A 143128-nucleotide genomic window follows, 5' to 3' on the forward strand; every position below is an offset into this window, starting at 1 on the left:
CTCATATAGCCACATATAGCTAAACAAAATGTCTTAACTACAGCAACGTTAATCTGAACCACTAGGTAGCTAAATTGGCTGGGTTAACCGTTGCTAAACTCTTGCTATCTGTTATGAAAACAGCTAATCCCTGAACCGTTTATCACAACTTCTTAATTTGCATGATAACGTTATGTCGACAACTTGTAGTAATTGTATTGTTTCTATCAAAATAATGGCGCTGTGAAGCAGGCACACAAGCGTTTCGCTACACTCAAAATAACATCTGATAAATATATGTGACCAATACAATTTGATTTGAAGAATAACTAAATTTCTTCCGGGTCACGGTTTTTGTTTGGAATCCTTCAGAATAAGAGAGTCGTCATGTATACTTATGCAATAAGGCCAGAGGAGGTGTGGTATATGGCAAATATACCACCGCTAAGGGCTGTTCTTATGCGCCACGTGGCGTGCCTGGATATAGTGGTGGGGAGTCGAATCTATTCCTTAAGCTTCGATTCCACTAAACTCCTTAAGGAATCTATTTGCTGTAGTCTACTTTGAAAACAAACTCACAGCAAAGAAAGAGCGAGGGGGAGAGAAAGAGATGGGAGGGGGCACAGCCAGAACCATGCATTGGTAATCAAAAGAAGTAGGCTATCGCAATACTGCATTTGCACAAGTTCACTAGAGTAGGGGCTATCGACACACTCTAAACACACTAGTGTTTTTCATAGTGAAGAGAAAGAAGAGCCAGCGTGTTAGACAGAGGATCGGGGCAGACACAACCGTGCACATAGGCTATATCTTGGTTATCTGTCTCGTCTAGCAATGCATCATAAATTCACCAAAAGTATATATTAGGCTGTCAATGACTGGTTAAGCTATTCTTCATGGTGCCAGTGTATTGAAGTTGAACATAGCCAAATGCATCAGTTTAATTAGCCCTAAATATGCATTAAAGCGTGTTTTGGGAGTCGAGCAAGAGTCGGCTCCAACCGCAGGGAGTCGGCTACCTGGACACAGCCCATGGCCATGGGCTCCGGAGTGGCGCAGTGATCCAAGGCATTGCATCTCAGTGCTAGACGCGCAACTACAGACACCCTGGTTCGAATCCAGCTGTATCACAATCGTCCGTGATTGGGAGTCCCATAGGGCGTCGCACAATTGGCCCAGCGTCATCTGGGTTTGGCCGTCATTGTTAATAAGAACTGACTTGCCTGGTTAAATAAAGGTATAACAAAAACTTATGCTATTATAAACTGGTTACCAAAGTAATTAGACCAGTAAAAATGTTGGTCTTATCATACCCGCGGTGTACTTAAGGGATAATCAACGAGGGTTATGTCTATGGAAAATAATGAGTGACGTGGAAGGTGTTTTCGGGAACTGATAAAACTGACCTATTTTCCAGAGAACCCATAGAGCCCTGCGTTGATTATCCCTTTCATACCACGGCTATAATTTAACACCATTTGCCGGTAGAAATGTGTTCAACATCCACTGAAGTAGCTAGCAAGTTTTTCTAGGTGGCTACAGTAGTTGCTGTGGTAACCAAACAGACTTGCTTGTTTAGCTAACCAAACCACCAGTCCTAGCTTGCTGTTATGAAAATCGAATTCAACAATACCAATACTGTTTTCAATTACACTTTTGCAGCTCAAACAAAACTTGTAAAAGTTAACTATAGCAATTTTATTATAAGAGGTCATATTAAAGAGACGCTAATCATCTTAAATCCCCTTGTTTCATATTGGACATAAATATTGCACCGTACATAATCGATTGTGTGTCCGTAAAACCAGGGTCCGGCCTACAAACTAAAGTCCAAAGCATACAAAACGGAAGGGTTTGACCCAAAGTTTAATTTGAGTTTTTTTCACTGGGGTATTAGTCGTGCAATTTTACATCTAACTACGATGTTTGGAGCAGTATTTCATTTGCATTAAAACGAGTCTGTCGTTGAATGACAACAAACCTTCCCCACAGTTGACCAATCACAGACAGGGGCGTAGACTTTGGATACTAGACTTCAGCTTGCCTCAAGAAAATTGTGTGCGCCCGAACAGTCAAAAGAAGAAAAAAAACATACGAACACCAAAAACGAACAAAAATGTCATCAAAATATAAGGGCAAATAGTTTCTACTGGGAAGCATATGGCAAGCTTAAGGGATGGTTGATTGATCAAGAGCATTGTCTCTCCGTTGACCCAGTCAGTCAGTTAACAGAACCAAGACGTTCTAAGGAAGGTCCAATCATTTTTCTTGTTAGACCCAACTTTTCTGAATATCAAAGACGTTCTGCGCGATGCGGAAGCTGTTGGCAAGTTAGGGACTTTGTTGCTTCATTTAGAGTTTGTTGACCCCTCGTTATTTTTCTTGATTTTAGTCTAGCGACAAATTCAGCTACTTTTTTTAGGCTGCCATTGGGAAGTTTTCTATGGTTTTGATTAGGGATGCACCGATATTACATTTTTTTGGACAATATCCGATATTTTCCTTGCCTTAAAAAAAAAAAATATACCGATTTGATTTTTTTAAATTGCGGCCTTTGAACTATATGAGTTGTTAAATAGTTGAAACGCACACAGTACGTTATTTTTAGGGCATTTACGTGTGTCCCCATTACCAGTAAAACATAATCAAAACCCATTTATTTCACTTACTTGCTGTGCTGTTTCGTTGTTCATTTGTTCAGTCGTTTAATTCTCAACCGGGATTTCATCATACATGTCAAGCAGTAAAGTTTCAGCTCTGTCTGTCCGTGGCCTCTCTTCCTCGGTGCGTCACTGTCACTGTGTCTGTTTCCATCTTTTCCAGCTGTGTCTAACATTTCACGTAAACCCTGTTTCTTGTCTGCATCGAAGTAGCGGGTCTTGTACCTAGCATCGAGCATGGTGGCGACACAGTAAAGAGGCTCAGAGAGAATGCCACCGAATCGCTTGTTCACAGCCTCTACTAGAGTACTTTTCCAAGTTAACCCCACAGTCTGTTGGCATTTTATTTTGAGCAGGCATGAGAACCAGCACATTTTTTGAGCATGCAATACGGCTTTCCTCAGTATGAAATCCTTGTAGACCCACTTTGCTGTCAGACTCAGAACGCTCACCGCTGGTCTAAATGTCAGTCGTGAAGCAAATGGCAGTGATGCCCATTAGCAAGTAGCTCATAGACGTGTGTTTCATCAATACTCCGGTAGGGCAACATCTGAAAAATGGCGCCTATTTGGTAGTGTGTACCGGTGCTTGACCAGTTGGGGAAAGCCAACATCATCCACGACAGAGAACGGTTGATTTTTTTTTTTTTATTTTTTTTAAGGGCAATGAATTACATTATCTTGGCATTTAATGGATTTAGTCCTTTTGAGTTGTCTCGCTGAAATGTTCTTAATCTTTCAAATGACTGCTGGACTTGTTGATTGCTCCATCCACACAGCAGACATTGTGGGCTAGGTTAGGAATGCTGTGTTGCACGTGTAGGGCTATATTTGTTGTGGCGTCATTACGTCATCTATCTACGTTATATAGGTATGGACGTCAGCGTTAAACTAGACAGCGGGCCGATGTTGGCATTTTTAGCTAATATCGGCCAATTCCAATACTCTTACCGACCTATATCGTGCATCCCTAATTTTGATAGCATTTAGCGACTTTTCCCACTCAATTCTGCTGTGAAAGCTGTCTGTGTAACGGAAATCACAGCAACGGCGCACACAGGCAGAGAAGCACAAGGGGAGGGGGTGAAAACACTACATCGGGGACCAATAGCGATTCTCACTGAAATTGTTGGCAACACCGTGCGGAAGAGCGAAACAAACCGCATGTTGAATATAGTGGCATGATAAAGCCTAAAGAACTAGGACCCAACGGAAATAACTTCATAAAATAAAAATGTGACTTAACTGAAATCTAGGACCGTCTCCGACTAAAATGACAATTTAAAGTAAAAATCTTGGTCGAGCCAGAGTTGCCTATTCTTTAAACTTTTCCATGTATAGACGGACACATCCTATTTGTTTTAATCAAATCATCTATATTCATGTAGCTTGTCTGATGCTTTAAGCACACTGTTTGATTAAATAATTAACACACACAAATTACTAGAGGGAGTCCAACCAGCAATTTTTTGAATGTGGTGAGCCAGGCTCCGACTTGCTGTACTGTGTTTTTAAAAAAAATGTAAAAAGATTGCAAGTGAGACTAGCCCCTGTTGTCTCTCCTCCCTGCGGCAGTGACCACCACAGAACATAGTGTTTATCGCGCTGTCCGTGTGGCTTAAACTGCGACATAATTTTAGCCATTTCTGACTGAACAGTAATGTTCGCAAAATCCCCCATTTTGTTTAGGATAAACATTCCCTATTGGTTTCCTCCCTCAATTTTCTTAGACAATTAAAGCAAGGGCTGTTTCCTTGTCTCCTCAAGGGGTACGCGCAACGCTGTCGGGGGTACGCCAAATACAAATGTGATTCACATTTATTTTTTTATTTCTTTTAAACAACTGTACATTTATATTTTCCAACGGGGCTATACATTTGGACGAGATTTGTTTCTCGCCTGAGTAGCCTCGTTTCACTGCCAAAAATGTTATTAAACCATCTAGTGTTCAGCGAAATAACAACACAATGTCAAATATACAGGTAAATAATTAACATCCAATCACAATAACCGTTACTCATCCAATCACAATAACCGCTACTCATCCAATCACATTAACCGTTACTCTCTAGCGCACTCTTGCGCAGACATTTAAAAATGAAACATGACCATTTGAAAAATAAGCCACGGGAGTTTTTTGAGCGAGAATAAAGACAGTTTTCGAGTAGTAAGACGTGTATAAAAGCAACAGATACCATTTTAATAAGAAGGTGCTAGAAGCGTCTTATATGGTGAGCTACTGAGTGGCTAGGACAGACAAGCCCCATACTATTGTGAAGGACTTCATTCTTCCTGCTGCTGGGACAATGCTGGAGGAAAAGGCCTTAAAAAAACTATACAGACAATGCCTCCATCAAACACTGTTTCACGACCCATCAGTGACACGGCAGGAGATGATTTCAAACAATTACTACTTCACATAAATGCCAGTGAATTCTATGCGTTACAGCTGGATGAGTCAACGGAGGTGGCGGGCCTGGCACGGCACGTCTGTTAGGTTTATGGGGGCTCTTGGCAAATCGCACTGTTAAGACACGGATGCCCTTTGCAACCACGTACCTATGTGAGAGTGGATTCTCGGCCCTCACTAGCATGAGAACAAAATACAGGCACAGACTGGAAAATGATTTGGGACTGAGAACTCTCTACAATACAACCCAACATTGCATAGTTATGTGTATCCTTTTAAGCACATCCTTCTCATTAACAAATAAGGTTTTATATGTAAGATGGTTAAATAAAGAGCAAAATGATTTGATTATTATTATTTGTGCCCTGGTCCTATAAGAGATCTTGGTCACTTCCCACAAGCTGGGTTGTGACAAAAACGCACTCATTCTTATGTTTAAAACATTTAGTGTGTGTGTGGCAGGCATACAATGATGGCAAAAAGCATTTGAGTGTGCGCTGACCCTGGTGCTAGAGGGGGTACGCAGCTGGAGGTTGAATGTTTGAAGGTGCACGGGACTATAAAAAGTTTGGGAACCACCGTCTTCGACTGATGGGACTGTACCATCCACACCATTTGTCCACTCAGACAGGTGTGAATCAGAGTCTTGTACACCATGATACAGTGCATTCAGAAAGTATTCAGACCCCCTGAATTTTTCCACATTTTGTTATGTTACAGCCTCATTCTAAAATTGATTAAATACCCCCCCCCCCCCCCCCCCAAATTTATTAAAAATAAAACATACCTTATTTACTTAAGTATTCAGACCTTTTCCTATGAGACTCGATATTGAGCCCGAGTGCATCATGATTCCATTGATCACGTTTGAGATGTTTCTACAACTTGATTGTTGTCCACCTGTGGTAAATTCAATTGATTGGACATGATTTGGAAAAGCACACACCTGTCTATATACGGTCCCACAGTGGACAGTGCATGTCAGAGCGAAAACCTAGCCATGAGGTTGAAGGAATTGTCCGTAGAGCTCCTAGACAGGATTGTGTCGAGGCACAGATCTGGGGAAGGGTACCAAAACATTTCTGCAGCATTGAAGGTTCCCGAGAACACAGTGGCCTCCATCATCCTTAAATGGAAGAAGATTGGAACCACCAAGACTCTTCCTAGAGCTGGCCGCCCGGCCAGGTGACCAAGAGCCCGATGGGCACTCTGACAGACCTCCAGAGTTCCTCTGTGGAGATGGTTGTCCTTCTGGAAAGTTCTCCCATCTCTGCAGCACTCTACCAATCAAGCCTTTCCGGTAGAGTGGCCAGATGAAAGCCACTCCTCAGTAAAAGGCACATGACAGCCCGCTTGGAGTTTGCCAAAAGGCACCTAAAGGACTCTGACCAAACCAGATTGTCTGGTCTGATGAAACCAAAATTAAACTATTTGGCCTGAATGCCAAGCGTCATGTCGGGAGGAAACTAGCCACCGCTCATCACCTGGCCAGTACCATCTCTACAGGGAAGCGTGGTGACAGCATCATGCTGTGGGTATTTTTTGTCAGCGGAATTATATCAAAATAGTGGTGGCAACTTCCTCTGGAGGGGTCCTTTTTTAACTTAAAACCACCTCTTCCGAGCAAACAAATCAAATCAAATCAAAACATATCTATCTATTGTGATCTAGTGTGCCTGAAGTCGGATTAAATCATTTTCCATCAGTTAACTCGCTTAGATACATGTTTGTCTTTTCCAGAGCTATACAACGATCGAGGGTTTGAAAGTCTCACACTGAACTCTTTCGGTCTCCTCTTTTTTTTAATTTTTTTTTAGATCTACCCAACATACCATGTCTGGCCCGGGTTCTGGATGGGGTGTTCCAGCCCAGAGAAGCTCACAGCGGGCTCCAGAGTTGCTGTTAGTGAAGCTGGGGGACTGCAATCAAACAGTGGAATTCAATGTGATTGTCAAGGAGGAGGAGGAGGAGAGAGAAATCAATGAGGGGGAGGAGGAAGAGCGAGAGGATGACAGGGACTCGGTTGACCCAGGTAAATTCAGGCTAACATCCTCTTTGGTTCAGAGAGGTAAAACTACAAAGCAATGAGTTGGTCAGCTAACTTTGATAAACAACTCAAAATAGCTATTGGTTTTCTGGTTCATTAAGAAATGTAAACTTAGGTTTTTGGTTGTTGAGTTAATGTCTATCATATCTTTAAAAAAATAAGTTATTTATTAATATTTGGGCAAGTTAGCTGGCTAACTCATTGATTCTGGTTTGTAGTATAAACCCTCAGTCTTCTGTATGTGTAAGAGGGAAGGCGAATGCCAAAACAAAAATGTCTACAGACCAATGTGCAATGCATCGTAATTCAACAATTTGTGTTATCTATGTGTGATGCAACAAGCCCATTGCAAAGTATTTATTTCAATACACTGTTAATTCTAATGACTGAATCCTGCATTATTAAACTTAAATACTTTGTTTCTCTCTGTCTGTTTCTTATCCTATATCTGTTCATATTCTTACAGGAGAGAGCCCCAACCCAGACTCAGTCAACAAGCCCAGTTCCACAGCATCAATACTACCACCTGGTTGTGGGAGTTACCCCTGTCCTCAATGTGGAAAGTGTTTCAGTTCCTCAACTCATCTAAAGAATCATCAAAGAGTACACACTGGAGAGAAACCTTTCGACTGCTCAACATGTGGGAAGAGTTTCAGTGAGAAAGTAAACCTTAAGAGACATGAGAGAGTACATAGTGGAGAGAAGCCTTACCACGGCACCACGTGTTGGAAGAGCTTAAATCACTCAGGAAGCCTTAAGGAACACCAGCGACTACATACATGGGAGAAACCTTACCACTGCTCTCTTTGTGGGAAGTGTTTCAATCGAGCAGGAGACCTGAAAACTCATAAGAAATCACACAGTGGAAAGAAGCCTACCTGTACTTTCAATGTGATTGTCAAAGAGGAGGAGGAGGAGGAGGATGAGGATGAGGAGAAGGAAATCGATAAGGAAAAGAGGGAAGAGCAGGAACCTAGTGGTGTAGTTGACCCAGATACATCAAGACTATCTGGTCGTGGTCGTTACCCCTGTCCTCAATGTGGGAAGAGTTTCAGTTCCTCAGGTAATCTAAAGAATCATCAAAGAGTACACATTCGAGAGAAACCATTCCACAGTGCCACATGTGGGAAGAGTTTCAGTGTAAAAGTCAACCTCACGAGGCATGAGATGGTACATAGTGGAGAGAAGCCGTACCACTGCACCAAATGTGGGAAGAGCTTTGTCAATCATTCTGGAAGCCTTACACATAAAATAGTACATACAGGGGAGAAGCCTTACCACTGCTCTCTGTGTGGGGAGGGATTCACTCAGCTAAGAAGTCTTAAAAGTCATGAGAGAATATCCATTGGAGGGAAGCCTGCCTGTGCTTTTAATGAAATTGTCCAAGAGGAGGAGGGAGAAAAGAAAGAAGTTGAGGATAAGGAGGACAATAGCGGTGTAGTAGACAGTGCATGTCGGAGCAAAAAACAAGGCACGAGGTCGAAGGAATTGTCCGTAGAGCTCCGAGACAGGATTGTGTCGAGGCACAGATCTGGGGAAGGGTACCGAAAGATTTCTGCAGCATTGAAGGTCCCCAAGAACACAGTGGCCTCCATCATTATTAAATGGAAGAAGTTTGGAACCACCAAGACTCTTCCTAGAACTGGCCGCCCGACCAAACTGAGCAATTTGGGGAGAAGGGCCTTGGTCAGGGAGGTGACCAAGAACCCGATGGTCACTCTGACAAAGCTCCAGAGTTCCTCTGTGGAGATGGTTGTCCTTCTGGGAGGTTCTCCCATCTCTGCAGCACTCTACCAATCAGGCCTTTATGGGAGAGTGGCCAGACGGAAGCCACTCCTCAGTAAAAGGAACATGACATCCCGCTTGGAGTTCGCCAAAAGGCACCTAAAGGACTCTCAAACCATGAGAAACAAGATTCTCTGGTCTGGTGAAAACAAGATTGAACTCTTTGGCCTGAATGCCAAGTGTCACATCACCATCCCCATGGTGAAGCATGGTGGTGGCAGCATCATGCTGTGGGGATGTTTTTCAGCTGCCGGGACTGGGAGACTAGTCAGGATCGAGGGAGAGATCAACGGAGAAAAATACAGAGAGATCCTTGATGAAAACCTGCTCCAGAGTGCTCAGGACCTTAGACTGGGTCAAAGGTTCATCTTCCAACAGGACAACGACCCTAAGCACACAGCAAAGACAACCCAGGAGTGGCTTCGTGACAAGTCTCTGAATGTCCTTGAGTGGCCCAGCCAGAGCCCGGACTTGAACCCGATCGAAAATCTCTGGAGAGACCTGAAAATAGCTGTGCAGCGACGCTCCCCATCCAACCTGACAGAGCTTGAGAGGATCTGCAGAGAAGAATGGGAGAAATTCCCCAAATACAGGTGTGCCAAGCTTGTAGCGTCATACCCAAGAAGACTTGAGGCTGTAATCGCTGCCAAAGGTGCTTCAACAAAGTACTGAGTAAAGGGTCTGAATACTTATGTAAATGTGTTATTTTAAATAAATTTGCTAAAATTTCTAAAAACCTGTTTTTGCTTTGTCATTATGGGATATAAAAGTGATGATAAACTATTTTTTTTATAAATTTTTAGAATAAGACTAATGTAACAATGTGTAAAAAGTGAAGGGGTCTGAATCCTTTCCGAATGGGTTGTATATGAACGCAGCTTCATTAAGGCAGTTAGATGCAGTTCATCATAGCGCAATGCTCTTTATTACGGGAGACAGTTTTAGAACTCACCACTGCATTCTCTACCAGTAAATTGGTTGGCCCTCTGTGATGTCATCACTGCATTCTCTACCAGATGTTTGGTTGGCCCTCTGTGATGTCATCACTGCATTCTCTACCAGATGTTTGGTTGGCCCTCTGTGATGTCATCACTGCATTCTCTACCAGATGTTTGGTTGGCCCTCTGTGATGTCATCACTGCATTCTCTACCAGTAAGTTGGTTGGCCTGCTGTGATGTCATCACTGCATTCTCTACCAGATGTTTGGTTGGCCCTCTGATGTCATCACTGCATTCTCTACCAGATGTTTGGTTGGCCCTCTGTCACACAGGTAAATAAATTGCTATGTTTTAATTTATAAAGCCCTTTTACAAAAAGTCTCACCGTAGCTAACCTGTTTACCACATCTGGTCTCAGGGATGGTTAACTCTGGAAACTCCTTTGGTCTCTACTGAGTTCGGTACATCAGATTTTAGTCTTCTTGCACCTTATTTGTGGAGCAGTCTTCAAAATGTTGTTAAATGTGATGTTTTGATGCTGCTAAGTGGTCATTCAGAAAGCTGATTGAGGACCTTATAACTGATGAATGTTTATTTCTGCTTGCATTTTGTATTTATACTGGGGGGAGAAATATTAACGCAACATGCAACTATTTCTAAGATTTTACTGAGTTACCGTTCTTATAAGGAAAATCGGTAAAAAAAAAAAATTGAAATAAATTCATTAGGCCCTAATCTACCCGAACAATGTAATAGTCTGGTGGCCATTTGATGAATTGTTCAGCAGTCTTATGGCTTGAAGCTGTTAAGGAGCCTTTTTGTCCTAGACTTGGCGCTCCAGTACTGCTTGCCGTGCGGTAGCAGAGAAAACAGTCTATGACCTGGGTGATGAAGTCTTGGACAATTTTATGGGCTTTCCTCTGACACGCCTAGTATATAGGTCCTGGATTGCAGGAAGCTTGGCCCCAGTGATGTACTGGGCTGTGCACACTACCCTCTGTAGCGCCGAGCAGTTGTCATACCAGGCGGCGATGGAGAGCATCCTGACTGACTGCATGGTGCAGCTGTAGAACTTTTTGAGGATCAGGGCACCCATGCCAAATCTTTCCAGTCTCCTGGGGGGAAAAGGTTTGGTTGTGCCCTCCTTACGACTGTCTTGGTGTGTTTGGACACTGATAGTTCGTTGGTCATGTTGACGCCAAGGAATTTGAAACTCTTGACCCGCTCCACTACAGCCCCATTGATGTTAATGGGGGGCCTGTTTGGCCCGCTTTTCCTGTAGTCCACGATCAGCTCCTTTGTCTTGCTCACATTGAGGGAGAGGCTGTTGTCTTGGCACCACACTAACAGTTCTCTGACCACCTCCCTATAGGCTATCGTCGGTGATCAGGCCTATCACTGTTGTGTCATCAGCAAACTTAATGATGGTTTTGGAGTCTTGTTTGGCCACGCAGTCGCGGGTGAACAAGGGAGTACAGGAGGGAACTAATTACACACCCCATGAGGGTCCCCAATGTTGAGGATCAGCATGGCAGACGTGTTGTTGCCTGCCCTTACCACCTGGGGGCGGCCCGTCAGGAAGTCCAGGATCCAGTTACAGAGGGAGGTGTTTAGTCCCAGGGTCCTTAGCTTATTGATGAGCTTCGTGGGCACTATGGTGTTGAACGCTGAGCTGTAGACAATGAACAGCATTCTCACATAGGTGTTCCTTTTGTCCAGGTGGGAAGGGCAGTGTGGAGTGCGATTGAGATTGCGTAATCTGTGGATCTGTTGGGGCAGCATGCAAATTAGAATGGGTCTAGGGCAGTGGTTTCCAAACTTTTCATAGTCCTGTACCCCTTCAAACATTCAACCTCCAGCTGCGTGTACCCCCTCTAGCACCAGGGTCAGCCCACTCAAGTGTAGTTTTTTGCCATCATTGTATGCCTGCCACACACACTATACAATACATGTATTAAACATAATGAGTGTTTTTTTTTCACAACCCGGCTTGTGGGAAGTGACAAAGAGCTCTTATAGGACCAGGGTACCAATAATAATAAATAATTTTACTCTTTATTTAACTCTTACATATACCTTATTTGTATAACTCACCTCTGAGAGAGTCTGGTCTTTCACCTGCTGAAGACAAACAGAATATTTGGTTAAACAGAGAGACCTGAAAGAAACATCTACATCAGTGGTTCCTAAATGTTTTAGTCTCATACCCCTTCAAAACATTCAACCTCTAGCTGCGAATCCTCCTCTTAGCACCAGGGTCAGCGCAGTCTCAAATGTTTTTCAAACTCTCAAATCATTGTAAGCCTGCCACACACTATACGATACATTTATTAAACATAAGAATGAGTTTGTCGCAACCCGGCTCGTGGGAAATGACAAAGAGCTGTTATAGTACCGGGGCACACATAATAATAATAATCAATAAGGTTGTACTGTATTTAGCCATCTCACATAGAAAACTTTATTTGTTCATCGAAAATTGTGAGTAACTCACCACAGATTAATGACAAGGGTGTGCTTGAAAGGATGCACATAACTCTGCAAAGTTGGGTTGTATTGGAGAGAGTCACAGTCTTAAAATCATTTTCCACACACAGTCTGTGCCTGTATTTAGTTCTCATGCTCGTGAGGGCCGAGAATCCACTCTCACATAGGTACGTGGTTGCAAAGGGCATCAGTGTCTTAACAGTGCGGTTTGCCTAGGCAGGAAATCTGGCAGTGCCTTCTGATTTTAAATTCAATTTTCACAGAACCGCTTGTTGCAATTTTGATGAGGCTCTTGTTCAGATATCGGTAAGTAGACTGGAGGCAGGCAATGAATGGGATAATGAATCCAGTTGTTTGCGTCATCCGTTTCGGGAAAGTACCTGCATAATTGTGCACCCAACTTACTCAGGTGCTTCCCTATATCACATTTGACATTGTCCGTAAGCTTGAGTTCATTTGCACACAAAAAAAATCATACAATGATGGAAAGACCTGTGTGTTGTCCTTGTTAATGCAGACAGAGAAGAGCTCCAACTTCTTAATCATAGCCTTGATTTTGTCCCGCACGTTGAATATAGTTGCGGAGAGTCCGTCTAATCCTAGATTCAGATCATTCAGATAAGAGAAACCATCTCCCAGACAGGCCAGTCGTGTGAGAAACTCATCATGCAAGAGGTCAGACAAGTGATTATGGTCAGTAAAAACCTTAAGCTCATCTCTCAATTCAAATAAACGAGTCAACACTTTGCCCGTTGATAACCAGCGCACTTTCTGTATGTTGTAAAAGCGTTACATGGTCGCTCCTCATATCCTTAACGTAGTGCAGAAAATACGAGTTTATGGGCCTTGCTTTAAGTTCACCATTTTCACTGTGGTGTCAAACGTCTTTCAAGCTGCGGTGGATGCTGCAGTAAACCCAAGTGGGGTCGGGAGCAACTGTTTGCACGCGCGTTACCACTCCACTATGTCTCCCTGTCATGGCTTTTGTGCCATCAGTACATATACCAACATGAGCAGCAGCTACGTTGGTGGAATTCCCACGAGAGAGCAGCGGTTAATGTGATTGGATGTTAATTATTTGACATTTTGTATTTGACGTTTTGTTATTTCACTGAACACTAGATGGTTTAATTTTATTTTTGGCAGTGAAACGAGGCTATTCAGGCTATGAAAAAACCCTCACCCAAATGTATAGCCCCGTTGGAAAATACAAATGGACTGTTTATTAATGTGAATCACATTTTTAATACCTGATCTACGGTGTCCGGGAGGATGCTGTTGTGAGCCATGGCCAGCCTTTCAAAGCACTAAATGGCACTTCATGGCTATTGTCTGTGATGCCTCTTCTTCGTTGGTAGATTGCATTTATCGATGACAAGTCAGTATAGTAACATGAGGAAAATAAAGGATAACAGATGCTGTACACTGTTGTAATAATATGACATCACACTGCTGATAGAAATATAATGTAATGACAGCTGTCTTGTTTTGGTTGAGAAATCTATTTTCGTTTGTTTTGACTGACTTCTTTCCGTCGGAGGCCGGTAAAACATGCACAATGACTACGCTGACACGACGCTCACGAACATTTCCTGCAGCATCTCATAATCCAGACCAAACTCACTCGGAAAGTGGATACATTTCTCCCGCTTGCTCTACGAGACCTCACCATTTCCAATTATTTTCAGCCAAACAATTCGCTACAGGAAATCAGTTCCAGGTAACCTATTGCTAATGATTATTATTTGTTTTAATGATGCTTGTAACACGGTCTGTAAACCAACGCGTTCCAGGAAGAAACCGCACTGGTTTCAGCGGCCTAGTTTTGTTGTTCCCCCAGCTAGTTAGCTGTTAGCCAGTTAGCAACACATCTCCCGTCCAACCCGTTTGTGTAGCTAGCTAACATGCTAACTTTATTTCAGGGTCACGGTTGAAGTGTGACTTTTACTTAATAGTTAGCCAGCTGTCGACTCATCGTGAGTAAAATGACTGTAGCGAGGAATTAGCTAACCGGCTGCTCCTTGTTTAGCCAAAGATAGCCAAACCAAATATTTGTATAACTAACCCATCTAGGTAGCTAGCTCGCAATATTATCAAATCAAATCAAATTGTATTTGTCACATACACATGGTTAGCAGATGTTAATGCGAGTGTAGCGAAATGCTTGTGCTTCTAGTTCCGACAATGCAGTAATAACCAACAGGTAATCTAGCTAACAATTCCAAAACTACTACCTTATAGAGACAAGGGTAAGGGGATAAAGAATATGTACATAAAGATATATGAATGAGTGATGGTACAGAGCGGCATAGGCAAGATACAGTAGACGGTATTGAGTGCAGTATATACATATGAGATTAACTAACCGTTGCTAAACTTCCCGGTTTCCCGATTATGCAAACAGTTAATCCCTTGAACAAACCTACAGTGTCATTGCGCAAAATGGTACGCATCATCTGGATATTTGTGCAACAAAAATTCAACCTTCAGCTACAATTTCTGCCAAGCCGTCCACACATGCATTTACGCATACTTGAGATAAATTCAACGTATGCACCACACAGAACGCACTGCAACGCAAGGCAAACGCATTGTTCCACTGCCTGTTCATCCCGCTATCATCAAGAAGGCGAGGTCAGTAACGTAAACTCGTACATCGCCTTGGTCTGTACAATTGCCCTTATTTTAGCTCCCCAAAAACGTAATGCTTCCAGATCAACTGTAATGTCAATACCCTTTCCAACAAAATCAATTACACTGCCGGTTTCTGCATACTTTTTAAAAACGTACTCTATACTGCATCTTGCCTGTGCCTTTGTTTATGTACATATTCTTAATCATTCCTTTAGTTGTGAAATTGTTAGGTTAGATTAATCGTTGGATATTACTGCATGGTCGGAACTAGAAGCACAAGGCTACCCTGCCGCCCACATCTGCTAACCATGTGTATGTGTGTTCGCTACACTCGCATGAACATTTTTATTTAACTAGGCAAGTCAGTTATGAACAAATTCTTATTTTCAATGAGTGCCTGTTCAGGGGCAGAACGACAGCTCGGGGGGTTTGAACTTGCAACCTTCCGGTTACTACTCCAACGCTCTAACCACTAGGCTACCCTGCCGCCCACATCTGCTAACCATGTGTATGTGACCAATAACATCTGCTAACCATGTGTATGTGACCAATAACATCTGATAACCATGTGTATGTGACCAATAAGATTTGATTTGAATGTACTTCTGGTGCACCAATACAATGCTAGTGGGGGCGTGGTCAAGGCGTAACCATTTTCCCATAACGTTTTCAAGAAAATTAAGAAGGAATGTCAATCGAAATGTGGGTTTCCATCAAAAATAATAAGGCCAAAGATTTGTATAACTAAACCAAGATAAACCACAGCCTGTCGTTTCCAATGGGAACTGATTATAGTGGGCAGAATGAGTGTGAGCTAGCGAGATCCTATTGGCCCGTTCATACATCTGCATATTTCCGTTAGGAAATGCCTACTCTGTGAAATGAGCCGTGTGCAATAACTCAATTCAACTTTGCACTCCTACATTTAAAAAAAATACTTTTGCAAAGGCTAAAGTCTACTAAACTTAATCTGCTGTTGAACCACCAAGCAGGTGCTTCATATTTATACATCCAGTGAAATATCTGTCTCATTGTTCTTTCCGTGATACAGCTGTGAAGCAGGCAAGAGCAGGCACTAAGTATTTCCAGGTCACGGATCTTCTTCTTCTTCTTCTATGGTATAATGGCGTTCTCAACAATTGGATGTGCATTCCGCCTCCACCTGTGGGGTGGATAATCAGGATCCGGGTATTATTATATTATTATTTTTTAATTTTTTTTTACAAACTATCAAAAAATAAATTTGCTAAACAAAATCAACCTACTTTCCTGTAAATAAAAATAAAAATAAATAAAAATAAAGTGATCATAAAGAAGAAAAAAAGGTCCCTAAACTTCTGAACAGGTTCATTGACTTAAAGAACGATGCTCCTGTGAGGACGGGACATTTCCTAGCGACAGTAGTCCTTGCAGTGCTTCTGTCGTGAAGTCTTGGAGACCCAAAAACGCATCTGCTGCAGATATAATGATATCCAGCTTCTTGGACTTGTGAGACACTTGTGCTGTACAATTAATCACTGTGGCTATAAATGCCACACAATCCACTTTCTTTTTACAATGAGTTTATCCAGATAACTTGATTTAACTTAAAACACTAGCAACTGGTTGCAATGCCTCCCCCTGCCATATCTTCAACACTGTTGCCTCTTCCCCCTTCGACTCTCTTCACTGCCTCCACATAGGAGATCTGCTGCACAGCCATGATTTCTTGACACCTCAGCCTCCCTAACAGGGCACTCAAGGAAGTATGAACCCCACCACAGTTGCAACATTTTCCATTCACAGATTCGTCAATATCCTACTTCTCCCATCTGCAAACATTTTATCATATCCTTTACAATTCCCCCCGACTGTAATGGTTTGGACATAAATGCTCTCACCGCATATCTCACATATCCAAGCTTCACTTGTTCAGGTAGAGTCTCAAACAACAATAATATCCACAGGCTTTTCCCCTTCCTTCCATTCACGGGTCAGGTGACGTGCACTGACCAATCCTGGGACTCGTCAGCTATATCCTCCTTTTGCAGGCTCCGAAGATCAATACAGGTCACTTCTGACGTAGGTTCACCTTTCCCACTGCTTTCTTCACAGTCCTCGGTATTACAAATGGATTTCCCAAATTAACCTCCTTGTCCAAAACAATGCAGTCCGATAAGAAATGCGTTATTGGACCGGTCCTGGTCTTCTAATACAACTTTGGCCCGTTTTTGTTTCCATTCTTTGATTTCACTAGTTTCCATTCGTTATCACACACTACACTTGTCACACTTTCAGATTCAAGCACAGTCGTCTTTTCCGTCTCACTCGCTTCTTGGAACCGGTTGTTGTCATTGGATCTTTTGGAATCCTTCAGAATAAGGAGTCCCGTCATGTTTACCAAACATTATGGATAAACTGAAGAGGATGCATGTCTCTCCGCCCTAATAATGGGAGTGGTTGTCCACAAAGCGTCTGTCTTGCTCTCTGAACGGGTGGCCTCATCTCATTGGTCGATACATCTCATTATTGTAATCCGTTTTTGAATATTTGATGAGGGTTGTTGACATCAACCGCCTGTATTCAATGGAGAGAGATGCTATTCTACTAGCCTCATGCCATGAATATGCATAGCCATCTCGAGACAACTCCAATATAGAGGTTTTTTTTCTCCTAAAAGTAGCGTGTCCCGAATGTCACGTGTCCTAGTTTCTATCAGTACAGTCATAACGACTAATGCATTACGAAATGTTTATTTGATCAAATTCATCTAGTGTAGCAATTAAGTCATTGCTTTTGTTGTTGACCAAATTCGACTCTCTCATTGACCTCCATACAAAACTGCCTGCTCCGGCGCCGACAGAGATGGCCGCCTCGCTTCGCGTTCCTAGGAAACTATGCAGTTTTTTGGTTTTTTTACGTGTTATTTCTTACATTAGTACCCCAGGTCATCTTAGGTTTCATTACATACAGTCGAGAAGAACTACTGAACATAAGAGCAGCGTCAACTCACCATCAGTACGACCAAGAATATTACTTTCGCGAAGCGGATCCTGTGTTCTGCCTTTCACCCAGGACAACGGAATGGATCCCAGCCGGCGACCCAAAAAAACGACTTCGTAAAAGGGGGAAACGGAGCCGTCTTCTGGTCAGACTCCGGAGACGGGCACATCGTGCACCACTCCCTAGCATTCTTCTCGCCAATGTCCAGTCTCTTGACAACAAGGTTGATGAAATCCGAGCAAGGTTAGCATTCCAGAGGGATATCAGAGACTGTAACGTTCTTTGCTTCACGGAAACATGGCTCACTGGAGAGACGCTATCGGAGTCGGTGCAGCCAACTAGTTTCTCCACATCGCGCAGACAGAAACAAACATCTTTCTGGTAAGAAGAGGGGCGGGGGCGTATGCTTCATGGTTAACGTGACGTGGTGTGATCATAACAACATACAGGTACTCAAGTCCTTCTGTTCACCTGATTTAGAATTCCTCACAATCAAATGTCGACCGCATTATCTACCAAGGGAATTCTCTTCGATTATAATCACAGCCGTATATATTCCCCCCCAAGCAGACTCATCGATGGCTCTGAACAAACTTTATTTGACTCTTTGCAAACTGGAATCCATTTATCCGGAGGCTGCATTCATTGTAGCTGGGGATTTTAACAAGGCTAATCTGAAAACAAGACTCCCTAAATTTTATCAGCATATCGATTGCGCAACCAGGGCTGGAAAAACCTTGGATCACTGCTATTCTAACTTCCGCGACGCATATAAGGCCCTGCCACGCCCCCCTTTCGGAAAAGCTGACCACGACTCCATTTTGTTGATCCCTGCCTACAGACAGAAACTAAAACAAGAAGCTCCCGCGCTGAGGTCTGTTCAACGCTGGTCCGACCAATCTGATTCCACACTCCAAGACTGCTTCCATCACGTGGACTGGGATATGTTTCGTATTGCATCAGACAACAACATTGACGAATACGCTGATTCGGTGTGCGAGTTCATTAGAACGTGCGTTGAAGATGACGTTCCCATAGCAATGATTTAAAACATTCCCAAACCAGAAACCGTGGATTGATGGCAGCATTCGCGTGAAACTGAAAGCCCGAACCACTGCTTTTAATCAGGGCAAGGTGACCGGAAACATGACCGAATACAAACAGTGTAACTATTCCCTCCGCAAGGCAATCAAACAAGCTAAGGGTCAGTATAGAGACAAAGTAGAATCTCAATTCAACGGCTCAGACACAAGAGGTATGTGGCAGGGTCTACAGTCAATCACGGATTACAAGAAGAGAACCAGCCCCGTCACGGACCAGGATGTCTTGCTCCCAGGCAGACTAAATAACTTTTTTGCCCGCTTTGAGGACAATACAGTGCCACTGACACGGCCCGCAACTAAAACATGCGGACTCTCCTTCACTGCAGCCGACGTGAGGAAAACATTTAAACGTGTCAACCCTCGCAAGGCTGCAGGCCCACACTGCATCCCCAGCCGCGCCCTCAGAGCATGCGCAGACCAGCTGGCCAGTGTGTTTACGGACATATTCAATCAATCCCTATACCAGTCTGCTGTTCCCACATGCTTCAAGAGGGCCACCATTGTTCCTGTTCCCAAGAAAGCTAAGGTAACTGAGCTAAACGACTACCGCCCCGTAGCACTCACTTCCGTCATCATGAAGTGCTTTGAGAGACTAGTCAAGGACCATATCACCTCCACCCTACCTGACACCCTAGACCCACTCCAATTTGCTTACCGCCCAAATAGGTCCACAGACGATGCAATCTCAACCACACTGCCCTAACCCATCTGGACAAGAGGAATACCTATGTGAGAATGCTGTTTATCAACTACAGCTCGGCATATAAAATTTGATTTGATTTGATTTGAAAAACAAGAAAACGCCCCCTGCTGGAGGGAGACAGATTTGCAACTGAGTTGGGCCTCTTCCTCTCTGGGGACACTTTATAAATTAATAATTAGTGCTGAATTATCGATACATTTTATACTTGTTATCATACAAAGAATAATTAAATATTTTATATAACATATGTGATTTTTGTTTTTTGTTTTGTTTATTTCAATCCTAAACGGTCAACAATGTTGTTTGTGTGTACTCTTATCTTCTATACGTTGTGCTGCAGTAAAAGTCCATTCTACCCAGGAACACTTCTAGTCTCCAAGTCCATTGAGTTTACAGTCCCAGGAACACTTCTAGTCTCCAAGTCCACTGAGTTTACACCCCCAGGAACACTTCTAGTCTCCAAGTCCACTGAGTTTACACCCCCAGGAACACTTCTAGTCTCCAAGTCCACTGAGTTTACACCCCCAGGAACACTTCTAGTCTCCAAGTCCACTAAGTTTACACCCCCAGGAACACTTCTAGTCTCCAAGTCCACTGAGTTTACACCCCCAGGAACACTTCTAGTCTCCAAGTCCACTGAGTTTACACCCCCAGGAACACTTCTAGTCTCCAAGTCCACTGAGTTTACACCCCCAGGAACACTTCTAGTCTCCAAGTCCACTGAGTTTACACCCCCAGGAACACTTCTAGTCTCCAAGTCCACTGAGTTTATACCCCCAGGAACACTTCTAGTTTCCAAGTCCACTGAGTTTACACCCACAGGAACACTTCTAGTCTCCAAGTCCACTGAGTTTACACCCACAGGAACACTTCTAGTCTCCAAGTCCACTGAGTTTACACCCCCAGGAACACTTCTAGTCTCCAAGTCCACTGAGTTTACACCCCCAGGAACACTTCTAGTCTCCAAGTCCACTGAGTTTACACCCCCAGGAACACTTCTAGTCTCCAAGTCCACTGAGTTTACACCCCCAGGAACACTTCTAGTTTCCAAGTCCACTGAGTTTACACCCACAGGAACACTTCTAGTCTCCAAGTCCACTGAGTTTACACCCCCAGGAACACTTCTAGTCTCCAAGTCCACTGAGTTTACACCCCCAGGAACACTTCTAGTCTCCAAGTCCACTGAGTTTACACCCCCAGGAACACTTCTAGTCTCCAAGTCCACTGAGTTTACACCCCCAGGAACACTTCTAGTCTCCAAGTCCACTGAGTTTACACCCCCAGGAACACTTCTAGTCTCCAAGTCCACTGAGTTTACACCCCCAGGAACACTTCTAGTCTCCAAGTCCACTGAGTTTACACCCCCAGGAACACTTCTAGTTTCCAAGTCCACTGAGTTTACACCCACAGGAACACTTCTAGTCTCCAAGTCCACTGAGTTTACACCCCCAGGAGCGTCGCTGCTCATTTTGCGGCCCTTTAAAGAGTGGCCAATCAGCTTTAATCCACTTGTTTGTCATATTGGACATAAATATTGCACCGTACATAATCGATTGTGTGTCTATAAAACCAGGGTCCAGCTTACTCACTAGAGTCTACAGCATACAAAACTCTTCTCGTTGTAACGGATGAATTTGAAGAAAACGTTTGTGTGCCAATAGGAAAAATATTTTGGATTTAGGCTGATTGGCTACTCTTTAAGGGATGCAAAATGAGCAGCGACGCTCCTCTGGATGTAAACTCTGTGACGATAAGAAGTAGCCACCATAGCAGATAGCCTGGCTAATGCAAATACAGATATTCAGGAAATTCATGAGCTGGAATATATCGCTAGTTCTGACTACGGAAGCAGATTATTAACACATTTTAGCCGAATATCCTTAGTTTAATTATGGTGAAGAAAATGTTCAGCAGTCTAATGGCTTGGGGGTAGAAGCTGTTCAGCAGTCTAATGGCTTGAGGGTAGAAGCTGTTCAGCAGTCTAATGGCTTGAGGGTAGAAGCTATTCGAGAGCCTTTTGGTGGCAAACTTGGTATTCCGGTACCGCTGGCCTTGCGGTAGCAGAGATGACTTGGGTGGCTGGAGTCTTTACAATTTTTAGGGCCTTCCTCTGACACCGCCTGGTATAGAGGTCCTGTATGGTAGGGAGCTCGGCCCCAGTGATATACTGGGCCGTACGCACTACCCTTTGTAGTGCCTTGCGGTCGGATGCCAAGCAGTTGCCATACCAAGCGGTTATGCAGCCAGTCAAGATGCTCTCAGTGGTACAGCTGTATAACTTTTTGAGGATCTGAGGGCCCCATGCCAAATCTTTTCAGCCTCCTGAGGGGGGAGAGGCATGGTCGTGCCCTCGTCACGACTGTGTTGGTGTGTTTGGACTAGAGGTCGACCAAAAAAAAGCCAATACCGATTTAACATCAATAAAATCAATTTAGCCTCAAGTAAATAATGAAACATGTTCAATTTGGTTTAAATAATGCAAAAACAAAGTGTTGGAGAAGAAAGTAAAAGTGCAATATGTGCACTTTTAATAACGTTTCAGTTCCTTGCTCCGAACATGAGAACATACTTACTGCATTCGCGTAACATGCAGTCTCCTTGTGGAGTGCAACGAGAGAGAGGCAAGTCGTTATTGCGTTGGACTAGTTAACTGTAAGATTGCAAGATTGGATCCCCCGAGCTGATTAAGTTGAAAATCAGTCGTTCGGCCCCTGAACGAGAAAGCTAACCCACCGTTCCTAGGCCGTTATTGAAAATAAGAATGTGTTCTTAATTAACTGACTTGCCGAGTTAAATAAAGGTATAAAAACAAAATGTAAAAACAAAAAATTGGCAAATCGGCGCCCCAAAATACCGATTTCCGATTGTTATGAAAACTTGAAATCGGCCCTAATTAATCGGCTATTCCGATTAATCGGTCAACCTCTAGTTTGGACCATGATAGTTCTTTAGTGATGTGAACACAGAGGAACTTGAAGCTCTCAACCCTACAGACCCGTCAATGTGAATGGTGGCGTGCTCGGCCCTTCATTTCCTGTAGTTCGTTTCCTGCGCCTTTGTCTTGTTGAGGGAGAGGTTGTTGTCCTGGCACCACGCTGTGTGTTGTCGGCAACACTTAATGGTAACTCACCTAGCTGTATAGGGCCATAAGCAAACAAGAAAATGCTCATCCAGAGACCGCACACCTAGTGGCCAGTTTTACCTCATTTCTACCAGCATGCACCTGTGCAGAACTCTAAATCACCTTTTACTACACACACAGAGACACATACGAAGCTCTGCCTCGCTCTCCGTTTGGCAAATCTTCCTCCCGATTCCTGCTTACAAGCAAAAACTCAAACAGGAAGTACCAGTGACTCGCTCAATACAGAAGTGGTCCGATGAAGCGGATTATAAGCTACACGACTGTTTTGCACAGACTGGAATATGTTCCGGGAATCATCTGATGGACTGTTTCTCTTCAGCACAGACTGGAACATGTTCCAGGGAATCATATGATGGACTGTTTCTCTTCAGCACAGACTTGAACATGTTCCAGGGAATCATATGATGGACTGTTTCTCTTCAGCACAGACTGGAATATGTTCCAGGGAATCATCTGATGGACTGTTTCTCTTCAGCACAGACTGGAATATGTTCCCGGGAATCATCTGATGGCATTGAGGAGTACACCACATCAGTTACCAGCTTCATTAATAAATGCATCGACAATGTCCCCACAGTGACTGTACGTACATATCCCAACCAGAAGCCATGGATTACAGGCAACATCTGCACTGAGCTAAAGGCTAGAGCTTCCGCTTTCAAGGAGCGGGACACTAATCTGTACACTTATAAGAAACCCCGCTATGCCCTCCGATGAACCATAAAACAGGTAAAGCGTTAATACAGGATCAAGTTTGAATCCTACTACACCGGGTCTGTCGCTCGTTGGATGTGGCAGCGCTTGCAAACTATCACAGTATACAAAGCCAAACCCAGCCACGAGCTGCCCAGTGACACAGACGTACCAGAAGAGCTAAATGCCTTCTATGCTCACTTCGAGGCAAGCAACACTGAACCATGCATGAAAGCATCAGCTTTTTCGGACAACTGCGTGATCACGCTCTCCATAGCGGATGTGAGTAAGACCTTTTAAATAAGTTAACATTCACAAGGCCACAGGGCCAGACGGATTACTAGGACGCATACGCAGAGCTGACCAGCTGGCAAGACATTTTCTCCCTGACCCAGTCTGTAATACCTACATGTTTCAGGCAGACCACCATAGTCCTTGTGCCCAAGAACTCCATGGTAACCTGTCTAAATGACTGCCACCACGTAGGACTCACATCTCTAGGCTGGTCATGGCTCACATCAACACCATCACCTCAGACACCCAGGTCTCACTCCAATTCACATAGCGCCTCAACAGTTCCACAAATGACCCAATCTCTATTGCACTCCACACTGCCCTTTCCCACCTGGACAACAGGAACACGTGAGAATGCTGTTCGTTGACTACAGCTCAGCGTTCAACACCATAGTGCCCTCCAAGCTCATCACTTAGCTAAGGACCCTGGGACTGAACACTTCCCTCTACAACTGGATCCTGGACTTCCTGACGGGCCGCCCATTTATCTGACAATCTAAGGTTGATTATCTACAAGGTTATGGTTGAATAACCCGTTTTAATAGTTCACCAACTTGTATTATGTTATTGGTTATTGAGGGGATACTGAGTGAGAGATACTTTGTTTCACCTTGCTGAATTTTCAATGTGGTTTTGGGAAAGCTACTGTTTTATTACTGAGTATTTTTAATGCTGATGGTTTGAGAAAACGGTCCACTGCTCTTTATTATGTTGAGTGTTACCAGTGTGAAGCTATATCACAGTGAGTGATTGTATACATTGACTATTAAAGACACCATACTGTTGCACTTGTTTTGTTGTGTTGACAATCAAGACTCTCAACACTATACCACTGCTCCTAGTGGATGAACATTCTATAATTCTTACACTTCATAATGGAATTAAACCAAACGATTCTAAGCTACTTTTAACAATTAAGACTGAAAATGATACAAAAACACGTTGACTTGAAGAACGATGCAGATACAAAGTTTGTTAACAGAATGACGGTTTGTGGAAATTGTTAGAAGTATGCCTTGTGCATAGAGTTGTATGGTTTGTTTAACGTTGTAGAATGTTCAGTGGAAATAGTGCTTGTGCTCCTTGGAGTTGTATGGATTGTTTAACTTTGCATTCATTGGTTTTTCATACATTTTTAAAGTGACAACTCTGTGTCAGCATCAATCTGTTACCTTGGAATTGCACCTAATCTATTCAACATGAATAGCCAGGTGATTTTGATGTAAGAAAATGCTTGTGTTGCTTATAGGGTGATGTTTGAATCGGGTACTGAGGATGGTATGGTAATGTCAATCACTGAGTGTATCAGATAATAGTAATGAATTTGAACTGAATATGCTTGTACTCAACAGCCAGTGTTTTTCTTCACTTAATGCCTAATCTGACTGGCTGTTGCCGTCAATCCTATATTTATTTTATGGAAAAAGGTTTCCTGCTGGACGGGATGTGTGGTTAGCTAGCTTAGATACATTTTTGTCTTTTCTGGAGCTATACCACAATCTAGGTTTATGAAAATCACCCTGAACTCTTTCGGTCTTCTCTTCTTTCGATCCACCTCTAGCCTACCATGTCTGAACCAGGTTCTGGTTGTGGTGTTCCAGCCCAGAGAAGCTCACAGCGGGGTCCAGAGTTGCTGTCAGTGAAGCTGGGGGATTGCAATCAAACAGTGGAACTCAATGTGATTGTCAAAGAGGAGGAGGAGGAGAGAGAAATCAATGAGGGGGAGGAGGAAGAGCGAGAGGAGGACAGGGACTCTGACTCAGGTAAATTCAGGCTAACATCCTCTTTGGTTCAGAGGTAAACAACCCAAAATAACCATTTGATTTTCTGGTTCATTAAGAAATATAAACATATGTTTTTGGTTGTTGAATAAAATGTTAATTCTGAATATTTAGGCAAGTTAGCTGGCTAACTCATTGATTCTGCTTTGTAGTATAACCCTCAGACTTCTGTATGTGTAAGAGGTGAGGCGAGTGCCCCTGAAAAATGGCTACCGACCAATATGCAATGCATTGTAATTTGACAATTGGTTTCAGAGCTGGTCATGGGTGCACCTCAGCCACGCTCAAGGTCCTAGACGATATCATAACCACCACCGATAAAAGACAGTACTGTGCAGCCATCTTCATCGATCTGACCAAGGCTTTCGACTCTGTCAATGACCGTATTCTTATCGGCAGACTCAATAGCCTTGATTTCTCAAATGACTGCCTCGCCTGGTTCACCAACTGCTTCGCAGACAGAGTTCAGTGTGTTCAATCGGAGGGCCTGTTGTCCGGACCTCTGGCACTCTCTATGGGGGTACCACAGGGTTCAATTCTTGGGCCGTCTCTTTTCTCTGTATATATCAACGATGTCGCTCTTGCTGCGGGTGATTCTCTGATCCACCTCTACGCAAAGGACACCATTCTGTATACTTCTGTCCCTTCTTTGAACACTGTTAACTAACATCCAAAGGAGCTTCAATGCCATACAACTCTCCTTCTGTGGCCTCCAACTGCTCTTAAATGCTAGTAAAACCAAATGCATGCTTTTCAACCGTTCGCTGCCTGCACCTGCCCGCCCGACTAGCATCACTACTCTGGACGGTTCTGACCTAAAATATGTGGACAACTACAAATCCCTAGGTGTCTGGCTAGACTGTAAACTCTCCTTCCAGACTCATATCAAACATCTCCAATCCGAAATCAAATCTAGAATCGGCTTTCTATTTCGCAACAAAGCCTCCTTCACTCACGCCGCCAAACTTACCCTAGTAAAATTGACTATCCTACCGATCCTCGACTTCGGCGATGTCATCTAGAAAATAGCTTCCAATACTCTACTCAGCAAACTGGATGCAGTCTATTACAGTGCCATCCGTTTTGTTACCAAAGCCCCATATACCACCCACCATTGCGACCTGTATGCTCTAGTCGGCTGGCCCTCGCAACATATTCGTCGCCAGACCCACTGTCTACAGGTCATCTATAAATCTATGCTAGGTAAAGCTCCACCTTACCTCAGTTCACTGGTCACAATAACAACACCCACCCGTAGCATGCGCTCCAGCAGGTATATCTCACTGTTCATCCCTAAAGCCAACACCTCATTTGGCCACCTTTCCTTCCAGTTCTCTGCTGCAAAAATTGCTGAAGCTGGAGACTTACATTTCCCTCACTAACTTTAAACATCAGCTATCTGAGCAGTTAACCGATCGCTGCAGCTGTACATAGCCCATCTGTAAATAGCCCACCCAATCTACCTGCCTCATCCTCATATTGTTTTTATTTACTTTTCTGCTCTTTTGCACACCAGTATCACTACTTGCAGATCATCATCTGCTCATCTATCACTCCAGTGTTAATCTGCTAAATTGTTATTACATAGCTACTGTGGCCTATGTATTGCCTTACCTCCTCACGTCATTTGCACACACTGTATGTAGACTTTCTTTTTTTTCTATTGTGTTATTGACTGTACACTTGTTTATTCCATGTGTAACTCTGTGTTGCTGTTTGTATCGCACTGCTTTGCTTTATCTTGGCCAGGTCGCAGTTGTAAATGAGAACTTGTTCTCAACTAGCCTACCTGGTTAAATAAAGGTTAAATAAAAAAATGCATTGTAATTTGACATTGTAATTTCACAATGGCTTGATCTATGTGCGATGCAATGCAACAAGCCCCTTGCAAAGTATTTCTTTCAATACTCTGTTATTCCTAATGACTGTTGAATCCTACATTGCTAAACTTAAAGCCTTTGTTCCTCTGTCTGTTTCTTACCCTATATCTGTTCATATTCTTACAGGAGAGATCCCCAACCCAGACTCAGTCAACGAGCCCAGTTCCACAGAATCAGTACTACCACCTGGTTGTGGGAGTTACCCCTGTCCTCAATGTGAGAAGAGTTTCAGTTCCTCAACTAACCTAAAGAATCATCAAAGAGTACACACTGGAGAAAAACCTTTTGACTGCTCAGCATGTGGGAAGAGTTTCAGTGAGAAAGTAAACCTTAAGAGACATGAGAGAGTACATAGTGGAGAGAAGCCTTACCACTGCACCCAATGTGCGAAGAGCTTCAATCATTCTGGAAGCCTTAAGGAACATGAGAGAATACATACAGGGGAGAAGCCTTACCACTGCTCTCTGTGTGGAAAGAATTTTCGTGTCGCAGGAGGCCTAAAGAATCACCAGAGATCACACAGTGGAGAGAAGCCTTACCACTGCACTCAGTGTGGGGAGGGTTTCACTCAGCTAAGAAATCTTAAAAATCATGAGAGAATACCCATTGGAGGGAAGCCTGCCTGTGCTTTCAATGTAATTGTCCAAGAGGAGGAGGGTGAGAGGGACATCAATGTGGAGGAAAAGAGAGAAGTTGAGGGAGAGGAAGACAAAAGTGGTGTAGTAAACAGTGCATGTCAGAGCAAAAACCAAACCATGAGGTCGAAGGAATTGTCCGTAGAGCTCCGTGACAGGATTGTGTCGAGGCACAGATCTGGGGAAGGGTACCAAAAAATTTCTGCAGCATTGAAGGTCCCCAAGAACACAGTGGCCTCCATCATTCTTAAATGGAAGAAGTTTGGAACCACCAAGACTCTTCCTAGAGCTGGCCGCCCGGCAAAACTGAGCAATCGGGGAGAAGGGCCTTGGTCTGGGAGGTGACCAGAACGTTACGGTAACCGTAATACCGCCACACCGGGGTTGATGATGTCAGTCAAATTCCACGTGACTGTTTAGTCACAGTAATTAGGCTTCTCCGAGCTCTGATGCAGCTGACGGTCATTAGTAGCCTACCAAACTTGCTTAAAAACCTCTAGTGACACCCCATCCCGTGAACGGGACCGTTGTCATCATCTGACACTAATTAGCATAACGCAATGGACATAAATCTTCCTAGAAAATCTTTCTATTCATGAAAATCACAAGTGAAATATATTGGAACACAGCTTAGCCGTTTGTTAATCACCCTGTCGTCTCAGATTTTCAAAATATGCTTTACATACAAAGCTAGACAAGCATTTGTGTAAGTTTATCGATAGCCTAGCATAGCATTATGCCTTGCTAGCAGCAGGCAACCTTGTCACGAAAATCAGAAAAGCAATCAAATTAAATCGTTTACCTTTGATGAACTTCGGATGTTTTCACTCACGTGAAATGTTTTGTCATCATGTTTTGGATGACTGGCTGCGAATGTTTATTGAATTGTTTTATTTCTGCCTTTTCTATTCCAGACATTCTGAAATTCACTAAAGCATCCCATGTATGTAACTTTAGTCTTTCACTTTTCAAGGTAGATAGCCAAAGTTCATTTTTCCCCAAAATATTATTTTTGTAGGCTCCGTTTGTTCTTCACGTTTGGCTGAGAAATCGACCGGAAATTGCAGACACGACAACGCAGAAAAATATTCCAAATTAGCTCCATAATATCGACAGAAACATGACAAACGTTGTTTAGAATCAATCCTCAAGGTGTTTTTCAAATATCTATTCGATAATATATCCACCGGGACAATTGGTTTCTCAGTAGAAGCGATTGGAATGATGGCTACCTCTGTACTTTACGCAAGATTTTCTCCGGGAGCATCATGTGACCACTTGCGCAATGTAGAACCCCTACGGGTATTCTTCAACATAAATGCATAAAACTACGTCACAGTGCTGTAGACACCTTGGGGAATACGTAGAAAGCGTAAGCTGGTTGATAGCACATTCACAGCTCAATGGGGACTCATTGGCACGCAGCGCTTTCAAAATATGGGGCACTTCCGGATTGGATTTTTCTCAGGCTTTCGCCTGCAACAATCAGTTCTGTTATACTCACAGACAATATCTTTACAGTTTTGGGAAACGTTAGAGTGTTTTCTATCCAAAGCTGTCAATTATATGCATATTCTAGCTGTCAATTATATGCATATTCTAGCATCTTGTTTAAAACGGGAAAGTTTTTTTTCCAAAAATTCAAATACTGCCCCTAGAGTCGCAACAGGTTAACTGCCTGGTACTCAGCACTCTGTTGTCCCTCTAATCACTCTGGGATCAATGCAAATGTAATCCAACATCTAATCAAACACTTCATGATAATGGTCCATTCTAAATCAAAACTAAACTAATTTCACACATATTATTTTGTAAATGTAAAGACAACTTTAAAATCAAGAATAGTCTGATAGGTGACAATGTTAGCTTGTGGATGATGTGTTGTCACTTGTGGATGATGTGTTGTCACTTGTGGATGATGTGTTACCACTTGTGGATGATGTGTTACCACTTGTGGATGATGTGTTTCCACTTGTGGATGATGTGTTTCCACTTGTGGATGATGCTGCACGAGCTGGGCAAGGCAAGAAACAGAAATGGCTTTTTGTTTGTGTGACTTTTTAAAATCATAGTCGCACACCTCATGAAGCCCAGCCCACAGGCCTTGTACTATGGGGGATAGTAAATTGACATAGGCAAGTGCTTTTGCTGTTTGTTAGGCCTACTCATCTTGTTGGTTGACGTAAAGTAGGTTAAATGTGTACCGTTCTAACTTCTTCAATATGCGCCTCGGAATTCGAAAAAGAGGGGCAGTTCCGTCCCCCCGATGTATCTGTCTTCACTTGTAGCCTAGTTCTCAGCTGAAATTCTCGTGAGAAGGACTAGATCACGTGATGTGCGTTGGCTGATAGTAATGTAGATATCTGAGAGAGCCATGTGAGAGAAGTGCTTCGGCGAACGGCAGCTGGGAGAAGGGAATTATAATTGTTATATTCAGCCCAAGGGCACCGTGATGCATTTACGGCCACACAAGGTGGGGACGTCGCCCGGGAAATTCGAGGCCTGATGAGAATATAATCAAGTGCTTGTCAAAATTTTGAATGAGAGACTGATGAAGTGTGTGCAGCTTGCGACTATTTTTCAAATCGTCATTAGAGTCCCATCATGCAGGCTTAGAATGTATTAAAAAATCAGAACATATATCCCAACGTTTGTATCACAACTAAAGTTGCATAAGTAACTCTACATTAAGCATATTAGGAGGACAGGATCCTGTGTTAACCGCTCAACACAGAGTAGACGCATGTGCGCACTTCCTTTTTTAAATTGTTTGTAGAAAATATCCTTGCTATTTTACTAAGCTGTGTTCAATTGTATTCGTCATACTATAAAATAATTTAAAAAAAAATAATGCCACGGAATTCTAAGCAAATCTTGTCTGCTAAAATGAACTAGTGTAGCCCACAGCCAGATCAGGACCCAACATAAGGACAACTCAGAGTATGGTATTCTGTTCTTCTGAAATAGACTACATTTTATTCATATCGTGTTTCTTTAGACCTGTCTAAAATAAATAACGGATTTATTGTGATGTAGACTACTACGTTAAATGGATGTATTCGACTTTTTAAAATGTAGATGTTCCAAAGGTCTACATCAGTGGCTTGTAGGCTGCGTGTGGAAGCCAGGAGATGCGAAATGTGTTTGTTAATTAACGATCAATTACCGTGAGACCGGCAGTTATTTGCTTGACAATCACCGGCTGACAAAATGTCATGACCTCCACAGCCCTCACTCTGACAGAGCTCCAGAGTTCCTCTGTGGAGATGGGAGAACCTTCCAGAAGGACAACCATCTCTGCAGCATTCAGGCCTTTTATGGTAGAATGGCCAGAAGCAAGCCACCTCTCAGTAAAACACACATGAGAGCCTCACTTGGAGTTTGCCAAAAGGCACTTAAAGGACTCTCAGACCATGAGAAGCCAGATTCTCTAGTCTGATGAAAGGAAACCAGGCACCGCTCATCACATGGCCAATACCATCCATATGGTGAAGCATGGTGGTGGCAGCTGTGGGTATGTTTTTCAGTGGGAGGGACTGGGAGACTAGTCAGGATCGAGGGAAGATGAATGGCGCAACATATAGAGAGATCCTTGATGAAAACCTGCTGCAGAGCGCTCAGGACCTCAAACTGGGGTGAAGGTTCATCTTCCAACAAGACAACAACCCCAAGCACACAGCCAAGAGAACGCAGGAGTGGCTTCGGGACAAGTCTCTGAATGTCCTTGAGTGGCCCAGCCAAAAGTCCGGACATGAACCCGATCGAACATCTCTGGAGAGACCTGAAAATAGCTGTACAGCGACGCTCCCCATCCAACCTGACAGAGCTTGAGAGGATCTGCTGAGAAGAATGGGAGAAACTCTGCAAATACAGGTGTGTCAAGCGTGTAGCGTCAAACCCAAGAAGACTTGAGACTGTAATCGCTGTCAAAGGTGCTTCAACAAAGTACTGAGTTAAGGGTCTGAATACTTATGTATATGTGATATTTCTGTTTTTTATTTGTAATAAATTAGCAAAAATGTCTCAACTATTCTTGTTTTGTCATTATGGATTAGAGTATTGTGTGTAGATTGATGAGGGGGACGACAATTTAATCCATTTTAGAATAAGGCTGTAATGTAACAAAATGTTTAAGAAGTTGTCTGAATACTTTCTAAATGCGCTGTATATAGACAGGTGTGTGCCTTTCCAACTCATGTCCAATCAATCAAGTTGTAGAAACATCTCAAGGATGATCAATGGAAACAGGAGTTTGAGTTTGAGTTTGAGTTTATTTTTATTTTTACATTGACAGTGCACATTAATCAACGTTTCAGTAAAAGTGCCGGTTTTAGCCAGCCGGCTAATTTTCAACCGCAGTCCCTGGGCAGGTTATTTAAAAAAATTACAATATAGACAATAGCAGCATAGAACAAGCAAGACATAGCATACAGAGCAACATAGGACAAGCAAGACGTAGCATACAGACAGAGCAACATAAAACAAAAAGCAGCAAGACAAAATTCATAAAGGCAACAAAGTGTTTCCACACCTCACAAGCTACAGACAACAGACAACATGGAAAGCGGCAACACACAGCTAGGGACCATGTTCACAAATCTGATTGACCTTTAGCCATGTCTTCAAGCATTTTGTGAAAGTGTGATATGTGGTGCAGTTGTGTGTGTCTGATGGCAGTGTATTCCAGACATGGGAAGCTCTCACAGAGAATGCAGATTTACTAAAGGTGCTTTTCCTTAGGGGAACTATACAGTCACCTCTCATGGCAGACCTTGTGGATCTGCTGCCATATGTCTGGGTTTTATGTTTAACAAAAACATTGAGTGGAGGGGGAGCCAGGCCATTAAGGATCTTGAATACAAGACATGCGTCGGTGTATTGCACAAGATTTTCCCAACTCAAGAGCTCATGCTTTCTAAGAATGTGACAATGATGATGGCTATTGGGCTTCCTATCAAGCACTTTGAGAGCCTGTTTGTAGACAGACTGAATAGGTTTTAATGTTGTACAGCAAGCTTGGGCCCAACTAGTCAAGCAGTATGTTAAGTGGGGGAGTATCATAGTTTCGAAGTACAGTTTTGCTACCTCTGTAGTCAAACAATTTCGTATAAATCGGAAATTAGCTAGGTTGAATTTGGTTATTTGAATTACTTTTTTCACATGCTTTTTAAAAGAGAGGTTGGAATCAAGTATGATGCCAAGGTACTTAAAATCGGATACCACCTGAGGAGGGACCTGAGCTCAATTTCAAGTCCCATAGGAAAGGGTCTGAATACTTATGTAAATAAGGTATTTCCATTTTTTTTTTTTTTATCCATTTGCAAAGGTTTCTAAAAACCTGTTTTCGCTTTGTCATTATTGTATTATTCTGTCTAAATTGCCAGGAATTGTTTTATTTATCAATTTTAGAACAAGGCTGTAATGTAACAATGCAGTTAGATGCAGTTTATCATAGCGCACTGCTCTTTATTATGGGAGACAGTTTTGGTACTCATCACTGCATTCTCTACCAGTAAGTTGGTTGGCCCTCTGTGATGTCATCACTGCATTCTCTACCAGTAAGTTGGTTGGCCCTCTGTGATGTCATCACTGCATTCTCTACCAGCAAGTTGGTTGGCCCTCTGTGATGTCATCACTGCATTCTCTACCAGCAAGTTGGTTGGCCCTCTGTGATGTCATCACTGCATTCTCTACCAGCAAGTTGGTTGGCCCTCTGTGATGTCATCGCTGCATTCTCCACCAGCAAGTTGGTTGGCCCGCTGTTACGTAGGTAAATAAATTGCTATGTTTTCATTTTATAAAGCATTTTTACAAAAAAAGTCTCACCGTACTTAACGTGTTTACCACATCCGGTCTCAGGGATGGTTAACTCTGGAAACTCCTTTGGTCTCTACTGAGTTCGGTACATCAGCCTTTAGTCTTCTTGCACCTTATTTGTGGAACAGTCTTCAAAATGTTGTTAAATGTGATGTTTTGATGCTGCTAAGGGGTCATTCAGAAAGCTGATTGAGGACCTTATAACTGATGAATGTTTATTTCTGCTTGCATTTTGTATTTATACTGGGGGGAGAAATATTAATGCAACATGCAACTATTTCTAAGATTTTACTGAGTTTCAGTTCATATAAGGAAAATCAGTCAATTGAAATAAATTCCTTTGGCCCTAATCTATGGATTTCACATGACTGGAAACTGGAAGATGCTGTCGTATAAGTTGAACATCCCAAACATGCTCAATGGGTGACGTGTCTGGTGAGAATTGCAGGCCATGGAAGAACTGAGACATTTTCAGTTTCCAGGAATTGTGTACATGTAGCGGTCTTTATATGTACCACAGAAGAAAAAACAAGAAATAAAGAGCGACACCAGAGCTGTCTATTTTGGGCTTTTACATAGATCTGCAATGGTATTATGAAAAGACAGGAATACATCAGTCTCCAAGGCACCATCTGACGAGTTGTTCTTTCTCTACATCTCCCATCATGCAATGCTAACATACGTCGGCAGCTCAGCAAGCCATCTGCATCACAGAAAGACATGCTAGCTAGCAACTGCAATACTTTTCAGCACTCTGTAAAACTATCAATAACGATACATTTCTGAAAGTTCCATAGTTTGAATAGTCTCACACTCCCATATAACAATACCCATAGCATTAACATTGGGATGGTTAATTTATTTACATTTTTAGACTTCAACACAAGGAGTAATCTGCGACACATACCTTTCTCAGTGTTTTCTCAGACTGAGGAGAACGGGAACTACGGGTAGTGCCAGGGTGTTAGTAAGTGACGTAAGCACCCAGATGAAATAAAATACATTCCATGACATAAAAATAGAAGATTTTAATATCAACCTCTACAGGATTGGTGGGTCCCCCTCGGGACGGTTGAGCTAACGTAGGCTAATGCAATTAGCATGAGGTTTTAAGTAACAAGGCCATTTGCCAGGACATAGACATCTGATATTGGCAGAAAGCTGAAATTCTTGCTAATCTAACTGCACTGTCCAATTTACAGTAGCTATTACAGTGAAATAATACCATGCTATTGTTTGAGGAGAGTGCACAGTTATGAACTTGAAAAGTAATTAATAAACCAATTAGGCACATTTGGGCAGTCTTGATACATTTTGAACATTAATGCAATGGTTCATTGGATCAGTCTAAAACGTTGCACCTACAATGCTGCTATCTAGTGTCCAAAAGCTAAATTGTGCCTGGGCTGGAATAATACATTATGGTCTTTCTCTTGCATTTCAAAAATGATGGTACAAAAAATGCATGTTTTTTTCTGTGTATTATCTTTTACCAGATCTAATGTGTTATATTCTCCTACATTCATTTCACATTTCCACAAACTTCAAAGTGTTTCCTTTCAAATGGTATCAAGAATATGTATATCCTTGCTTCAGGTCCTGAGCTACACGTAGTTAGATTTGGGTATGTCATTTTCGGCCAAAAATTCAAAAAGGGTCCGATTCTAAAGAGATTTTTTTTAAATATCATCCAGCTACTGTAGCTACTTCCTTAACATTAACATACAGTACTACCGTAGCTACTTCCTTAACATTAACAGACAGTACTACTGTAGCTACTTCCTTAACATGAACAGCCAGTACTACTGTAGCTACTTCCTTAACATTAACAGGCAGTACTACTGTAGCTACTTCCTTAACATTAACAGACAGTACTACTGTAGCTACTTCCTTAACATTAACAGGCAGTACTACTGTAGCTACTTCCTTAACATTAACAGACAGTACTACTGTAGCTACTTCCTTAACATTAACAGGCAGTACTACTGTAGCTACTTCCTTAACATTAACAGGTAGTACTAGTAGTTCAACAAATGAAATAGAAACCAAAAGTAAAGTTCCTGACTCCTCCTTCAGTCTGAATTTGGAACATTCCTGTTCGCGGGCTTGGGCCTCTGACCCTTAACCTGGATGTTCTTTTCTGCGTTGTGTACTATTCTAATAACTTGAAGTTTGATGGAATAGCCGTTTTAACTCTCCTACATACAGATCCTTGCGGCATGTTGCCGTGCATTGTCATGCTGAAACATGAGGTGAAGGCCGACGGATGAATGGCTCAGCAATGGGCCTTGGGATCTCGTCACGGTATCTCTGAGCATTCAAATTGCCATCTATAAAATGCAATTTTGTTCATTGTCTGTAGTTTATGCCTGCCCGTACCATAACCCCAATGCTAACATACTAACACCACAACATTGACATCAGAAAACCATACACATGGTCAGCGGTTGTGAGTCTGTTTGGACATACTGCCAAATTCTCTAAAACGACATTGGCGTCTTATGGTATAGAAATTAGCATTTGTTTCTCTGGCAACAGCTCTGGTGGACATTCCTGCAGTCATCATGCCAATTGCACGCTACCTCAAAACAGTGGCCTTTTATTGTCCACAGCACAAGTTTCACCTCTGTAATGATCATGCTGTTTAATCTGATTCTTGATATTCCACACCTGTCAGGTAGATGGACTATCTTGGCAAAAGATAAATGCTCACTAACAGGGATGTAAACAAATTTGTGCACAACATTTTGAGAGAAATAAGCTTTTAGTGCTTATGGAACATTTCTGGGATCTTTTATTCCAGCTCAGGAATCATGGGACCAACACTTTACAAGTTGCGTTTATATTTTTGTTTAGTGTATGTTGGCTAGACCTTCTATAAATCAATCATTTCACCGTATTAGCGTAAAATAAATATAGACTATGCAGAGCCTTTGGTCCATTCGGATCTATCAGCTGTAGTTACATAGACCCGAGATCCGATGACAATCAAACAGGACCCACCCTGACCCGAGGGACAAGTTAGAATTTCAGACCAGAATGGGCCCGGGTCTCGGGTATATGAAGACCTCTAATTGGCATCCAAAGTCAACAATATGAGTGTGTTGTTATGTCATGATCTGCTTGTAAACTGTAAAATGTTGTCACCTATCCTTCAACTGAATTATAAATACAAACAGTTCCAACTGTCTGTGTGGCTCCTCTTCTTCACTGAAAATGTATTATGTTGGTAGATTGTCTTTATCGATGACAAGTCAGTATAGTAACATGGTGATAATGAAGGATAACAGATGCTGTACACTGACTGTTGTAATAATATAACATCACACTGCTGATAGAAATATAATGTAATAAAAGCTGTCTTGTTTTTGTTGTTTTCGGGCGACAGGTAGCCTAGTGGTTAGAGCGTTAGACTAGTAACCGGAAGGTGGCTGGTTCGAATCCCTGAGTCGAAAAGGTACAAATCTGTCAGGCAGTTTAGGGGATGCCGTCATTGTAATTTATTTTATAAAATAATATGTGCATTTGTTTGGCCTGACTTCTGTCTGTCAAAGAGGCTAACAAAACATGTACAAACACTACGCTGATACGACGCTCACGAACATTTCCTGCCGCATCTCATAATCCAGACCAAACTCACTCGGAAAGTGGATACATTGTTTCCGCTGCTCTACGAGACCTCACCATTTCCAATTATTTTCAGCCAAACAGGAAATCAGTTCCAGGTAACCTATTGCTAATGATTATTATTTGTTTTAATTATGCTTGTAACACGGTCTGTAAACCAACGCATTCCAGGATGAAACCGCACTGGTTTCAGCGGCCTGGTTTTGTTGTTCCCCCAGCTAGTTAGCTGTTAGCCAGTTAGCAACATCTCCCGTCAAAACCCGTTTGTGTAGCTAGCTAACATACTAACTTTATTTCAGGGTCACTGTTGAAGTGACCATTTCATTTCATAGTTAGCCAGCTGTCTACTCATCGTGAGTAAAATGACTGTACCAAGGAATAGGCTAACCGGCTGCTCATTGTTTAGCCACAGATAGGTTGGTTATACAACATATATAGTTTAGCTATCTAGGTAGATAGCTCGCAAAATTATGACTTCCCGGCTACCGGTTTATGCAAACAGTTAATCCCTTGAACAAACCTACAGTGTCGTTGCGCAAAATGGTACGCAGCATCATCTGGATATTTGGGCAACAAAAATTCAACCTTCAGCTACAATTTCTGCCAAGCCGTCCACGTATACACCTACGCATGCACGTTCGATAAATTCGACGCAGTGATGGAAAAAAAAGTGGTTGTCATACTTGAGTAAAAGTAAAGATATCTTAATAGAAAATGACTCAAATAAAAGTCACCCAGTAAAATACTACTTGAGTAAACGTCTAAAAGTATTTGGTTTTAAATATACTTAAGTATCAAAAGTAAATGTAATGCTAGGGACACACCCCAACACTCAGACATAATTTAAAAACGAAGCATTTGTGTTTAGTGAATCCGCCAGATTTAGGTAGGAGGGATGACCAGGGACGTGCTCTTGATAAGTGTGTGGAAATGGACCATTTTCATGTCCTGCTAAGCATTCAACATGTAATGAGTACTTTTGGGTGTCAGGGAAACTGTATGGAGTAAATAGTACATACTTTTCTTTAGAAATGTAGTGAAGTAAAAGTTCTCAAAAATATAAATATTGTAACGACCCTGTGTTTATAAACGCGCTTGAGAATGCTTTTGCGGCACAGTCGATAGCGCGCTGGACTTCGGGGCTAGAAGGTCGAGGGTTCGAGTCCTGCTCCCATCCTGTTTCATTACAATATACATATTGTGATGATCAATGCATGGTCCCTTTCCCATGACTTTTTCAAGCAAATTAATAAGGAATGTCGTCATAAGAAGCAAAATTCGGGTTTCCATCAAAAAATAATGCAGCTGTGAAGCGGGGAAAAGTAACTAAGTATTTCGGGGTCACAGATCTTCTTCTTCTATGGTATAATGGCGTTCTCAACAATCGGATGTGCATTCCGCCACCCACTGTGGGGTGGATAATCAGGATCCTAAAAAGGAAATAATGTGGGTATTTCTTATTTATTTTTTCATTCAAACATTATGTATATACTGAGATGATGCATGTCTCTCCGCTCTAGTAATGGGAGTGGTTGTCCACAAAGCGGCACGGTGGGCTGTCTAGCTCCTCCCCTATCCTTTCTTTGAATTGGTGGATACATCTCATTATTGTAATCCGTTTTTGAATATTTGATGAGGGTTGTTGACGTCAACCGCCTGTATTCAATGGATTCGAGATGCTATGTCACTTTAATAATGCCACTTTAATAGTGTTTACAGATCTTGCATTTACTCATCTCATATGTATATACTGTATTTTATACCATCTATTGCATCTTGCCTATGCCGCTCGGTCATTGCTCATCCGTATATTTATATGTATATATTCCATCTCTTTACTTAGATTTGTGTGTATTAGGTAGTTGTTGTGGAATTGTTAGATTACTTGTTAGATATTGCTGCACTTTCGGAACTAGAAGCATAAGAATTTTGCTACACTCGTAATAACATCTGCTGACCATGTGCATGTGTGACCAATAACATTTGATTTTATTTATGCTACTAGCCTCATGCCATGAATATGCATAGCCATCTCGACTCCAAAATAGTGTCCTAGTTATATCAGTGCACTCGAAAACTACTTAAACATTACGAAAACTCTATTCGATCAAATAAACCTTGTGTAGCAAATAAGCCATTGCTTTTTTGTTGTTGACCAAATTCGACTCTCATTGAGAGAGACTCTCATTGACCTCCATACAAAAACTCCTTGCTTGGTGGGCAAAACAACGAAAAAACGCCACCTGCTGGAGGGACACAGATTTGCAGCCAAGTTGGGCATCTCTTCCTATCTGTGTATACAGTCGTGGCCAAACGTTTTGAGAATGACACAAATATAAATTTTCACAAAATCTGCTGACTCAGTTGGTATGATGGCAATTTGCATATACTCCAGAATGTTATGAAACGTGATCAGATTAATTACGAAGTCTCTCTTTGCCATGCAAATGAACTGAATCCCCAAAAAACATTTCCATTGCATTTCAGCCCTGCCACAAAAGGACCAGCTGACATCCTGTCAGTGATTCTTTCGTTAACTTCTTATGGCTGTGGGCAGTATTGAGTAGCTTTGATGAATAAGGTGCCCAGAGTAAACTGCCTGCTACTCATGCCAAGTTCCTAATATATGCATATTATTAGTAGATTTGGATAGAAAACACGCTGAAGTTTCTAAAACTGTTTGAATGATGTCTGTGAGTATAATAGAACTCATATGGCAGGCAAAAACCTGAAAAAAAATCCAACCAGGAAGTGGGAAATGTGAGGTTTGGAGTTTTTCAAGTCATTGCCTATCGAATATATAGTGTCTATGGGGGTCATATTGCACTTCCTAAGGCTTCCACTAGATGTCAACAGTCTTTAGAACCTTGTTTGATGCTTCTACTGTGGAGGTCTGCCAGAGTGCCATGAGCTGACCACGCGCATTCACGTGAGTTAGCTTGCGTTCCATTGCATTTCTACAGACAAAGGAATTCTCCTGTTGGAACATTATTGCAGATTTATGATAAAAACATCCTTAAGATTGATTCTATACATTGTTTGACATGTTTCTACGGACTGTAACGGAATTTTTTGACTTTGTCTGCTCGCGCCTCATGAATTTGGATTACTGGGCTGAACGCGTTAACAAAAGGAGGTATTTGGACATAAATGATGGACTTTATTGAACAAATCAACTGGGAACTGGGATTCCTGGGAGTGCATTCTGATGAAGATCATCAAAGGTAAGTGAATATTTATAATGCTATTTCTGACTTCTGTTGACTCCACAACATGGCGGATATCTGTATGACTTGTTTTGTTGTCTGAGCGCTGTACTCAGATTATTGCAGTGTGTGACTTTTTTTGGGTAAAGCCTTTTTGAACTCTGACACAGCGGTTGCATTAACTTTTTATGGCTGCAGGGGCAGTATTGAGTAGCTTGGATGAAAAGGTGCTCATTGTAAACGGCCAGCTCCTCAGTCTCAGTTGCTAATATATGCATATAAAAAAATATTGTCTGTGAGTATAACTGTGAGTATAACAGAACTGATATTGCAGGCGAAACCCTGAGGAAAATCAAAACAGGAAGTGGCTTCTATTTTGAAAACTCCATGTTCCATAGCCTCCCTTTGCTGGATTTAAAGTGATATGAACCAGATTCCTTATCCTATCGCTTCCTCAAGGTGTCAACAGTCTTCAGACATAGTTTCAGGCTTTTATTTTGAAAAATGAGCCAGAACGATAACATCGCGTCAAGTGGTCACATGAGTTTTGCTCGCGCAACAGAGTTTGGATAGGTATTGCTTTTCCCTCTCCTACTGTGAAAGACATTTGCGGTTGATATATTATCGATTATATATTTTAAAAACAACCTGAGGATTGATTATAAAAAACGTTTGACGTGTTTCTGTGGACATTATGGAAAATATTTGGAATTTTCGTCTGCGTTGTCGTGACCGCTCTTTCCTGTGGATTTCTGAACAAATAAACTGAGGTATTTTGGATATAAAAATAATCTTTATGGAACAAAAGGAACATTTGTTGTGTAACTGGGAGTCTCGTGAGTGAAAACATCAGAAGATCATCAAAAGTAAACAATTAATTTGATTGCTTTTCTGATTTTCGTGACCAAGATACCTGATGCTAAGTGTACTTAATGTTTTGTCGTGAGATCGATAAATTTACACAAACGCTTGGATTGCTTTCGCCGTAAAGCATAATTTCAAAATCTGACACGACAGGTGGATTAAGAAGAGGCTAAGGTGTGTTTTCCAATATTGCACTTGTGATTTCATGAATATAAATATTTGTAGATAATCAAAGGTTAGTGATTAATTTTATCTCTATTTCTGCTTTTTGTGACTCCTCTCTATGGCTGTGTTTTTTTGTGACTAGGTGCAGACCTAACATAATCGTTTGGTGTGCTTTCGTCGTAAAGCCTTTTTGAAATCGGACACTGGTGGGATTAACAACAAGATTATATTTTAAAATGGTGTAAAATACTTCTATGTTTGAGGAATTTTAATTATGAGATTTCTGTTGTTTTGAATTTGGCACTTTCACTGGCTGTTGTCATATCGATCCCGTTAGCAGGATCTAAGACATAAGAAGTAAACACAGGTGTGAGTGTTGACGAGGACAAGGCTTGAGATCACTCTGTCATGCTGATTGAGTTCGAATAACAGACTGGAAGCTTCAAAAGAAGGGTGGTGCTTGGAATCATTGTTCTTCCTCTGTCAACCATGGTTACCTGCAAGGAAACACGTGCCATCATCATTGCTTTGCACAAAAAGTGCTTCACAGGCAAGGATATTGCTGCCAGTAAGATTGCACCTAAATCAACCATTTATCGGATCATCAAGAACTCAAGAGAGCGGTTAAATTGTTGTGAAGAAGGCTTCAGGGCGTACAAGAAAGTCCAGCAAGCGCCAGGACCGTCTCCTAAAGTTGATTCAACTGCGGGATCGGGGCACAACCAGTACAGAGCTTGCTCAGGAATGGCAGCAGGCCGGTGTGAGTGTATCTGCACGCACAGTGATTCAAAGACTTTTGGAGGATGGTATGGTGTCAAGAAGGGCAGCAAAGAAGCCACTTCTCTCCAGGAGAAACATCAGGGACAGACTGATATTGAAGAATCAGTCCTGTGTCAACAGTAAAGCATCCTGAGACCATTCATGTGTGGGGTTGCTTCTGAGCCAAGGGAGTGGGCTCACTCACAATTTTGCCTAAGAACACAGCCATGAATAAAGAATGGTACCAGCAACTTCTCCCAACCATCCAGGAACAGTTTGGTGACGAACAATGCCTTTTCCAGCATGATGGAGCACCTTGCCATAAGGCAAAAGTGATAAGTAAGTGGCTCAACTAAGTGGCCCGGGGAACAAAACATCAATATTTTGGGTCCATGGCCAGGAAACTCCCCAGACCTTAATCCCATTGAGAATTTGTGGTCAATCCTCAAGAGGTGGGTGGACAAACAAAACCCCACAAATTCTGACAAACTCCAAGCATCGATTATGCAAGAATAAGCTGCCATCAGTCAGGATGTGGCCCAGAAGTTAATTGACAGCATGCCAGGGTTAGATTGCAGAGGTCTTGAAAAAGAAGGGTCAACACTGCAAATATTGACTCTTTGCATCAACTTCATGTAATTGTCAATAAAAGCCTTTGACACTTATGAAATGCTTGTAATTATACTTCAGTATTCCATAGTAACATCTGACAACAATATCTAAAGACACTGAAGCAGCAAACATTGTGGAAAGTAATATTTGTCATTCTCAACTTTTGGTCACGACCGTACTTTGTTTAGGAATAATTAGTGCGAAAATGTGCAGAATTATCTATATATTTTATAGTTGTTATCATAGTTCAAAAGGCACTGAGCTATCTTTATTTGCAGGTGCCTGGTAACAGTTGAATAAAATGAGAAAAAAGAAGAAACCCGCACACTGCTATTGATAGTATCACTGCTCTTTAATAAGCTTTACGTACGGGCTTTGAGGCCTTCGTCTGAGCTTTACGTACGGGTCTCGAGGCCTTCGTCTGAGCTTTACGTACGGGCTTTGAGGCCTTCGTCTGAGCTTTACGTACGGGCTTTGAGGCCTTCGTCTGAGCTTTACGTACGGGCTTTGAGGCCTTCGTCTGAGCTTTACGTACGGGCTTTGAGGCCTTCGTCTGAGCTTTACGTACGGGCTTTGAGGCCTTCGTCTGAGCTTTACGTACGGGCTTTGAGGCCTTCGTCTGAGCTTTACATACGGGCTTTGAGGCCTTCGTCTGAGCTTTACGTACGGGTCTCGAGGCCTTCGTCGGAGCTTTACGTACGGACTTTGAGGCCTTCGTCTGAGCTTTACGTACGGGCTTTGAGGCCTTCGTCTGAGCTTTACGTACGGGCCTCGAGGCCTTCGTCTGAGCTTTACGTACGGGTCTCGAGGCCTTCGTCTGAGCTTTACGTACGGGTCTCGAGGCCTTCGTCGGAGCTTTACGTACGGGTCTCGAGGCCTTCGTCGGAGCTTTACGTACGGGTCTCGAGGCCTTCGTCGAAGCTTTACGTGCGGGCCTCGAGGCCTTGGTCTGAGCTTTTGTGAGCTAAAAAAAAAGTGCACCCTTATGTAGACATTCCATCGAATGGAGTCGAGGGTAAAACAAATCAGTGCTACCAAATATAACAATACATAAAACGTGTTAAACACGTCTGCAAAAAACCACAATGAGGACATTTGACCTACCGAGCAAGTTTTCAAAAGATCATTGGGTCCAGTGCAAGGAAAAACACCAGAGTCACCTGAAATAGGGGCATAATTCATGTTGACATTTACAACGTCACGCGTTTCATCATTAAGACCTTGAGGAAATCATGTCTGGAGGATGAAAATACCAAAAACATTCTCTTTTACTAAGAGTATTATTTATATCACCTCCCCTGTCTGATTATCTAGACTTTCTCTCACAAAATCTAAAAGGTAGAAATGTCATGTTTTAGGTAATTAAAATGTTCTGCGACTGGATTATCCCTGTCCTTACTCCCGATATGAATTTTTGTATCCACAGATACTCTATTTTGAGAGAACGAGAGGTTTTACCAACATCACACAGCCCACATGGACATTTAATAATGTAGATAACATGAGTGGTGGAACACGTAATGATGTCATTTATTTGGAACCGTTTTCCTGTGTGTGGGTGCCAGAAACATTCACACTTCATCATATTGTTGCACTGTGTTCAACCTGTGCATTAATAGCTCCCATTTGGAAGAGGGCGTAAAAGAGGCTGGCTGATTTTAATTTTGTGGCTGGCAGTTGGCATGGACCAATTTATTGCGTAAATTGCGACCTTTCCTCGATACAATACGTGGTGGATTCTTAAATTCAGCTGGCAAAAGCTAGGTCCGTGGAATAAAACATGCCAGTGTTTTCTTGACAGCATCTCCGACTTTGTGCGAGTTCAAAGTGTATGTGGCGGTGAACATTACAGAGGGTTCTTTAACTCTAGTGGGTCTTTTTTTTGTAGCAGTTCATCTCGTATTTTCTCCAATGCCACATTAAGATCTTCATCCACACGGCAGGGTAGCCTAGTGGTTAGAGTGTTGGACTTGTAACCGGAAGGTTGCAAGATCAAATCCCCGAGCCGACAAGTAAAAAATCTGTTGTTCTGTCCCTGAACAAGGCAGTTAACCCACTGTTCCCCAGTAGGCTGTCATTTTTCAAAAATGTGTGGAGAGTAGCCTCTTAGAACCCTATTGCCCATCTTCGCTGCTTTTTCTAGATAGTACTCTGTGGAGTGGCATATACTCTGAAAAACGGCTTCTTGGAAGTCCTCTTCATAATGTCTCAGGGTGGATGCTGTCACCCTTGTAATAGAGTATTTCTGTCCGTTTCTTTGTTGTAAGTTGTAAACAGAGTTCCATTTGATTTCTCAATCCACATATCGAGGTAATGAACACATTTAGTGTCCCATTCAATAGTGAATTTGAGATTGGGGTCAATGTCATTGAGTAATGCCATAAAATCTGACAGCTCTTCTCCCCCCCCCCCCCCCCCCCCCCCCAACACATATGCAAATAAATTCATCAATATATCAATACCACTCATTCAGGACTTTATTCAAAAATAGATTTTTGATTTTCCTTGTTCACAATACGTTCTTCAAAACAACCCACAAAGTTTAGCACTGAGCTCTGAGCGAATGTGGAGCCCATCGATGTTCCATTCATTTGGAGGTATCAAACCTATAAATCATTATCAAACCTATAATAGTTTGGTCAAAACACATTGAGCTCCAGAATGACGTTTATTGGTGGGTATTCGTTAGTATCTCTGTCTCTCAAATAGTGAGCTAAGGCTGCCAGCCCCCACTGTATGGGGAATGCTAGTATGTAGACTCTCAAAGTATATCTATAAGATATTATTTGTTTATTTTTTTTCAAGCAAACAACAATGTTGTTTGTGTGTACTCTTATCTGGTGTACGTTGTGCTGCAGTAAAAGGTCCATTCTACCCAGGAACACTTCTAGTCTCCAAGTCCACAGAGTTTACACCCCCAGGAACACTTCTAGTCTCCAAGTCCACTGAGTTTACACCCCCAGGAACACTTCTAGTTTCCAAGTCCACTGAGTTTACACCCCCAGGAACACTTCTAGTCTCCAAGTCCACTGAGTTTACACCCCCAGGAACACTTCTAGTCTCCAAGTCCACTGAGTTTACACCCACAGGAACACTTCTAGTCTCCAACACCCCCAGGAACACTTCTAGTCTCCAAGTCCACTGAGTTTACACCCCCAGGAACACTTCTAGTCTCCAAGTCCACTGAGTTTACACCCCCAGGATCGTCGCTGCTCATTTTGCGTCCCTTAAAGAGTGACCAATCAGCTTTAATCCACTTGTTTGTCATATTGGACATAAATATCTGTGTCTATAAAGCCAGGGTCGAGCCTACTCACTAGAGTCTATAGAAGGGGTGGGCAAACTGTTTGGCTCAAGGGCCACATCGGGATTTTGAAATTCACATTTTGGGGGGGGACCAATTGTTTGTTAAATTCAATTTGCGGGGAACTCCCGAGTGGCGCAGCAGTCTAAGGCCCTGCATCGCAGTGTCACTACAGACACGGGTTCGATCCCAGGCTCTGTCACAGCTGGTCATGACTGGGCGACCCAGCATCGTCCGGGTTAGGAGAAGGTTTGAAAAGCTGAGATTTCCTTGTCCCATCCCGCTCCAGCGACTCCTGTGGCGGGCTGGGCGTATGCACGCTGACACGGTAGCCAGGTGTACGGTGTTTCCTCTGACACATTGGTGCGGCTGACTTCCGGGTTAAGCGGGCATTGTGTCAAGAAGCAGTGTGGCTTGGCTGGGTCGTGTTTCGGAGGACGCACGGCTCTCAACCTTCGCCTCTCCCGAGTCCATACGGGATTTGCAGCAATGGGACAAGACTGTAACTACCAATTGAGATGCCACGAAATTGGAGAGAAAAAGGAAACTTTTTTTTTTTTTAGGTTTAACTCAGCATCACTCTGTTACCTTGGAATTGTCCCTTATTCTAACACAAGAAAGTGCTTCTTTTTTTTGGGGGGGGGGGGGAGGGGGATTCCTGCTGGACAGGATGTGTGGATAGCTAGCTTAGATGTTTGTCTTTTCTAGAGCTATACCACGATCAAGGTTTGTGAAAATCACCCTGAACTCTTTTGGTCTCGTCTTTTAGATCCACCTCTAGCCTACCATGTCTGAATCGGGTTCTGGTTGTGGTGTTCCAGCCCAGAGAAGCTCACAGCTGGGTCCAGAGATGCTGTCAGTGATGCTGGATAACTGCAGTCAAACAGTGGAATTCAATGTGATTGTCAAGGAGGAGAGCGAGGAGAGAGAAATCAATGAGGGGGAGGAGGAAGAGAGAGAGGAGGACAGGAACTCTGTTGACTCAGGTAAATTCAGGCTAACATCCTCTTTGGTTCAGAGGTAAACAACCCAAAATAACCATTGATTTCCTGGTTCATTAAGAAATGTAAACTTACATATGTTTTTGGGTGTTGAATAAAATATTAATTCAGAATATTTAGGCAAGTTAGCAGGCTAACTCATTGATTCTGGTTTGTAGTATAAACCCTCAGGCTTCTGTATGTGTAAGAGGGAAGGCGAATGCCAAAACAAAAATGTCTACAGACCAATGTGCAATGCATTGTAATTTGACAATTGTGTTATACAGTGGGGCAAAAAAGTATTTAGTCAGCCACCAATTGTGCAAGTTCTCCCACTTAAAAAGATGAGAGAGGCCTGTAATTTTCATCATAGGTACACTTCAACTATGACAGACGAAATGAGAAAAAAAATCCCGAAAATCACATTGTAAGTTTTTTATATGTGTGATGCAACAAGCCCATTGCAAAGTATTTATTTCAATACTCTGTTAATTATAATGACTGAATCCTGCATTATTAAACTGAAATACTTTGTTTCTGTTTGTTTCTGTTTCTTATCCTATATCTGTTCATATTCTTACAGGAGAGAGCCCCAACCCAGACTCAGTCAACAAGCCCAGTTCCACAGCATCAATACTACCTGGCCGTGGGAGTTACCCCTGTCCTCAATGTGAGAAGAGTTTCAGTTCCTCAACTAACCTAAAGAATCATCAAAGAGTGCACACTGGAGAGAAACCTTTTGACTGCTCAACATGTGGGAAGAGTTTCAGTGAGAAAGTAAACCTCAAGAGACATGAGAGAGTACATAGTGGAGAGAAGCCTTACCACTGTACCACATGTGGGAAGAACTTCAATCATTCAGGAAGCCTTAAGCAACATCTGCGAATACATACAGGGGAGAAACCTTACCATTGCTCTCTTTGCGGGAAGAGTTTCAGTCGGGCAGGAGACCTGAAGACTCATCAGAGATCCCACAGCGAAGAGAAGCCGTACCACTGCTCTCTTTGTGGGAAGAGTTTCAATCAGCCAGGAAACCTAAAAAGTCATCAGCGAATACACATTGGAGAGAAGCCTGCCTGTGCTTTAAATTTGATTGTCAAAGAGGAGGAGGATGAGAAGGAAATCGATGAGAAGGAAAAGAGAGAAGTTGAGGAAGAGGAAGAAAATAGTGGTGTAATTAACCTAGGTACATCAAGACTTCCTGGTCGTGGGAGTTACCCCTGTCCTCAATGTGGAAAGAGTTTCAGTTCTTCAGGTAATCTAAAAAATCATGAGAGAGTACATACTGGGGAGAAACCTTTCCACTGTGCCACATGTGGGAAGAGTTTCAGTGAAAAAGTCAACCTCACGAGACACGAGAGGGTACATAGTGGAGAGAAGCCTTACCACTGCACCCAATGTGGGAAGAGCTTCAATCATTCTGGAAGCCTTAAGGAACATCAAAGAGTACATACAGGGGAGAAGCCGTACCACTGCTCTCTTTGTTGGAAGAGTTTCAGTCAGCCAGGAAACCTTAAGAAACATCAGAGAATACATACAGGGGAGAAGCCTTACCACTGCTCTCTGTGCGGGAAGAATTTTCGTTTCGCAGGAGACCTAAAGAATCATCAGAGATCACACAGTGGAGAGAAGCCTTACCAATGCTCTCTGTGTGGTAAGGGATTCACTCAGCTAAGAATTCTTAAAAGTCATCAGAGGATACATATTGGAGAGACGCCTGTCTGTGCGTTCAATGTATTTCTCCAGGAGGAGGAGAGTGAGAGGGAAATCAATGTGGAGGAAAAGAGAGATGTTGAGGAAGAGGAGGACAATAGTGGTGTAGTTGACCCAGATATATCAAGACTACTTGGTCGTGGTCGTTACCCCTGCCCTCAATGTGAGAAGAGTTTCCGTTCCTCAAGTAATCTAAAAAATCATCAAAGAGTACACACTGGAGAGAAACCTTTCCACTGCTCCCAATGTGGGAGGGGTTTCAGTGAGAAAGTAAACCTTAAGAGACATGAAAGAGTACATAGTGGAGAGAAGCCTTACCACTGCACCACATGTGGGAAGAGTTTCAATCATTCAGGAAGCCTTAAAGAACATCAGAGAATTCATACAGGTGAGAAACCTTACCACTGCTCACTGTGCGGAAATAATTTCCGTTTTGCGGGAGACCTAAAGAATCATCAGAGATCACACAGTGGAGAGAAGCCTTACCACTGCACTCAGTGTGGAGAGAGATTCACTCAGCTAAGAAGTCTAAAAAGGCATGAGAGAATATCCATTGGAGCGAAGCCTGCCTGTGCTTTCCATGTGATTGTCCAAGAGGAGGAGGAGGAGGGAGGAGAGAGAGAAGTTGAGGGAGAGGAGAGTAACGTGAAATAAAGGTGAAGTGAGGATACTTAAGCTAACTCAATAGCTATTGAAATTCACACCTTTCCTTGCAATGGCATCTTCTGTGACAACATGGTCATGGACAGCACCATTTAGGGCTATCTTCATCTTCTTTTACTTCTATGAGTGTATTGGAAGTTCACAAATGAACTCAACTTGAATACCACCACCACCTAATGTGCTGGAGAGTGTATTAATCTGACCTTTATTTTGACAGGGAGTCAATACTGAGACCGAGGTCTCTTTTCCAGATGAGGCCTGTAATAGCACCACAATACACATTAAACTACCCATTCATATACACATGAATACACAATAAACACATTCAACTACACATTCGTATGCACGTTAAAATACATGTTATTGTACACAACAATATACGAAAACCAAAACAAACATATTCGGCAACAAGGTCTCATAACAACTGTCTGAAAGGCCCTGAAGGCACTAATTCCTGCATTGTAGATCATTCCACACACAAGGCGCAAGGAAACGAAAGGCTGATCAACTTAAATCTCTAGACACCAAAGGAGTCTCTATAAAGTTAATAAATCCTCTTTTTTTCCCCTCCAATTTTCACCTAAAATGACATACCCAAATCTAACTGCCTGTAGCTCAGGACCTGAAGCAAGGATATGCATATTCTTGATACTCCCAGGAATGATGGATCATTAACTTATACATTAACTTTCACACATCTAGATGGCCGGGCAGGTTGGGTGTGGAGCCAGAGACAGCAGGGGTTCAACCTGGAGAACCCAGTTCCTATATTTAAATAGAACAATAACAATTTAATGTATCAAATAAAACTATGCTACATTTTATCTCTGGCTGTGCTAAATTTTTGTTGTTGTTATGCATTCTCCTCAAACAATAGCATATGGTATTTTTCCTCTATAATAGCTACTGTAAATTGAACAGTGCAGTAAGATTAGCAAGAATTTAAGCTTTCTGCCCATATAAGACATGTCTATGTCCTGCAAAGTTTGCCGTTACTTACAATAGTTATGCTAATCAAATTAGCGCACGTTAGCACAACCGTCCCGGTATAGGGACACCGATCCCGTAGAGGTTTTTAACCAACCCTGTGAACGGGTTTGAGGCAGCTGCTCTTTTATAAATAGTATCACCATAATTGAGAACAGGTAGACAGGTTGACTGCCAAATCTGTTTCCTGCTGACTGTAGAGAGACTAGATCTGTTTTTGTAAAAAATAAAAAAAATAAAAAAACAGCTCATCGGTCTAGTTGGCCATTGTGACGTCATACATTTCATTGTAAACATTGGATGGTGAGAACAGAGGATTTTTACCACCAGCCAATGTGATGACATCACAGAAGCTCTCGCCATTCAAACTTCCTGTCAGTTCATTATGAACGCTTTAAAATGTGATGACGTCACAGAAGCTCTCGCCATTCACACTTCCTGCCAGTTCATTGTGAACTCTTTAACCTATTTTATATCCAGCAATGTTCTTTCCCCATTTTTTTATTTAATTTTTTTTTTTATTGCTCAAAATAAGTGACCAAACTACAGGGTTTTTAGGGAAGGGTTTAGCATGTCTAAACTGCTGAAGGTTTCCAAAAAGCACAGTGGTCTCCATCATTGGGTTCTGGAAGGGTTTAACATGTCTAAACTGCTGAAGGTTTCCAAAAAGCACAGTGGTCTCCATCATTGGGTTCTGGAAGGGTTTAACATGTCTAAACTGCTGAAGGTTTCCAAAAAGCACAGTGGTCTCCATCATTGGGTTCTGGAAGGGTTTAACATGTCTAAACTGCTGAAGTTTTCCCAAAAGCACAGTGGTCTCCATCATTGGGTTAGGGAAAAAATATGGAACTACCCAGAATTGGCCTGGAGCTGGCCATCTGACCAATCTGAGCAACTGGGGCAAGAAGGACCTTGTTCAGGCAGGTGACCAAGAACCCAATGACCACTGACGGAATTCCAGTGTTCCTGGGCTGAGATGGGAGAACCTGCCAGAAGGACAACCGTCTCCACAGAGCACTTTATCTGGACTTAATGGGAGAGTGGCCAGACGGAAGCCACTCCTAAGAAAAACGCACATGACAGCAGGCCTGGAGTTTGCAAAGAGGCACGTTAAAAAGACTCTGAGAGCATAAAGGCAAAAATATTCTGTGGTCTGATGAGACAAACATTTTAACTATTTGGCCTGAATGCAAAGCTCTATGTCTGAAGGGCAAAAAAACAGGAACAGTTCATCATTCGTCAAACACTATCCCTACCATGAAGCATGGTGCTGGCAGCGCAATGCTTTTCAGTGGCAGGTACTGGGAAGCATGGTGGTGGCAGCGTGATGCTTTTCAGTGGCAGGTACTGGGAAGCATGGTGGTGGCAGCGTGATGCTTTTCAGTGGCAGGTACTGGGAAGCATGGTGGTGGCAGCGTAATGCTATTCAGTGGCAGGTACTGGAAAGACTGATAAGGATATAGGGAACAATGAATGAAACCAAATTAGGGCTGACCCCATTTTTAGTCTACTGGTTGATTGTTTGGTCGATAGTTTGTTGGTCGGCTGAGATATCTTTAGGTGTGCAGTCAGAAATATATATATATATATGTATATGTGTGATATATATATATATATATATATATATATAATGTGTGTGTATGTATATATATATATATATATATATATATGTGTGTATAGCCGTTGAATTTGCCACCATTTCCTAGACCATGTTGCTATGTGCATAACAGCAAAGTTAACCCTCATATTGGTGTTGTTTACACTATTCCCAACGGGCAGAATAATATTATTGTAATCTTAAAACAGCCTCTGTTTGTCACGCATAATATGCACGCAGCTCTGGCTCCTATACCCTCCCTCCTTTCTCTTGATCTCGTGCATCTTTGTTGTTATTGTCGTGATCGTCATTATAATAACGTCATTGTCATTCGTAGGCTTCTTATAATAGGACTCTTCTATAACCACCATCGAGCTGTGGGCTTAAGAGCGCGTCCTGTTTTAGTCTTAATACTGTAACGTCGCTCTGTGTCAATCAATCATTTGTTCGTGTCGTGTCATCGCACAGCATGCGAGTCATTCATGCAATCAATCATTTGTTTGTTTCGTTTCGTGTCATCGCACAGCATGCGAGTCATTCACGCAATCAATCATTTGTTTGTTTCGTTTCGTGTCATCGCACAGCATGCGAGTCATTCATGCAATCAATCATTTGTTTGTTTCGTTTCGTGTCATCGCACAGCATGCGAGTCATTCATGCAATCAATCCTTTGTTCGTTTCGTGTCGTGTCATCGCACAGCATGCGAGTCATTCATGCAATCAAGCATTTTAGTTTTAACATGAAAGAACAAAGGGAGTTTTGGGTAATTAGCCTGAACAATAAATAAACCGGCCTAAACAATAAATAAACCGGCCTAAACAATACATAAACCGGCCTAAACAATACATAAACCGGCCTAAACAATAAATAAACCGGCCTAAACAATACATAAACCGGCCTAAACAACACATAAACCGGCCTAAACAATACATAAACCGGCCTGAACAATAAATAAACTGGCCTAAACAATACATAAACCGGCCTAAACAATACATAAACCGGCCTAAACAATACATAAACCGGCCTAAACAATACATAAACCGGCCTGAACAATACATAAACCGGCCTAAACAATACATAAACCGGCCTAAACAATACATAAACCGGCCTAAACAATACATAAACCGGCCTAAACAACACATAAACCGGCCTAAACAATAAATAAACCGGCCTGAACAATAAATAAACCGGCCTAAACAATACATAAACCGGCCTAAACAATAAATAAACCGGCCTAAACAATACATAAACCGGCCTAAACAATAAATAAACCGGCCTAAACAATACATAAACCGGCCTAAACAATAAATAAACCGGCCTAAACAATACATAAACCGGCCTAAACAATACATAAACCGGCCTAAACAATAAATAAACCGGCCTAAACAATACATAAACCGGCCTAAACAACACATAAACCGGCCTGAACAATACATAAACCGGCCTAAACAATACATAAACCGGCCTGAACAATAAATAAACCGGCCTAAACAATACACAAACCGGCCTAAACAATAAATAAACCGGCCTAAACAATACATAAACCGGCCTAAACAATAAATAAACCGGCCTAAACAATACATAAACCGGCCTAAACAATAAATAAACCGGCCTAAACAATACATAAACCGGCCTAAACAATAAATAAACCGGCCTGAACAATACATAAACCGGCCTAAACAATACATAAACCGGCCTGAACAATAAATAAACCGGCCTAAACAACACACAAACCGGCCTAAACAATAAATAAACCGGCCTGAACAATACATAAACCGGCCTAAACAATACATAAACCGGCCTAAACAATAAATAAACCGGCCTAAACAACACACAAACCGGCCTAAACAATAAATAAACCGGCCTGAACAATACATAAACCGGCCTAAACAATACATAAACCGGCCTAAACAATACATAAACCGGCCTAAACAATAAATAAACCGGCCTAAACAATACATAAACCGGCCTAAACAATACATAAACCGGCCTAAACAATAAATAAACCGGCCTAAACAATACATAAACCGGCCTAAACAACACACAAACCGGCCTAAACAATAAATAAACCGGCCTGAACAATAAATAAACCGGCCTAAACAATACATAAACCGGCCTAAACAATAAATAAACCGGCCTAAACAACACACAAACCGGCCTAAACAATAAATAAACCGGCCTGAACAATACATAAACCGGCCTAAACAATACATAAACCGGCCTAAACAATAAATAAACCGGCCTAAACAACACATAAACCGCAATTCACAAATCCATGCAACTGTTTTACTCTTTGCTGTAATAAAGGATTTATATATTTTTTCTTTTACAAAAAAATGAATTTAGTGTTGTTTACGCTGTTCCAAACATGTTTCAAGGGTTGAGGGAGTAGGGAATGTTTTTCCGAAACAAATTATGTATTTTGGTAACAGACTTTTTGAGTCAAAAGAAACAAGTAAGAAACACAATGGGTGTAATTATGGCGCAGCTTCAGCACTGACAGTGGAGATAAACACTGTGGTGTGGGGCCTGTTCACTGCAGTAGGGAGGAGAAATGGTGCGCTTAAAGCATCAGACAAGCTCAGTGCATATAGTTGATTTTTATTCAAACACATATGGAAAAATACACGTTTAAACATTTCGACCAATCGATTGGTCAAAAAAAAACAGACGACTCTCGGTCGACCAATTTCTACATTTTTTGTAGGGAAAAGCTCTAAGCCAAATAAAGGCAAATCCTTAATGAGAACATGCTTCAGAGTGCAAACGACCTTAGACTGGGGTGAAGATGACTTTCCAACAGGACAATGACCCCAAGCATACAGCCAAAGAAATGCTGGAATTACTTTAGAACAAAAATGTGAAAATCCTTGAGTGGCCCAGCTAAAGCCCAGACTTGAATCCCATTGAAAATCTGTGGAAAGACTTGAAGATTGCTGTTCACTACTGCTCCCCATCTAACTCAACAGAGCTTGAAAAAGGCTGCAAGGAAGAATGGGTGTAATCCAGATGTACAAAGCTGATACAGACATACCCAAGATGACTCGAAGCTGATCCAGACATACCCAAGATGACTCAAAGATGATCCAGACATACCCAAGATGACTCGAAGCTGATACAGACATACCCAAGATGACTCGAAGCTGATACAGACATACCCAAGATGACTCGAAGCTGATCCAGACATACCCAAGATGACTCGAAGCTGATCCAGACATACCCAAGATGACTCGAAGCTGATCCAGACATACCCAAGATGACTCGAAGCTGATCCAGACATACCCAAGATGACTCAAAGCTGATCCAGACATACCCAAGATGACTCGAAGCTGATCCAGACATACCCAAGATGACTCGAAGCTGATCCAGACATACCCAAGATGACTCGAAGGTGATACAGACATACCCAAGCTGATACAGACATACCCAAGATGACTCAAAGATGATCCAGACATACCCAAGATGACTCGAAGCTGATACAGACATACCCAAGATGACTCGAAGCTGATCCAGACATACCCAAGATGACTCGAAGCTGATCCAGACATACCCAAGATGACTCGAAGCTGATCCAGACATACCCAAGATGACTCGAAGCTGATACAGACATACCCAAGATGACTCGAAGCTGATCCAGACATACCCAAGATGACTCGAAGCTGATCCAGACATACCCAAGATGACTCGAAGCTGATCCAGACATACCCAAGATGACTCGAAGCTGATCCAGACATACCCAAGATGACTCGAAGCTGATCCAGACATACCCAAGATGACTCGAAGATGATCCAGACATACCCAAGATGACTCGAAGCTGATACAGACATACCCAAGATGACTCGAAGCTGATCCAGACATACCCAAGATGACTCGAAGCTGATCCAGACATACCCAAGATGACTCAAAGCTGATACAGACATACCCAAGACGACTCGAAGCTGTAATCACAGCCAAAGGTGCTTCTACAAAAGTATTGACTCAAGGATGTGAATACTTGTCTGGATGAGTTATTTCTGTAACTTAATTTTCAATAAAAAAAATCGCAAAACATTTCTATAAACATGTTTTCACTTTGTCATTATGGGGTATTGGTGTGTAGATGGGTGAGGAAAAAATATATTCACATTTTAATTTCAGGCTGTAACACAACAAAATGTGTAATTAAGTACTTTCTGAAGTCTCTGTCGGTGAGAACTGTAACTCAGACAGGATCACCTTCTCAGTGGGAGGGGTCAGTTTATTCATGTTAATTGACTCCGGGGGCCACGAGTAACATAGTAGATGAGAGCACATGGGAAATCACGAGTAACATAGTAGATGAGAGCACATGGGAAATCACGAGTAACATAGTGGATGAGAGCACATGGGAAATCACGAGTAACATAGTAGATGAGAGCACATGGGAAATCACGAGTAACATAGTGGATGAGAGCACATGGGAAATCACGAGTAACATAGTAGATGAGAGCACATGGGAAATCACGAGTAACATAGCGGATGAGAGCACATGGGAAATCACGAGTAACATAGTGGATGAGAGCACATGGGAAATCACGAGTAACATAGCAGATGAGAGCACATGGGAAATCACGAGTAACATAGTAGATGAGAGCACATGGGAAATCACGAGTAACATAGTAGATGAGAGCACATGGGAAATCACAAGTAACATTGTAGATGAGAGCACATGGGAAATCACGAGTAACATAGTAGATGAGAGCACATGGGAAATCACGAGTAACATAGCAGATGAGAGCACATGGGAAATCACGAGTAACATAGCAGATGAGAGCACATGGTAAATGTTGAAAGCCAAGATAATCAGGTGCCGTTCATCACTGACTGATAAACAGCTGTATGCGTACTCATCACGTGAGGCATCACCAGTAAAAGGGTTTTTTTTCACATGCCAAATAAAGCTAGGCAAGCGCAGCGCAGGCTGAGTTCACTGTGAAATGTGGACATGGAGAGCTGTTGCTAGGTAAAGAGACGGACATTAAATTGGGTTTTTATACATAACAGCAGTGCCAGATGTAAAGGCGCAGATAAAACAGCAGTAACCCAGGTTGTTTGAAGGGGGGGAGATCAACCTACATGTTGAAGGGGTGGGAGATCAACCTACATGTTGAAGGGGTAGATCAACCTACATGTTGAAGGGTTGGGAGATCAACCTACATGTTGAAGGGTTGGGAGATCAACCTACATGTTGATAGCAGATCAACCTACATGTTGAAGGGGTGGGAGATCAACCTACATGTTGAAGGGGTGAAGATCAACCTACATGTTGAAGGGGGAGATCAACCTACATGTTGATAGCAGATCAACCTACATGTTGAAGGGGTGGGAGATCAACCTACATGTTGAAGGGGTGAAGATCAACCCACATGTTGAAGGGGGAGATCAACCTACATGTTGAAGGGTTGGGAGATCAACCTACATGTTGATAGCAGATCAACCTACATGTTGAAGGGGTGGGAGATCAACCTACATGTTGAAGGGGGAGATCAACCTACATGTTGAAGGGTTGGGAGATCAACCTACATGTTGATAGCAGATCAAACTACATGTTGAAGGGGAGGAGATCAACCTACATGTTGAAGGGTTGGGAGATCAACCTAGAGATCAACCTACATGTTGAAGGGGGGAGATCAACCTACATGTTGAAGGGGGGGAGGGGGGGGGTGATCCTACATGTTGAAGGGGGAGATCAACCTTCATGTTGAAGGGGGGACATCAACCTACATGTTGAAGGGAGAGATCAACCTACATGTTGAAGGGGGAGATCAACCTACATGTTGAAGGGGGAGATCAACCTACATGTGTTGGTTTGGCCTTGTGAAAGGCTTCAGCCATATGTATACGGCAGGGAGTTTGATCCAGTGACTGATCATAAGGCGTTAGAGGCTATTGACAGTCCTCGCTCAAAGCCGTGCGCTCCTATCAAACGGTGGGGAGCTGAGACTCCAACAATATGACGTTTGTGTTATCCACATATCAGGAGGGGAAAAAACAACATGGCTGACCCTCTGTCTCGTCTAATTGAAGAGACTGCAGTGAAAGACTCTCACACACACACACACACACACACACACACACACGGAGCAGAGGAGAGCGTGAGATTTGTGGCTGTGAAACCATCTCCAAATGCAATGACCACAAGGGAAGTGGAGTAGGCATCAGCTACAGACAAAGAGCCAATAGAGCTGAGAAATGCTCTGCAGAGTGGGTGTTATGAGACATGGCAGGCCTGTAGAAAATGAACTGTGTATAATCCGTCAGTCCTAAGGGGAACAGGCATTGTTTTGCCACGTGGGCTTTGTGTGACGGCTGTAGCCTTAGATCAAGAGGGACATGTGGGCATTGTAGTCACAAAACTACATGTAATGGGTAAAGCACGATGGCCGGACATTGTAGTCACAAAACTACATGTCATGGATAAGCACGATGGCCAGACATTGTAGTCACAAAACTACATGTCATGGGTAAAGCACGATGGCCAGACATTGTAGTCACAAAACTACATCTCATGGGTAAAGCACGATGGCCAGACATTGTACAAGGCTGCAGAGAGACATGTCAAGTCCTGCCATGGTTCTCAGATTGTAGCACGACCAGACGTGCCAGAACCTCTGAGACCCACAGAGCTACCTGAAGGACCGCGGCAGGACATCACCAACTGACCTATTGGGTCCACGACCAACAGGACACTCAGTACTAGTAGTTGTAGACTATTACAGCAGATGTTATGAATATGATATCATGCAATTTACTACCACAGAAAAAAAAGGTGATTGATAGTCTGGAGACTATTTTCAGTCGTCATGGTCTCCCACGAACAATCCCATCTGATTGTTGCCCACAGTACCTGTCATCCCAGTTCCAGAACTTCTGCCGGGAAAATGATGCTGAGCAGAAAGGGAAATCCAAGATCTATGCAGACAACCGTCGCAGAGCTGAACACTCTGACATGGACATCGGAGACCAGGTTCTCCTAAAACAGGACAAAAACAGACAAGTTCACAACAACCTTCAACACAGTGATCAATATAGAGGGAAACAATGTGGTTGTTCCATCTCCAACTGGAGCCAGGTATTCCAGCAATACAACATTCATGAAGATCTATAGAATTGAGGAGCCAAATTCACAACCAAAGGACAGAGACTGACAGAGACTGCAGAAACAGAGTCATACTCTGAGACATTACATAGAGTCCAAACCAGAGACTGACAGAGACTGCGGAAACAGAGTCCTACTACCTACTCTGAGACATTACATAGAGTCCAAACCAGAGACTGACAGAGACTGCGGAACAGAGTCCTACTCTGAGACATTACATAGAGTCCAAACCAGAGACTGACAGAGACTGCAGAAACAGAGGACTACTCTGAGACATTACATAGAGTCCAAACCAGAGACCATATTTGAGGGATCACCACAAAGTCCACGGACACCCAAGCTAGTCAGGCCTCACAGACTAATTAAACTGCCACAGAAGTTAACAGACTTAGTCATTTAAATAATTATCCTGTATTGTAAGGGGTAAAGAAAACAAGCTTATAAACTGGAAAAATGACAAGAACAAAGGACTAATGTGAAAACTGAATGTTTGAATTATGTTGTGAAAAAGGTGCAAAAATGTTTTGTTACAGTAAGAACAAAAATATAATAGTTTAGTTTAGTAGGATGGAGGCTCCATAGCTGCATGGATCTGTAACTACTACAGTGTAGTTTAGTAGGATGGAGGCTGTGTGGATCTGTAACTGCTACAGTGTAGTTTAGTAGGATGGAGACTGTATGGATCTGTAACTGCTACAGTGTAGTTTAGTAGGATGGAGGCTGTATGGATCTGTAACTGCTACAGTGTAGTTTAGTAGGATGGAGGCTGTATGGATCTGTAACTACTACAGTGTAGTTTAGTAGGATGGAGGCTGTATGGATCTGTTACTACTACAGTGTAGTTTAGTAGGATGGAGGCTGTATGGATCTGTTACTACTACAGTGTAGTTTAGTAGGATGGAGGCTGTATGGATCTGTAACTACTACAGTGTAGTTTAGTAGGATGGAGACTCTATAGCTGCATGGATCTGTAACTGCTACAGTGTAGTTTAGTAGGATGGAGGCTGTATGGATCTGTAACTGCTACAGTGTACAGTTGTGGGCAAAAGTTTTGAGAATGACACAAATATTAATTTCCACAATGTTTGCTGCTTCAGTGTCTTTAGATATTTAAGTCAGATGTTACTATGGAATGATGAAGTATAATTACAAGCATTTCATAAGTGTCAAAGGCTTTTATTGACAATGACATGATGTTGATGCAGAGAGTCAATATTTGCAGTGTTGACTCTTCTTTTTCAAGACCTCTGCAATCTGCCCTGGCATGCTACCAATTAATTTCTGGGCCACATCCTGACTGATGGCAGCCCATTCTTGCATAATCAATGCTTGGAGTTTGTCAGAATTTGTGGGGTTTTGTTTGTCCACCCACCTCTTGAGGATTGATCAAGTTCTCAATGGGATTAAGGTCTGGGGGGTTTCCTGGCCATGGACCCAAAATATCGATGTTTTGTTCCCCGAGCCACTTAGTTACCACTTTTGCCTTATGGCAAGGTGCTCCATCATGCTGACACGGTATTGTTCATCACCAAACTGTTCCTGGATGGTTGGGAGAAGTTGCTCTCAGAGGATGTGCTGGTACCATTCTTTATTCATGGCTGTGTTCTTAGGCAAAATTGTGAGTGAGCCCACTCCCCTGGCTGAGAAGCAACCCCACACATGAATGGTCTCAGGATGCTTTACTGTTGACATGACACAGGACTGATGGTAGCGCTTACCTTGTCTTCTCCAGACAAGCTTTTTTCCGGATGCCCCAAACAATCTTAATGGGGATTCATCAGAGAAAATGACTTTACCCCAGTCCTCAGCAGTCCAATCCCTGTACCTTTTGCAAAATATCAGTCTGTCCCTGATGTTTTTCCTGGAGAGAAGTGGCTTCTTTGCTGCCCTTCTTGACACCAGGCCAACCTCCAAAAGTCTTCTCCTCACTGTGCGTGCAGATGCAATCACACTTGCCTGCTGCCATTCCTGAGCAAGCTCTGTACTGGTGGTGCCCCGATCCCACAGCTGAATCAACTTTAGGAGACGGTCTTGGCGCTTGCTGGACTTTCTTGGGCACCCTGAAGCCTTCTTCACAACAATTGAACCGCTCTCCTTGATGTTCTTGCCTGTGAAGCCCTTTTTGTGCAAAGCAATGATAACGGCATTTGTTTCCTTGCAGGTAACCATGGCTGACAGAGGAAGAACAATGATTCCAAGCACCAACCTCCTTTTGAAGCTTCCAGTCTGTTATTCAAACTCCATCAGCATTGCAGAGTGATCTCCAGCCTTGTCCTCGTCAACACTCACACCTGTGTTAACGAGAGAATCACTGACTGACGTGATGTCAGCTGGTCCTTTTGTGGCAGGGCTGAAATGCAGTGGATTTTTTTTTGGGGGGGGGGGGGTTCAGTTCATTTGCATGGAAAAGAGGGAATTTGCAATTAATTTCAGTTTATCTGATCACTCTTCAGAACATTCTGGAGTATATGCAAATTGCCATCATACGAACTGAGCAGCAGACTTTGTGAAAATTGGTATTTGTTTCATTCTCAAAACTTTTGGCCACGACTGTATGTCAGAGAGGCCCAGCATCATCCGGGTTAGGGTTTGGCCCAGGGTAGGCCATCATTATAAATAAGAATTTGTTCTTAACTGACTTGCCTAGTTAAATAAAATACATTTTAAAAAAAATGTCAGGTTGACGTTAAATTCATGTCCAAGTAAAGGGGGAATGTCGTGTATTGATGTGACTGTGCTGACATATGACGTCACCACAGGAATGTGGGGTTTATTTCACGGACAGTGACGGAGTAAAGACATGTTGAAGTTTACCTTCGAGTCTGGTTGAGTTAATGTAGTATAATATCCTAAGTATAGGATTGAACAAGAGAGGCCGGTAAAACATGCACAATGACTACGCTGATACGACGCTCACGAACATTTCCTGCCGCATCTCATAATCCAGACCAAACTCACTCGGAAAGTGGATACATTTTTTCCGCTGCTCTACGAGACCTCACCATTTCCAATTATTTTCAGCCAAACAGGAAATCAGTTCCAGGTAACCTATTGCTAATGATTATTATTTGTTTTAACGATGCTTGTAACACGGTCTGTAAACCAACGCGTTCCAGGATGAAACCGCACTGGTTTCAGCGGCCTGGTTTTGTTGTTCCCCCAGCTAGTTAGCTGTTAGCCAGTTAGCAACACATCTCCCGTCCAATCAGTTTGTGTAGCTAGCTAGCTAACATGCTAACTTTATTTCAGGTTCACGGTTGAAGTGTGACTTCCATTTCGTAGTTAGCCAGCTGTCGACTCATTGTGAGTAAAATGACTGTTGTGAGGAATTAGCTAACCGGCTGCTCCTTGTTTAGCCACAGATAGATAGATAGGTTGGTTACAAAAGATTTGGTTTAGCTATCTAGGTAGCTAGCCAAATTAGCTGGACTAACCGTTGCTAAACTTCCCGGCTACAGGTTTATGCAAACAGCTAACGCCTCGATCATACCGACAGTATTATTCCGTTTTGGTACTCCCGAGTGGCGCAGCGATCTAAGGCACTGCATCTCAGTGCTAAAGGGGTCACTACAGACCCTGGTTCGATTCCAGGCTGTATCACAACCGGCCGTGATCGGGAGTCCCATAGGGTGGCGCACAATTGGCCCAGCATCGTTAGGGTTTGGCCAGGGTAGGCCTTCATTGTAAATATAATAATTTGTTCTTAACTGGCTTGCCTCGTTAAAGGTTAAATAAAAGTAATTTCCTATCCAACTGGTCCGGCGTTTGCCTTGCAGCATTGATTTGCAGAGGCAGTGCGTTCTGTTTGGTGATTTATGTTGAATTTATTGAACATATGCGTCAAACTGTATGCATAGACGTCTTGACAGAAATGGTAGCAGAATGTGAATGTTGCACACATATCCAGATGATGCTGTTTACCTTTTTGTGCAATCATTCTGTTGGTGTGATCAAGGCATAACCCCTTTTCCATAATATGTTCAAGCAAATTAAGAAGGAATGTCGACCTAAGAAGCAAAATTCGGTTTCCCATCATAATGATACAGCTGTGACGCAGGCAAGAATAACGAAGTACTTCTGGGTCATGAATCTTTTGGAATCCTCCAGAATAAGAGTCCCGTTTATTATGGATAAACTGACAAGATGCACGTCTCTCCGCTCTAGTAATGGGAGTGGTTGTCCACAAAGCGGCACGGTGGGCTGTCTAGCTCCCCCCCTATCCTTTCTTTTAATTGGTGGATACATCTCATTATTGTAATCCTTTAAAAAAAATATTTGATGAAGGTTGTTGACGTCAACCGCCTGTATTCAATGGAGAGATTGTATGCTACTACCATTTACTACCATCTTGGGACAACTCCAGTATAGTGTCCTACTTATATCAGTACACTCATGTAACGACTTAAACATTACGAAACTTCTATTAGATCAAATAAACCTTGTGTCGCAAATAATCATTTTTTTGTTGACCGAATTCGACACACTCTCATTGACTTCATACAAAACCGGTTACTTAGTCAAACAACTGGGGCGGAAAACACCACCTGCTGGACGAATACAGATTTGCACCCTAGCTGGGCCTCTCTCTTCCACTTCCTCTCTGTGTGAATACTTTGTAAATTAATAATTAGTGCAGAATTATCCATGTATTTTATCCTTGTAATTATTCTTTGTTTGATAACAAGTATTTCTATAAGATATTGTGTGATTTATTTGTTTATTTGAATCCTAAATGGTCAACAATGTTGTTTGTGTGTGTACTCTTATCTTGTGTACGTTGTGCTGCAGTGAAAGGTCCATTCAAGTACTCAGGAGGAACACTTCAAGTCTCCAAGTCCACTGAGTTTACACCCCCAGGAGCACTTCTAGTCTCCAAGTCCACTGAGTTTACACCCCCAGGAGCACTTCTAGTCTCCAAGTCCACTGAGTTTACACCCCCAGGAGCACTTCTAGTCTCCAAGTCCACTGAGTTTACACCCCCAGGAGCATCGCTGCTCATTTTGCGGCCCTTAAAGAGTGGCCAATCAGCTTTAATCCACTTGGTTGTCATAATGGACATAAATACTGCACCGTACATAATCGATTGTGTCTAATAAAACCAGGGTCCAGCCTACTCACTAAAGTCCATAGCATACAAGACAGAATGTACGTGTCCAATATGAAAAATCTACTTGGATTGGCTACTCTTTAAGGGCTGCAAAATGAACAGCGACACTTCTCTGGGTGTAAACGCGGTGACAGTGTGAACGGACAGTGACGTTGTGAAGTTGGCAACGATAAGAAGTAGCCGGGAGTAGCAGATAGCGTCGCTAATGCAAATACACCTATTCTGGAAATTCATGAGCTGGAATATATCGCTAGCTCTTGACTATGGAAGCAGATTACTGACTTGTTCCGGTTGAAGATCATTAGTTTGGTAACGGATACGAGAGAAGGGTACTAATTGATTGTTTCACAGGGACTCTAAAAGAAAATATAATTATTCCCTTCATGGAATAAAGACGTTCCACGAAGAGAACTGAAAGTCATTGGAGACGTGGAGTCGCTGATTTTATTTAGAATTGGGGGAGAGAAAAAAAGGGGAAAAAAATGTTTTCTTCTATTGACAATTTTATATCAAATCAGATGAAAGTTGCTGGATCGAATCCCCGAGCTGATAAGGTAAAACATCTGTCGTTCTGCCCCTGGCAATTTAACCCAGTGTTCTACCGGGCGCCGAAGACGTGGATGTCAATTATGGCAGCCCCCACACCTCTGTGATTCACAAATACGGAAGACACATTTCAGTTGAAGGCATTCAGTTGTACAACTGACGAGGTACTTCACAGTGAAATGCTGACTGACGAGCCCCCCCCCCCCCTTTCCCCTGTTTTATCACAGGTGTAGACTTCACAGTGAAATGCTGACTGACGAGCCCTTTCCCAACAGTGCAGAGTTAAAAAGGAAAATGAGAATAGTTCAACGATAAAATACAAGGCGTAGCGTTACCAAGTCTGTCTGTGTGAGGTTACATGGATACATGGTTACATGGTTACATGGATACATGGTTACATGGATACATGGATACAAGGATAGTCAGATTAATATAATAGTTTGATTAAAACGTGCTTTGCAAGAAGAACGGTTTCTCTAATAATAATCCTGTTTCCATGGAAACAGCTGAAATCCGGCTACCCCGATGGCACTCTGATAAATGCAGAAGATTACTACTCAAAATAAATGTTCTACCACAGCGATCATGTTATTTTTAATTTAATTTAAGCATCATTTGATTCAGAGTTCGGACACACAACATTTTGTTTGTGAAAACTAAGACAGTAGTACATTCAGACAGTAGTACATTCAGACAGTAGTACATTCAGACAGTAGTACATTCAGACAGTAGTACATTCAGACAGTAGTACATTCAGACAGTAGTACATTCAGACAGTAGTACATTCAGACAGTAGTACATTCAGACAGTAGTACATTCAGTTGTTCTGAACTCACTTCACTTTGCACTTAACAGGGAGGCTCGCTTTGCTGTTGCCAGCACATGTGCAGATCAAATACAATCTGCTGGAATTGATTTCATAAACAATTAGCTGGAATTTTGATTTCAAATACAATTCAGATGTTATGCTACATGTCCTATAGTCTGAAAGGTTGCTCAGAAAACCTTGTTCTAATCGGCGTTGATGCTTGCTTTGATTTTTGACCCTATACCGATTTTAAGACATGCAGAATAAGGTGTTTACATGACTATTGGATCATTTGCCATAATCAGATTAATATGGAGGTAGTTGAGGTAATATATGCATGTAGTTAGGGGTACAAGTGACTAGGCAATCAGGATAGATAATAAAGAGGAACAGCAGTATACAGAACCAGTCAAAAGTTTACACAGACCTACTCCTTCAAAGGTTTACACAGACCTACTCCTTCAAAGGTTTACACAGACCTACTCCTTCAAAGGTGTACACAGACCTACTCCTTCAAAGGTTTACACAGACCTACTCCTTCAAAGGTTTACACAGACCTACTCCTTCAAAGGTTTACACAGACCTACTCCTTCAAAGGTGTACACAGACCTACTCCTTCAAAGGTTTACACAGACCTACTCCTTCAAAGGTTTACACAGACCTACTCCTTCAAAGGTGTACACAGACCTACTCCTTCAAAGGTGTACACAGACCTACTCCTTCAAAGGTTTACACAGACCTACTCCTTCAAAGGTTTACACAGACCTACTCCTTCAAAGGTTTACACAGACCTACTCCTTCAAAGGTTTACACAGACCTACTCCTTCAAAGGTTTACACAGACCTACTCCTTCAAAGGTTTACACAGACCTACTCCTTCAAAGGTGTACACAGACCTACTCCTTCAAAGGTTTACACAGACCTACTCCTTCAAAGGTGTACACAGACCTACTCCTTCAAAGGTGTACACAGACCTACTCCTTCAAAGGTTTACACAGACCTACTCCTTCAAAGGTTTACACAGACCTACTCCTTCAAAGGTTTTTCTTTATATTTTACTATTTTTAGTAGTGAAGACATCAAAACTATAAACTGGCACATGGAATCATGTAGTAACTCAAAAAGTGTTAAACAAATGCTTTTCCAATGGTCTTCAAGGAGTTCCCACATATGCTGAGCACTCGTTGGCTGCTATTCCTTCACTCTGCCGTCCAGCTCATCCCAAACCATCTCAGTTGGGTTGAGGTCGGGTGATTGTGGAAGCCGGGTCATCTGATGCAGCACTCCATCACTCTCCTTCTTGGTCAAATAGCTCTTACACAGCCTGGAGGTGTGTTGGGTTTGTCCTGTTGAAAAACAGATGATAGTGGGACTAAGCTCAAACCAGATGGGATGGCATATCGCTGCAGAATGCTGTGGTAGCCATGCTGGTTAAATGTGCGTTGAATTCTAAATAAATCACAGACAGTGTCACCAGCAAAGCACCATCACACCACCTCCTCCATGCGTCACAGTGAGAACCACACATGCGGAGATCATCCGTTCACCTACTCTGCGTGTCAAAGACACAGTGGTTGGAACCAAGAATTTGGACTCATCAGAACAAAGGACAGATTTCCACGGGTCTAATGTCCATTGCTCATGTTTCTTGGCCCAAGCAAGTCTCTTCCTATTGGTGTCTTTTAGTAGTGGTTTCTTTGCAACAATTCGACCATGAAGGCCTGATTTCACGCAGTCTCCTCTGAACAGTTGATGTTATGTGTCTGTTACTTGAACTCAGTGAAATATTTATTTGGGCTGCAATCTGGGGTGCAGTTAATTCTAATGAACTTGTCCTCTGCAACAGGGGAAACTCTAGGTCTTCCTTTCCTGTGGCATTCCTCATGAGAGCCAGTTTCATCATTGCGCCTGATGGTTTTTGTGACTGCACTTGAAGAAACGTTCAAAGGTCTTGAAATTTTCCGTATTGACTGACCTTCATGACTGTCGTTTCTCTTTGATTATTTGAGCTGTTCTTGCCATAATATCGACTTGGTCTTTTACCAAACAGGGCTATCGTCTGTATACCACCCCTACCTTGTCACAACACTACTGATTGGCTCAAACGCATTAAGAAGGAAATAAATTCCACAAATTAACTTTTAACAAGGCACACATGTTAATTGAAATGCATTCCAGGTGACTACCTCATGAAGCTGGTTGAGAGAATGCCAAGAGTGTGCAAAGCTGTCATCAAGGCAAAAGGGTGGCTACTTTGAAGAATCTCAAATATAAAATATATTTTTAATTTGTTTGACACTTTCTTTGGTTACTACATGTTTCCATATGAGTTATTTCATAGTTCATAGTTCATGTCTTCAAAGAAAAACCCTTGAATGAGTAGGTGTGTCCAAACTTTTGGCTGGTACTGTATGTGCAGTGTGTTTTGTGTCGTATCTGTGAGGATGCAAGAGAATCAGTGCAACAAACAAGAGGGTCAATGCAGTCCGGGCTATTTGATGAACTGTTCAGCAGTCCGGGCTATTTGATGAACTGTTCAGCAGTCTGGGCTATTTGATGAACTGTTCAGCAGTCCGGGCTATTTGATGAACTGTTCAGCAGTCCGGGCTATTTGATGAACTGTTCAGCAGTCCGGGCTATTTGATGAACTGTTCAGCAGTCCGGGCTATTTGATGAACTGTTCAGCAGTCCGGGCTATTTGATGAACTGTTCAGCAGTCCGGGCTATTTGATGAACTGTTCAGCAGTCCGGGCTATTTGATGAACTGTTCAGCAGTCCGGGCTATTTGATGAACTGTTCAGCAGTCCGGGCTATTTGATGAACTGTTCAGCAGTCCGGGCTATTTGATGAACTGTTCAGCAGTCCGGGCTATTTGATGAACTGTTCAGCAGTCCGGGCTATTTGATGAACTGTTCAGCAGTCCGGGCTATTTGATGAACTGTTCAGCAGTCCGGGCTATTTGATGAACTGTTCAGCAGTCCGGGCTATTTGATGAACTGTTCAGCAGTCCGGGCTATTTGATGAACTGTTCAGCAGTCCGGGCTATTTGATGAACTGTTCAGCAGTCCGGGCTATTTGATGAACTGTTCAGCAGTCCGGGCTATTTGATGAACTGTTCAGCAGTCCGGGCTATTTGATGAACTGTTCAGCAGTCCGGGCTATTTGATGAACTGTTCAGCAGTCTGATGGCTTGGGGGTAGAAGCTGTTCAGCAGTCCGGGCTATTTGATGAACTGTTCAGCAGTCTGATGGCTTGGGGGTAGAAGCTGTTCAGCAGTCCGGGCTATTTGATGAACTGTTCAGCAGTCCGGGCTATTTGATGAACTGTTCAGCAGTCCGGGCTATTTGATGAACTGTTCAGCAGTCTGATGGCTTGGGGGTAGAAGCTGTTCAGCAGTCCGGGCTATTTGATGAACTGTTCAGCAGTCTGATGGCTTGGGGGTAGAAGCTGTTCAGCAGTCCGGGCTATTTGATGAACTGTTCAGCAGTCTGATGGCTTGGGGGTAGAAGCTGTTCAGCAGTCCGGGCTATTTGATGAACTGTTCAGCAGTCTGATGGTTTGGGGGTAGAAGCTGTTCAGCAGTCCGGGCTATTTGATGAACTGTTCAGCAGTCTGATGGCTTGGGGGTAGAAGCTGTTCAGCAGTCCGGGCTATTTGATGAACTGTTCAGCAGTCTGATGGCTTGGGGGTAGAAGCTGTTCAGCAGTCCGGGCTATTTGATGAACTGTTCAGCAGTCTGATGGTTTGGGGGTAGAAGCTGTTCAGCAGTCTGATGGCTTGGGGGTAGAAGCTGTTCAGCAGTCTGATGGCTTGTGGGTAGAAGCTGTTCAGCAGTCTGATGGCTTGGGGGTAGAAGCTGTTCAGCAGTCTGATGGCTTGGGGGTAGAAGCTGTTCAGCAGTCTGATGGCTTGGGGGTAGAAGCTGTTCAGCAGTCTGATGGCTTGGGGGTAGAAGCTGTTCAGCAGTCTGATGGCTTGGGGGTAGAAGCTGTTCAGCAGTCTGATGGCTTGGGGGTAGAACAGTCTAATGGCTTGGGGGTAGAAGCTGTTCAGCAGTCTGATGGCTTGGGGGTAGAACAGTCTAATGGCTTGGGGGTAGAAGCTGTTCAGCAGTCTTATGGCTTGGAGGGTAGAAGCTGTTCAGCAGTCTGATGGCTTGGGGGTAGAAGCTGTTCAGCAGTCTGATGGCTTGAGGGTAGAAGCTGTTCAGCAGTCTGATGGCTTGGGGGTAGAAGCTGTTCAGCAGTCTGATGGCTTGGGGGTAGAAGCTGTTCAGCAGTCTGATGGCTTGAGGGTAGAAGCTGTTCAGCAGTCTGATGGCTTGGGGGTAGAAGCTGTTCAGCAGTCTGATGGCTTGGGGGTAGAAGCTGTTCAGCAGTCTGATGGCTTGAGGGTAGAAGCTGTTCAGCAGTCTGATGGCTTGAGGGTAGAAGCTGTTCAGCAGTCTGATGGCTTGAGGGTAGAAGCTGTTCAGCAGTCTGATGGCTTGGGGGTAGAAGCTGGGGTAGAAGCTGTTCAGCAGTCTGGGGGTAGTCTGGGGGTAGAACAGTCTAATGGCTTGGGGGTAGAAGCTGTTCAGCAGTCTAATGGCTTGGGGGTAGAAGCTGTTCAGCAGTCTGATGGCTTGGGGGTAGAAGCTGTTCAGCAGTCTAATGGCTTGGGGGTAGAAGCTCTTCGGGTGCCAAACTTGGTACTCCGGGACCACTGGCAGTAGCAGAGATTACTTGGGTAGATGGAGTCTTTGACCATTTTTAGGGCCTTCCTCTGACGCCACCTGGTATAGAGGTCCTGGATGGCAGGGAGCTCGGCCCCAGTGATGTACTGGGACCATACACAAGAGGTTGACCGATATGTGTGGTTAGCTAGCTTAGATACATTTTTTTGTTGCTGTTGAATTTTACCTCTTTTCTCCCCAATTTCGTGGTATCCAATTGTTAGTAGTTACTATCTTGTCTCATCGCTACAACTCCCGTACGGGCTCGGGAGAGACGAAGGTTGAAAGTCATGCGTCCTCCGATACCCAACCAACTGCTTCTTAACACAGCGCGCATCCAACCCAGAAGCCAGCCACACCAATGTGTCGGAGGAAACACCGTGCACCTGGCAACCTTGGTTAGCGCACACTGCGCCCGGCCCGCCACAGGAGTCGCTAGTGCGCGATGAGACAAGGATATCCCTAACCCGGACGACGCTAGGCCAAAGGTGCGTCGCTCCACGGACCTCCTGGTCGCGGCCGGTTACGACAGAGCCTGGGCGCGAACCCAGAGTCTCTGGTGGCACAGAGACCGATATGGGGGTTGGATGCGCGCTGTACAGTACAGCGCCCTTAACCACTGCGCCACCCGGGATACATTTTTGTTGTCTTTTCTGGAGCTATACCACGATCTAGGTTTATGAAAATCACCCTGAACTCTTTCAGTCTCCTCTTTTAGATCCACCTCTAGCCCACCATGTCTGAACCGGGTTCTGGTTGTGGTGTTCCGGCCCAGAGAAGCTCACAGCGGGGTCCAGAGTTGCTGTCAGTGAAGCTGGGGGACTGCAGTCAAACAGTGGAACTCAATGTGATTGTCAAGGAGGAGGGCGAGGAGAGAGAAATCAATGAGCGGGAGGAGGAAGAGAGAGAGGAGGACAGGGCCTCTGTTGACTCAGGTAAATTCAGGCTAACATCCTCTTTGGTTCAGAGGTAAACAACCCAAAATAACCATTTGATTTTCTGGTTCATTAAGAAATGTAAACATATGTTTTTGGTTGTTGAATAAAATGTAAATTCAGAATATTTAAGCAAGTTAGCTGGCTAACTCATTGATTCTGCTTTGTAGTGTAACCCTCAGGCTTCTGTATGTGTAAGAGGGAAGGCGAGTGCCAAAACAAAAATGGCTACCGACCATTGCGCAATGCATTGTAATTTGACAATGGCGGCATTATTTATGTGCAATGCAACAAGCCCCTTGCAAAAGTATTTATTTCAATACACTGTTAATCCTAATTAATGTTGAATTCTGCATTAAGCTAAAATACTTTGTTCCTCTGTCTGTTTCTTACCCTATATATCTGTTCATATTCTTACAGGAGAGATCCCCAACCCAGACTCGGTAAACGAGCCCAGTTCCACAGCATCAAGACTGCCTGGTTGTGGGAGTTACCCCTGTCCTCAATGTGGGAAGTGTTTCAGTCGAGCAGGAGACCTGAAGACTCATCAGAGATCCCACAGTGGAGAGAAGCCTACCTGTACTTTCAATGTGATTGTCAAAGAGGAGGACGGTGACTGTACTCTCAATGTGATTGTCAAAGAGGAGGAGGATGAGAAGGAAAAGAGAGGAGTTGAGGAAGAGAAGGAAACTAGTGGTATAGTCGACCCAGATACATCAAGACTTCGTGGTCGTTACCCCTGTCCTCAATGTGGAAAGAGTTTCAGTTCCTCAGGTAATCTAAAGAATCATCAAAGAGTTCACAATGGAGAGAAACCTTACCACTGCTCCCAATGTGGAAAGGGTTTCAGTCGAGCAGGAGACCTGAAGACTCATCAGAGATCGCACAGCGGAGAGAAGCCTCACCACTGCTCTCTTTGTGGGAAGTGTTTCAGTCGAGCAGGAGACCTGAAGACTCATCAGAGATCGCACAGTGGAGAGAAGTCTGCCAGTACTTTCAATGTGATTGTCAAAGAGGAGGAGGATGAAAAGGAAATCGATGAAAAGGTAAAGAGAGAAGTTAAGGAAGAGCAGGAAGCTAGTGGTGTAGTTGACCCAGATACATCAAGACTATCTGGTTGTGGTCGATTCCCCTGTCATCAGTGTGGGAAGAGTTTCCGTTCCTCAGGTAAACTAAAGAATCATCAAAGAGTACACACTCGAGAGAAACCATTTCACTGTGCCACATGTGGGAAGAGTTTCCGTGAAAAATTCAACCTCACGAGACATGAGAAGGTACATAGTGGGGAGAAGCCGTATCACTGCACCCAGTGTGGGAAAAGCTTCAATCGTTCTGGAAGTCTTAAGGAACATCAAAGAGTACATACAGGGGAGAAGCCTTACCACTGCTCTCTTTGTCAGAAGAGTTTTAGTCAGCCAGGAAACCTTAAGAAACACCAGAGAATACATACAGGGGAGAAGCCTTACCGTTGCTCTCTGTGTGGAAATAGTTTTTGTTTTGCTGGAAACCTCAAGAATCATCAGAGATCACACTGTGGAGAGAAGCCTTACCGCTGCTCTCAGTGTGGGGAGGGATTCCCTCAACTAAAAAGTCTTAAAAGCCATCAGAAAATACATATTGGAGAGACGTCTCCCTCTACTTTCAATGTGATTGTCAAAGAGGAGGGTGGTGACTGTACTTTCAATGTGATTGTCAAAGAAGAGGAGGATGGGAAGAAAATTGCTGAGAAGGAAATGAGAGAAGTTGAAGAGGACGACAACAACAGTGGTGTAGTTGACCCAGATACATCAAGATTGCCTGATCGGGGTCGTTACCCCTGTCCTCAATGTGGAAAGATTTTCAGTTCCTCAAGTAATCTTAAGAATCATCAAAGAGTTCACACTGGAGAGAAACCTTTCCTCTGCTCCCAATGTGGGAAGAGTTTCAGTGAGAAAGTAAACCTTAAGAGACACGAAAGAGTACATAGTGGAGAGAAGCCTTACCACTGCACCACATGTGGGAAGAGCTTCAATCATTCAGGAAGCCTTAGAGATCATCAGAGAATTCATACAGGGGAGAAACCTTACCACTGCTCACTTTGCGGAAATAATTTTCGTTTTGCTGGAGACCTAAAGAATCATCAGAGATCACACAGTGGAGAGAAGCCTTACCAATGTTCTCGGTGTGGAGAGGGATTCACTCAGCTAAGAAGTCTAAGAAGTCATGAGAGAATATCCATTGGAGGGAAGCCTGCCTGTGCTTTCAATGTGATTGTCCAAGAAGAGAAAGAAGTTGAGGGAGAGGAGAGTGATGTGAAATAAACGTGAAGTGAGGATACATAAGCTAACTATAGGTATTGATATTCACACCTATCCTTGCAATGGTGTCATGGACAGCACCATTTAGGGCTATCTTATTTTACTTCTATGAGTGTATTGGACGTTCACAAATGAACTCAACTTGAATACCACCACCACCTATTGTGCTGGAGAGTGTATTAATCTGACCTTTATTTTGACAGGGAGTCAATACTGAGACCGAGGTCTCTTTTCCAGATGAGGCCTGTATAGCACCACAATACACATTAAACTACAATAAACACATTCAACTACACATTCATAAACACAATATACACGGTGTAATACACAACATGACACGAAAAGTAAAACGCAATCATAAAAAAAACAGACATTCTTTCGCAACAAGGTCCCATAACAACTGTCTGAAATGCCCTAGAGGCACCAATTCCTCCAATTTTAAAGTGCATTGTAGATTATTCGGCACACGCAAGGCACAAGGAAACCAAATGCTGATCTACCGAACTCTGTAGACACCAATGGAGTCTCTCTAGAGTTAACCAACCCTGGGAACGGGTTTGATAACTTATCATTTAGAGGCAGCTGCTATTTTATAAATAGTATCACCATAATTGAGAACGGGTAGAAAGGTTGACTGCCGAATCTGTTTCCTGCTGACTAGAGAGAGACTAGATCAGTTTCTGTAAAAAAAATAAAATTTTAAAACATTTTAAATCTTAGTTTCTTTAACTAGCTCAGTCGTATGTTTAAGCAACAAAAAAAACAAAAACGTTAAATCACACCAAGGTCATTATATGCCGGGACTCGTTGGATTTATAAAACCATCCGATGAGTGAGGGAAGATGTAATCCAACTGAGACGACCAAGTATGAGTTTTTAAAAATCAGTAAGGGGTTTTTCCTGCACACCTGTAAAATCAGACTGTAGCCTTGTCACAGCCAGGTCAGCAGTCGGGGTAATTCCGTAACGTAATAAATAGTGTCATCTGTATTTAGATGAGATCGAGACAAGATCGTTAACAACTATAGTGGTTGCTGTAGTAATGCTATTCCCAGGCCTAAAGCCTTTACATGAGATCGATATACTGAACAATACATTTTCTATTCACACAAAAAAAGCTTATTTTTATTTTATTATATTTTCACAAATTTGTTTACGTCCTTGTTATTGAGCATTTTGTCTTTTGTGAAGATAATCCATCCACCTGACAGGTGTGTCATATCAAGAAGCTGATTAAATAGCATGAACATTGACAAACTGATGTCCCAGCCTTAGTAGTCTAGTCATGGTAAAAACATGACGTCTGGCCTCCCGAGTGTCACAGCGGTCTAAGGCACTACTGTCTTTCTTTGGAATGCACAGATGACACAATAAACAACAATATCTAACTTTAACTACCACATTATCATGTTAAAGGGACATTTCACAATTACATAGTCATAATCTCAAGCACCACCCTAACATCAACATTTGTGAAAATGGCACATTTTTATGTTTTGCAGTAAAATATATAGAGGAATATGTGTTATATTTGATTTTTTTTGCAATGAAATATATAGAGGAATATGTGTTTCCAATGACATCAGTGTGATTTTAACCAATTATCAGGAGGCATTGTTTACTAATTACCTACTAATTGGTTGATGATGTCATCACATATGTTGATGTTGGGGTGGTGCTTGATGAAGAATGCGTAGTATGTTTTTTTTAAATACATTATTTCCTGTTAAAGTAACGTATGTTCATGACTAACATGTAAAACAGTAGCATAGTCTATAGAGGCCTGTATACTAGGGGCTGAGTCTATAGAGGCCTGTATACTGGGGCTGAGTCTATATATAGTATATACTGGGGGCTGAGTCTATAGAGGCCTGTATACTGGGGGCTGAGTCTATATATAGTCTATACTGGGGGCTGAGTCTATAGAGGCCTATATACTGGGGGCTGAGTCTATATATAGTGTATACTAGGGGCTGAGTCTATATATAGTATATACTGGGGGCTGAGTCTATAGAGGCCTGTATACTGGGGCTGAGTCTATATATAGTATATACTGGGGGCTGAGTCTATAGAGGCCTGTATGCTGGGGGCTGAGTCTATATATAGTATATACTGGGGGCTGAGTCTATAGAGGCCTATATACTGGGGGCTGAGTCTATATATAGTATATACTGGGGGCTGAGCCTATATATAGTATATACTGGGGGCTGAGTCAATATGTAGTATGTACTGGGGGCTGAGTCTATATGTAGTATGTACTGGGGGCTGAGTCTATATATAGTATATACTAGGGGCTGAGTCTATATATAGTATATACTGGGGCTCAATGTCCCAAATGGTGCACTATTCCCTCTATAGTGCACTACATTTGACCATGGGCCCTATTCTGTAGTGCACTACTTTTGACTATGGGCCCTAGTCTGTAGTGCACTGCAGTTGTCCATGGGCCCTATTCTGTAGTGCACTACATTTGTCCATGGGCCCTATTCTGTAGTGCACTGCATTTGTCCATGGGCCCTATGGGCTATTCTATTGAATACAGAATAAGTCCATAGACTCCAGTAGAATTCAGTTGTGGATATGTTTTATACCTGATTAAACTCAGTAGAAGGGCTGGTTTCTATTGACATAAAATGTATTGTTATGTCATGATCTGGATGGAACCGGTGTTTTTTAGAATTTTGTTCTGTTCCGGAACAGTATAGATCCCTTTCGTTGACAGTTCTGGTTCTGTTCCTTGAAATTCCGGTTTTCTTTTCTGTTCCCTGAACTGCTTCCAACCCCTGGTTTAGAACATTGTAAAGTATCCATTAATTAAATAATAAATGCTAACAAACTGTAATCTTCTTCTTCATTAAAGGTGGATGATGTTGGTAGATTGTCTTTATCCATGAAAAGTCAGTATTGTATCAGGGTGATGATAAATCACAAGAATAAAAGATGCCAGACACTCACTGCATTGTTGGAATATTATAAACTGTCTGGTTTGAGCCCTGAATGCTGATTGGCTGACAGCCGTTGGTATATCAGACAGTATGACAAAACATGTATTTTTACTGCTCTAATTACGTTGGAAACCAGTTTATAACAGCAATAAGGCACCTCGGGGGTTTGTGGTATATGGCCAATATACCTCCGCTAAGGGCTGTAACCAGGCACTCCGCTTTCAGTCGTGCGTAAGAACAGCCCTTAGCCGTGATATATTGGCCATATACCACACCCCCTCTGGCCTTATTGCTTAAACACAAGAGGCTACTCTGGTGAATGTTTGTATTGAATGGAGAGTGGTTGGGAAATTGTTTTGCACTCCATGTAACGTTGCGCTTGGAACACAAGAGAAGGTCGACAATCAACAGTCACTTCGAATCAGCAAAGTATATGAGAATGTCAGAACAGTTCCCACAGCAGCGGCAGATCACCATGACTGAAGTGGTAGCAGGGAAGACTGTGGCAAGCGCTGAAAGAATCGAGGTGATGGCGTTTTACTCCAACTTTTACTCCGCTACTCTTGGCTTTAGTAGGGTGGTCGGCACTCTGCTCTCCCCAGTCTACTCTTGGCTTTAGTAGGGTGGTCGGCACTCTGCTCTCCCCAGTCTACTCTTGGCTTTAGTAGGGTGGTCGGCACTCTGCTCTCCCCAGTCTACTCTTGGCTTTAGTAGGGTGGTCGGCACTCTGCTCTCCCCAGTCTACTCTTGGCTTTAGTAGGGTGGTCGGCACTCTGCTCTCCCCAGTCTACTCTTGGCTTTAGTAGGGTGGTCGGCACTCTGCTCTCCCCGGTGTGTCTATGGAGAGCGCTGCTCAACGCGCTGAGTGCAATTTGTCAGCTTTGCCGTATTAAACTTAATACGTTTGACAAAAACACAATCTTTCTGGATTTAAAAATAAATGGTAATACCGTTTTAAAAGTACTTATCAACCACAATACTCAATTTTTTTACGTTCTGTTCTTCATCTCCCTTTCAGAAAAAATCACAATCAAGCATTTTGAAGACAACAAAAATCGATGCTCAAATTGACTGGGAGGTGCATCTTGTGTTGATAGCAAGACCCAAGCCTGATGGAGAGGAGAGGTGTGAGAGGGACTGGGAGGTGCATCTTGTGTTGATAGCAAGACCCAAGCCTGACGGAGAGGAGAGGTGTGAGAGGGACTGGGAGGTGCATCTTGTGTTGATAGCAAGACCCAAGCCTGATGGAGAGGAGAGGTGTGAGAGGGACTGGGAGGTGCATCTTGTGTTGATAGCAAGACCCAAGCCTGATGGAGAGGAGAGGTGTGAGAGGGACTGGGAGGTGCATCTTGTGTTGATAGCAAGACCCAAGCCTGATGGAGAGGAGAGGTGTGAGAGGAACTGGGAGGTGCATCTTGTGTTGATAGCAAGACCCAAGCCTGACGGAGAGGAGAGGTGTGAGAGGGACTGGGAGGTGCATCTTGTGTTGATAGCAAGACCCAAGCCTGACGGAGAGGAGAGGTGTGAGAGGGACTGGGAGGTGCATCTTGTGTTGATAGCAAGACCCAAGCCTGACGGAGAGGAGAGGTGTGAGAGGGACTGGGAGGTGCATCTTGTGTTGATAGCAAGACCCAAGCCTGACGGAGAGGAGAGGTGTGAGAGGGACTGGGAGGTGCATCTTGTGTTGATAGCAAGACCCAAGCCTGATGGAGAGGAGAGGTGTGAGAGGGACTGGGAGGTGCATCTTGTGTTGATAGCAAGCCCCAAGCCTGACGGAGAGGAGAGGTGTGAGAGGGACTGGGAGGTGCATCTTGTGTTGATAGCAAGACCCAAGCCTGATGGAGAGGAGAGGTGTGAGAGGGACTGGGAGGTGCATCTTGTGTTGATAGCAAGACCCAAGCCTGATGGAGAGGAGAGGTGTGAGAGGGACTGGGAGGTGCATCTTGTGTTGATAGCAAGACCCAAGCCTGATGGAGAGGAGAGGTGTGAGTGGGACTGGGAGGTGCATCTTGTGTTGATAGCAAGACCCAAGCCTGATGGAGAGGAGAGGTGTGAGTGGGACTGGGAGGTGCATCTTGTGTTGATAGCAAGACCCAAGCCTGATGGAGAGGAGAGGTGTGAGTGGGACTGGGAGGTGCATCTTGTGTTGATAGCAAGACCCAAGCCTGACGGAGAGGAGAGGTGTGAGTGGGACTGGGAGGTGCATCTTGTGTTGATAGCAAGACCCAAGCCTGATGGAGAGGAGAGGTGTGAGTGGGACTGGGAGGTGCATCTTGTGTTGATAGCAAGACCCAAGCCTGACGGAGAGGAGAGGTGTGAGAGGGACTGGGAGGTGCATCTTGTGTTGATAGCAAGACCCAAGCCTGATGGAGAGGAGAGGTGTGAGAGGGACTGGGAGGTGCATCTTGTGTTGATAGCAAGACCCAAGCCTGACGGAGAGGAGAGGTGTGAGAGGGACTGGGAGGTGCATCTTGTGTTGATAGCAAGACCCAAGCCTGATGGAGAGGAGAGGTGTGAGAGGGACTGGGAGGTGCATCTTGTGTTGATAGCAAGACCCAAGCCTGATGGAGAGGAGAGGTGTGAGAGGGACTGGGAGGTGCATCTTGTGTTGATAGCAAGACCCAAGCCTGATGGAGAGGAGAGGTGTGAGAGGGACTGGGAGGTGCATCTTGTGTTGATAGCAAGACCCAAGCCTGATGGAGAGGAGAGGTGTGAGTGGGACTGGGAGGTGCATCTTGTGTTGATAGCAAGACCCAAGCCTGACGGAGAGGAGAGGTGTGAGAGGGACTGGGAGGTGCATCTTGTGTTGATAGCAAGACCCAAGCCTGATGGAGAGGAGAGGTGTGAGAGGGACTGGGAGGTGCATCTTGTGTTGATAGCAAGACCCAAGCCTGACGGAGAGGAGAGGTGTGAGAGGGACTGGGAGGTGCATCTTGTGTTGATAGCAAGACCCAAGCCTGATGGAGAGGAGAGGTGTGAGTGGGACTGGGAGGTGCATCTTGTGTTGATAGCAAGCCCCAAGCCTGACGGAGAGGAGAGGTGTGAGAGGGACTGGGAGGTGCATCTTGTGTTGATAGCAAGACCCAAGCCTGATGGAGAGGAGAGGTGTGAGAGGGACTGGGAGGTGCATCTTGTGTTGATAGCAAGACCCAAGCCTGATGGAGAGGAGAGGTGTGAGTGGGACTGGGAGGTGCATCTTGTGTTGATAGCAAGACCCAAGCCTGACGGAGAGGAGAGGTGTGAGAGGGACTGGGAGGTGCATCTTGTGTTGATAGCAAGACCCAAGCCTGATGGAGAGGAGAGGTGTGAGTGGGACTGGGAGGTGCATCTTGTGTTGATAGCAAGACCCAAGCCTGACGGAGAGGAGAGGTGTGAGAGGGACTGGGAGGTGCATCTTGTGTTGATAGCAAGACCCAAGCCTGATGGAGAGGAGAGGTGTGAGAGGGACTGGGAGGTGCATCTTGTGTTGATAGCAAGACCCAAGCCTGATGGAGAGGAGAGGTGTGAGAGGGACTGGGAGGTGCATCTTGTGTTGATAGCAAGACCCAAGCCTGATGGAGAGGAGAGGTGTGAGAGGGACTGGGAGGTGCATCTTGTGTTGATAGCAAGCCCCAAGCCTGATGGAGAGGAGAGGTGTGAGAGGGACTGGGAGGTGCATCTTGTGTTGATAGCAAGACCCAAGCCTGATGGAGAGGAGAGGTGTGAGAGGGACTGGGAGGTGCATCTTGTGTTGATAGCAAGACCCAAGCCTGACGGAGAGGAGAGGTGTGAGTGGGACTGGGAGGTGCATCTTGTGTTGATAGCAAGACCCAAGCCTGACGGAGAGGAGAGGTGTGAGTGGGACTGGGAGGTGCATCTTGTGTTGATAGCAAGACCCAAGCCTGATGGAGAGGAGAGGTGTGAGAGGGACTGGGAGGTGCATCTTGTGTTGATAGCAAGACCCAAGCCTGACGGAGAGGAGAGGTGTGAGTGGGACTGGGAGGTGCATCTTGTGTTGATAGCAAGACCCAAGCCTGACGGAGAGGAGAGGTGTGAGAGGGACTGGGAGGTGCATCTTGTGTTGATAGCAAGACCCAAGCCTGACGGAGAGGAGAGGTGTGAGAGGGACTGGGAGGTGCATCTTGTGTTGATAGCAAGACCCAAGCCTGATGGAGAGGAGAGGTGTGAGAGGGACTGGGAGGTGCATCTTGTGTTGATAGCAAGACCCAAGCCTGATGGAGAGGAGAGGTGTGAGAGGGACTGGGAGGTGCATCTTGTGTTGATAGCAAGACCCAAGCCTGACGGAGAGGAGAGGTGTGAGAGGGACTGGGAGGTGCATCTTGTGTTGATAGCAAGACCCAAGCCTGACGGAGAGGAGAGGTGTGAGTGGGACTGGGAGGTGCATCTTGTGTTGATAGCAAGACCCAAGCCTGACGGAGAGGAGAGGTGTGAGAGGGACTGGGAGGTGCATCTTGTGTTGATAGCAAGACCCAAGCCTGATGGAGAGGAGAGGTGTGAGAGGGACTGGGAGGTGCATCTTGTGTTGATAGCAAGACCCAAGCCTGATGGAGAGGAGAGGTGTGAGAGGGACTGGGAGGTGCATCTTGTGTTGATAGCAAGACCCAAGCCTGATGGAGAGGAGAGGTGTGAGAGGGACTGGGAGGTGCATCTTGTGTTGATAGCAAGCCCCAAGCCTGATGGAGAGGAGAGGTGTGAGAGGGACTGGGAGGTGCATCTTGTGTTGATAGCAAGACCCAAGCCTGATGGAGAGGAGAGGTGTGAGAGGGACTGGGAGGTGCATCTTGTGTTGATAGCAAGACCCAAGCCTGACGGAGAGGAGAGGTGTGAGTGGGACTGGGAGGTGCATCTTGTGTTGATAGCAAGACCCAAGCCTGACGGAGAGGAGAGGTGTGAGTGGGACTGGGAGGTGCATCTTGTGTTGATAGCAAGACCCAAGCCTGATGGAGAGGAGAGGTGTGAGAGGGACTGGGAGGTGCATCTTGTGTTGATAGCAAGACCCAAGCCTGACGGAGAGGAGAGGTGTGAGTGGGACTGGGAGGTGCATCTTGTGTTGATAGCAAGACCCAAGCCTGACGGAGAGGAGAGGTGTGAGAGGGACTGGGAGGTGCATCTTGTGTTGATAGCAAGACCCAAGCCTGACGGAGAGGAGAGGTGTGAGAGGGACTGGGAGGTGCATCTTGTGTTGATAGCAAGACCCAAGCCTGATGGAGAGGAGAGGTGTGAGAGGGACTGGGAGGTGCATCTTGTGTTGATAGCAAGACCCAAGCCTGATGGAGAGGAGAGGTGTGAGAGGGACTGGGAGGTGCATCTTGTGTTGATAGCAAGACCCAAGCCTGACGGAGAGGAGAGGTGTGAGAGGGACTGGGAGGTGCATCTTGTGTTGATAGCAAGACCCAAGCCTGATGGAGAGGAGAGGTGTGAGAGGGACTGGGAGGTGCATCTTGTGTTGATAGCAAGACCCAAGCCTGATGGAGAGGAGAGGTGTGAGAGGGACTGGGAGGTGCATCTTGTGTTGATAGCAAGCCCCAAGCCTGACGGAGAGGAGAGGTGTGAGAGGGACTGGGAGGTGCATCTTGTGTTGATAGCAAGACCCAAGCCTGATGGAGAGGAGAGGTGTGAGAGGGACTGGGAGGTGCATCTTGTGTTGATAGCAAGCCCCAAGCCTGACGGAGAGGAGAGGTGTGAGAGGGACTGGGAGGTGCATCTTGTGTTGATAGCAAGCCCCAAGCCTGATGGAGAGGAGAGGTGTGTGTGGGACTGGGAGGTGCATCTTGTGTTGATAGCAAGCCCCAAGCCTGATGGAGAGGAGAGGTGTGTGTGGGACTGGGAGGTGCATCTTGTGTTGATAGCAAGCCCCAAGCCTGATGGAGAGGAGAGGTGTGTGTGGGACTGGGAGGTGCATCTTGTGTTGATAGCAAGCCCCAAGCCTGATGGAGAGGAGAGGTGTGAGTGGGACTGGGAGGTGCATCTTGTGTTGATAGCAAGCCCCAAGCCTGATGGAGAGGAGAGGTGTGTGTGGGACTGGGAGGTGCATCTTGTGTTGATAGCAAGCCCCAAGCCTGATGGAGAGGAGAGGTGTGTGTGGGACTGGGAGGTGCATCTTGTGTTGATAGCAAGCCCCAAGCCTGACGGAGAGGAGAGGTGTGTGTGAGTGGATACATTTTATCTAATTAATTGGTGCAATTGTTATTTTTCAGATTTGTGAAGATTGGGTACACACTTGCACAACAGTTAACATGCACGACGGAAAAAAAGTTACAAAATGTATCACAGAATTTCCGAAAAGCATCCACAAAATCAAGTAGAAATCAGAAAAGAATGCCGCGAAATGCTGTATTATGTTGGTAGATTGTCTTTATTGATGTCAGTATAGTCACTTTAAATAATGCCACTTTAATCTTTACATATCTTACATTACTCATCTCATGTGTGTATATATACTGTATGTTATGCATCGTGCCTCTCGGTCATCTCATCCATATATTTATATGTACATATTCTTATTCAATCCCTTTAGATTTGTGTGTATTGTTGTTGTGAATCTGTTAGATATTACTGCACTGTCGGAACTAGAAGCCAAGCAGTTCGCTACACTCGCATTAACATCTGCTAACCATGTGTGACCCATACAATGGATTTGATAGTGACATGAGGATAAAGGATAACAGATGCTGTACACTGTTGTAATAATATAACATCACACTGCTGATAGAAATATAATGTAATGACAGCTGTCTTGTTTTTGTTGAAATATCTATTTTCGTTTGTTTTGCCTGACTTCTTTCCGTCGGAGGCCGGTAAAACATGCACAATGACTACGCTGATACGACGCTCACGAATTTTCCTGCAGCATCTCATAATCCAGACCAAACTCACTCGGAAAGTGGATACATTTTTACCTCTTGCTCTACGAGACCTCACCATTTCCTCAAGTTATTTTCAGCCAAACAGGAAATCAGTTCCAGGTAACCTATTGCTAATTATTATTATTTGTTTTAATGATGCTTGTAACACGGTCTGTAAACCAACGCATTCCAGGATGAAACCGCACTGGTTTCAGCGGCCTGGTTTTGTTGTTCCCCCAGCTAGTTAGCTGTTAGCCAGTTAGCAACACATCTCCCGTCCGACCCGTTTGTGTAGCTAGCTAGCTAACATGCTAACATTATTTCACGGTTGAAGTGTGACTTCCACTTCATTGTTTAGCCACAGGCCTTTTGGTAGGCCGTCATTGCAAATAAGAATTTGTTGTTAACTGATTTGCCTATTTAAATAAATAAAACAAATATTTGGTTTAGCTATTAAGGTAACCAGCTCGCAAAATTAGCAGGACTAAACGTTGCTAAACTAACGTTTACAGGTGTTGTCCCGCAAATCAACCTGCCAGAATTCAGCCCCCCCTAATGCGTGAACGCGCACGCACGCTATTCTACATTTTCTATTTCTAATTTCCTTAATTTTGTGTCTAGAGTCAAATACTTCCTGTGGCACACACTACTGGTCAACACGAGCCACCAAAATCCTGTCAAATACTTTATATAGAACAAACTTCGCGTCAGGATATGCAACTGAAATTATTAGTTAATGTATGTGTGTTACGTTAAATATAGAGGAGGGAATAAACGGGATCAGAAATCTCAACTAGGAAGCAAGTCGCAGCAATTAATAATTGAGTGCGTGCGCGTACACGGGGTTCGGAACAACACCAGCTACCGGTTTATGCAAACGTCGAATCCCAATGCTTCGAACACATCTATAGTGATTATGCGCAAAATGGTATGCATCAACAGTTCAACTTTCAGCTACCATTTCTGTCAAGCCGTCCAGGCATACACTTTTATACATACGTTCGATCAATTCAACGAATGCACTGCCTATGCAAAGCAATGCTGTAAAGCAAACACAGTGTCCCATTGGAAATGAATGAATGAATGAATACTTCTGGTGTACCAAAATACAATGATACTGTTGGTGTGAACACTTTTTCAAGCAAAGTAAGAAGGAATATCGACATAACTTGTAGAGACATAAGAAGCAAAATGCCATCAAAATAATAAAATACAGTTGTGAAACAGACAAGAATAAGGAAGTACTTCCGGGTCAAGGATATTTTGGAATCCTTCAGAATAAGAGTCACGTCATGGATATATGGATATACTGACAAGATGCATGTCTCTCCAGCCCTAATAATGGGAGTGGTTGTCCACAAACCTGCACGGTGGGCTGTCTAGCTCCTCCCCCCTATCCTTTCTTTGAATTGGTTGATACATCTCATTGGTCGATACATCTCATTATTTTAGTCCTTTTTTTGAATATTTGATGAGGGTTGTGGACTCCAACCGTCTGTATTCAATGGAGAGAGATGGATCAAATCAAATGTTATTGGTCACATACACATGGTCAGCAGATGTTAATGCAAGTGTAACGAAATGCTTGTGCTTGTAGTTCCGACAGCGCAGTAATATCTAACAAGTAATCTAACAATTCCACAACAACTACCCAATACACACACATCTAAAATCTATGTAAAGGAATGGAATAAGAATATATACATGTAAAGATATGGAAAAGTCTCTATGTAGGTAGCAGCCTCTCTGTGTTAGCGATGGCTGTTTAACAGTCTGATGGCCTTGAGATAGAAGCTGTTTTTCAGTCTCTCGGTCCCAACTTTGATGCACCTGTACTGACCTCGCCTTCTGGATGGTAGCGGGGTGAACAGGCAGAGGCTCGGGTGGTTGTTGTCCTTGATGATCTTTTTGGTCTTCCTGTGACATCGATTTGCAGAAGGTGTCCTGGAGGGCAGGTAGTTTGCCCCCCCGATGATGCGTTGTGCAACCACACCACCCTCTGGAGAGCCGTAGCGTCATGCCATGAATATGCATGGCTATCTCGAGACTCTAATGTTTTTTCTAAAAGTTGTGTGTCACGCATGTCACGTATTTATATCAGTACACTTGTAACGACTTAAGGATGACACAACTTCTATTCGATCAAGTAAACCTTGTGTTGTGCAAATAAGCCATTACTTTTGTTGTTGACCAAAATTCGACTCACTCTCATTGACCTCCAAACAAAAACTCCCTGCTTGGTGGGCGAAACAACGAGAAAACGCCCCCTGCTGGAGGGAGACAGATTTTCAGCTGAGTTGAGCCTCTCTCTTCCTCTTCCTCTCTGGTTATACTTTGTAAATAAAAGTATTTCTATAAGATATTATGTGATTTCTTTGTTTATTTGTTTCTTTTTTCCAGACTAAATGGTCAACAATGTGTTCTGTGAGTAGTCCTATTAATTATTGTCCACAATTATCAATATATTTTATACTAGTTATCGTACAAAGAATAATTACAATATTTATATAAAATAGTTATTTGTTCATTTTTTCAAGTCTAAATGGTTAACAATGTGTCTTATTAGTTATTGCACCTTACACAATTATCTGTACGCGACTGAGTTTACACCCCCAGGAACACTTCTAGTTTCCAAATCCACTGAGTTTACAGCCCCAGGAACACTTCTAGTTTCCAAATCCACTGAGTTTACACCCCCAGGAACACTTCTAGTTACCAAATCCACTGAGTTTACACCCCCAGGAACACTTCTAGTTACCAAATCCACTGAGTTTACACCCCCAGGAGCGTCTCTCTTTTTTCGTAATTGAATTGCAATTGGATATCACGAAATTGGGGACAGAAAGGGGGTAAAATACACACAAAAAAACAATTCTAAACTACTTTTAACAATTTCCACAGAAAATGATTGACAGATTGACAGTTTTTGCTGTTTGGTGCTGTCCTTGTTACCAAACTTTGTAGAATTTTCTGTGTAAATTGTTAAAATTAGTCCTTGTGCATGGAGTTGTATGGTTTGTATTCATTGCTTGTATAAGTTTGTACTCAACAGCCAGTGTTTTTCTTCACTTAATGCCTAATCTGACTGGCTGTTGCCGTCAATCCTATATTTATTTTAGGGAAAAAAGTTTCCTGCTGGGCGGGATGTGTGGTTAGCTAGCTTAGATACATGTTTGTCTTTTCTGGAGCTATACCACGATCTAGGTTTGTGAAAATCACCCTGAACTCTTTCGGGCGCCTCTTTTTTAGATCTACCCAACCTACCATGTCTGAACCAGGTTCTGGTTGTGGTGTTCCAGCCCAGAGAAGCTCACAGCGGGGTCCAGAGTTGCTGTCAGTGAAGCTGGGGGACTGCAGTCAAACAATGGAACTCAATGTGATTGTGAAGGAGGAGGGCGAGGATAGAGAAATCAATGAGCGGGAGGAGGAAGAGAGAGAGGAGGACAGGGCCTCTGTTGACTCAGGTAAATTCAGGCTAACATCCTCTTTGGTTCAGAGGTAAACAACCCAAAATAAGCATTGATTTTCTGGTTCATTAAGAAATGTAAACATATGTTTTTGGTTGTTGAATAAACATTTTATTTTGAATATTTAGGCAAGTTAGCTGGCTAACTCATTGATTCTGCTTTGTAGTATAACCCTTCTAAAACTGTTTGAATGATGTATGTGTAAGAAGGAAGGCGAGTGCCCCCCCCCCCCCCCCCAAAAAAAATGTCTACCGACCATTGCGCAAAGCATTGTAATTTGACAATGGCGGCATTATCTATGTGCAATGAAACAAGCCCCTTGCAAAGTATTTATTTCAATCCACTGTTGATCCTAATTAATGTGGAATCCTGCATTAACTTCCTGGTGACACATGGGGGCAGTTTTGAGTAGCTTGGATGAATAAGGTGCCCAGAGTAAACTGCCTGCTACTCTGTCCCAGATGCTAATATATGCATATTATTAGCAGTATTGGATAGAATACACTCTGAGGTTTCTAAAACAGTTTGAATGATGTCTGTGAGTATAACATGGCAGGCGAAAACCTGAGAAAAAAATCCAACCAGGAAGTGGGAAATTGTATTTAAAAAAAAAAAAATAACTCCGCCCTTATTGTAGAAACAGTGGGATATTGGTTATGTTGCACTTCCTAAGGCTTCCACTAGATGTCAACCGTCTTTAGAAACTGGTTTGAGGATTCTACTATGAAGGAGGGGCTCATATGAGCTGTTTGAGTCAGTGGTCTGGCAGAGTGCCTTGGGCTCATGACGCGCGGTCACGAGAGAGGTGTTTCCATTGCTTTTCTACAGACAAAGGAATTCTCCGGTTGGAACATTATTGAACATTTATGTTAAAAACATCCTAACGATTGATTCTATACTTAGTTTGGCATGTTTCTACGACCTGTAATATAACTTTTTGAACTTTTTGTCCGATATTCGGCTGGACCTGAACACGTGTTTGGATTTGTTTACCAAACGCCCTAACAAAAGACGCTATTTGGACATAAATGATGGACATTATCGAACAAATCAAACATTTATGGTGGAACTGGGATTCCTGGGAGTGCATTCTGATGAAGATCATCAAAGGTAAGTGAATATTTACAATGCTATTTCTGACTAATGTTGACCACCAAATATGGCGGATATCTTTTTGGCTGCTTTGTTGTCTGAACGTTGAACTCAGATTATTGCATGGGTTGCTTTTTCCGTAAAGTTTTTTTTAAAATCTGACACCGTGGTTGCATTAAGGAGAAGCATATCTCTAATTCCACGTGTAACACTTGAATTTTCGTCAACATTTATGATGAGTATTTCTGTAACTTGAAGTGGCTCTCTGCAAAATCAATGCATGTTTTAGAACTATTGAACGTAACGTAATGTAAATGTAAAATGAGATTTTTTAATATAAATATGCACTTTAGCTAACAAAACATACATGTATTGTGTAACATGAAGTCCTATGAGTGTCATCTGATGAAGATCATTAAAGGTTAGTGATTCATTTTATATATATTTCTGCTTTTTGTGACTGCTATCTTTGGCTGGAAACATGGCTGGATTTTTATGTGACTTGGTGATGACCTAACATAATCGTTTGTGGTGCTTTCGATGTAAAGCATTTTTGAAATCAGTCACTGTGGCTGGATTAATGAGAATGTTATCTTTAAAATGGTGTTTGATACTTCTATGTTTGAGGAATTTTAATTATGAGATTTTTGTTGTTTTGAATTTGGAGCCCTTCACTTTCACTGGCTGTTGGCGAGGTGGGACGCCAGTCCCACATATCTCATAGAGGTTAAGCTAAAATACTTTGTTCCTCTGTCTGTTTCTTACCCTATATCTGTTCATATTCTTACAGGAGAGATCCCCAACCCAGACTCAGTCAAGGAGCCCAGTTCCACAGCATCAAGACTGCCTGGTTGTGGGAGTTACCCCTGTCCTCAATGTGGGAAGTGTTTCAGTCGAGCAGGAGACCTGAAGACTCATCAGAGATCGCACAGTGGAGAGAAGCCTGCCAGTACTTTCAATGTGATTGTCAAAGAGGAGGAGGATGAAAAGGAAATCTATGAGACGGTAAAGAGAGAAGTTAAGGAAGAGCAGGAACCTAGTGGAGTAGTTGACCCAGATACATCAAGACTATCTGGTCGTGGTCGATTCCCCTGTCATCAGTGTGTGAAGAGTTTCCGTTCCTCAGGTAAACTAAAGAATCATCAAAGAGTACACACTCAAGAGAAACCATTTCACTGTGCCACATGTGGGAAGAGGTTCCGTGAAAAATTCAACCTCACGGGACATGAGAAGGTACATAGTGGGGAGAAGCCTTACCACTGCACCCAGTGTGGGAAAAGCTTCAATCGTTCTGGAAGTCTTAAGGAACATCAAAGAGTACATACAGGGGAGAAGCCTTATCACTGCTCTCTTTGCCAGAAGAGTTTTAGTCAGCCAGGAAATCTTAGGAAACATCAGAGAATACATACAGGGGAGAAGCCTTACCGTTGCTTTCTGTGCGGAAATAGTTTTGGTTTCGCTGGAAACCTAAAGAATCATCAGAGAGCACACTGTGGAGAGAAGCCTTACCACTGCTCTCAGTGTGGGGAGGGATTCCCTCAACTAAAAAGTCTTAAAAGCCATCAGAAAATACATTTTGGAGAGACACCTGCCTGTACTTTCAATGTGATTGTCAAAGAGGAGAAGGATGAGAAGGAAATGAGAGAAGTTGAAGAGGAAGACAATAGTGGTATAGTTGACCCAGATATATCAAGACTGCCTGATCGTTACATCTGTCCTCAATGTGGAAAGAGTTTCAGTACCTCAAGTAATCTTAAGAATCATCAAAGAGTACACACTGGAGAGAAACCTTTTCTCTGCTCTCAATGTGGGAGGAGTTTCAGTGAGAAAGTAAACCTTAAGAGACACGAACGAGTGCATAGTGGAGAGAAGCCTTACCACTGCACCACATGTGGGAAGAGCTTCAATCATTCAGGAAGCCTTACAAATCATCAGAGAATTCATACAGGGGAGAAACCTTTCCACTGCTCACTGTGCGGAAATAATTTCCGTTTTGCTGGAGACCTAAAGAATCATCAGAGATCACACAGTGGAGAGAAGCCTTACCACTGCTCTCAGTGTGGCGAGGGATTCACTCAGCTAAGAAGTTTAAAAAGTCATGAGAGAATATCCATTGGAGGGAAGCCTGCCTGTGCTTTCAATGTGATTGTCCAAGAAGAGAAAGAAGTTGAGGGAGAGGAGAGTGATGTGAAATAAACGTGAAGTGAGGATACATTAGCTAACTATAGGTATTGATATTCACACCTATCCTTGCAATGGTGTCTTATGTGACACCATGGTCATGGACAGCACCATTTAGGGCTATCTTCATCTTCTTTTACTTCTATGAGTGTATTGGAAGTTCACAAATAGGCCTGTATACTGTGACTGAGTCTATATAGGGCTGTTTACTGGGGCTGAGTCTATATAGGCCTGTATACTGGGGCTGAGTCTAATAGGCCTGTATACTGGGGCTGAGTCTATATAGGCATGTATACTGGGGCTGAGTCTATATAGGACTGTTTACTGGGGCTGAGTCTGTTTATAGTATATACTGGGGCTGAGTCTATATTTGTCTACACTGGGGCTGAGTCTATATATATAGTATATACTGGGGCTGAGTCTATATATAGTATATACTGGGGCTGAGTCTATATAGGCCTATATACTGGGGCTGAGTCTATATAGGCCTGTATACTGGGGCTAAGTCTATATAGGACTGTTTACTGGGGCTGAGTCTGTTTATAGTATATACTGGGGCTGAGTCTATATATAGTATATACTGGGGCTCATTGTCCCAAATGGGGCACTATTCCATCTATCTCTCATAGACTCCAGTAGAATTCAGTTGTGGATATTTTTTATACCTGATTAAACTCAGTAGAAGGGCTGGTTTGTATTGACATAAAATGTATTGTTATGTCATGATCTGGATGGAACCAGTGTTTTTTAGAATTTTGTTCTGTTCCGGAACAGTATAGATCCCTTTCGTTGACAGTTCTGGTTCTGTTCCTTGAAATTCCGGTATTCTTTTCTGTTCCCTGAACTGGTTCCAACCCCTGGTTTAGAACATTGTAAAGTATCCATTAATTAAACAATAAATGCTAACAAACTGTAATCTTCTTCTTCATTGAAGGTGGATGATGTTGGTAGATTGTCTTTATCCATGAAAAGTCAGTATTGTATCATGGTGATGATAAATCACAAGAATAAAAGATGCCAGACACTCACTGCATTGTTGGAATATTATAAACTGTCTGGTTTGAGCCCTGAATGCTGATTGTCTGACTGCCGTTGGTATATCAGACAGTATGACAAAACATGTATTTTTACTGCTCTAATTACGTTGGTAACCAGTTTATAACATCAATAAGGCACCTCGGGGGTTTGTGGTATATGGCCAATATACCTCCGCTAAGGGCTGTAACCAGGCACTCCGCTTTCAGTCGTGCGTAAGAACAGCCCTTAGCCGTGGTATATTGGCCATATACCACACCCCCTCTGGCCTTATTGCTTAAACATAAGAGGCTACTCTGGTGAATGTTTGTGATGAATGGAGAGTGGATTATCTACTTTACACACAATCTCTGCTCTACTTGTTCAGCTTCCCAGAGAAGAGGCTACCTCAGAGAATATTTGTGATGAATAAAGAGTGGTGCTCGTTTTATAAAGTTAGATCAAAAAACTGATTCAATTTAGGATCATAGGCTGAGTTTACACAGGCAGCCAAGATCTGATGTGAAAAAATGTCATGTGATTGGTCAAAAGACCAATGAATGGAGAAAAAAACCACATTTGTCTGCCTGTGTAAACGCAGCCATAATGGCAGTATTTTAAGTTTGTGCTCACCCTCCTTTCACATTTCTCAACATGAATTTAAAAAATATATAATTCTTCAAGTCTTAGATCTTGGGTTATTTACAGTGTTATTTTGAAGTAGCCTACAGTGTTGTGAATTATGTACAGTGTTATTTTGAAGTAGCCTACAGTGTTGTGAATTATGTACAGTGTTATTTTGAAATAGCCTTCCTAATGTGTTGTGAATGATGTACAGTGTTATTTTGAAATAGCCTTCCTACAGTGTTGTGAATGATGTACAGTGTTATTTTGAAATAGCCTTCCTACAGTGTTGTGAATGATGTACAGTTATTTTGAAATAGCCTTCCTACAGTGTTGTGAATGATGTACAGTGTTATTTTGAAATAGCCTTCCTACAGTGTTGTGAATGATGTACAGTGTTATTTTGAAATAGCCTTCCTACAGTGTTGTGAATGATGTACAGTGTTATTTTGAAATAGCCTTCCTACAGTGTTGTGAATGATGTACAGGGTTATTTTGAAATAGCCTTCCTACAGTGTTGTGAATGATGTACAGGGTTATTTTTGAAATAGCCTTCCTACAGTGTTGTGAATGATGTACAGTGTTATTTTGAAGTAGCCTACAGTGTTGTGAATGATGTACAGTGTTATTTTGAAGTAGCCTACAGTGTTGTGAATGATGTACAGTGTTATTTTGAAATAGCCTTCCTACAGTGTTGTGAATGATGTACAGTGTTATTTTGAAGTAGCCTACAGTGTTGTGAATGATGTACAGTGTTATTTTGAAGTAGCCTACAGTGTTGTGAATGATGTACAGTGTTATTTTGAAGTAGCCTACAGTGTTGTGAATGATGTACAGTGTTATTTTGAAGTAGCCTACAGTGTTGTGAATGATGTACAGTGTTATTTTGAAGTAGCCTACAGTGTTGTGAATGATGTACAGTGTTATTTTGAAGTAGCCTACAGTGTTGTGAATGATGTACAGTGTTATTTTGAAGTAGCCTTCCTACAGTGTTGTGAATGATGTACAGTGTTATTTTGAAATAGCCTTCCTAATGTGTTGTGAATGATGTACAGTGTTATTTTGAAATAGCCTTCCTACAGTGTTGTGAATGATGTACAGTGTTATTTTGAAATAGCCTTCCTACAGTGTTGTGAATGATGTACAGTTATTTTGAAATAGCCTTCCTACAGTGTTGTGAATGATGTACAGTGTTATTTTGAAATAGCCTTCCTACAGTGTTGTGAATGATGTACAGTGTTATTTTGAAATAGCCTTCCTACAGTGTTGTGAATGATGTACAGTGTTATTTTGAAGTAGCCTACAGTGTTGTGAATTATGTACAGTGTTATTTTGAAATAGCCTTCCTAATGTGTTGTGAATGATGTACAGTGTTATTTTGAAATAGCCTTCCTACAGTGTTGTGAATGATGTACAGTGTTATTTTGAAATAGCCTTCCTACAGTGTTGTGAATGATGTACAGTTATTTTGAAATAGCCTTCCTACAGTGTTGTGAATGATGTACAGTGTTATTTTGAAATAGCCTTCCTACAGTGTTGTGAATGATGTACAGTGTTATTTTGAAATAGCCTTCCTACAGTGTTGTGAATGATGTACAGTGTTATTTTGAAATAGCCTTCCTACAGTGTTGTGAATGATGTACAGTGTTATTTTGAAATAGCCTTCCTACAGTGTTGTGAATGATGTACAGGGTTATTTTGAAATAGCCTTCCTACAGTGTTGTGAATGATGTACAGGGTTATTTTTGAAATAGCCTTCCTACAGTGTTGTGAATGATGTACAGTGTTATTTTGAAATAGCCTTCCTACAGTGTTGTGAATGATGTACAGTGTTATTTTGAAATAGCCTTCCTACAGTGTTATTTTGAAATAGCCTTCCTACAGTGTTGTGAATGATGTACAGTGTTATTTTGAAATAGCCTTCCTACAGTGTTGTGAATGATGTACAGTGTTATTTTGAAATAGCCTTCCTACAGTGTTGTGAATGATGTACAGTGAATGAATTTTAGAGCATAAGGTGTTAAAGAACTAGCCTGTATTTTGTTTCAATAAAAGCACATGGCCTATTGTCCATAGTGGCTCGCGTTGTTGAGTTTTGACAGCATGGCGTGAGAGAAAAATGCGATCATTCACAAAATCATCCAACTCAACCTCATTGGCCAACAAAAATAACAGCTAAAAGACTGTGCGAAACACTTTCCAAATGTTGTACACGAAAGTGTTTGGGAAATTGTTTTGCACTCCATGTAACGTTGTGCTGGAACACGAGAGAAGGTCGACAATCAAGTCACTTCGAATCAGCAAAGTATATGAGAATGTCAGAACAGTTCCCACGGCAGCGGCAGATCACTATGACAGAAGAGGAGAGGTGTGAGAGGGACTGGGAGGTGCATCTTGTGTTGATAGCAAGCCCCAAGCCTGATGGAGAGGAGAGGTGTGTGTGGGACTGGGAGGTGCATCTTGTGTTGATAGCAAGCCCCAAGCCTGATGGAGAGGAGAGGTGTGTGTGGGACTGGGAGGTGCATCTTGTGTTGATAGCAAGACCCAAGCCTGACGGAGAGGAGAGGTGTGTGTGGGACTGGGAGGTGCATCTTGTGTTGATAGCAAGACCCAAGCCTGATGGAGAGGAGAGGTGTGAGAGGGACTGGGAGGTGCATCTTGTGTTGATAGCAAGCCCCAAGCCTGATGGAGAGGAGAGGTGTGAGAGGGACTGGGAGGTGCATCTTGTGTTGATAGCAAGCCCCAAGCCTGATGGAAAGGAGAGGTGTGTGTGGGACTGGGAGGTGCATCTTGTGTTGATAGCAAGCCCCAAGCCTGATGGAGAGGAGAGGTGTGTGTGGGACTGGGAGGTGCATCTTGTGTTGATAGCAAGACCCAAGCCTGACGGAGAGGAGAGGTGTGTGTGGGACTGGGAGGTGCATCTTGTGTTGATAGCAAGACCCAAGCCTGATGGAGAGGAGAGGTGTGAGAGGGACTGGGAGGTGCATCTTGTGTTGATAGCAAGCCCCAAGCCTGATGGAGAGGAGAGGTGTGAGAGGGACTGGGAGGTGCATCTTGTGTTGATAGCAAGACCCAAGCCTGATGGAGAGGAGAGGTGTGAGAGGGACTGGGAGGTGCATCTTGTGTTGATAGCAAGCCCCAAGCCTGACGGAGAGGAGAGGTGTGAGAGGGACTGGGAGGTGCATCTTGTGTTGATAGCAAGACCCAAGCCTGATGGAGAGGAGAGGTGTGAGAGGGACTGGGAGGTGCATCTTGTGTTGATAGCAAGCCCCAAGCCTGACGGAGAGGAGAGGTGTGAGAGGGACTGGGAGGTGCATCTTGTGTTGATAGCAAGCCCCAAGCCTGACGGAGAGGAGAGGTGTGAGAGGGACTGGGAGGTGCATCTTGTGTTGATAGCAAGCCCCAAGCCTGATGGAGAGGAGAGGTGTGAGAGGGACTGGGAGGTGCATCTTGTGTTGATAGCAAGCCCCAAGCCTGATGGAGAGGAGAGGTGTGAGTGGGACTGGGAGGTGCATCTTGTGTTGATAGCAAGCCCCAAGCCTGATGGAGAGGAGAGGTGTGAGTGGGACTGGGAGGTGCATCTTGTGTTGATAGCAAGCCCCAAGCCTGACGGAGAGGAGAGGTGTGAGAGGGACTGGGAGGTGCATCTTGTGTTGATAGCAAGACCCAAGCCTGACGGAGAGGTGTGTGTGAGTGGATACATTTTATCTAATTAATTGGTGCAATTGTTCTTTTTCAGATTTGTGGAGATTGGGTACACACTTGCACAACAGTCAACATGCACGAGGGAAAAAAAGTTGCAAAATGTATCACAGAATTTCCGAAAAGCATCCACAAAATCAAGTAGAAATCAGAAAAGAATGTCGCGAAATGCTGTATTATGTTGGTAGATTGTCTTTATTGATGTCAGTATAGTCACTTTAAATAATGCCACTTTAATGTTTACATATCTTACATTACTCATCTCGTGTGTATATATACTGTATGTTATGCATCGTGCCTCTCGGTCATCTCATCCATATATTTATATTTACATATTCTTATTCAATCCCTTTACACTTGTGTGTATTGGGTAGTTGTTGTGAATTTGTTAGATTACTTGTTAGATATTACTGCACTGTCGGAACGAGAAGACAAGCATTTCGCTACACTCGCATTAACATCTGCTAACCATGTGTGACCCATAGAAATATAATGTAATGATAGCTGTCTTGTTTTGGTTGAAATATCTATTTTCGTTTGTTTTTCCTGACTTCTTTCCGTCGGAGGCCGGTAAAACATGCACAATGACTACGCTGATACGACGCTCGCGAACATTTCCTGCAGCATCTCATAATCCAGACCAAACTCACTCGGAAAGTGGATACATTTTTCCCGCTGCTCTACGAGACCTCACCATTTCCAATTATTTTCAGCCAAACAATTAGCTACAGGAAATCAGTTCCAGGTAACCTATTGCTAATGATTATTATTTGTTTTAATGATGCTTGTAACACGGTCTGTAAACCAACGCATTCCAGGATGAAACCGCACTGGTTTCAGCGGCCTGGTTTTGTTGTTCCCCCAGCTAGTTAGCTGTTAGCCAGTTAGTAACACATCTCCCGTCCGACCCGTTTGTGTAGCTAGCTAGCTAACATGCTAACATTATTTCAGGTTCACGGTTGAAGTGTGACTTTTATTTCATAGTTAGCCAGCTGTCGTGTCTTCACGAGTAAAATGACTGTACCGAGGAATTAGCAAACCGGCTGCTCCTTGTTTAGCCAAAGGCGTTTTGGTAGGCCGTCATTGCAAATAAGAATTTGTTGTTAACTGATTTGCCTATTTAAATAAATAAAACAAATATTTGGTTTATCTATTTAGGTAACCAGCTCGCAAAATGAGCAGGACTAAACGTTGCTAAACGAACGTTATTCTACATTTTCTTGCCTGCCGAAACCCCCCCTTCTAATTTCCTCAATTTTGTGTCTAGAGTCAAATACTTCCTGTGGCACACACTACTGGTCAACACGAGCCACCAAAATCCTGTCAAATACTTTATATAGAACAAACTTCGCGTCAGGATATGCAACCGAAATTAATAAATAATGTGTTTGTGTTATATTAAATATTCTATTAAACATGCCTTCTGGATGGTAACGGGGTGAACAGGCAGTGGCTTGGGTGGTTGTCGTCCTTGATGATTTCCCCCCCCACGCATGTCACGTGTCCTACTTATATCAGTACATTCGTAACGACTTAAGGATGACACAACTTCTATTCGAAGTAAACCTTGTGTAGGAAATAAGCCATTACTTTTTGTTGTTGACCAAAATTGACACACTTATTGACCTCCATACAAAAACTCCCTGCTTGGTGGGCGAAACAAAGAGAAAAACGCCACCTATTGGAGGGAGACAGATTTGCAGCCGCGTTGGGCCTCTCTTCCTCTTCCTCTCTGGTTATACTTTGTAAATAAAAGTATTTCTATAAGATATTATGTGATTTCTTTGTTTATTTGTTTATTTTTTCCAGACTAAATGCTCAACAATGTGTTCTGTGTGTAGACCTATTAATTATTGTCCACAATTATCAATATATTTTATACTAGGTATCATACAAAGAATAACTAAAATATTTATATAAAATATTGTTATTTATTTGTTGTTTTTTTCAAGTCTAAATGGTCAACAATGTGTGTCCTCCTATCATTTATTGCACCTTACACAATTATCTGTACATTGCGCTGCAGTAACAGGTTCATTCTACCCAGGAACACTTCTAGTTTCCAAATCCACTGAGTTTACACCCCCAGGAACACTTCTAGTTTCCAAGTCCACTGAGTATACACCCCCAGGAACACTTCTAGTTTCCAAGTCCACTGAGTTTACACCCCCAGGAACACTTCTAGTTTCCAAGCCCACTGAGTTTACACCCCCAGGAAAACTTCTAGTTTCCAAGTCCACTGAGTTTACACCCCCAGGAACACTTCTAGTTTCCAAGTCCACTGAGTTTACACCCCCAGGAACACTTCTAGTTTCCAAATCCACTGAGTTTACACCCCCAGGAACACTTCTAGTTTCCAAGTCCACTGAGTTTACACCCCCAGGAACACTTCTAGTTTCCAAGTCCACTGAGTTTACACCCCCAGGAACACTTCTAGTTTCCAAGCCCACTGAGTTTACACCCCCAGGAACACTTCTAGTTTCCAAGTCCACTGAGTTTACACCCCCAGGAACACTTCTAGTTTCCAAGTCCACTGAGTTTACACCCCCAGGAACACTTCTAGTTTCCAAGCCCACTGAGTTTACACCCCCAGGAAAACGTATAGTTTTCAAGTCCACTGAGTTTACACCCCCAGGAACACTTCTAGTTTCCAAGTCCACTGAGTTTACACCCACAGGAACACTTCTAGTTTCCAAGTCCACTGAGTTTACACCCCCAGGAACACTTCTAGTTTCAAAGTCCACTGAGTTTACACCCACAGGAACACTTCTAGTTTCCAAGTCCACTGAGTTTACACCCCTAGGAGCGTCTCTTTTTTCGTAATTGAATCGCAATTGTATATCTTGAAATTGGGGAGAAAAAGGGGGTAAAATACACACACAAAAAAACAATTCTAAACAACTTTTAACAATTTTCACTGAAAATTATACAAACACAGTGCGGATTTACAGTTTTTGCTGTTTGGTGCTGTCCTTGTTACCAAACTTTGTAGAATTTTCTGTGGAAATTGTTCAAATTAGTCCTTGTGCATGGAGTTGAATGGTTTGTTTAACTTTGTATTCATTGGTTTTTCATACATTTTAAAGTGACATCTCTGTGTCTACATCACTCTGTTACCTAGAATTAGGGGCAATTCCTAACGCAAGAAAATTATTGTGTTGCCTAATAGCCTATAGGGGAATGTTTGAATAGGCTACTGAGGATGGGGTGGTCATTTCAATCACTGTATGTATCAATGTATCATATTATAGTAATGAATTTGAACTGAATATGCTTGTACTCAACGGCCACTGTTTTTCTTATTCACTTATGGCCTAATCTGACTGGCTGTTGCCGTCAATCCTATATTTATTTTATGGAAAAAGGTTTCCTGCTGGACGGGATGTGTGGTTAGCTAGCTTAGATACATTTTTGCTGTCTTTTCTGGAGCTATACCACGATCGAGGTTTGTGAAAATCACCCTGAATTCTTTCGGTCTCCTCTTTTAGATCCACCTCTAGCCTACCATGTCTGAACCAGGTTCTGGTTGTGGTGTTCCAGCCCAGAGAAGCTCACAGCGGGGTCCAGAGTTGCTGTCAGTGAAGCTGGCGGACTGCAGTCAAACAGTGGAACTCAATGTGATTGTCAAAGAGGAGGAGGAGGAGAGAGAAATCAATGAGGGGGAGGAGGAAGAGCGAGAGGAGGACAGGGACTCTGTTGACTCAGGTAAATTCAGGCTAACATCCTCTTTGGTTCAGAGAGTTGAACAACCCAAAATAGCTATTGATTTTCTGGTTCATTAAGAAATGTAAACTTAGATATGTTTTTGGTTGTTAAGTCAATTAGACCATGCCAATTTCAAGTTAATCTTTCAAAAAATATATATATTTCTGAATATTAGCTGGCTAACTCATTGATTCTGCTTTGTATTATAACCCTCAGGCTATATGTATGTGTAAGAGGGAAGGCGAGTGTCTACCAACCATTTGGCAATGCATTGTAATTTCACAATGCCATTATCTATGTGCGATGCTATGCAACAAGCCCTTTGCAAAGTATTTCTTTCAGTACTCTGTTAATCCAAATTAATGTTGAATCCTGCATTGGTAAGCTTAAAGCCTTTGTTTCTTCAGTTTCTTCAGTTTCTGACCATATGTATGTTCATATTCTTACAGGAGAGATCCCCAACCCAGACTCAGTCAACAAGCCCAGTTCCACAGCATCAAGACTACCTGGACATGGGAGTTATTCGTGCCCTCAATGTGAGAAGAGTTTCAGTTCCTCCACTATTCTAAAGAATCATCAAAGAGTACACACTGGAGAAAAACCTTTCCACTGCTCTGCATGTGGGAAGAGTTTCAGTGAGAAAGTAAACCTTAAGAGACACGAGAGAGTACATAGTGGAGAGAAGCCTTACCACTGCACCCAATGCGGGAAGAGCTTCAATCATTCTGGAAGCCTTAAGGAACACCAAAGAGTACATACAGGGGAGAAACCTTACCACTGTGCTCTTTGTAGGAAGCATTTCAGTCAGCCAGGAAGCCTTAAGAAACACCAGAGAATTCACACAGGGGAGAAACCTTACCACTGCTCACAGTGTGGAAAGAATTTTCGTTTCGCAGGAGACCTAAAGAGTCACCAGAGATCACACAGTGGAGAGAAGCCTTACCACTGTTCTCAGTGTGGCGAGGGATTCACTCAGCTCAGGCGTCTTAAACGTCATCAGAGAATACACATTGGAGGGAAGCCTGTCTGTGTTTTAAATGTGATTGTCAAAGAGGAGGAGGTTGAGAGGGAAATCAAAGAGGAGGAAAAGCGAGAAGTTGAGGAAGAGGAGGACAATAGTGGTATAGTTGACCCAGATACATCAACATTACCTGGTTGTAGTCTTTACCCCTGCCATCAATGTGGGAAGAGTTTCCGTTCCTCAAGTAATCTACAGAATCATCAAAAAGTACACACTGGAGAAAAGCCTTACCACTGCTCTGAGTGTGGGGAGGGATTCACTCAGCTACTACATCTTAAAAGTCATCAAAGAATACACAATGGAGGGAAGCCTGTTTGTGCGTTAAATGTGATTGTCAAAGAGGAGGAGGTTGAGAGGGAAATCAAAGAGGAGGAAAAGCGAGAAGTTGAGGAAGAGGAGGACAATAGTAGTGTAGTTGACCCAGATACACCAAGACTGCCTGATCGTGGTCGTTACCCATGCCATCAATGTGGGAAGAGTTTCCGTTCCTCAAGTAATCTAAAGAATCATCAAAGAGTACACACAGGAGAGAAACCTTACCACTGCTCCCAATGTGGGAGGGGTTTCAGTGAGAAGGTAAATCTTAAGAGACATGGCAAAGTGCATAGTGGAAAGAAGCCTTATCACTGCAGCCAATGTGAGAAGAGCTTTAATTATTCAGGAAGCCTTAAGGAACACCAGAGAATACATACAGGGGAGAAGCCTTACCACTGCTCTCTATGTGGTAAGAGTTTCAGTCAGCCAGGAAACCTTAAGAAACACCAGAGAACACATACAGGGGAGAAGCCTTACCACTGCTCTCTTTGCGGTAAGAGTTTCAGTCAGCCAGGAAACCTTAAGAAACATCAGAGAGTACATACAGGCGAGAAGCTTTACCACTGCTCTCATTGTGGGGGGGGTTTCACTCAGCTAAGAAGTCTTAAAAGTCATGAGAAAATACACATTGGAGGGAAGCCTGCCTGTGCTTTCAATGTGATTGTCAAGGAGGAGGAGGAGGAGGAGGAGGAGGAAGAAAAGAAAGAAGTTGAGGGAGAGGAGAGTGACGTGAAATAAAGGTGAAGAGAGAATAGATAAGCAACTCTATAGTTATTGAAATTCACACCTGTCCTTGCAATTGCATCTTCTGTGACAGCATGGTCATGGGCAGCACCATTTGAGTTTTAAAAATCAGTAAGGGTTTTTCCTGCACAACTGTAAAATCAGACTGTAGCCTTGTCACAGCCAGGTCAGCAGTCGGGGTAATTCCGTAACGTAGTAGTATCATCCGTATTTAGATGAGATCGAGACAAGATCGTTAACAACTATAGTGGTTGCTGTAATAGTGCTATTCCCAGGCCTAAAGCCTGATTGGTTTACGTTAACAATACGTGTCTCATTGTAAACCAGGTTGCCAGTCCGGGCCTAAGCCTGTGTTCCTGGCCTTGACCCAAGCATCATTTATTTAATGAATTATTTCTGAACAGGATACCACCTCCTAATGTGCTACAGTGTGTATAGTCTGAACAAGATTCCACCTAATGTGCTACAGTGTGTACAGTCTGAACAAGATACCACCTAATGTGCTACAGTGTGTACAGTCTGAACAGGTACAAAGCCAAGGTTGGTGATTTACTGCTACCAGCAGTTATGGAATGTTATCTCAGGACTATAAATTAATTGGTTGACTCCTCCTCCTGACCTCCTCCTGGCCTGGATGGAATTATACGACCTGGATATAGTGCACTACATTTGACCATGATTTTGGAATGAGATGTTGGACGAGCAGGTGTCCACGTACACTACATCGGTTGCCACTACAAACGTATCTTCCTTTATCTACTACCAAACATAGAAACGCGCCATTTTCACATCTGCTGATGTTGGGTTGGTGCTTGAGATTATGAATATGTAGTAGAATGTTTTTGAAATGTCCCTTTAAAGGTACGTATGCCCATGTACACGACTAACATTTCAATGCAAAACAGTTGACAGTAGCATAATCTATATTTGACTTGAGCTGAATACTGGGGCTGAGTCTATATATAGTATATACTGGGGCTGAGTCTATATATAGTATATACTGGGGCTGAGTCTGTATATAGTATATACTGGGGCTGAGTCTATATATAGTATATACTGGGGCTGAGTCTATATATAGTATATACTGGGGGCTGAGTCTGTATATAGTATATACTGGGGGCTGAGTCTGTATATAGTATATACTGGGGTCTGAGTCTGTATATAGTATATACTGGGGGCTGAGTCTATATATAGTATATACTGGGGGCTGAGTCTATATATAGTATATACTGGGGGCTGAGTCTATATATAGTATATACTGGGGTCTGAGTCTATATATAGTATATACTGGGGGCTGAGTCTGTATATAGTATATACTGGGGCTGAGTCTATATATATATATATATATATAGTATATACTGGGGCTGAGTCTATATATAGTATATACTGGGGCTGAGTCTGTATATAGTATATACTGGGGGCTGAGTCTATATATATTATATACTGGGGCTGAGTCTATATATAGTATATACTGGGGGCTGAATGTCCCAAATGGCGCGCTATTCACCCTGTAGTGCACTACTTTCGACTATGGGCCCTATTCTGTAGTGCACTGCATTTGACTATGGGCCCTATTCTGTAGTGCACTACTTTTGACTATGGGCCCTATTCTGTAGTGCACTACTTTTGACTATGGGCCCTATTCTGTAGTGCACTACTTTTGACCATGGGCCCTATTCTGTTGTGGATATTGTTTTATACCTGATTAAACTCAGTAGAAGGGCTGGTTTGTATTGACATGTCATGATCTGGATGGAACCTGAAAGTATTTCCCAATTATTTTGTTCTGAACAGAACCGTTATTGTTTTTTTGTTCCATTCCAGCAAAGTAAAGTTCTGAACCGGTTCGAACCATGACGCGCTGGGCATCTTGTTGTTATGACATGTATTATCTGTTATGACATGTATTATCTGTTATGACATGTATTATCTGTTATGACATGTATTATCTGTTATGACATGTATTATCTGTTATGACATGTATTATCTGTTATGATCTGTTATGACATGTATTATCTGTTATGATCTGTATTATCTGTTATGACATGTATGATCTGTTATGACATGTATGATCTGTTATGACATGTATGATCTGTTATGACATGTATTATCTGTTATGACATGTATTATCTGTTATGACATGTATTATCTGTTATGACATGTATTATCTGTTATGATCTGTTATGACATGTATGATCTGTTATGACATGTATTATCTGTTATGACATGTATGATCTGTTATGACATGTATTATCTGTTATGACATGTATTATCTGTTATGATCTGTTATGACATGTATGATCTGTTATGACATGTATGATCTGTTATGACATGTATGATCTGTTATGACATGTATGATCTGTTATGACATGTATTATCTGTTATGACATGTATTATCTGTTATGACATGTATTATCTGTTATGACATGTATTATCTGTTATGATCTGTTATGACATGTATGATCTGTTATGACATGTATTATCTGTTATGACATGTATGATCTGTTATGACATGTATTATCTGTTATGACATGTATTATCTGTTATGATCTGTTATGACATGTATGATCTGTTATGACATGTATGATCTGTTATGACATGTATGATCTGTTATGACATGTATGATCTGTTATGACATGTATGATCTGTTATGACATGTATTATCTGTTATGACATGTATTATCTGTTATGACATGTATTATCTGTTATGACATGTATTATCTGTTATGATCTGTTATGACATGTATGATCTGTTATGACATGTATTATCTGTTATGACATGTATGATCTGTTATGACATGTATTATCTGTTATGACATGTATTATCTGTTATGATCTGTTATGACATGTATGATCTGTTATGACATGTATGATCTGTTATGACATGTATGATCTGTTATGACATGTATTATCTGTTATGACATGTATGATCTGTTATGACATGTATTATCTGTTATGACATGTATTATCTGTTATGACATGTATTATCTGTTATGACATGTATGATCTGTTATGACATGTATTATCTGTTATGACATGTATTATCTGTTATGACATGTATTATCTGTTATGACATGTATGATCTGTTATGACATGTATGATCTGTTATGACATGTATGATCTGTTATGACATGTATGATCTGTTATGACATGTATTATCTGTTATGACATGTATGATCTGTTATGACATGTATTATCTGTTATGACATGTATTATCTGTTATGACATGTATGATCTGTTATGACATGTATGATCTGTTATGACATGTATGATCTGTTATGACATGTATTATCTGTTATGACATGTATGATCTGTTATGACATGTATTATCTGTTATGACATGTATTATCTGAATTATTTTATTTTTATTTTACCTTTATTTAACACGGCAAGTCAGTTAAGAACAAATTCTTATTTTCAATGATGGCCTAGGAACAGTGGGTTAACTGCCTGTTCAGGGGCAGAACGACAGATTTGTACCTTGTCAGATATGGGGTTTGAACTTGCAACCTTCTGGTTACTAGTCCAACACTCTAACCACTAGGCAGCCCACGGAAGTATACCTACGGAGGAGCGGCTTCTATGATGAAACTTTGAATATCTTTGAACTTCAGAGAGTTGGCTTTAACTGACGTTGGACCAGAACTATCTCTTAATCATGACTCTCAGTTCCATTACAGTACAGATAATGCCTCCTAAACGTGATAACTATAGTATCCTTAGTATCCTTAACTAGTATTGAAATAGTTCATCAATGTTCTCTAATTAAACCTCTCTCTCCGTAATGTCTGAATCACGCCAGTAATGTCAGTAGCTACAGTAGATTATGCATGCTTCGGTGGGAGGGGAGGGGGAATGTAGCCTACACACACTGGCAAAGATTTTCAGCAGGCAGACACTGGAATACGTTTCTGAGTGTATAGGGACTGAGAAAAAAATGCCTGGAATGTAAAAGAACATTATTAACCAGTTCCCATGCTTTTAAAATAACTGTTCTGTTCCGGAACAGTATAGATCCCTTTCGTTGACAGTTCTGGTTCTGTTCCTTGAAATTCCGGTTTTCTTTTCTGTTCCCTGAACTGGTTCCAACCCCTGGTTTAGAACATTGTAAAGTATCCATTAATTAAATAATAAACGCTAACAAACTGTAATCTTCTTCTTCATTAAAGGTGGATGATGTTGGTAGATTGTCTTTATCCATGAAAAGTCAGTATTGTATCATGGTGATGATAAATCACAAGAATAAAAGATGCCAGACATTAATTGTTGGAATAATATAACATTACACTGCAGGCCTGTGTAGGATTATCTACTTTACACACAGTCTCTTCTCTACTCGTTCATCTGCCCAGCGAAGAGGCTACTCTGGTGAATGTCTGTGATGAATAAAGAGTGGTGCTCGTTTAATAAAGTTAGATCAACGCTTAATGCAGTTAGATCAACGTTTAATAAAGTTAGATCAAAATCAAATTTTCGAGCTCTACCCAGTAGATTTTGCGGTGACGTAGTGTCCCCATGAGTGACAGAACACTGAGCCAATCACGGAGCAACTAGAGAACATTACCAAACCCCTATGCTTCGTATTTTCCGCTGGCTGTCCCACCACCACAGAAAGCCCTGAGCTAGGCTGAAACACCTGCATTTTGGAGCTGCCTTACTCAAGAAGAGAAAAAAAAGAGACCAAGTTTGTATGTGGCTTTATTAACTCAATGTTTTATTTATTTATTTGACATTGTTTGCAAACTGAAATGTGACATGTATTAATGCCAAAATAACATGCAAAACAGGCAACAATAAAAAATATATATATATATACACATACAGTACCAGTCAACAGTTAGGACACACCTTCTCATTCCAGGGTTTTTCTTTATGTTTACTATTTTCTACATTGTAGAATAATACATGATACATCAACACTATGAAATAACACACATGGAATCATATAGTAACCAAAGAAGTGTTAAACAAATCAAAACATATCTTATATTTTAGATTCTTCAAAAAGAACGCAGCACAACTATGCAGTTACCCATACTTGGGACTGGGCAAAAACTCCATATTTTCAGCCACAGACTAAAAAAAAGTTATGTATCTGTCAAATGGCCAAAATATGCACAACTACGACAGCTGATATGACACTCACAAACATGTATCCCAGTGCTCCATTAATCCAGACCAGACACAGTCAGCAGGGTTAGGGGGTCATGGCAGCAACACACTAGCTATATCCTATCCACATTAAGACTTCAGGTTTTCGGAATTTGATTTCAAAATAAAAGTCCGGGGATAAACTTTTTTGCAGCTTTATAGGACATAATGTTAAAATGATGTTAAAAAAAAAACAATTAGTCCAGCAACACTGTATTATTCAGTGCCCCATGAAATGACACCATATGTACACTGAGTGGACACAACATTAGGAACACCTTCCTAATATTGAGTTGCACCCCCTTTTGCCCTCAGAACAGCCTCAATTTGTCGGGGAATGGACTCTACAAGGTGTCGAAAGCGTTCTATAGGGATGCGGAGCCATGTTGAATCCAATGCTTCCCACAGTTGTGTGAAGTTGGCTGGATGTCCTTTGGGTGATGGGCCATTCTTTATCTACACACAATACCCCATAACGACAAATCGAGAATAGGTTTTTTGACATTTTTGCAAATGTATTAAAAAATAAAATACAGAAATAGCTTATTTACATAAATATTAATCCTTGAGATGTTTCGACAACTTGGAGTCCACCTGTTGATTGATTGGACATGATTTGGAAAGGCACACACCTGTCTATATAAGGTCCCACAGTTGACAGTGCATGAGAGAGCAAAAAACAAGCCATGAGCTCGAAGGAATTGTCCATAGAGCTCTGAGACAGTATTCTGTCGAGACATACATCTGGGGAAGGGTACCAAAACATTTCTGCAGCATTGAAGGTCCCCAAGAACACAGTTGCCTCCATCATTCTTAAATGGAAGAAGTTTGGAACCATCATGACTCATCCTAGAGCTGGCCACCCGTCCAAACTGACAACCATCTCTGCTGCACTACACCAATCAGGCCTTTATGGTAGAATGGCCAGACAGGATGCCACTCCTCAGTAAAAGGCACATGACAGCCCGCTTGGAGTTGGCACCTAAAGGACTCTCAGACCATGAGAAACAAGATTCTCTGGTCTGATGAAACCAAGATTGAACTCTTTGGCCTGAATGCCAATCGTCACGTCTGGAGGAAACCTGGCAGCATCCCTACGGTGAAGCATGGTGGTGGCAGCATCATGCTGTGGGGATGTTTGTCAGCGGCAGGGACCTGGAGACTAGTCAGGATCGAGGGACAGATGAACGGAGCAATGTATAGAGAGATCCCAATGAAAACCTGCTCCAGATCACTCAGGACTTCAGTCCGGGGTTGAAGGTTCACCTTCCAACAGGTCAACAACCATAAGCACACAGCTGAGACAAAGCAGGAGTGGCAACGGGACACGTCTCTGAATGTCCTTGAGTGGCCCAGCCAGAGCACGGACTTTAACCCGATCGACCGTCTCTGGAGAGACCTGAAAATAGCAGTGCAGCGACGCTCCCCATCCAACCTGACAGAGATTGAGAGGATCGGCAGAGAAGAATGTGAGAAACTCCCAAAATACAGGTGTGCCAAGCTTGTAGCATCTTACCCAAGAAGACTCTTGGCTGTAATCGCTGCCAAAAATGCTTCCACAAAGTACTGAGTAAAGGGTCTGAATACTTATGTTTATGTATTATTTACGTTTTTTAGTTTTAATAAATGTGCAAAATTTTCTAAAAACCTGTTTTTGCTTTGTCATTATGGGGTATTATGTGTAAATTGATACGGGAAAAGTCAAGGGGTCTGAATACTTTTCCGAAGGATCTGTACACAATCCATGTCTCAATTGTCTCGAGGCATCACATTTCTTCTTTAACCTGTCTCCTCCCCTTCATCTACACTGATTGAAGTGGATTTAACAAGTGACATCAATAAGGGATCATAGCTTTCACCCGATTTCACCTGGATTTATTTCACCAGTTTTTGTCATGGAAAGAGCAGGTGTTCCTAATGTTTTGTACAATGGATTGGGTGGAGTAAAAGGCCAGCAACACGCCATATAATTGAGTCTCCCATGAAATGGTACCCTATATACATTCTACAGACCCTACTGAGTATTCCCTAGTGCAGCGCCTAGAATAGTTTTCACTCTACCAGCCAATATGTATTTCATATACCGGGTCTGGGCTCGGGGGCCTGATGGGTGTCACACCTTTCCCCTATCCCTAGCGTTTAGACACTTTCCCCCTATCCCTAGCGTTTAGACACTTTCCCCCTATCCCTAGCGTTTAGACACTTTCCCCCTATCCCTAGCGTTTAGACACTTTCCCCCTATCCCTAGCGTTTAGACACTTTTCCCCTATCCCCAGTGTTTAGACACTTTCCCCCTATCCCTAGCGTTTAGACACTTTTCTCTATATCACAATTAAATACAGGTTATTGACACCTTTCTACTATTACATGGGGGGACTTTATTTTTTGAAAGTTTCCGAAATTCCGTGACCCGGAAGTACTTCATTAATGTTGCTGACGAGACGCTGACGTCGAGACGCAGGTGGATGATTGATTCTGCTTGCGCTCTCACTGGATCTCATCAACCAAACAAGTAGCCAAAGGAAATCAGTATCAAGTAGCCTACTGCTAACATTTTAAATGTGAGCTTGTAAATTTGGTCTGTAAACTAACGCATTCCGTGAATCGTTAGTGGTTGCCGCGGCCTGTCTTTGTTGTTATCCAAACTAGCTAGAACAACACTCCAATCCAACCCGTTTGTGTAGCTAGCTAACTAAATTCAGTGAGAGTTGAAGTGTGTCTTTTATTTTATATTTAGTCATCTATCATTGCATTGTGAGTAAAATGTCTAGCGAGGAATAAGCTAGCTGGCGACTAGCTAGGTAGTTAGCTAGCTAAATTATCTTGACCACAACCGTTGCTAAACTAATTGGCTACCGGTTTGTGTTAATCCCTGTTGGACGGGATGAGTTGTTAGCTATTTTAGCTACATATATATTTTTGGAACTATCCCACGATCAAGGTTAGTGAAAATCCCCCAGAACTTGTTGAGGTCTCCTCTTTTAGATCCACCTCTAGCCGACCATGTCTGAGCCGGGTTCTGGCTGTGGTGATCCGGCCCAGAGAAGCTCACAACAGGGTCCAGAAGTGGTGTCAGTGAAGCTGGAGGACTGCAGTCAAACACTGGAACTCAATGTGATTGTGAAAGAGGAGGAGGAGAGAGAAATCAAGGAGGAAGAAACCAGTGACTCAGGTAAATTCAAGCTAACAACATTGTTTGTTTTAGAGTGCTATACAAATCAGGATCAATGAGCTAATTTTAATAAACAACCCCACATTACAGTTGATTTTCTGGTACATTAAGAAATCTAAACTTTTATGTGTGTTTTGGGTTGTTGAGTCAAATTAGACCATGCCAATATCAAGCTTCAAGTTGTTTCTGAATATTTAGGCAAGTTTGTATTTATTATGGATCCTCATTAGCTGCTGCCTTGGCAAAATGAAGGCAGTTACACATTTTAAAAACATTACAATACATTCACAACAGATTTCACAACATCTTACGCGTGTTCCCTCAGGCCTCTACTCCACTACCACATATCTACAACATATTGTGTTCCCTCAGGCCTCTACTCCACTACCACATATCTACAACATATTGTGTTCCCTCAGGCCTCTACTCCACTACCACATATCTACAACATATTGTGTTCCCTCAGGCCTCTACTCCACTACCACATATCTACAACATATTGTGTTCCCTCAGGCCTCTACTCCACTACCACATATCTACAACATATTGTGTTCCCTCAGGCCTCTACTCCACTACCACATATCTACAACATATTGTGTTCCCTCAGGCCTCTACTCCACTACCACATATCTACAACATATTGTGTTCCCTCAGGCCTCTACTCCACTACCACATATCTACAACATATTGTGTTCCCTCAGGCCTCTACTCCACTACCACATATCTACAACATATTGTGTTCCCTCAGGCCTCTACTCCACTACCACATATCTACAACATATTGTGTTCCCTCAGGCCTCTACTCCACTACCACATATCTACAACATATTGTGTTCCCTCAGGCCTCTACTCCACTACCACATATCTACAACATATTGTGTTCCCTCAGGCCTCTACTCCACTACCACATATCTACAACATATTGTGTTCCCTCAGGCCTCTACTCCACTACCACATATCTACAACATATTGTGTTCCCTCAGGCCTCTACTCCACTACCACATATCTACAACATATTGTGTTCCCTCAGGCCTCTACTCCACTACCACATATCTACAACATATTGTGTTCCCTCAGGCCTCTACTCCACTACCACATATCTACAACATATTGTGTTCCCTCAGGCCTCTACTCCACTACCACATATCTACAACATATTGTGTTCCCTCAGGCCTCTACTCCACTACCACATATCTACAACATATTGTGTTCCCTCAGGCCTCTACTCCACTACCACATATCTACAACATATTGTGTTCCCTCAGGCCTCTACTCCACTACCACATATCTACAACATATTGTGTTCCCTCAGGCCTCTACTCCACTACCACATATCTACAACACAAAATACCTGTGTGCATGTGTCTATGATTGCTGCTTCACAGTCCCAGCTGTTCAACAGGGGGTATTGTTTTTATATCCTTTGTTAAATTAATTCAGTGAAATACGGAAACCGTTCCGTATTTTATCTAACGGGTGGCATCCCTAAGCCTAAATATTGCTGTTACATTGCACAACCTTCAATGTTATGTCATAATTATGTCAAATTCTGGCAAAATTAATTCGCAACGAGCCAGGCGGCCCACTCTGTTGCATATACCCTGACTCTGTGTGCAATGAACGCAAGAGAAGTGACACAATTTCCCTTGTTTAATATTGCCTGCTAACATGAATTTCTTTTAACTAAATATGCAGGTTTAAAAAAATATATACTTCTGTGTATTGATTTTAAGAAAGGCATTGATGTTTATGCTTAGGTACATTCGTGCAACGATTGTGCTTTTTTTCGCAAATGCGCTTTTGTTAAATCATCCCCCATTTGGCGAAGTTGGCTGTCTTTGTTAGGAAGAAATGGTCTTCACACAGTTCGCAACGAGCCAGGCGGCCCAAACTGCTACATATACCCTGACTCTGTTGCACAGAACGCAAGAGAAGTGACACAATTTCCCTAGTTAAAAAAAATTCATGTTAGCAGGAAATATTAACTAAATATGCAGGTTTAAAAATATAGACTTGTGTTTTGATTTTAAGAAAGGCATTGATGTTTATGTTTGGGTACATTCATGCAACGATTGTGCTTTTTTCGCAAATGCGCTTGTTAAATCATCCGTTTGGCGAAGTAGGCTGTGATTCAATGATAAATTAACAGGCACCGCATCGATTATATGCAACGCAGGACAAGCTAGTTAAACTAGTAATATCATCAACCATGTGTAGTTAACTAGTGATTATGTTAAGATTGATTGTTTTTTATAATAGGTTTAATGCTAGCTAGCACCTTGGCTCCTCGCTGCACTCACATAACAGGTAGTCAGCCTGCCACGCAGTTTCCTCGTGGAGTGCAATGTAATCGGCCATTCCGATTAATCGGTCGACCTCTAGTATGCATGAGTGTCTGAGCTGTGTGCCAGTAGTTTAAACAGACAGCTCGGTGCTTTCAACACCTCTCACAAATACAAGTAGTGATAAAGTCAATCTCTCCTCCACTTTGAGCCAGGAGAGATTGACATGCATATTATTAATGCTCTCTGTGTACATCCAAGGGCCAGCCGTGCTGCCCTGTTCTGAGCCAATTGCAATTTTTCGAAGTCCATTTTTGTGGCACCTGACCACACGGCTGAACAGTATTCAGGTGCGACAAAACTAGGGCCTGTAGGACCTGCCTTGTTGATAGTGTTGTTAAGAATGAAGAGCAGTGCTTTATTAAGGACAGACTTCTCCCCATCTTAGCTACTGTTGTATCAATGTGTTTTGACCATGACAGTTTACAATCCAGGGTTACTCCATGCAGTTTAGTCTCCTCAACCTGCTCGATTTCCACATGATTCATTACAAGATTTTGTTGAGGTTTAGGGTTTAGTTAATGATTTGTCCCAAATACAATGCTTTTGGTTTTTGATTCCTTACCACCTATTCTGAAACTCTCCTTCCAGACTCATATCAAACATATCCAATCTAAAATCAAATCTAGAGTCGGCTTTCTATTCCGCTACTAAGCCTCCTTCACTCACGCCGCCAAACTTACCCTAGTAAAACTGACTATCCTACCGATCCTCGACTTCGGCGATGTCATCTACAAAATAGCTTCCAATACTCTACTCAGCAAACTGGATGCAGTTTATCACAGTGCCATCCGTTTTGTTACTAAAGCACCTTATACCACCCACCACTGCGACCTGTATGCTCTAGTCGGCTGGCCCTCGCTACATATTCGTCGCCAGACCCACTGGCTCCAGGTCATCTACAAGTCCATGCTAGGTAAAGCTCCGCCTTATCTCAGTTCACTGGTCACGATGGCAACACCCACCCGTAGCACGCGCTCCAGCAGGTGTATCTCACTGATCATCCCTAAAGCCAACACCTAATTTGGCCGCCTTTCGTTCCAGTTCTCTGCTGCCTGTGACTGGAACGAATTGCAAAAATCGCTGAAGTTGGAGACTTCTCTCCCTCACCAACTTCAAACATCTGCTATCTGAGCAGCTAACCGATCGCTGCAGCTGTACATAGTCTATCTGTAAATAGCCCACCCAATTTTACCTACCTCATCCCCATACTGTTTATATTTATTTACTTTTCTGCTCTTTTGCACACCAGTATCTCTACCTGTACATGACCATCTGATCATTTATCACTCCAGTGTTAATCTGCAAAATTTTAATTATTCGCCTACCTCCTCATGCCTTTTGCACACAATGTATATAGACTCTCTTTTTTTTCTACTGTGTTATTGACTTGTTAATTGTTTACTCCATGTGTAACTCTGTGTTGTCTGTTCACACTGCTATGCTTTATCTTGGCCAGGTCGCAGTTGCAAATGAGAACTTGTTCTCAACTAGCCTACCTGGTTAAATAAAGGTGTTATCAACTGGCCTACCTGGTTAAATAAAGGTGTTATCAACTGGCCTACCTGGTTAAATAAAGGTGTTATCAACTGGCCTACCTGGTTAAATAAAGGTGTTATCAACTAGCCTACCTGGTTAAATAAAGGTGAAATAAAAAATAAAATAAAAAAACTAACTCTTTGTAAGTGTTGCTGTTATTTCAGACGCCGTGGTAGCTGACGTGTACAGTGTTGAGTCATCCTCATACATAGACACACTGGCTTTACTCAAAGTCAATTAGACCATGCCAATATCAAGCTTAAAGTTATTTCTGAATATTTAGGCAAGTTAGCTGGCTAACTCATTGATCCTGCTTTGTAGTATAAACCCTCAGGCTTCTGAATGTGGGAGGATGAGCGCCAAAACAAATGACTGTACAGTACTCACCAGTGTGCAATGCATTGTAATTTATCTCTGTGTGATGCAAAGCAACAAGCCCCTTGTAAAGTCTGTTATTGCTCTGTTAATGTACACGCCCTCCAGCTCACATCCCACCAAATTCATGTTGAATCTTGCATTTTTAAACCCAAAAGCCTTTGTTTCCGCTCTTTCTGGTTCTTATCCCATATGTGTTTATATTCTCACAGGAAAGAGCTCCAACCCAGACTCAGACAGCAAGCCCAGTCCCACACCATCAGGAAACCGCAGACAGAAGCCCCAACCCGGCTGTAGCGACAGTTTTATTTATCCAACTCGCCACAAATCACAGCAACAAACTCCCAAAATAAATAAGACTTACCTTTGCCGTCAATGTGGGAAGAGTTTTCAGACACCAAGCAAGCTAAAGGCTCACCAGAGAATGCACATTGGAGAGAATCCTTACCCCTGCACCCAGTGTGAGAAGAGCTTCAATCATTCAGGAAGACTTAAGGACCATCAAAGAGTACATACTGGGGAGAAGCCTTACCACTGCTCTCTTTGTGGGAAGAGTTTCAGTCAGTTAGGAAACCTGAAGACTCATCAGAAAAATCACAAGCCTTACCACTGCTCACAATGTGGGAAGAGTTTCAGTGAGAAAGTAAAACTTACGGGACACGAGAGAGTACATAGTGGAGAGAAACCTTACCACTGTACCCAATGTGGGAAAAGCTTCAATTATTATTCAGTACTTAAGGAACATCAAAGAGTACATACAGGGGAGAAGCCTTACCACTGCACACTTTGTGGGAAGAGTTTCAGTTGGGCAACAAACATAAGGAATCATCAGTTAAGACACATTGGAGAGAAACCTACATGTACTCTCAATGTGATTGTCAAAGAGGAGGAGGGCGAACAGAGACACATTAAGGCAGAAGAGCGAGAAGTTGAGGTAGAGGAGAGAGAGGTGAAGGAGCTAACTCCATAGGAATTGCATTGCACGGGGGGGGGGGAACACGAAGTGCAGCTGGATATATACGACACAGTCCCTTTCAAAAACTAAACATATATTTGGTTGGTGGAGACCTTAATGAATTATTTCCAACCTACTTTAACTGAGGAGACAGGTCCCACAGACAGGGTCTACAGACAGGTAGCCCAATATTTTCAACATTGTAGTTTTCAATATTGGTCCTAAAAAGTTGTCTTTGAAGCAATTTTCTTTCCATAAGTAACTTATTGCATTTTCTTATTAGCACAATAAAGGTGGCCATTGATTAAAATATAATATTTTAAATCAGTTATTGACGTTGAAATGCAGGCTTTTATGTTGAAGTTTTTTTTATATAGACATTTTTTATTTTATTTTTTTTGTGAAATAAGGTGTATTTTAATTGACCTGCCTGATAAAGTTAAGGTAAATAAACTCATTATATGAGAGTGATGTCATTGTTTGTGCTGCTGGCAGAACAAAAGGTCAAACTGTGTGGTTTGTAATGATTCTGTGAACTCAGATCAAATAGCCAAAAGGGTGATAGAACATGGATCAATAGATTCTCCACTGGGTCGAGCTGAGGCTCAATGTAAGATCAGAGACATGTTGGTAGATGTGTGGCAGAAGGGTTTGGATTCAGAGACCAAGGGCCGGCATTTATGATCCCTCCAAAGGATGGATGGAGGACCAAGATTCCAAGGTCAGACTATGAAAGAAGAGGTGGCTCCCTCCAAAGGAAGGTTGGTGGACCAAGTTTCCAAGGTCAGACTAGGAAAGAAGAGGTGGCTCCCTCCAAAGGAAGGTTGGTGGACCAAGTTTCCAAGGTCAGACTATGAAAGAAGAGGTGGCTCCCTCCAAAGGAAGGTTGGTGGACCAAGTTTCCAAGGTCAGACTAGGAAAGAAGAGGTGGCTCCCTCCAAAAGAACGTTGGTGGACCAAGATTCCAAGGTCAGACTAGGAAAGAAGAGGTGGCTCCAATACCAAATCGTCCCTTAAGCCCTGCACCCCATGTACTTGTGTAGATCTGAGAGGATTTGATAACACTGTAGCGGGGAGAGACCATTGTGAAGAGACCATTGTTAATTGAATTCATCATTCCATTTGGTTGGCCTTCATGTGAATGGTGTGTGTCTGGACTCTATGGTTTTCTTGTACTTTTCTAAACACAGTGCCTACTACAGTGCCTACTACAGTGCCTACTACAGTGCCTACTACAGTGCCTACTACAGTGCCTACTACAGTGCCTACCACAGTGCCTACTACAGTGCCTACTACAGTGCCTACTACAGTGCCTACCACAGTGCCTACCACAGTGCCTACCACAGTGCCTACCACAGTGCCTACTACAGTGCCTACTACAGTGCCTACTACAGTGCCTACTACAGTGCCTACTACAGTGCCTACCACAGTGCCTACCACAGTGCCTACTACAGTGCCTACTACAGTGCCCACTACAGTGCCCACTACAGTGCCTACTACAGTGCCTACTACAGTGCCTACTACAGTGCCTACTACAGTGCCTACGACAGTGCCTACGACAGTGCCTACTACAGTGCCTACTACAGTGCCTACAGTCTTTCAGCAAGTATTCAAACCCTTTTGACTATTCCGCATTTTGTGTTATAGCCTGAATTCAAAATGGATTAAAGAAAAACATTTCTCTCACCCATCTACACACACGAACCCATAATGACAAATTGAAACCATGTTTTTAGTAATGTTTGCAAATTTAGTGAAAATGACATTTCAGATAAGCCTCCATTTTGTTTTACATGTTGAATGTCTCAGTAGTATAGGGCCAACACCGCTGTGTGTTGCTTACTGAAAGAAGTAGACAAACGTTCACTCTGCTATCATTACTCAGATAGACCTCCATTTTGTTTTACATGTTGAACGTCGCACTAGTATAGGATCAAAACCGTGTAGCCTTCTAAAGTAGACAAACGTTGATTTGATATATTTGGTGATGTATACAGCTACATTTCAGATACATTTCTTGTACATTTCAACAGCAGTAAGACCAATCTACCTTGTTTTATTAGGGCTCTAAAGCAATTCTAGTTGTGCCCCCCCCCTTTTCAGATGAGCCAAGGAGGAGGACAGATGATAACAGAAGGTCAGTGGAGCACTTCAGCAGGCCTTAATGCTCAAATCAGTTTTGTTTTTCCAAACCTGTTTTGGAATACTGACTGTCCAAACACGAAGTTACAAGTGACGAAATCAGATTTGTGTGTGTTCAGACAGCAGTCATTGGCTGACATGGCTACGCTAGTTGTCATAGTAACGGCAGGCGTGTGTGTGTGTGTGTGTGTGTGGAGTGGTGGAGGCTGATTGGTGATGGTGCTCCTGCTTCCTATCACTCAGAAGTTATGTACCAAGCTACGGTGATGACAACGCCTGCCATGGACGTTTCCAATGCTTTGAATGACCAAAATCATAGTGTAAGAAACACTTTTAAAGGCTCAAGGGAGCCGCATCAGTCAGCTAGCTAGCCACAACAGTCCACTAGCTAGCCGCAGCAGTCAACTAGCCACAGCAGTCCACTAGCTAGCCGCAGCAGTCAACTAGCCACAGCAGTCCACTAGCTAGCTAGCCGCAGCAGTCAGCTAGCTAGCCACAACAGTCCATTAGCTAGCTGCAGCAGTCCGGTTGGCTAGCCACAACAGTCCACTAGCTAGCCGCAGCAGTCAGCTAGCTATGTAGCTGTTTAGCTTTCTAGCACATTCACTAATTTGTTTGTAAACAATCAAACAAGCTAGTTAGCTACCACATGTTCTTGTCAAACTGTCAATAGAGTAGATAAGTAACAGTCTAAACACACTTGAGGGCAAATACATCTGATCTGTACCGTTCAGACAATATCCCAGACATTGCCAGGAATCAGATTTGTATCTGACTTCAAACCACCTATGAAGGTGGAATGTGGCTTCAATTATCAGATTCCATGTGCTTTTTTTGGCTGTTCAGACTGCAGGAAAAATAACAGATTCTAGTCGGATATGCAAAAACAAATGGATTTCAGTCACTTCAAACTGCCAATGTGAACAAGGCTTTAGACCAGCAGCAGCCAGACATAGTAGGGAAGTGAAGACACAGAGACAGCAACGGAGGAGTAGATGATGGAGAGAGGCAACAGAGAAGACAAAGAAAGTGACAGAAGAGGGCAGATGGAGAGAGACACCAGACAAGACACAGACAGCAACAGAGAAGACAGAGAAAGTGAAAGAAAAGGGCAGATGGAGAGAGACACCAGAGAAGACACAGACAGCAACAGAGAAGACAGAAAGTGACAGAAGAGGGCAGATGGAGAGAGACACCAGAGAAGACACAGACAGCAACAGAGAAGACAGAGAAAGTGACAGAAGAGGGCAGATGGAGAGAGGCAACAGAGAAGACAAAGAAAGTGACAGAAGAGGGCAGATGGAGAGAGACACCAGACAAGACACAGACAGCAACAGAGAAGACAGAAAGTGACAGAAGAGGGCAGATGGAGAGAGACACCAGAGAAGACACAGACAGCAACAGACAAGACAGAGAAAGTGACAGAAGAGGGCAGATGGAGAGAGGCAACAGAGAAGACAAAGAAAGTGACAGAAGAGGGCAGATGGAGAGAGACACCAGACAAGACACAGACAGCAACAGAGAAGACAGAGAAAGTGACAGAAGAGGGCAGATGGAGAGAGACACCAGAGAAGACACAGACAGCAACAGAGAAGACAGAGAAAGTGACAGAAGAGGGCAGATGGAGAGAGACACCAGAAAAGAGACAGACAGCAACAGAGAAGACAGAAAGTGACAGAAGAGGGCAGATGGAGAGAGACACCAGAGAAGACACAGACAGCAACAGAGAAGACAGAGAAAGTGACAGAAGAGGGCAGATGGAGAGAGACACCAGAGAAGACACAGACAGCAACAGAGAAGACAGAGAAAGTGACAGAAGAGGGCAGATGGAGAGAGACACCAGAGAAGACACAGACAGCAACAGACAAGACAGAGAAAGTGACAGAAGAGGGCAGATGGAGAGAGACACCAGAGAAGACACAGACAGCAACAGAGAAGACAGAGAAAGTGACAGAAGAGGGCAGATGGAGAGAGACACCAGAGAAGACACAGACAGCAACAGAGAAGACAGAGAAAGTGACAGAAGAGGGCAGATGGAGAGAGACACCAGAGAAGACACAGACAGCAACAGACAAGACAGAGAAAGTGACAGAAGAGGGCAGATGGAGAGAGACACCAGAGAAGACACAGACAGCAACAGACAAGACAGAGAAAGTGACAGAAGAGGGCAGATGGAGAGAGACACCAGAGAAGACACAGACAGCAACAGAGAAGACAGAGAAAGTGACAGAAGAGGGCAGATGGAGAGAGACACCAGAGAAGACACAGACAGCAACAGAGAAGACAGAGAAAGTGACAGAAGAGGGCAGATGGAGAGAGACACCAGAGAAGACACAGACAGCAACAGAGAAGACAGAGAAAGTGACAGAAGAGGGCAGATGGAGAGAGACACCAGAGAAGACACAGACAGCAACAGAGAAGACAGAAAGTGACAGAAGAGGGCAGATGGAGAGAGACACCAGAGAACACAGACAAAAAATATCTAATCTCTCAAAGTTAATCTCAAAGTGCACCAAATTCATGCATTTAGCTTTTGAACTTCCTTATTTTTCTTGTCGGGGTAGAATGCCTCCGGACTCCCCTACTGGCTTTGGGCTAGTAGAGTAAAGAGGAGATAGTGTTCCAGAGTAGAAAGGCCCATAGTAGCTAATGTAATTAGTTGTTTCTGCTGTGGCAGGTGGGAAGTTGCAAAATTACCTGAAAAAATATCTAATCTCAAAGTGCACCAAATTCAGCTGTTGAAATTCCTTATTTTTCTTGTCGGGATAGAATGCCTCCGGACTCCCCTACTGGCTTTGGTCTAAGACCCCAATGTCTTCAAATCCTATATATTTTTTAAAAATTAACCTTTATATAACTAGGCAGGTCAGTTAAAAACAAATTATTATTTACAATGACGGCCTACACCAGCCAAACCTGGGCCAATTGTACACCACCCTATGGGACTCCCAATCACGGTCAGTCGTAATACAGCCTGGAATCGAACCAAGGTGTCTGTAGTGACACCTCTAGCACTGAGATGCAGTGCCTGAGACCCGCTGCGCCACTCAGGTGCTGCAAGAGGTTTCACTCTCTTCAACATCTGTCCACTTGGTAATACAATGTTATTCAATGCGTTTATATGAGATGTTTTTATTTCACCTTTATTTAACTAGGCAAGTCAGTTAAGAACTAATTCTAATTTACACTGACGGCCTACTGGGGAACAGTGGGTTAACTGCCTTGTTCAGGGGCAGAACAATCTATCAACCTTTCGGTTACTGGCTCAACGCTCTAACCACTAGGCTACCTGCGGTATGTGTTAATTGTAGGGGTGCCCATGGGGCCGGGGATCAGAAATGTCTCCGTGAGAGAGAGGCATGTTGAGGTTACCAGGGTTAGAATAGTGCAGAAGGTGTCATATGCTGAGGCAGTGAAGGAAGTAGAGGAAGATGGATCAAGGGGAGGGATCCTGAGAGGAGAGGTGTAAGTAGTAGATCTGTACCAGTACAGAGGGAACACTTTTAATTAAAGCCTCAAGGGATAAGATGATCTAACGTTCAAAACAACTCCTTTTTTTGGGCTAGCCACTGCAGTCAGCTAACCAGCCGCAGCAGTCCGCTAGCCAGCCGCAGAAGTCCACTAGCCAACCGCAGCAGTCAGCTAGCCAACCGCAGCAGTCAGCTAGCCAGCCGCAGCAGTCCGCTAGCCAGCCACAGCAGTCAGCTAGCCAACTGTAGCAGTCAGCTAGCCAGCCGCAGCAGTCCATTAGCCAGCCGCAGCAGTCCATTAGCCAGCCGCAGCAGTCCGCTAGCCAGCCGCAGCAGTCCGCTAGCTAGTAGCTAGCCACTGCAGTCAGCTAACCAGCCGCAGCAGTCCGCTAGCCAGCCGCAGAAGTCCACTAGCCAATTGCAGCAGTCAGCTAGCCAGCCGCAGCAGTCCATTAGCCAGCCGCAGCAGTCCGCTAGCCAGCCGCAGCAGTCCGCTAGCCAGCCGCAGCAGTCCGCTAGCCAGCCGCAGCAGTCCGCTAGCCAGCCGCAGCAGTCCGCTCGCTAGCCGCAGCAGTCCGCCCGCTAGCCGCAGCAGTCCGCCAGCTAGCCGCAGCAGTCCGCCAGCTAGCCGCAGCAGTCCGCTAGACAGCCGCAGCAGTCCGCTAGACAGCCGCAGCAGTCCGCTAGACAGCCGCAGCAGTCCGCTAGACAGCCGCAGCAGTCCGCTAGACAGCCGCAGCAGTCCGCTAGCCAGCCGCAGCAGTCCGCTAGCCAGCCGCAGCAGTCAGCTAGCTAGCTATGTAGCTGTTTAGCTTTCTAGCACATTCACTCATTTGTTTGTAAACAATCAAACAAGCTAGTTAGCTACCACATGTTCTTGTCAACCTGTCAATAGAGTAGATAAGTAACAGTCTAAACACACTTGAGGGCAAATACATCTGATCTGTACCGTTCTGACAATATCCCAGACATTTTTGACAATCAGATAGACTCTGGCTTGTCTAATGAGCCAATGTTTGAAGTTTTTTGGCAATATGCTGTAGAGTAAAGAGGAGATAGTGTTCCAGAGTAGAAAGGCCCATAGTAGCTAATGTAATTGGTCGTTTCTGCTGTGGCAGGTGGGAAGTTGCAAAATTACCTGAAAAAATATCTAATCTCTCAAAGTTAATCTCAAAGTGCACCAAATTCAGCTGTTGAAATTCCTTATTTTTCTTGTCGGGATAGAATGCCTCCGGACTCCCCTACTGGCTTTGGTCTAAGACCCCAATGTCTTCAAATCCTATATATTTATTAAATGAACCTTTATATAACTAGGCAGGTCAGTTAAGAACAAATTATTATTTACAATGACGGCCTACACCAGCCAAACCTGGGCCAATTGTACACCACCCTATGGGACTCCCAATCACGGTCAGTTGTAATACAGCCTGGAATCGAACCAAGGTGTCTGTAGTGACACCTCTAGCACTGAGATGCAGTGCCTGAGACCCGCTACGTCACTCAGGTGCTGCAAGAGGTTTCACTCTCTTCAACATCTGTCCACTTAGTAATACAATGTTATTCAATGCGTTTATGTGGGATTTTTTTATTTAACCTTTATTTAACTAGGCAAGTCAGTTAAGAACAAATTCTAATTTACAATGACGGCCTACTGGGGAACAGTGGGTTAACTGCCTTGTTCAGGGGCAGAACAATCTATCAACCTTTCGGTTACTGGCCCAACGCTCTAACCACTAGGCTACCTGTGGTATGTGTTAATTGTAGGGGTGCCCATGGGGCAGGGGATCAGAAATGTCTCTGTGAGAGAGGCAGGTTGAGGTTACCAGGGTTAGAATAGTGCAGAAGGTGTCATATGCTGAGGCAGTGAAGGAAGTAGAGGAAGATGGGTCAAGGGGAGGGATCCTGAGAGGAGTGGTGTAAGTAGTAGATCTGTACCAGAACAGAGGGAGGGACTGAGAGGGGTGTTAGTAGTAGATCTGTACCAGAACAGAGGGAGGGATACTGAGAGGAGTGGTGCTAGTATTAGATCTGTACTAGAACAGAGGGAGGGATCCTGAGAGGAGTGGTGTAAGTAGTAGATCTGTACCAGTACAGAGGGAGGGATCCTGAGAGGGGTGGTGTTAGTATTAGATCTGTACCAGAACAGAGGGAGGGATCCTGAGAGGAGTGGTGTTAGTAGTAGATCTGTACCAGTACAGAGAGATAGGACAACAAGTGATCCATGTTTCAGTAAAATTTGATTTTTTAGAATTTATAGCAATGGTTATTAACTGTACTGCAGGGATGGAAGATAAGTCGCAGAAAATTGAAGTTGTGGTGGCAGCTGCAGAGAAGTATTTGGTTGAATGACGTTTGACATCATAAGAGTTACAGGGTGTGTTGAGTGGTGGTGTCCTTTCAGGCTGTTGGCCTGAGCTACGACTACATAGATTTAGTGGAGTAGGGTGGTGGGTATTTGTTCATTTATTAACTTAAAAAAAAAAAAAGCTAACTATAAGGGTGTTTTACTCCAGTCTAGTAGGTGGCGGTAATGCAACATGTGTTGGATGCCACCTGCCGTTAAACCACATCGAAGAAGAAGATGATCCCGTCATACAGATGTGTTAATACCATATAGAATAATACATTGAACGATTCTGATTGCTCTCACAGGAACTCATAATTTGCATTTACAGCCAAACAATTACAGAAAAGTAACTGTTCAGGTATTTACATTTTTAAATGTGACCTTGTAGTTGGGTATGTAAACTAACGCATTCCATGAATCTGCAGTGGTTTCCGCGGCCTGTCTTTGTTGTTGTTTTTCCCAGCAAGTTAGCCATTAGTCAGCTAGGTAGTTAGCTAGTTACAACCTCCAATCTGTTACTATAGCTAATGTTAGTTAGTTAACTACAGTTCAGGATAACGGTTTAAGTGTGACTTGCTTTTGGTAGCCAGCTAACGTCTCATTGTGAGCAAAATGACTTAGCGAGGAATTAGCTAGCTAGCTAAATTAGCTGGACCAACCGTTGCTAATGGCTACCGATTTATGCTATAAAAAAAAATCCCTGTTGGACGTTATGTGTGGTTAGCTCATTTAGCAAACGTTACATATTTGTGTTGTCTTTTCTGTAGCAATCACACGAAAGATCCATCTGTGAAAACCACCCAGAACTTGTTGAGGTCTCCTCTTTTAGATCCATCTCTAGCCGACCATGTCTGAGCCGGGTTCTGGCTGTGGTGATCCGGCCCAGAGAAGCTCACAACAGGGTCCAGAAGTGGTGTCAGTGAAGCTGGAGGACTGCAGTCAAACACTGGAACTCAATGTGATCGTGAAAGAGGAGGAGGAGAGAGAAATCAAGGAGGAAGAAAACAGTGACTCCGGTGAGTTCTGGCTGTCTTTTCCCACTAGCACAGACTTTGCTGATATCTATTTTATCGAGGAGACATGTACTTACTATGATTGAGAAATATGGTGGTCTCACCTACTTAAGATGGATGCACTAACTGCAAGTCGCTCTGGTTAAGCGCATCTGCTGAAGGACTAAAATGGAAGACTTACATCCTCTTTGACTTGAGTTCAGGCTGTGTTTCGTAGGGAGGGAGGACAGATTGCTTTATCCCCAAACATTATAATATTTTATATATTTCATTTGTGTTATCGCTGTGTGATTCAAAGCAACAAGCCCCTTGTAAAAGCCTTTCTTTCAATGCTCTGTTAATGTACCAGCCCTCTGGCTGACGTCCCAACAAAATGAAAGAGCAACTTAATGCAAAAACCAACTTCTCTGGTTGAAAATGGCTTCTGTGGCATCGATATTAGTCAAACATTTATTCCACTTTCAATATTGACTAAAGTGTAAGTAGGATACTTTTGGTCATAAACTATATTCCAAAACAGTTGTGAGATTTGTGTAACTGAGGTCATCATGACGTACATGAGAGGTTGTGTTTGGATTCCAATCGTCCCCCACTAACACAACGGTGGTAGACCTGATCACTGACAACGATGAGACGGCCTGTAGGGAGGAGGTCAGAGACCTGACCGTATGGTGCAAGGACAACAACCTCTCCCTCAATGTGATCAAGACAAAGCAGATGATTGTGGACTACAGGAAAAAGGTGGACCGAGCCACGCCCCCATTCTCATCGACGGGGCTGTGGTGGAGCAGGTTGAGAGCTTCAAGTTCCTTTGGCGTCCACATCACCAACAAACTAACATGGTCCAAGCACACCAAGACAGTCGTGAAGAGGGCACAACAAAACCTATTCCCCCACAGGAGACACAAAGATTTGGCATGGGTCATCAGATTTTTACAGCTACACCATCGAGAGCATTCTGACGGGTTGCATCACTGCCTGGTATGGCAACTGCTCGGCCGCAAGGCACTACAGAGGGTAGTGCGTACGGCCCAGTACATCACCAGGGCCAAGTCTCCTGCCATCCAGGACCTCTATACCAGGCAGTGTCAGAAGAAGGCCCTACAAATTGTCAAAGACTCCAGCCTCCCTAGTCATAGACTGTTCTCTCTGCTACCGCACAGGAAGCAGTACCAGAGCGCCAAATCTAGGTTCAAGAGACTCCTAAATAGCTTCTACCCCCAAGCCATAAGACTCCTGAACAGCTAATCAAATGGCTACGCAGACTATTTGCATAGTCTGGATAGCCATTCCCTTCTCCTAGCTGCCAACGCCTTGCTCCGAAGCACCTCTCACTCACATGGCTCTCTCAGATATCTCAATTCCTATTAGCCAATTCCCGTCACGTGATCGGGTCCATCTCACAGTCGTCGCAGCCCCGAGGTAGGCTACCAGTGAAGGGCGACACATCGGGCTAGGCTGCTAGCGAAGAGCGACACATCGGGCTAGGCTGCTAGCGAAGAGCGACACACCGGGCTAGGCTGCTAGCGAAGAGCGACACACTGGGTTAGGCTGCTAGCGAAGACCGACACATCGGGCTAGGCTGCTAGCGAAGAGCGACACATCGGGCTAGGCTGCTAGCGAAGAGCGACACATCGGGCTAGGGTGCTAGCGAAGAGCGACACATCGGGCTAGGCTGCTAGCGAAGAGCGACACATCGGGCTAGGCTGCTAGCGAAGACCGACACATCGGGCTAGGCTGTTAGCTAAGAGCGACACATCGGGCTAGGCTGTTAGCTAAGAGCGACACATCGGGCTAGGCTGCTAGCGAAGAGCGACACATCGGGCTAGGCTGCTAGCGAAGAGCGGCACATCGGGCTAGGCTGCTAGCGAAGACCGACACATCGGGCTAGGCTGTTAGCTAAGAGCGACACATCGGGCTAGGCTGCTAGCGAAGAGCGACACATCGGGCTAGGCAGCAACGGTCTTATCAGATTCCAAGACGCATATTGAAGATGTTAGAAGAAATGTACATTTTTTTTGGTCGACAAGATGAGCAACGAACAGGCTGCTGCTTTTACTACGTCAATGTATTATCCCCCCCATAGTTCAAACATTGCCCTATTCTATTGGTCTGCTTGTTGTTCTATGCGAGAAGTAAATATTCCAAACCAGACTCTGGGACAGTTGTGGGGTGATAGATCCCAAATTAATCCAACATCTGTACGTCAAAACACCCTTTAATAGCAATGAGGCTGATCAGAATGTTTAGTTACATTTTTTTCTTCACGTTATAAGCCCAACAATGTCCACATGGCAGTAAATCAAATCAAATTGTATTGGTCACATACACATGGTTAGCAGATGTTAATGCGAGTGTAGCGAAATGCTTGTGCTTCTAGTTCAGACCGTGCAGTAATATCTAACAAGTAATCTAACAATTTCACAACAACTACCTTATACACACAAGTGTAAAGGGATTGAATAAGAATATGTAAATATAAATATATGGATGAGCGATGGCCGAACGGCATAGGCAAGATGGTATAGAGTACAGTATATACATATGAGAAGTAATGTAGGGTATGTAAACATTATACAGTGGGGCAAAAAAGTATTTAGTCAGCCACCAATTGTACAAGATCTCCCACTTAAAAAGATGAGAGAGGCCTGTAATTTTCATCATAAGTACACTTCAACTACGACAGACAAAATGAGGGAAAAAAAATCCAGAAAATCACATTGTATGATTTTTTAATGAATTTATTTGCAAATTATGGTGGAAAATAAGTATTTGGTCAATAACAAAAGTTTATCTCAATACTTTGTTATATAAACTTTGTTGGCAATGACAGAGGTCAAACATTTTCTGTAAGTCTTCACAAGGTTTTCACACACTGTTGCTGGTATTTTGGCCCATTTCTCCATACAGATCTCCTCTAGAGCAGTGATGTTTTTGGGCTGTTGCTGGGCAACACAGACTTTCAACTCCCTCCAAAGATTTTCTATGGGGTTGAGATCTGGAGACTGGCTAGGCCACTCCAGGACCTTGAAATGCTTCTTACGAAGCCACTCCTTCGTTGCCCGGGCGGTGTGTTTGGGATCATTGTCATGCAGAAAGAACCAGCCACGTTTCATCTTCAATGCCCTTGCTGATGGAAGGAGGTTTTCACTCAAAATCTCACGATACATGGCCCCATTTGATGCACCTGTACTGACCTTTCCTTTACACGGATCAGTCGTCCTGGTCCCTTTGCAGAAAAACAGCCCCAAAGCATGATGTTTCCACCCCCATGCTTCACAGTAGGTATGGTGTTCTTTGGATGCAACTCAGCAATCTTTGTCCTCCAAACACGACGAATTGAGTTTTTACCAAAAAGTTATATTTTGGTTTCATCTGACCATATGACATTCTCCCAATCTTCTTCTGGATCATCCAAATGCTCTCTAGCAAACTTCAGATGGGCCTGGACACGTCTGGCACTGCAGGATTTGAGTCCCTGGCGGCGTAGTGTGTTACTGATGGTAGGCTTTGTTACTTTGGTCCCAGCTCTCTGCAGGTCATTCACTAGGTCCCCCCGTGTGGTTCTGGGATTTTTGCTCACTGTTCTTGTGGTCATTTTGACCCCACGGGGTGAGATCTTGCGTGGAGCCCCAGATCGAGGGAGATTATCAGTGGTCTTGTATGTCTTCCATTTCCTAATAATTGCTCCCACAGTTGATTTCTTCAAACCAAGCTGCTTACCTATTGCAGATTCAGTCTTCCCAGCCTGGTGCAGGTCTACAATTTTGTTTCTGGTGTCCTTTGACAGCTCTTTGGTCTTGGCCATAGTGGAGTTTGGAGTTTGACTGTTTGAGGTTGTGGACAGTTGTCTTTTATACTGATAACAAGTTCAAACAGGTAACGAGTGGAGGACAGAGGAGCCTCTTAAAGAAGAAGTTACAGGTCTGTGAGAGCCAGAAATCTTGCTTGTTTGTAGATGACTAAATACTTATTTTCCACCATAATTTGCAAATAAATTCATTAAAAATCCTACAATGTGATTTTCTGGATTTTTTTTCTCATTTTGTCTGTCACAGTTGAAGTTTACCTATGATGAAAATTACAGGCCTCTCTCATCTTTTTAAGTGGGCGAACTTGCACAATTGGTGGCTGACTAAATACTTTTTTGCCCCACTGTATAAAGTGACATTGTTTAAGTGACTAGTGATACATTTATTACATCCAAATGTTAATTATACAACTGGCTAGAGATTTAGTCTGTATGTTGGCAGAAGCCACTCAATGTTAGTGATGGCTGTTTAACAGTCTGATGGCCTTGAGATAGAAGCTGTTTTTCAGTCTCTCGGTCCTAGCTTTGATGCACCTGTACTGATCTCACCTTCTGGATGATAGCGGGGTGAACAGGCAGTGTCCGGGTGGTTGTTGTCCTTGATGATTTTTTTTGGCCTTCCTGTGACATCGGGTGGTGTAGGTGACCTGGAGGGCAGGTAGTTTGCCCCCAGTGATGTGTTGTGCAGACCTCACTACCCTCTGGAGAGCCTTACGGTTGTGGGTGGAGCAGTTGCCGTACCAGGCGGTGATACAGCCCGACAGGATGCTCTCGATTGTGCATCTGTAAAAGTTTGAGTGTTCTTGGGGACAAGCCAAATTTCTTCAGCCTCCTGAGGTTGAAGAGGCGCTGTTGGGCCTTCTTCACCACGCTGTCTGTGTGGGTGGACCATTTCAGTTTGTCTGTGATGGGTACGCCAAGGAACTTAAAACTTTCCACCTTCTCCACTACTGTCCTGTCAATGTGGATAGGGGAGTGCTCCCTCTGCTGTTTCCTGAAGTCCACATTCTCCTTTGTTTTGTTGACGTTGAGTGTAAAGTTATTTTCCTGACACCACACTCCGAGGGCCCTCACTTCCTCCCTGTAGGCCGTCTCGTCGTTGTTGGTAATCAAGCCTACCACTGTCGTGTCGTCTGCAAACTTGATGATTGAGTTGGAGGCGTGCATGGCCACGCAGTCATGGGTGAACAGGGATTACAGGAGAGGGCTGAGAACACACCCTTGTGGGGCCCCAGTGTTGAGGATCAGCGGGGTGGAGATGTTGTTTCCTACTCTCACCACATAGAGGCGGCCCGTCAAAGTCCAGGACCCAGTTGCACAGGGCGGGGTCGAGACCCAGGGTCTCGAGCTTAATGACGAGTTTGGAGGGTACTATGGTGTTAAATGCTGAGCTGTAATCGAATGAACAGCATTCTTACATAGGTATTCCTCTTGTCCAGGTGGGATAGGGCAGTGTGCAGTGTGGTTGCGATTGCGTTGTCTGTGGACCTATTGGGGCGGTAAGCAAATTGGAGTGGGTCTAGGTTGTCAGGTAGGGTGCAGGTGATATGGTCCTTGACTAGTCTCTCAAAGCACTTCATGATGAAAGAAGTGAGGGCTACAGGGCGATAGTCATCTAGTTCAGTTACCTTAGATTTCATGGGAACAGGAGCCATGGTGGCTCTCTTGAAGCATGTGGACACAGCAGACTGGGATAGGGATTGATTGAATATGTCCGTAAACATAACAGCCAGCTGGTCTGCGCATGCTCTGAGGACGCGGCTAGGGATGCCGCCTGGGCCTTTAACACGTTTAAATGTTTTATTTACGTTGGCTGCGGTGAAGGAGAGCCCGCAGGTTTTGGTAGTGGGCCGTGTCAGTGGCACTGTATTGTCCTCAAAGCGAGCAAAGAAGTTGTTTAGTTTGTCTGGGAGCAAGACATTGGTGTCCGCGATGGGGCTGGTTTTCTTTTTGTAGTCCGTGATTGACTGTAGACCCTGCCACATACATTTAGTGTTTGAGCCGTTGAATTGCAACTCTACTTTGTCTCTATACTGACGCTTAGCTTGTTTGATTGCCTTGTGGAGGGAATAACTACACTGTTTGTATTCAGTCATGTTTCCGGTCGCCTTGCCATGATTAAAAGCAGTGGTTCGCGCTGTCAGTTTTGCACGAATGCTGCCATCAATCCACGGTTTCTGGTTGGGGAAGGATTTAATCGTCACCGTGGGTACCACATCACCGAAGCACTTGCTAATAAACTTGCTCACCGAATAAGCGTATACATCAATGTAATTGTCCGATGCTATCCGGAACATATCCCAGTCCACGTGATCGAAGCAATCTTGAAGCGTGGAATCAGATTGGTCGGACCAGCATTGAACAGACCTGAGCATGGGCGTTTCCTGTTTTAGTTTCTGTCTATAAGCTGGGAGCAACAAAATGGAGTCGTGGTTAGATTTGCCGACGGAGGGCTTTGTATGCGTCACAGAAATTAGAATAGCAATGATCCAGAGTGTTGCCAGCCCGGGTCGCGCATTCAATATGCTGATAAAATTTAGAGAGCCTTGTTTTCAGATTAGCCTTTTTAAAATCCCCAGCTACAATAAATGCAGCCTCAGGATATGTGTTTTCCAGTTTACATAGAGTCCAATGAAGTTCTTTCAGGGCCGTCGAGGTGTCTGCTTGAGGGGGATGTACACGGCTGTGATTATCATCGAAGACAATTCTCTTGGTAGATAATGCGGTCGGCATTTGATCGTAAGGAATTCTAGATCAGGTGAACAAAAGGACTTGAGTTCTTGTATGTTGTTATGATCACACCACGACTCGTTAATCATAAGGCATGCACCCCCACCCTTCTTACTAGAGAGATGTTTGTTTCTGTCGGCGCGATGCATGAAGAAACCGGGTGGGCTATAAGCTCAGCAATGTGCACAAATGTTCCAAATTGCATTTAGCGTTTATGGTTAAATAGTTTAAAAATGTTGACTGCCTCCGTCCGCTCAGATTGCAAGGTGGGTGATGTTGCCGTGCGCAACAGTCATTGGCCTTTTGAATGAACAGCCTCTCCTGTCTGAATGAACAGCCTCTCCTGTCTGAATGAACGAACAGCCTCTCCTGTCTGAATGAACAGTGCCTCTGGTATGACAGAATCAAGCCTTTAGACCTTAATATGAATTATCCTTCATTATATTTGTCAAACATGACAGACTATGGTATTGACTACAGCCCATCACCTACACTTTGTCATGTAGGATAATTATTTCTGTACATTGACATACACTTATGTTCTTCTTAACAGAAGAGCTAGTGTTTTTTTGTTGTTTTCAAATCAATTTAATTGTCTATTCTGGTTAATTGCCTTGGTGCTCTAGCAGATGGCCTTGGTGCCCTAGCAGATGGCCTTGGTGCCCTAGCAGATGGCCTTGGTGCTCTAGCAGATGGCCTTGGTGCCCTAGCAGATGGCCTTGGTGCCCTAGCAGATGGCCTTGGTGCTCTAGCAGATGGCCTTGGTGCCCTAGCAGATGGCCTTGGTGCCCTAGCAGATGGCCTTGGTGCCCTAGCAGATTGCCTTGATGCTCTAGCAGATGGCCTTGGTGCCCTGGCAGATTGCCTTGGTGCTCTAGCAGATGGCCATGGTGCCCTGGCAGTTTGCCTTGGTGCTCTAGCAGATGGCCATGGTGCCCTGGCAGATTGGGCACCTCTTGGAAGGCCAAATGGCCTTGCCCCTAACATCAGGAAACTCCAGGCCTGGTGATCACTCCAGTCTGCCATCGTTTTGGGCAAATGGGGAATTAAGACAATGCGCACTTGTCAATATTCCCATTCACGAACATCTGGTGTCCCGCCGCGCCCTCTTTTATAACATGATTTTCTATGAAACACTGCCAGACTTACAACTTTCTCCCTCTCTATGACCAGAGTGTGTAAGAAACAAAACGGTACCGAAGCACATGTGTCGCCAGTGACTTGATAAGCTGATTGAGCTAATGTGGCCTGCCTGCTCAATGTACCTGCTTCATTGACAAAACACAGAGATGGGAACTTGGCTGGCTGGCTAGTGATTTTAGGAACTAATAAATGTTGTTGGTGAAGGATATGGAACCCTGGTCTCTGGTGGGGAGTCTTAAATGTGATTGGTGTAGGGGAGTTTTATCACTACATCACGGCTCTACACTAATTACAGATTTCTTGATTGATCTGAGATTATTTCGGACTATTTTGAGGAATTGGTAGGATGTGTTGTTGCTTCCGTGACTAGTTTTTTAGCCATTATTTAAGGTTAAATCCTGCATTTTTAAGCCTAAAAGCCTTTGTACCTCTTTCTGTTTCTTACCCAATGTGTGTTCATATTCTTACAGGAAAGAGCTCCAACCCAGACTCAGACAGCAAGCCCAGTCCCACAGCGTCAGGAAATCATAAAGAATGCAGACAGAAGCCCCAACCCTGCTGTAGCGACAGTTTTAATTGTCCAACTCACCTCAAATCACTCAAACAGATTCCCAAAATAAAGAAGACTTACCTCTGCTCCCAATGTGGGAAGAGTTTCAGTCGGACAGGAGACTTAAAGAGTCATGAGAGATCACACAGTAAAAAAAAGCCTTACCACTGTGCTCGATGTGGGGAGGGATTCACTCAGCTTGGAAGTCTAAAAAGTCATCAGAGAATACATACAGGGGAGAAGCCTTACCACTGCTCCCAGTGTGGGAAGAGCTTTAATCGTTCAGGAAACCTTACTGAACATCAAAGAATACACACAGGGGAGAAGCCTCACCACTGCACCCAATGTGGGAAGAGTTTCAGTCGGGCAGGAGTTCTAAAGAATCATAAGAGAACTCACACAGGAGAGAAACCTTTCCACTGCTCTGCTTGTGGAAAGAGTTTTACAAGAGAAGTAAGCCTAAAGAATCATCAAAGAGTACACACTGGAGAGAAACCTTTCCACTGCGCCACGTGTGGGAGGGGTTTCAGTGAGAAAGTAAATCTTAATAGACATGAGCGAGTACATAGTGAAGAGAAGCCTTACCACTGCACCACGTGTGGGAAGAGCTTTAATCACTCAGGAAGCCTTAAGGAACACCAGAGAATACATACAGGGGAGAAACCTTACCACTGCACTGAGTGTGGAAAGAAATTCCGTTTTGCGGGAGATCTAAAGAATCACCAGAGATCACACAGTAGGGAGAAGCCTTACCACTGCTCTCTTTGTGGGAAGAGTTTCAATCAACCCGGAAACCTAAAGAGTCATCAGCGAATACACATAGAAGAGAAGCCTACCAGTACTGTCAATGTGATTGTCAAAGAGGAGGAGGGTGAGAGGAAAATCAATGATAAGGTAAAGAGAGAAGTTGAGGAAAATAATGGTGTAGTTGACTCAGGGACATCAAGACTACCTGGTCGTGTGAGTTACCCCTGTCCTCAATGTGGGAAGAATTTTAGTTCCTCAAGTAATCTAAAGAATCATCAAAGAGTACACACTGGAGAGAAACCTTTCCACTGCTCAGCATGTGGGAAGCGTTTCCGTGAGAAAGCACACCTTAAGAGACATGAGAGGGTACATAATGGAGAGAAGCCTTACAACTGCTTTGAATGTGGGAAGAATTTCCGTGTGGAAGATACCCTACAGAAACACCAGAGAATCCACACAGGAGAGAAGCCTCACCACTGCTCTCTTTGTGAGAAGAGCTTTAATCATTCAGGAAGCCTTAAAGAACATCAAAGAATACATAGTGGAGAAAAGCCTTACCACTGCTCTCTTTGCGGGAAGAGCTTCCATCATTCAGGAACCTTTAAGAAACATCAGCAAAAACACATTGGAGTGAAACCTACCTGTAATCTCAATGTGATTGTCAAAGAGGAGGATGATGACTGTACTCTCAATGTGATTGTCAAAGACGAGGATGGTGACTGTAATCTCAACGTGATTGTCAAAGAGGAGGATGGTGACTGTACTCTCAATGTGATTGTCAAAGAGGAGGAGGATGACTGTACTCTCAATGTGATTGTCAAAGAGGAGGAGGATGACCCAGATACATCAAGACTACCTGATTGTGGTCGTTACCCCTGTCCTCAATGTGGAAAGAATTTTAGTTCCTCGAGTAATCTAAAGAATCATCAAAGAGTACACACTGGAGAGAAACCTTTCCACTGCTCTGCATGTGGGAAGAGTTTCAGTGAGAAAGCAAACCTTAAGAGACACGAGAGAGTACATGAGAAGGAAAAAAGAGAAGTTGAGGAAGAGGAGAAAACTGGTAGTGTAGTTGACCCAGGGACATCAAGACCTGGCCGTGGGAGTTACCCCTGTCCTCAATGTGGGAAGAGTTTCAGTTCCTTAGGTAATCTAAATAATCATCAAAAAGTACACACGGGAGAGAAGCCTTACCACTGCACCCAATGCGGGAAGAGCTTCAGTGAGAAAGCAAACCTAAAGAGACACGAGATAGTACATAGTGGAGAGAAGCCTTACCACTGCACCCAATGTGGGAAGAATTTCCGTGCGGCAGATACCCTACAGAAACACCAGAGAATCCACACAGGAGAGAAGCCTAACCACTGCTATTTTTGTGGGACGAGCTTTGATAATTTAGGCAGCCTTAAGGAACATAAAAAAATACATAATGGAGAGAAGCCTTACCACTGCACTCAATGTGGGAAGAGCTTCAATTACTCAGGAAATTTTAAGAAACATCAAAGAATACATATTGGAGAGAATCCTACCTTTATTCTCAATGTGATTGTCAAAGAAGAGGAGGAAGATGAAAAAGAGAGAGAAGTTGAGGTCGAGGAGAGAGAAGTGAAGGAAGAGGCTACATAAGCTAACTAGGAAAGGAGAGTTATACCTCATATCTTTGCAATGCTGTCTTCTGTGTCAGTATGGGATTGGGCAGCACTATTGAGAGCGATCTCCTTTTTAAAATAGTCCATATCTTCTACTTCTATGAGTGTATTGGAAGGTAGCAAATCAACTGAAAAAGTACATACCACCACCTATTTTGGTGGAGTGTGTATCATCTGAACAGGATACCACCTCCTAATGTACTGCAGTGTGTACAGTCTGAACAGGATACCACCTCCTAATGTGCTGCAGTCTGAACAGGTACAAAGCCAAGGTTGGTGATTTACTGCTACCTGCAGTTATATAATGTTAGCTCAGGACTATAAATTCATTGGTTAACTCCTTCTGCTGACCTGGATGGAATTATAGCGTCCTTCCTTAACCCACAGGAAGTCCCAACATTTTGACTACTTCAAAATGGTGAAAGTCCTCAATGGTGCTGCTCGTTAGACAATACTGTGGAAAAGCCTCACCATTGCTCTCCATTATATAAAATCTCTTATTCACCAAAGCATGTGGTAAATATATCTGTATAGAATCTGCGTTCCAGGACACAGATTCATGCTCTGAGTTCATTTGACCGTGGGTTGTCGACAATGCAGCTTTTAAAAAGGCAATTTCCGACTGTGCGAAAACATATGCAGCATTTACCACGAATAAGAAACACGCGATAGTGGGAACATTGCCTTTAAAAGTCGGATTGAATCCCAGCTTCTGTTTAGTCGTGGTAAAAACATTACATCTTTCTTCCATTTATTTTCTTTCCATTTAGCAGAAGTCTTTATCCAAAGTGATTTGTTCTGGATGTAAAAGCACAGACAACACAAACAACAATATCTAAACGCATTAAAGGACCAATAACAAAGCGAGGCAACCTTGTTTTGGTATAAAGCTTAGGGATGGACCTGGAGACGTGTAACCACTTTCACATTCATAGACAGAGCTATGGACTGACCATTCATGATCTCAAAATTATAATTTTACCTATGGACTGACCATTCATGATCTCAAAATGATAATTTTAGCTATGGACTGACCATGAATGATCTCAAAATTATAATTTTAGCTATGGACTGACCATGAATGATCTCAAAATGATCTGCTATGGACTGACCATTCATGATCTCAAAATGATAATTTTAACCATGTTTTAGGCTATACGGGGGTTTGTTTACAATGTTTCCAAACATTGGAGGAAAACAAACTTATATTTTGTGGTTCTGATGGAGTGTGACAGTTGAAATAATCTTATGAGGGATTATAAATGAATAGTTTTCAAAAATTAATAGGGATATACAGTATCATTCATTTATATAAGTCTAAAAATGTATGTTACAATTGCAGATCCCCCCTTTAATCACTACAGTGTCATAACATATTTACATATACCATTACAACAGTTCACAGTAACAGAGGTCAGATAGGCCTACAGTTTGTTGTTGAACAGTGTCTCTGCCCTACTTTTTAAACTGATGAGTGAGATGTGTAAAGAAGGTACATTTGGATCATGTTGTACAAGGTACATTGAGAAGTTGATCTAAAATACAACCTGCCCCGCCTCCTTCCTGTTTACGAGTAGTACAGCATCAAGAGAATAATGCCCTGTGGGCTATCCTATTGAATACAGAATATGTCCATAGAATCATCCCACTGGGCACAGACGTCAGTTCAACGTCTACTTTTAATTCATATTTGGTTGTGAAATCAATGTGAAATCAACAAAACATTTCACCATGTCATTGGATTTAGATCAAACGTTTTTTTTTAAATTAAATTCCCAAAACATTTAAATACTTTTTTTCAAATCCAATCAGTTTTTCCACGTTGATTCAACGTCATCGCTTTGACGTTTTAGGTTGAAACGACGTTGATTCAACGTCATCGCTTTGACGTTTTAGGTTGAAACGACGTTGATTCAACGTCATCGCTTTGACGTTTTAGGTTGAAACGACGTTGATTCAACGTCATCGCTTTGACGTTTTAGGTTGAAACGACGTTGATTCAACGTCATCGCTTTGACGTTTTAGGTTGAAACGACGTTGATTCAACGTCATCGCTTTGACGTTTTAGGTTGAAATGATGTTGATTCAACCAGGTTTTTTTGCCCAGTAGGATTATGACAGAATTCAGCCATTCTTTTTTAACCTCAGGAGAAGGGCTGGTCTGGATTATGACAGAATTCAGCCATTCTTTTTTAACCTCAGGAGAAGGGCTGGTCTGGATTATGACAGAATTCAGCCATTCTTTTTTAACCTCAGGAGAAGGGCTGGTCTGGATTGACGTCAGAAGTAAACAATATGAGTGTATTGTTGTGTCATCATCTGGATGTAACCTGTGTGTAAAAAAAATATTGCCAAGTATCCTCGAATTGAATTATAAATACAAACAGAACAAACTGTCTGTGTAATGCCTCTTCTTCATTGACATTGTATTGGTTGGCATGGCACCCACAACAATGCCTTTTTGTACACTTTCAGGAAAATGGCATCCCTTTAGAGGGCAAATATGAGATGTAATTTAGGAGAAGTATAATATTATCATAAGGCAGGGTTCCCCAACCCCAAGAAGGAGAGGTGTAATATCATAAGGCAGGGTTCCCCAACCCCAAGAAGGAGAGGTGTAATATCATAAGGCAGGGTTCCCCAACCCCAAGAAGGAGAGGTGTAATATCATAATGCAGGGTTCCCCAACCCCAAGAAGGAGAGGTTAGGAGAAGTGTAATATTATCATAATGTAAGCAAAGCTTGAAGTTGTTTGTCAAACATCTGTTTGGGCTTCTTGCGATCAATTTGCAAATATGTTTCGGCCCACAGCTGAATGTAGTTCATGATCCCTGTCATAAGGAGACAGATACTTGAAATACGGAAGGAGGAATGGAGGGGAAAGGCAGAGGAGGTCAAAGAGAAAGAGAGAGAGGAAGAGGGGGAGCTTGAAGCGGTTTAAAAATGTCAGGGAAAAAAGGGAGATGGTTTGTTTGAAGTAGAATGATAGAAAGTGTAAGCAGAGTGAGCTGTATGCCGGATCAAACTCTGGAGGAGAAATGGAGGTGAATAAGGGTGAATTATAGGAGGTGGTAGAGTTCTCGGAGCCTGAAGCTTGCAATGATGAATCTGTTACTGTAGGAGTGATATGATGATAATGATGGTCAGGATAAAGATGAGTCTGTTACTGTAGGAGTGATATAATGATGATAATGATGGTCAGGATAAAGATGTTACTGTAGGAGTGATATAATGATGGTCAGGATAAAGATGAATCTGTTACTGTAGGAGTTATATAATGATGGTCAGGATAATGATGAATCTGTGACTGTAGGAGTGATATAATGATGGTCAGGATAAAGAAGAGTCTGTTACTGTAGGAGTGATATAATAATGGTCAGGATAATGATGAATCTGTTACTATAGGAGTGATATAATGATGGTCAGGATAATGATGAATCTGTGACTGTAGGAGTGATATAATGATGGTCAGGATAAAGAAGAGTCTGTGACTGTAGGAGTGACATGTTTGGAGAAAGTGGAGCCCAGGCCTTTTGTCTGATCCATTAGTGGTTTCAGGGTGGGTGTGAAAGGAGTTGGGTGCTGTGGAATCGGTGAGGGTAACCAGAAGTGGTCTTGTGATAATTGTTTGTGTTTCTGCTGGTCAGAGGGAGAAGGCGCTCCACGATAAACGAATGGGGGCAAGAAATGTGAATTGTTTTTGTTCTCAAGAAAAGAGCACCATTGAAGGGAGTTATAACTGAGGTAGCGGTAAATGTGGACCCACTGAAGGGGAAGACTCCCAGTGTTGGTGATGTTATGGTGATTACTGAGGTAGTGGTAAATGTGGACCCACTGAAGGGGAAGACTCCCAGTGTTGATGTTTCGTTGTTATGGTGATTACTGAGGTAGCGGTAAATGTGGACCCACTGAAGGGGAAGACTCCCAGTGTTGGTGATGTTATGGTGATTACTGAGGTAGCGGTAAATGTGGACCCACTGAAGGGGAAGACTCCCAGTGTTGGTGATGTTATGGTGATTACTGAGGTAGTGGTAAATGTGGACCCACTGAAGAGGAAGACTCCCAGTGTTGGTGATGTTATGGTGATTACTGAGGTAGCGGTAAATGTGGACCAACTGAAGGGGAAGACTCCCAGTGTTGGTGATGTTATGGTGATTACTGAGGTAGTGGTAAATGAGGACCAACTGAAGGGGAAGACTCCCAGTGTTGGTGATGTTATGGTGATTACTGAGGTAGCGGTAAATGTGGACCCACTGAAGGGGAAGATTCCCAGTGTTGATGTTTCGTTGTTATGGTGATTACTGAGGTAGCGGTAAATGTGGACCCACTGAAGGGGAAGACTCCCAGTGTTGGTGATGTTATGGTGATTACTGAGGTAGCGGTAAATGTGGACCTACTGAAGGGGAAGATTCCCAGTGTTGGTGATGTTATGGTGATTACTGAGGTAGCGGTAAATGTGGACCCACTGAAGGGGAAGACTCCCAGTGTTGGTGATGTTTCGTTGATATGGTGCGATGCAGACAGGGTGGTGAAACAGAAGAGTCATCGTCTGTCGTTCTGATATGGAGTCTTTGCCCGACCAAGTGATGTTAGGATATTTCAGTTATCCTGTACAAGCTTTTATGCCAAATACATTATGTTGTTACAGGTGTCAAGCTTATGGGCATGTGGCAGCAGTGTGTAGGGGGGAGGTTCCTAGGTGGCAGCAGTGTGTAGGAGGGAGGTTCCTAGGTGGCAGCAGAGTGTAGGAGGGAGGTTCCTAGGTGGCAGCAGTGTGTAGGAGGGAGGTTCCTAGGTGTGAGAAGTGTGCAGAAGGGCATGAGACAAAGGAATGTGTAGCATTGGGGAAAGTAGTGTGTGTCAATTGTAGTGGTGCCCATGAGGCTGGGGATCAGAAATGTCTCCGTGAGAGAGAGGCATGTTGAGGTTCCCAGGGTTAGAGTAGTGCAGAAGTTGTCATATGCTGAGGCAGTGAAGGAAGTAGAGGAAGATGGATCAAGGGGAGGGATCCTGAGAGGAGTGGTGAGAGTAGTAGATCTGTAACAGTACAGAGGGAGGGATCCTGAGAGGAGTGGTGAGAGTAGTAGATCTGTAACAGTACAGAGGGAGGGACTGAGAGGAGGGGTGTGAGTAGTAGATCTGTACCAGTACAGAGGGAGGGATCCTGAGAGGAGTGGTGTTAGTAGTAGATCTGTACCAGTACAGAGGGATAGGCCGAGGAGTGATGTAAGTAGTAGATCTGTACCAGAACAGAGGGAGGGATCCTGAGAGGAGTGGTGTTAGTAGTAGATCTGTACCAGTACAGAGGGAGGGATCCTGAGAGGAGGGGTGTTAGTAGTAGATCTGTACCAGAACAGAGGGAGGGATCCTGAGAGGAGGGGTGTTAGTAGTAGATCTGTACCAGAACAGAGGGAGGGATCCTGAGAGGAGTGGTGTTAGTAGTAGATCTGTACCAGTACAGAGGGAGGGATCCTGAGAGGAGTGGTGTTAGTAGTAGATCTGTACCAGTACAAAGGGAGGGACTGAGAGGAGGGGTGTTAGTAGTAGATCTGTACCAGAACAGAGGGAGGGATCCTGAGAGGAGGGGTGTTAGTAATAGATCTGTACCAGAACAGAGGGAGGGATCCTGAGAGGAATGGTGTTAGTAGTAGATCTGTACCAGAACAGAGGGAGGGATCCTGAGAGGACTGGTGTTAGTAGTAGATCTGTACCAGTACAGAGGGAGGGATCCTGAGAGGAGGGGTGTTAGTAGTAGATCTGTACCAGAACAGAGGGAGGGATCCTGAGAGGAGTGGTGTTAGTAGTAGATCTGTACCAGTACAGAGGGAGGGATCCTGAGAGGAGTGGTGTTAGTAGTAGATCTGTACCAGAACAGAGGGAGGGATCCTGAGAGGACTGGTGTTAGTAGTAGATCTGTACCAGAACAGAGGGAGGGATCCTGAGAGGAGTGGTGTTAGTAGTAGATCTGTACCAGTACAGAGGGAGGGATCCTGAGAGGAGTGGTGTTAGTAGTAGATCTGTACCAGTACAGAGGGAGGGATCATGAGAGGAGTGGTGTTAGTAGTAGATCTGTACCAGTACAGAGGGAGGGATCATGAGAGGGGTGTTGTTAGTAGTAGATCTGTACCAGAACAGAGGGAGGGATCCTGAGAGGAGTGGTGTTAGTAGTAGATCTGTACCAGAACAGAGGGAGGGATCCTGAGAGGAGTGGTGTTAGTAGTAGATCTGTACCAGAACAGAGGGAGGGATCCTGAGAGGACTGGTGTTAGTAGTAGATCTGTACCAGTACAGAGGGAGGGATCCTGAGAGGGGTGTTAGTAGTAGATCTGTACCAGTACAGAGGGAGGGATCCTGAGAGGAGTGTTAGTAGTAGATCTGTACCAGTACAGAGGGAGGGATCCTGAGAGGAGGGGTGTTAGTAGTAGATCTGTACCAGTACAGAGGGAGGGACTGAGAGGGGTGTTAGTAGTAGATCTGTACCAGTACAGAGGGAGGGACTGAGAGGAGTGTTAGTAGTAGATCTGTACCAGTACAGAGGGAGGGATCCTGAGAGGGGTGGTGTGAGTAGTAGATCTGTACCAGTACAGAGGGATAAGCCGAGGAGTGATGTATGCTTCAGTAAGATTGTCTTTTTAGCGTTCATAGCTAATAGTTATCAACTTCACTGAAGGGATGGAAGATAAGTCACAGAAAACAGAGGTTGTGGTGGCAGCTGCAGAGAAGTATTTGGTTGAACGAGAAGAGAGACAGCGTGTAGAGTTGAGAAGATGGTGTCCTGTCCTTTCAGGCTGTTGGCCTGAAGTACGACTAGACAGATTTAGTGGAGTAGGGTGGTGGGTTTTTAACGAGTGTAGGGTTAGATGTGAAATGAGGCAATCCAACATTTATTCGGAATAGGTTTGATTTTTTTCGCATGCCAAATAAGCTGTTGACCAACAATGGTATTTCTAGGATTTTAAAACATTGGGGGCTTAGACCACAGCCAGTAGGGGGGTTTGTGGGGGTTTGTGGGCATCCCATCCCCCCCCCACCCCCCAAAAATAAACATTAACAGCTACAGTTGAAGTCGGAAGTTTACATACACTTAGGTTGGAGTCATTAAAACTCGTTGTTCAACCACTCCACACATTTCTTGTTAACAAACTATAGTTTAGGTAAGTCAGTTAGGACATCTACTTTGTGCATGACACAAGTAATTTTTCCAACAATTGTTTACTGACAGATTATTTCACTTAACTCATTGTATCACAATTCCAGTGGGTCAGAAGTTCACATACACTAAGTTGACTGTGCCTTTGGAAAATTCCAGAAAATGTCATGGCGTTTGAAGCTTCTGATAGGCTAATTGACATAATTTGAGTCGATTGGAGGTGTACTTGTGGATGTATTTCAAATGGACAGTGACCCCAAGCATACTTCCAAAGTTGTGACAAAAATGGCTTAAGAACAACAAAGTCAAGGTATTGGAGTGGCTATCACAAAGCCCTGACCTCAATTCTACAGAACATTTGTGGGCAGAACTGAACAAGCATGTGTGAGCAAGGAGGCCTATAAAAACCTGACTCAGTTACACCAGCTCTGTCAGGAGGAATGGGCCAAAATTCGCCGAACTTGTTGTGGGAAGCTTGTGGAAGGCTACCCGAAATGTTTGACCCAAGTTCAACAATTTAAAGGCAATGCTACCAAATACTAATTGAGTGAATGTAAACTTCTGACCCACTGGGAATGTGATAAAATAAATCATTCTCTCTACTATTATTCTGGCATTTCACATTCTTAAAATAAAGAGGTGATCCTAACTGACCAAAAACTGCATTTTTACTAGGATTAAAATGTCAGGAATTGTGAAAAACTGAGTTTAAATGTAATTGGCTAAGGTGTATAAACTTCCGACCTCACCTGTAAATGCATGGATTTGGTGCACTTTGAGAGATCAGATATTTTCTCAGGTAACTTGTACCTGCCACAGCAGACACTGCCAGCACTAAATTACAGTAGCTACTGTGGGTCTCTCTACTTTGAAACACAAGTCTACAGTGTATTGCCAAAAAAACTCCATACCACTCAACAACTTCAAACAAACTCTGACCTGTGATGAATGAGACAAACTGATTAAATAATCCCACAGTACCCAAACACCCTCTCTCTCTCTCTCTCACATACAGTACCCAAACACCCCCTCTCTCTCACATACAGTACCCAAACACCCTCTCTCTCTCACATACAGTACCCAAACACCCTCTCTCTCTCTCACATACAGTACCCAAACACCCCCTCTCTCTCTCACATACAGTACCCAAACACCCCCTCTCTCTCTCACATACAGTACCCAAACACCCTCTCTCTCTCACATACAGTACCCA

At 43.2% G+C, this 143128-nt stretch overlaps 7 protein-coding genes across 8 annotated transcripts in view; all 7 read left to right on the top strand.

Moving 5' to 3' along the window:
• Positions 1-9616, top strand: part of LOC139370060 (uncharacterized) — a 10122-nt gene extending 506 nt beyond the window's left edge. Inside the window, exons 2-3 of the mRNA XM_071109370.1 lie at positions 6866-7080; positions 7562-9616. Of these exons, the coding sequence (XP_070965471.1) occupies positions 6882-7080; positions 7562-9552 (2190 nt within the window). The 5' untranslated portion in view covers positions 6866-6881 and the 3' untranslated portion in view covers positions 9553-9616. The remainder of the gene's footprint in view (positions 1-6865; positions 7081-7561) is intronic.
• A 28049-nt stretch (positions 9617-37665) lies between these two features.
• LOC139370072 (zinc finger protein 271-like) lies at positions 37666-50043 on the top strand. The gene is made up of 3 exons (XM_071109386.1): positions 37666-37698; positions 47280-47496; positions 48074-50043. The coding sequence occupies exons 2-3, from the start codon at positions 47298-47300 to the stop codon at positions 49855-49857; spliced, it is 1983 nt and encodes a 660-aa protein (XP_070965487.1). The 5' UTR covers positions 37666-37698; positions 47280-47297; the 3' UTR covers positions 49858-50043.
• Positions 50044-62552: 12509 nt separating this feature from the next.
• Positions 62553-101623, top strand: LOC139370080 (zinc finger protein 271-like). The gene is made up of 3 exons (XM_071109396.1): positions 62553-62611; positions 99333-99549; positions 99999-101623. Exons 2-3 carry the CDS (start codon positions 99351-99353, stop codon positions 101621-101623), a joined length of 1824 nt encoding a protein of 607 aa, XP_070965497.1. The 5' UTR covers positions 62553-62611; positions 99333-99350.
• On the top strand, positions 71461-74671 carry LOC139370065 (zinc finger protein ZFP2-like). Of its 2 annotated transcripts, XM_071109378.1 has the most exons (3): positions 71479-71677; positions 72098-72451; positions 72845-74318. In XM_071109378.1, the coding sequence occupies exons 1-3, from the start codon at positions 71479-71481 to the stop codon at positions 73975-73977; spliced, it is 1686 nt and encodes a 561-aa protein (XP_070965479.1). In that variant the 3' UTR covers positions 73978-74318. The 2 variants fall into 2 exon arrangements, with proteins under 2 accessions (XP_070965478.1, XP_070965479.1); XM_071109377.1 differs by having other exon boundaries at positions 71461-71677; positions 72098-74671.
• On the top strand, positions 83777-91414 carry LOC139370094 (zinc finger protein ZFP2-like). Its single transcript, XM_071109411.1, has 3 exons — positions 83777-83884; positions 87014-87228; positions 89114-91414. Exons 2-3 carry the CDS (start codon positions 87030-87032, stop codon positions 90517-90519), a joined length of 1605 nt encoding a protein of 534 aa, XP_070965512.1. The 5' UTR covers positions 83777-83884; positions 87014-87029; the 3' UTR covers positions 90520-91414.
• Positions 101624-109319: 7696 nt separating the features above from the next.
• Positions 109320-115178, top strand: LOC139370224 (zinc finger protein 501-like). Its single transcript, XM_071109578.1, has 2 exons — positions 109320-109952; positions 114421-115178. Exons 1-2 carry the CDS (start codon positions 109784-109786, stop codon positions 115176-115178), a joined length of 927 nt encoding a protein of 308 aa, XP_070965679.1. The 5' UTR covers positions 109320-109783.
• Positions 115179-123951: 8773 nt separating this feature from the next.
• On the top strand, positions 123952-134799 carry LOC139370055 (zinc finger protein 271-like). The gene is made up of 2 exons (XM_071109363.1): positions 123952-124138; positions 132290-134799. The coding sequence occupies exons 1-2, from the start codon at positions 123970-123972 to the stop codon at positions 134740-134742; spliced, it is 2622 nt and encodes an 873-aa protein (XP_070965464.1). The 5' UTR covers positions 123952-123969; the 3' UTR covers positions 134743-134799.
• Positions 134800-143128: the final 8329 nt, after the last annotated feature.

Source organism: Oncorhynchus clarkii, chromosome 17, assembly GCF_045791955.1.
Source record: "Oncorhynchus clarkii lewisi isolate Uvic-CL-2024 chromosome 17, UVic_Ocla_1.0, whole genome shotgun sequence".
Taxonomy (NCBI): domain Eukaryota; kingdom Metazoa; phylum Chordata; class Actinopteri; order Salmoniformes; family Salmonidae; genus Oncorhynchus; species Oncorhynchus clarkii.

Excerpts from the sequence above, each read along its gene's own strand:
- LOC139370080 (XM_071109396.1), top strand. The coding sequence starts at position 99,351 with ATGTCTGAACCAGGTTCTGGTTGTGGTGTTCCAGCCCAGAGAAGCTCA. Across the intron at positions 99,550-99,998 it reads CAGGGACTCTGTTGACTCAG|GAGAGATCCCCAACCCAGAC; the intron begins GTAAATTCAGGC and ends ATATTCTTACAG.
- LOC139370072 (XM_071109386.1), top strand. The coding sequence starts at position 47,298 with ATGTCTGAATCGGGTTCTGGTTGTGGTGTTCCAGCCCAGAGAAGCTCA. Across the intron at positions 47,497-48,073 it reads CAGGAACTCTGTTGACTCAG|GAGAGAGCCCCAACCCAGAC; the intron begins GTAAATTCAGGC and ends ATATTCTTACAG.
- LOC139370065 (XM_071109377.1), top strand. The coding sequence starts at position 71,479 with ATGTCTGAACCGGGTTCTGGTTGTGGTGTTCCGGCCCAGAGAAGCTCA. Across the intron at positions 71,678-72,097 it reads CAGGGCCTCTGTTGACTCAG|GAGAGATCCCCAACCCAGAC; the intron begins GTAAATTCAGGC and ends ATATTCTTACAG.
- LOC139370055 (XM_071109363.1), top strand. The coding sequence starts at position 123,970 with ATGTCTGAGCCGGGTTCTGGCTGTGGTGATCCGGCCCAGAGAAGCTCA. Across the intron at positions 124,139-132,289 it reads GGAAGAAAACAGTGACTCCG|GAAAGAGCTCCAACCCAGAC; the intron begins GTGAGTTCTGGC and ends ATATTCTTACAG.
- LOC139370094 (XM_071109411.1), top strand. The coding sequence starts at position 87,030 with ATGTCTGAACCAGGTTCTGGTTGTGGTGTTCCAGCCCAGAGAAGCTCA. Across the intron at positions 87,229-89,113 it reads CAGGGCCTCTGTTGACTCAG|GAGAGATCCCCAACCCAGAC; the intron begins GTAAATTCAGGC and ends ATATTCTTACAG.
- LOC139370224 (XM_071109578.1), top strand. The coding sequence starts at position 109,784 with ATGTCTGAGCCGGGTTCTGGCTGTGGTGATCCGGCCCAGAGAAGCTCA. Across the intron at positions 109,953-114,420 it reads GGAAGAAACCAGTGACTCAG|GAAAGAGCTCCAACCCAGAC; the intron begins GTAAATTCAAGC and ends ATATTCTCACAG.